General features: G+C 29.6%; 20 protein-coding genes across 25 annotated transcripts; 11 read left to right on the forward strand and 9 right to left on the reverse strand.

The window, feature by feature from the left end:
* Positions 1-1,539: 1,539 nt before the first annotated feature.
* On the forward strand, positions 1,540-2,998 carry LOC124929507. The gene is made up of 4 exons (XM_047469887.1): positions 1,540-1,823; positions 2,012-2,114; positions 2,229-2,390; positions 2,614-2,998. The coding sequence occupies exons 1-4, from the start codon at positions 1,579-1,581 to the stop codon at positions 2,752-2,754; spliced, it is 651 nt and encodes a 216-aa protein (XP_047325843.1). The 5' UTR covers positions 1,540-1,578; the 3' UTR covers positions 2,755-2,998.
* A 1,659-nt stretch (positions 2,999-4,657) lies between these two features.
* Positions 4,658-6,466, forward strand: LOC124929506 (ribonuclease P protein subunit p25-like protein). The gene is made up of 8 exons (XM_047469886.1): positions 4,658-4,805; positions 4,960-5,040; positions 5,126-5,214; positions 5,296-5,370; positions 5,532-5,593; positions 5,691-5,771; positions 5,918-6,088; positions 6,164-6,466. Exons 1-8 carry the CDS (start codon positions 4,680-4,682, stop codon positions 6,214-6,216), a joined length of 738 nt encoding a protein of 245 aa, XP_047325842.1. The 5' UTR covers positions 4,658-4,679; the 3' UTR covers positions 6,217-6,466.
* Positions 6,467-10,023: 3,557 nt separating this feature from the next.
* Positions 10,024-10,957, forward strand: LOC124929505 (expansin-A11-like). Its single transcript, XM_047469885.1, has 3 exons — positions 10,024-10,171; positions 10,247-10,568; positions 10,648-10,957. The coding sequence occupies exons 1-3, from the start codon at positions 10,024-10,026 to the stop codon at positions 10,955-10,957; spliced, it is 780 nt and encodes a 259-aa protein (XP_047325841.1).
* Positions 10,958-25,949: 14,992 nt separating this feature from the next.
* LOC124930905 lies at positions 25,950-28,544 on the reverse strand. The gene is made up of 3 exons (XM_047471274.1): positions 28,298-28,544; positions 27,569-28,027; positions 25,950-26,779 (listed from the first exon to the last, which is right to left on the reverse strand). Exons 1-3 carry the CDS (start codon positions 28,397-28,399, stop codon positions 26,090-26,092), a joined length of 1,251 nt encoding a protein of 416 aa, XP_047327230.1. The 5' UTR covers positions 28,400-28,544; the 3' UTR covers positions 25,950-26,089.
* Positions 28,545-28,893: 349 nt separating this feature from the next.
* Positions 28,894-30,910, reverse strand: LOC124931734 (GDSL esterase/lipase EXL1-like). The gene is made up of 5 exons (XM_047472281.1): positions 30,524-30,910; positions 30,000-30,130; positions 29,655-29,888; positions 29,307-29,565; positions 28,894-29,236 (listed from the first exon to the last, which is right to left on the reverse strand). Exons 1-5 carry the CDS (start codon positions 30,804-30,806, stop codon positions 29,046-29,048), a joined length of 1,098 nt encoding a protein of 365 aa, XP_047328237.1. The 5' UTR covers positions 30,807-30,910; the 3' UTR covers positions 28,894-29,045.
* Positions 30,911-31,979: 1,069 nt separating this feature from the next.
* LOC124929564 (prostaglandin E synthase 2-like) lies at positions 31,980-34,688 on the reverse strand. Its single transcript, XM_047469958.1, has 6 exons — positions 34,288-34,688; positions 33,244-33,378; positions 33,070-33,151; positions 32,772-32,866; positions 32,492-32,659; positions 31,980-32,416 (listed from the first exon to the last, which is right to left on the reverse strand). Exons 1-6 carry the CDS (start codon positions 34,637-34,639, stop codon positions 32,256-32,258), a joined length of 993 nt encoding a protein of 330 aa, XP_047325914.1. The 5' UTR covers positions 34,640-34,688; the 3' UTR covers positions 31,980-32,255.
* Positions 34,689-35,269: 581 nt separating this feature from the next.
* LOC124933070 lies at positions 35,270-37,242 on the forward strand. Its single transcript, XM_047473797.1, has 3 exons — positions 35,270-35,537; positions 36,198-36,555; positions 36,645-37,242. The coding sequence occupies exons 1-3, from the start codon at positions 35,457-35,459 to the stop codon at positions 37,079-37,081; spliced, it is 876 nt and encodes a 291-aa protein (XP_047329753.1). The 5' UTR covers positions 35,270-35,456; the 3' UTR covers positions 37,082-37,242.
* A 6,311-nt stretch (positions 37,243-43,553) lies between these two features.
* Positions 43,554-45,034, reverse strand: LOC124929206 (rac-like GTP-binding protein 5). The gene is made up of 7 exons (XM_047469507.1): positions 44,873-45,034; positions 44,686-44,773; positions 44,501-44,610; positions 44,361-44,424; positions 44,217-44,281; positions 44,042-44,107; positions 43,554-43,954 (listed from the first exon to the last, which is right to left on the reverse strand). The coding sequence occupies exons 1-7, from the start codon at positions 44,969-44,971 to the stop codon at positions 43,844-43,846; spliced, it is 603 nt and encodes a 200-aa protein (XP_047325463.1). The 5' UTR covers positions 44,972-45,034; the 3' UTR covers positions 43,554-43,843.
* Positions 45,035-56,923: 11,889 nt separating this feature from the next.
* On the forward strand, positions 56,924-60,130 carry LOC124929287 (synaptotagmin-2-like). Its single transcript, XM_047469611.1, has 12 exons — positions 56,924-57,400; positions 57,689-57,787; positions 57,871-57,921; positions 58,017-58,140; positions 58,275-58,393; positions 58,494-58,595; positions 58,671-58,745; positions 58,830-58,906; positions 58,992-59,238; positions 59,334-59,684; positions 59,774-59,905; positions 59,982-60,130. The coding sequence occupies exons 1-12, from the start codon at positions 57,290-57,292 to the stop codon at positions 60,111-60,113; spliced, it is 1,620 nt and encodes a 539-aa protein (XP_047325567.1). The 5' UTR covers positions 56,924-57,289; the 3' UTR covers positions 60,114-60,130.
* A 740-nt stretch (positions 60,131-60,870) lies between these two features.
* On the reverse strand, positions 60,871-62,265 carry LOC124932083 (E3 ubiquitin-protein ligase CIP8-like). The gene has a single exon (XM_047472689.1). It carries the CDS (start codon positions 62,207-62,209, stop codon positions 61,112-61,114), a length of 1,098 nt encoding a protein of 365 aa, XP_047328645.1. The 5' UTR covers positions 62,210-62,265; the 3' UTR covers positions 60,871-61,111.
* A 1,285-nt stretch (positions 62,266-63,550) lies between these two features.
* On the reverse strand, positions 63,551-65,918 carry LOC124928941 (catalase isozyme 2-like). Its single transcript, XM_047469194.1, has 8 exons — positions 65,904-65,918; positions 65,594-65,690; positions 65,217-65,494; positions 64,257-65,084; positions 64,125-64,214; positions 63,945-64,012; positions 63,749-63,842; positions 63,551-63,613 (listed from the first exon to the last, which is right to left on the reverse strand). The coding sequence occupies exons 1-8, from the start codon at positions 65,916-65,918 to the stop codon at positions 63,551-63,553; spliced, it is 1,533 nt and encodes a 510-aa protein (XP_047325150.1).
* A 1,492-nt stretch (positions 65,919-67,410) lies between these two features.
* Positions 67,411-70,528, reverse strand: LOC124931287. Its single transcript, XM_047471720.1, has 4 exons — positions 70,389-70,528; positions 68,559-69,268; positions 68,020-68,103; positions 67,411-67,817 (listed from the first exon to the last, which is right to left on the reverse strand). Exons 2-4 carry the CDS (start codon positions 69,172-69,174, stop codon positions 67,714-67,716), a joined length of 804 nt encoding a protein of 267 aa, XP_047327676.1. The 5' UTR covers positions 69,175-69,268; positions 70,389-70,528; the 3' UTR covers positions 67,411-67,713.
* Positions 70,529-72,018: 1,490 nt separating this feature from the next.
* On the reverse strand, positions 72,019-75,042 carry LOC124928943 (U-box domain-containing protein 15-like). Its single transcript, XM_047469197.1, has 4 exons — positions 74,776-75,042; positions 74,441-74,557; positions 73,906-74,331; positions 72,019-73,068 (listed from the first exon to the last, which is right to left on the reverse strand). Exons 1-4 carry the CDS (start codon positions 75,040-75,042, stop codon positions 72,019-72,021), a joined length of 1,860 nt encoding a protein of 619 aa, XP_047325153.1.
* A 2,258-nt stretch (positions 75,043-77,300) lies between these two features.
* LOC124929095 (BTB/POZ domain-containing protein At2g30600) lies at positions 77,301-82,430 on the forward strand. The gene is made up of 13 exons (XM_047469363.1): positions 77,301-77,414; positions 77,773-78,591; positions 78,681-79,010; positions 79,082-79,312; positions 79,836-79,997; positions 80,588-80,800; positions 80,905-80,952; positions 81,033-81,091; positions 81,423-81,549; positions 81,625-81,699; positions 81,757-81,837; positions 81,925-81,993; positions 82,084-82,430. The coding sequence occupies exons 2-13, from the start codon at positions 77,797-77,799 to the stop codon at positions 82,294-82,296; spliced, it is 2,403 nt and encodes an 800-aa protein (XP_047325319.1). The 5' UTR covers positions 77,301-77,414; positions 77,773-77,796; the 3' UTR covers positions 82,297-82,430.
* Positions 82,431-84,654: 2,224 nt separating this feature from the next.
* Positions 84,655-94,104, forward strand: LOC124929029 (1,4-alpha-glucan-branching enzyme-like). 2 transcript variants are annotated; one of them, XM_047469285.1, is made up of 15 exons: positions 84,655-85,005; positions 85,588-85,692; positions 86,637-86,841; positions 88,338-88,407; positions 88,696-88,965; positions 89,907-90,813; positions 90,998-91,114; positions 91,212-91,274; positions 91,754-91,861; positions 92,189-92,290; positions 92,695-92,762; positions 92,859-92,940; positions 93,499-93,615; positions 93,712-93,786; positions 93,871-94,104. In XM_047469285.1, the coding sequence occupies exons 1-15, from the start codon at positions 84,940-84,942 to the stop codon at positions 93,889-93,891; spliced, it is 2,376 nt and encodes a 791-aa protein (XP_047325241.1). In that variant the 5' UTR covers positions 84,655-84,939; the 3' UTR covers positions 93,892-94,104. The 2 variants fall into 2 exon arrangements, with proteins under 2 accessions (XP_047325241.1, XP_047325240.1); XM_047469284.1 differs by having other exon boundaries at positions 93,875-94,104.
* Positions 94,105-94,640: 536 nt separating this feature from the next.
* LOC124930859 (dolichol-phosphate mannosyltransferase subunit 1) lies at positions 94,641-96,418 on the forward strand. Of its 3 annotated transcripts, none has more exons than XM_047471227.1 (9): positions 94,641-94,659; positions 94,791-95,061; positions 95,151-95,250; positions 95,329-95,362; positions 95,439-95,515; positions 95,593-95,618; positions 95,708-95,872; positions 95,941-96,055; positions 96,140-96,418. In XM_047471227.1, exons 2-9 carry the CDS (start codon positions 94,967-94,969, stop codon positions 96,242-96,244), a joined length of 717 nt encoding a protein of 238 aa, XP_047327183.1. In that variant the 5' UTR covers positions 94,641-94,659; positions 94,791-94,966; the 3' UTR covers positions 96,245-96,418. The 3 variants fall into 3 exon arrangements, with proteins under 3 accessions (XP_047327183.1, XP_047327182.1, XP_047327181.1); XM_047471226.1 differs by having other exon boundaries at positions 94,642-94,659; positions 94,786-95,061; XM_047471225.1 differs by lacking the exon at positions 94,641-94,659 and having other exon boundaries at positions 94,707-95,061.
* A 1,223-nt stretch (positions 96,419-97,641) lies between these two features.
* Positions 97,642-98,612, reverse strand: LOC124932635. Its single transcript, XM_047473294.1, has 2 exons — positions 98,460-98,612; positions 97,642-98,390 (listed from the first exon to the last, which is right to left on the reverse strand). The coding sequence occupies exons 1-2, from the start codon at positions 98,581-98,583 to the stop codon at positions 97,819-97,821; spliced, it is 696 nt and encodes a 231-aa protein (XP_047329250.1). The 5' UTR covers positions 98,584-98,612; the 3' UTR covers positions 97,642-97,818.
* An 11,633-nt stretch (positions 98,613-110,245) lies between these two features.
* Positions 110,246-112,376, forward strand: LOC124931053 (butanoate--CoA ligase AAE1). The gene is made up of 2 exons (XM_047471441.1): positions 110,246-110,498; positions 110,833-112,376. The coding sequence occupies exons 1-2, from the start codon at positions 110,301-110,303 to the stop codon at positions 112,297-112,299; spliced, it is 1,665 nt and encodes a 554-aa protein (XP_047327397.1). The 5' UTR covers positions 110,246-110,300; the 3' UTR covers positions 112,300-112,376.
* Positions 112,377-113,040: 664 nt separating this feature from the next.
* LOC124931001 (carboxypeptidase A6-like) lies at positions 113,041-115,688 on the forward strand. The gene is made up of 11 exons (XM_047471381.1): positions 113,041-113,382; positions 113,465-113,522; positions 113,600-113,710; positions 113,885-114,022; positions 114,103-114,172; positions 114,279-114,334; positions 114,409-114,534; positions 114,702-114,841; positions 115,050-115,122; positions 115,212-115,286; positions 115,359-115,688. Exons 1-11 carry the CDS (start codon positions 113,246-113,248, stop codon positions 115,659-115,661), a joined length of 1,287 nt encoding a protein of 428 aa, XP_047327337.1. The 5' UTR covers positions 113,041-113,245; the 3' UTR covers positions 115,662-115,688.
* Positions 115,689-123,749: 8,061 nt separating this feature from the next.
* LOC124928659 (pentatricopeptide repeat-containing protein At1g76280) lies at positions 123,750-133,271 on the forward strand. 3 transcript variants are annotated; one of them, XM_047468901.1, is made up of 15 exons: positions 123,750-123,879; positions 123,962-124,022; positions 124,108-124,165; positions 124,251-124,432; positions 125,089-125,196; positions 125,690-125,872; positions 127,774-128,271; positions 128,426-128,521; positions 128,682-128,855; positions 129,333-129,560; positions 130,236-130,379; positions 130,480-130,668; positions 132,033-132,152; positions 132,577-132,980; positions 133,118-133,271. In XM_047468901.1, exons 1-14 carry the CDS (start codon positions 123,872-123,874, stop codon positions 132,967-132,969), a joined length of 2,442 nt encoding a protein of 813 aa, XP_047324857.1. In that variant the 5' UTR covers positions 123,750-123,871; the 3' UTR covers positions 132,970-132,980; positions 133,118-133,271. The 3 variants fall into 3 exon arrangements, with proteins under 3 accessions (XP_047324857.1, XP_047324856.1, XP_047324858.1); XM_047468900.1 differs by lacking the exon at positions 133,118-133,271 and having other exon boundaries at positions 132,577-133,108; XM_047468902.1 differs by lacking the exons at positions 123,750-123,879; positions 123,962-124,022; positions 124,108-124,165; positions 133,118-133,271 and having other exon boundaries at positions 124,292-124,448; positions 132,577-133,107.
* The last annotated feature ends 865 nt before the right edge of the window (positions 133,272-134,136 follow it).

Here is a 134,136-nt window from a genome sequence, read left to right on the forward strand (position 1 = left end):
TATAATTTTTTTTAACATTATTATAATTTTTGTTTTTTAACATTATTATAAATTTTTTTTGAACGTTATTATAAATTTATGTTATATAAAAAATATTATATAAAAAAATTAAATTATATAAATAAATTAAAATAATAAATTATATAAATATGTTTAATGTATAAAATATACTTAAACTAAGTTTAGGGGTTAAATTTTAATTTTTTTTATAAGATTCATGAACATGCATGAGAGAAAAATGGGGAAAACACATTTTAAGTTTGGATATTGGTATTGATAGGAGAAAAAATGAATTTTCAGTTTGGGTATTAGTGGGAGATACTCTAATAAAATTATAAAATTATGTTAGTTAATATTAGATTTAGACATTATGTTTGAATGAGTTTGAAAAGAAATTTAAAATAGATATTTAAAAATAAGAGAAATTTATAAATAAAATTAGTGGATAATGTAAATTTTGTCATTAAAAAAAACAGAAATAAATTAAAAGAAATTAAAAAAATAAATTAATAGGTTATATCCCCATTTCTTTTTTTGATATACTAAAACAATGACTAAAGATAGATCTGATCTGGTTAACTTGGTTTATTTGTTGAAAATGATGAAAATATAATTAACATTGATTAACATCTAACATTTTCAAGCTTAAAAGTTATGTTTAGAAAAATATGTATATTAAAATTACATAAATTAAGTCTATATAAGTCTTTTATATATACTTTATATTGAGTTTATAAAGAAACTAATATAATAATATAAAATAATAATGATAATATCACAATTTATGATATTAAAATAATATCTTACATATATAATATAATATTAATATTATCACAATTTATCGTATTGTAATAATATCTTACAAATATCTTATTTTATATTCTAACATCACTCCTCAAATTTAAGAACTTGAGATTTAAGATGATCGAGACGTTGAAATGTTGATAGTGTATTTTTAAATTTTCTATTAACACTCCTGTTACCTATATGATAAACCGTCTTTTTAACTGGGTGGGGATAATTAAGGGCTTGTTCGGATTGGGGTTTTTTAAAAAACCTAGAGGGAGAAAATAATAATAATTGGTGATAATTTTGAGAAAATGATGATTATTTTTAGTAAAATGACTTAAAAGGTATTGATATATATAAATAAAATAAAAAATAATAATTTAAAATAAAAGGTATTTTAATATTTTAGTTAATGAAATGAGTGATTTGATTGTTGAGAAGTGATTGATTTAAAAATTGATTTTGTTTGAGTTTTTCAAATAACTCAAAGAGAACAAGGTCTAAGCTTTTATTTTTATCATAATATTTTTAAGTTTTTATTTTTGTTATTTCTTATGTCATAAGAGTTTACATAACAATCCAACCAACGCCAAAATTAATAAAACTCAAAAAATAGTTATAAATCAAAATTCATAAATTTGAATTTGACTTTTCTGAAATGGGGTTATCAATTTGATGTCACTCTCATGGATCTTCGTCATCTTTGCACCATTGTCAAGATAACCTTCTTCAAATCAGTAATAATTCTAGAGAGAGAACTTAAGCACAACCACTGATCATACTTATTCCATGTCAATTTCTATCTTAATAATTTTGGCCTATTTCAGCTGGGTCGTCGCCGGCCAAGCCCCAATTCCGGCTAAGTATGACGGTTTCCTATACAAGAATCAGGCAGCCACCACCGATTCGATCATAATCGAGGCATTCTTCGACCCGGTTTGCCCTGATAGCAGAGACGCTTGGCCTCCTCTCAAACAAGCAATTGAATATTATGGTTCTCATGTCTCACTAATCGTTCATCCCTTCCCTTTGCCGTAAGCATTCCTATATTATATATATCCTGAAAGAGTATTTTGAATTGTAATTGATCTGCTTTTTTCTTTTCTTATGATTAGGCTACTAAATCAAAATAAGGATCAAAATTCAAAATCTGAAATCATCAGAGTGCTAAGATCTATGTATGTATGTATGTAATTGACTTAGTCTTTTTGGAGTCTTGCAGTTACCATGACAATGCTTTCGTGACTTCTCGTGCTTTGCATATCGTGAACAAATTGAAGCCCATTTCCACTTACGACCTAATGGAATTGTTCTTTAAGAATCAGGTATATATATATATATTCATTTTTGATATACATGATGATCTTGATCAAATCCATATATTATAATAGATGATCCAATCCCCAAGTGTTGTGTAAATTAATAATAATAATAAACAGGAAGAGCTTTACAATAAACCAACCTTCAATAAGTCGCGATCATCTGTTGTGAAGCACGTAGCAAAGTTTGCTGTTAAAGCAACTGGTAGTTCATACAGCAGTGATATTGAATCCGGATTTACAGACCGGAAAACCGATCTCCTGACAAGGGTTTCATTCAAGGTATGTATGTATTCATTGAAATTTCCTCTGCTGTATTTTAAAAAAGGAGTACTAGCAAAAACACCTACAGTCATGGCCTCACCTACCGTCGTGGCTTGCTTCAACACAAAACACTTTCAGATGGAATAATCTCTTAAACCGATTCTTACCACTGAACCAACTTGGTGGGTTAAATTTACTGTAGGCTGTATTATTAATCAATGAATGAATGTAATTTTTGCAGTATGGTTGTTCTAGAGGAGTGTATGGAACGCCATTCTTCTTTGTGAATGGATTTGCATTGGCAGATGGAGGGTCATCTATAGACTATAAGAAATGGAGAAACATACTCGATCCGATTATCAAAGAGTCGTCTTTTCGTTGAGAAAAAGCTTCAAAGTTGTCTAATTAATAGATAAAAATAATAAAGGCTCAAACTAAAGGTATGTGTGTTGGTCATCTTGTTGTGGCCCATTAAAAATACTATCATTGAAGTCACCCAAACACTTTGGTTGATCTAATATAAATGTAACATTGCATAATTTGAACGAGTTCTCAAAGTTTTATTTTATTTTATCTCCATTTTCCATTGCTACACAGTTTTCAACTTATATTGATTTCTTTGTTTAGACAGTTCTGGGTTATCTTAAACAGTCAATTGTATATTTATTAATGAATTTGGGCCTGCTCTACAGTCTATGCTTGGATTAGTCTTATTTTCTTTAATAAATAACATATTTTTTAAATTGTTTTTAACCCCATCAAATTCTCTATTCAACAATGCTTCATTTAACTTTTATACATGAGAGCAAGTAAAAATAATTTTTACCTAAATACTAAGATGTCATATTAGGTTAAGATCGACTTAATTGAAGTTGGGGATTGTGTTTGTTTTCTAAATTAAAAAAGAAATAATGTATTAAATTAGTTAAATCTCTAAACAAATTTAAGAATACATCAACTGTTTTTTTAAATACTTATGGAGTAACAACATACAAATAAAATGACAACATAAGAATTTTTATTTAATTATAAGAAGTTGTTAAATAAATATTTTAAAAACTTTTTTTAAAGTGTTTTGAACCATTTCACACTACTTAGAAAAATGACTTGTTAAGAAAATTTAGACCATATCCATTCTAATTTAACTTTTAATTTCTTCTAGTCATATTTTGTAACTATCTACTGTCTAATTTTATATAATGATTATACGTAAAAGAAAAAAAAATTAAAACATTATTTATCCATAAGGAATCTTCCTGACTATCTATCTATAGCAATAAAAAAGTATCAATTTTAGCCACTTACACTTAACAATGCTTTTCTTTTTCTTTTCAAACTAACTTTATCAATATTTTGGATAATAATTTGATCAATTTTTTTATTTTTAAAATAAAAAATCTAATATACCTTCAGTCACAATCCCAACTTTAACATAACTTGATACTTTAACTTAAAACTTCAATTAAAGCGTACCCACCTCAATCTCATAATTATTAATGTATTTTTATTTTTAAATGGGACCGGGAATCAATTATAAAGGAATGTTTCATAATTTTAATACACTGAATTTTCTATCTAGATCCATCCTGAAATTCAATCAATGCGTAAATTTGCATGAAGTATCACTTTAGAAAGAAAAATATTATTTACTTTCTGGTTACTAATTCAATCTCAAGGTTATTGTAAAACACGAGATCTCTGCCTCTTCAGTAATTTTAACTTACACATTCACATTATATATATATATATATATATATATATATATATATATATATATATATATATATATATATATATACCATGTTTTGATTATAGGTTAATTGGTCAAATTTTACTTATATATTTTTTTTTAAGTTTTTTTTTTTTTAAATAAATGAGAGCTAGCGTGACAATTAACACCCCATAATCATGACCCTCCGATTAAACTCAAAACGTTTTCAGATGATAAACCAACCCTAAAAGCTTTAACAACACTTATAAAAAAAAAAATGTATGTTTTGTTACAAATATATGATCGAATCAAAAGCAATAAACATTTTAATAGATTATAATATTTATAATCGAGTCAAGAAAGAGCTATAAAAATAGAATTGGGGTTTGCATGTTAGCGTTTTGGAGCCTAAAGAAGAGGGAGGACTTATTCCTTGGTCGTCGTCGTCCTAATAATAACAAACAAAAGGTGTATAGCTCTTACAGATCTTTACTTCTCTTTTCTCATTGCAGCTTTAATCGTTTCTAGTTTATTTTCATTTCATGATTCATATAATTGTCTGTTGTTTAATTATTTAGATAAGAAATTATTAATTAATGGACCGATACCGGAGGGTTGAGAAGCCTAAGGTCGATACACCACCAATTCAGGCAAACGAAATCCGAATTACAAGCCAGGGGAGGATGCGAAACTATATCACTTATGCAATGACCTTGCTCCAAGTACCAACGACTACTCTCTAGCTATCTATATCTTTTATTTCATCATTTAGGATTCAAGTCATCGATCGATATATCTCTGTTTTTCTAGGTAGGTCTCTTTGTCATGATCATATATTAAATATAGACTTAGTATATATGTCTGGTTAATTTGTAGGACAAAGGATCGAATGAAATTGTTTTCAAAGCTATGGGTAGAGCCATCAACAAAACTGTAACTATCGTCGAGTTGATCAAGGTTTTATTCTTCTCTTTTAGTGTACAGTACAATACATGCTTTTTTTTAGACAGGCATTTAAGTTTTCTTAATTGATATATTGCAGCGTAGGATTGTTGGTCTTCACCAAGTTACATCGATTTGTTCCACTGATATAACTGATAACTGGGAGCCAATAGAAGAAGGGCTTGACCCGTAAGAACCTTACTGTTAACTTCTCTTTAGCCTAAGCTATTGCTTCTTAGTTTGTGACATTTATATTCCTTACATTTGCAGTGTGGAAACCACAAGGCATGTTTCAATGATTACCATTATTCTGTCAAAGACAGAACTAGATATGTCTTCCATTGGGTGAGTTTCTGCTGTTTGTGTTTCTTAGTGTGAATTGCAAGGTTTATGATAATGTCTCTTTCTTGTAAGATCAAGATGTTGTTGATGTTTGTGGTAAACTTATTCTTTGAAAGATGTGAAATCTGAAAAAGTTGAAACTTAACTATGTCATGCGCATCCAGGTACCAGGCTCCACTACCTGCAAATGAGGTGAAGACGGGATATGAGTTTGATGACGATGGAGGTATTACTGCATCTCCTTTTTTCATTATTATTCCATAGTAGACGGGAACTATGGATCAAGATTAGTTTTGTTTAATGTATTGTTATGACACTATCAGGTTATGCAGAAGAATCTTCAAGTGGTTGTCGTGGAAGGGGCCGTGGTGGTGGTCGTGGGAGAGGAAGATCCAGATCATATGGTATGTGGTGTGGGATTTCTTAATTAGCCACATTCTCTTCATAAGTTGTAACTAGTATGTATATCCCATTTGGAAACACATTGTTTTTGTTCTTGGATCCGTTTCACATAATTAAGAGACAGATTGGGAAATTGATTTGATTACAGGTAATGGATTTATGTATGGTGAGTATGATGATGGAGGTTGGGATGATGAAAATCAGGGCTATGGCCGAGGAAGGGGGCGTGGAGGAGGCCGTAACTTTCGTGGTCGTGGTAGAGGAGGCTACAATGGCCCTCAATTCGATAACAATGATTCTTCCTTCTATCAGGGCCGTGGTATGGTTAGCTGTATATATACCTGATAATTGATCTTTTTGTTTTTCTTATCATGTTTTGTTTGGCTTGTTATAGGTAGAGGACGAGGAAGGGGAAACCGGGGCTTTAGATCTGTTGGCGATGCTTAATCGAATTCGACGAGGATTGTTTGTTTCAGACTCTCTTTGATTTGCATGCATGCTCCATATATCCTTTTTAGATGTGTTGGGGGGCTTATTTCTTAGGAGTTCATTTAAGTGTTGGAGATAAATGAGCTGCATATTCTTTTATTCAAAATAAAATTATAATTGATTTTGTGATGAGAGTATTGGAATTGATTCATTGAAAGTGGTGGAAGAATGTTCTTATGTATGTTTGCCAAATTTATGATAGATTTTGATTGTATTTGGAAATTGATTTCTTTTTCAATGATTAAACTTAAAAAGAGTTGAAATAGGAAAAGATCACATGAGGAGATCTGGTCAATGATTGAAATGGGAGATCTTGTCAAGTGAAAAAGAGCTGAAATAATTAGTAGTTAATTAATCAAATGATGATTTGGATTGAAGATTCTAAATTATGATGTAAATTAACTATAAACAAAATCAGTTTACGGTAAATATCTTTATGTGGGGGCTTTTGGCAATGAGTGATCATTTGATCAATCATATAAGAAAGTGACACTTTCATTCTTTGGGCTACAATCCTATCCAACCTAAATTTATAAACTCTACTTAACCATTTTATATTATATATTTTAATGATTATTTAACCAATTAATTCAAAATTCAAACTTATAAATTGAAAATGAATTATTAATTGAAATAATTTTGTTTTTGTTTGAATTAAGTTAAAATTGGATTAAAAATACAAATTACCTAAATAAAAAAAATATTATTCAATGGCCCAATTACTATTTAAGGTTCAAACTTTGAATTGTGTCACATAAAACTCCAACTATCACAATTCTAGTCATTTAAGATTTTTTTCTCCGTCTCCTCACTTTATTATAGTATTTTTTTTCTTAATTAATATACCACATTTTTAAAAATAAAATAGCAATTTTTTTGGGTTTTTCTAATTATTTCCACACATTACATAGTTTTTAAGGCATTGAAATCGTATTTGACAATTTTGAACGCGTATATTTCGAAAAAATACTCAATTTATATAATACGTTTAAACAAACACAAAGTTATGTCGTTATTAAATTTTTGAAAAATAAATAAAATATCTATCTTTATTAAAAAAATTAAAACCAACTTCAACGAAATAGAAAGTGTAAACTCCAAAAGAAATACACAATTATTTTAAAATACGGCCAAAACGTCTTTAAATATCACTTCGTTTAAAATCATGACAAATTAATTAGAAAAATTAAAATAATATGAGAAACATTTTATCAATTTAAAAAAATAAATTCAAATGTCTAAAATTTTGATATTTAAAATCTTATATTGCATAATTTAAAGTTTGAGCTTCATTTAATAAAAATAACACAAATTGAACCTTATATAACAATTTGGGTCATTATTCAATTACTTTTTTTAGAGGGTTTGATAACTATAGAATTAGAATTAGAATTAGAATTAAAATTAAAATTAAAATTAGAATTCAATTTCTTAAGTTTTATATTTCTAAGTTTGATACCATTTAAGATTCAGAATTAAAATTAAAATTCTAATGAAATTCAAATTAGTATTTTTTTATAATTCTAAATTCTATTCTTTTTACAATTTTTATTATATATATATATATATATATTTAAATATTATTATTTTATTATTAAAATACGGTTAACTTGTTAAACAGATATTTTTTTTTTAAATTTAAAAATTAAAATATCAATTTTTTTTTTTAATTTTAAATTTAGTAAATTAATATTTTTTTAATTTATGAAGTTATATATATATATATATATATATATATATATATATATATATATATTTTTTTTTTTTTAATTTAAGAAGTTACCAATAATATATTTTGTAATATAGTAAATTAATATGTCGAATCAATTTTTTTTTTTAAATCTAGTAAGCTAATATTTCGAACTAATATTGTTTTTTAAATTTAGGAAGTTATATGTCGAATCGATATTTTGTTTATTTGGATTTAAAAAATTAACATGCCGAACCAATAATCTGATATTTTTTAAAATTTAGTAAGTTAACATTTCGAACTAACTTTTTTAAATTTATAAAGTTAAATTTTGAACCGATTTTGTCTCTTTGAAATTTAAAAATTTAATATTTTATTTTCATGACCTATAAACAATTTTTTTAATACTTGAGTTATTATAAAATGTATTTTTCCAAAAAAGTTATTATAAAATGTTGTCTAAAAAAATATCTTAATAATATAGTTAATATATATATATTCATTTTTATTATATTTTTTTCAATCATAAAATTTGAATTAGAATTCCAATTAAAAATACTTACAACCCAAGCCAAAAAAAATTGTTCTTTTCTTAGTAATAGCAAGGACACAAACAACTTCAAGTAATATTAACTCCATATCCTCTTGCTAATATTAACCAATCAGTTATCAAATTTCTATTTATATATGATAATTAGTAACATTTTTACAGTATTTTAAAATCATTTTCTTTTAAGCTTTAGCCTCTAATTAATAAAAGAGACAATGTTTTAGATTGAATTAAAAATATATTTTAAAATGTGTTGCTTTTAAACAAACTAAATAAAATAAATTTTAGAATTAATATTGGACAAATAAAAAAAATAGACTTCTTAACTGCAAAAGTTTATAATAATTATAGATAAAAAGAAATTATATATAGTAAAAAATTATTGTTGAAAAATTAAGTTCAAACAGTAATTAGCTAAAAAAAAGTAACAAGATAAAAAAAAACAATTTGAATTATTTTAACCATACATAATCCAATCCTTCTTAAAAATTGAACTGCTTAAATTATAGATTGAATTAATTTAGGCTTAAATTGAATTATTTGCTCACTCTATGGATTATGATTGAAAATTGGAAACTATATTTATTTTTATTCATTTGGTTAATGTTCTATTATCTATATTGATTTTCTTAATTAATTTAAGCATTCTGATTTTCTGAAAGAAACTTATTCTCAAAGTATTTAAAATAAAATATTTTTCTGCAAAAATAATAATTTTTTTCTTTTGACAAATAAAAAAAGGAACATAGTTAAGTAATTTTATTCTAAACAAAACGATGAAAAAATGAGTTATTTTATTAAAATATAATGAAAAATAATTAAAATAAAAAATAATTTAATTGATGATGTATAAGTGAAAAAATAATTTAAACGGAAACAAGCAATTTAGTATAAAATTTCCTAAACATATATAATTTAAAGTGAAAAAAATTAAAAATAAAATAAATTTCATGTCGGTGATGAGTACACACAAAAAATAATAAACAATGAATTTACTTGTGAAGGGGTTAATAATAAATAAATTAATGTTGGGTGAACACTTTGATTGTAAGATCTGTACGGTGGTACGTGGTTATGAAGTACCTTATAAGCATTTGAGAGAATCAAATAAGATGCTAATTATATATTAAATTAGTTAATTAAGTAATATTAATGAAAACAGTTGGTTTTAAAAAATGGTTTAGTGAATAATAATTAATAAGATCAGCACATGAGGTCAAAGGCTAGCCATGTGATGCACTGACTACCGTACCCTTTTCAAGCTTAAGGGGTTGTTTGTTTTGAAATAAAAATGATCAATTGGATATCATCTCATGAGTGTTGATTCTTGTGCTGGGTAAACCCATGTGGGAGAGTTATTGATGATGATGATTCAGAATTGACCAGAACTAAACAACTCATTGGTGAAGAAAGAGATCACATGTCTTATGTATTTTTGCATTAATTCCGTTCCTTTTATAAATAGCTCTGCATAACCCACCATTCCATATATCAACAAAATTCAATATTATTCACCATAGAAATAATGGAGAAACTTCACTATTTTTCCTTTCTTGTCTTCATCACCGGATTCCATGACTTCTTCCCTAATGCGATTGCATTCACTGCTTCTTCTAGCTGGATTCAAGCTCATGCAACATTCTATGGTGGCAGTGATGCTTCTGGAACAATGGGTACTTATATATTTTTCCTTTCTTGTCTTAATTAATTATACATTCTTTTTTATATATAATCTAAATTATTATCAGGTGGAGCTTGTGGATACGGAAACTTATATTCGGCTGGTTACGGCACAAGAAGCGCCGCCTTGAGCACCGCCATGTTCAATAGCGGCGCCTCTTGTGGGCAGTGTTTCAAGATTATGTGCGATGTTCAAACCGATAACAAGTGGTGCGTAAAGGGTAAATCTGTTACCTTAACCGCCACCAATTTCTGCCCGCCGAATTTTGACCTTCCTAACAATGCCGGCGGTTGGTGCAATCCGCCGCTACATCACTTCGACATGGCTCAACCTGCCTGGGAAAAAATTGGTATTTATAGAGGAGGCATCATCCCTGTCATCTACAAAAGGTAAACTTTTATATTATATTCTTCTAATTAACTAATTTTTCAAAATTGAAAATTTGATATTAATTAAATATTAATCCAGGGTGGCATGTAAGAAGCATGGCGGAGTGAGATTCACGGTTAATGGAAGAGATTATTTCGAGTTAGTACTGATAACAAATGTAGGAGGAGAAGGATCAATTCAATCTGTGTTTATAAAGGGATCAAGAACTTCAGATTGGTCGGCAATGTCGAGAAACTGGGGGGCGAATTGGCAATCGAGTTCATTTCTGAATGGACAATCTATTTCGTTTAAGGTGACCACGACCGATGGTGTGACCAAATTGTTCGAGAATGTTGTCCCATCAAACTGGCGGTTTGGTCAGACCTTCTCCGGTCCTGTTCAATTCTAAACCTCATACATGCATGCATACATGTCATCTTTGTTTCTCCGATTTGCTTCTTTATAAGGGCAGCGGCATGCTTGTTAAGTTTTATTGAAGCAACCCGCCCTCTTTTATAAGTTGTGAAAATTTTGAATTTGTATTTAAGTATATTTAAATAAATAATGGTACTAAGTTAAATAAATAAGTACAATAGGTATGGCAGGTCATGATTAGAGTTGGGCATCGTGCATAAACATTCGTATTCGACTCGGACAAGTCGTGTTAGACTCTCAATCGTGTCGTGTTGTGTCGTGTCTTAATCTTATACGTGTCGACGTATCGTGTATTGACCCACTCAAAATATTATGATTCACGGACTCTTTCGATTCGTGTCTACGAGTTTATTCTAAATATATTATTATATTATTATAATTAAAATTATTATCATATATTTATTATTTAATATATTAATAATAATTTAAATTATAAATAATTTAAAATTTTAAAAATTAATAAGTAATTAATAAAAATAATATCGAAAAGAATTATTAATAGACTTACATTTCTATTCATGTAATTTTTTATTATTATTTTAATTTATATTATTTAAGTTAATATTATATTTTAGTATATTTAATTTTTATTATAAATATTACATTTATGAAATTAAATAATTTATTAATTGAATAAAAATGTAATAGGTTTAGAAGATGTTAATGTGAGTAACTTAGGTAATGTGACTAATTGTGTTTACGTTGTTTCGTTTGTATACCCGTGATCGTGTCGTGTCTATACTCGTGTTGTGTCCGTGTCGACTCGTAACCGTGTTACGATCGTATACGCTCATAATCGTGTCATCTCGTACTTTTATCGTGTCAACTTAAGACTCTAGTAAAATTGTTGGTTCGTATTTATCCAACCCATTACCCAACTCTAATAATGACTCATAACGAATCTAATTAAATTATTCAACTATTTAAGTGGCTACCATCCCGCTAGAGGTACGTAGTTAAGAATTTTATTTTCTTCCAATTAAATCTAAAAATTGTTGAGAATAAAAAGTGAAATATAAAAATTATTAATTAATTCATGCACCAACCGTATGCGAGAAATACCTTAGTTAAAGGGGAACTTGTCAAATTTGTTTCTTCACCATTTTTTATTCTGAATAATTATTACAGCATCAGGAAAATACGTTAAAGGGGGAACAGTATGCGAGAAATAATTAAATATTTTTTATATTATACTTTTTCTTTAATATATATATATTTATTTAATTAAAAATATTATGTATTTTTTTTTAAATTATAAAACTGTTATATATATATATATATTTATATTTATATAACAAGCTTAATATCTATAATAATAAGTTTATATCTATAACTAATATATATAATTTAAAATATCTTTGAAAATAAATTTTATTTAATTAAATATATATATATATATTTTTTAAAAATATATATAAATTAAGATAAATAAGAGAATAAAATAAAATCTTTATTTATTTATAAATAAGTTATTATATTCATGCATATTAAAATATTTGAAATAAAATAAAATCTATATTAAAAATAAATAAAATAAAATCTAAATATCTTTATTCATTTCATCTTTAAAATCTAAAACAAAATAATAATTTAATTATTAATGTTTGACTGTTTATTTTTTATTTTTTAAAATGATAAAAATTAAAATTAATGAGAATATTTCTCGTATATTTTTTCTCTTTATTTTTAATAATTTGATAAACTTTATATAAACTTCTATAAATTGTAAGCAATATTATTCTCTTAAATATCATTCTCATATCCAATATCTCGATCAGTTTCTAATTGTATCAAATAATGTTGACATCATCAATTGAATCGTCATCATCAGATAAAGAAACCATTCAATCTTCGACATTAACGAAAGAAACCAATCAACCACTTTTTATCCCTCAGGTTAAACTCTTATGCAATTGTCTTGTATTTTGTATTATTATTATTATTATTATTGTGTTTATTTTGTAAGTTAATATTATTATCTGTTGTATTTTTTATTTTGGTTCTTACATGAATATTAATCAGATTAATCAGAATCCGATAAGGTTTGTTCCCCCAAATAATCAGAATCCGAGAAGGCAGAACTGGAGGAGTATGACAAGTAATCAGATTCCTCGTCGACCTCCACAAACTCGGCGACCACCAGCACCACCACCACCACCAATTTATAATTGGGTTCCACCTTATGCTACGAATTATTATGGTGGGCAAATACGATTAGATAATAATAATTATAATATGAATTGGTGTTATCCACCAAACTCAATGAATAATTATTCTTATTATTCACCAAATCAGTCAAATCCTCCTATTAGTGGTGGATTTTTTCAATCCACACCACAACCACCAACTAGTAAGTTTTTATTATTAATTTATCGTCATAATTTCAAATTTGTTATGTCTAATCATATTTTTCTTTCCAGATGGAATGATGTCTACATATATTCCTCAGAGGCCTTTTATAAACCCTACACCACACATATCATTTGATTCTATAGTAAAACAAATAGATTATTACTTCAGGTATTATAAATATATATTTCTTAATCTTATATCTTCGTTATAACTAAACGATATTGTTGATTTTTTGTTATTATAGTAAGGATAATCTAGCCAAGGAGATCTATATGATAACCAAAATGGATAATCAAGGATGGGTGCCTATTAGTGTAATTGCTGAGTTTCCTAAAGTAAGTTATATATATTTTATTTAAAAATATGTATTAGTTTGACATTTTGATAGTAAGGTATTAATATTATTACTGTGACTTGTAGATTAAGCAAATGAATGTTCAAAATTCCGAAATATTGTCTGCCTTAAGAAATTCAAGTGTTGTGGAAGTGAAGGTAATAAATATTTTAGTTTAGATATTAGATTGGATTATTATAACTGAATATTTTGTACTAATTATTAAATCAATATATTGTAGGATGAGAAGATACGAAGAAGAGAAGGATGGGAGAAATACATAAGAGAGATACCATTTATTGTTAGATAAATGATTTATCTCAAATAATTAAAATAAAAATAAAAATTGGAGGTTAAGGAAGAAGAGAATTTGTAGATTTTTAATTATATATCTTAAAAAGAAAGAATAGAAAAAAAAAAAAAACTTTTATCAAGAATTGTCTTTTTACTTTTACTTACAAAACAATTGATGAAGAAAAGTTTGTATAAGTTTGGATTTTAGAGTATAAGTTGGAGCTTATGGATATAATATAAGTTTACGGCACTATAAGCGTCGCCTTGAGCGCCGCCTTTCTTGTTCAACATCGATTTACAAAGGAAGGAGGCATATTTTAGAAAAGGTAAACTTTTTTTTTTTTAATTCTTTAAAATTAAAAAATTGATATTAACTATTAATCGATCGCACGAACAGAATGGCATGGAAGAGTGAGATTCACCATTCATTTATGGTAGAGATAACAAATGTTCAAGAACTGCAGATTGGTGATCAGCAATCAAGAAACTAGCTAACCAGATTGGCTTTCTCTAGTGAGCATGTAAAAACTTCACCTAAATTAACAGTGGATTTTTTTATTTAACAGTGGATTTTTTTATTTTGACTAGATTGTTTTAAAATTATTTGAATATGCAATTTTTTTTTTTACTTGTTGAACATTCTTTTTAATCTAAACTAACCAAAATAATGAGTAAATATTTCATTCGAAATATTAAATTAAAAAAAAACTAAGAAATTAAAGGGTAATTTTGACCTTATTTTATTAAAAAATAAAATTGAGATGGATTTGAACAATTAAACACACCCCTTAACAAATTTACAAGATTGCCCCTTATGAAGGGAATAGGTGAGCACAATCAATTTGGGGGTAGGAGTGGATCCTGACTCTGTCCTATGTAAAAACTCTCTCTCTCCCTTTTTTAATAATAAATAGTTTTCTCTCTCTTATTTGTCTAGTATATAATAATATATATATATTATAAAACAAAATTTTTGGTTGACCTACCTGCCTTGACTAAGATTAAATTCTTATTTATCTAACTTTCAACATTTCAGGATAAATATTTACATAATATATATTTTTTTAATTTAGTTAGGGTGCCCCTCCATCTCAAATGCTAAATAATAAAATATTTTATATTTTATTTAATTATATATTAATTTATTTTAAATCTTTTTATAAAAAAAATATCTCAATATGTCAAAATAATCATTTGATAATTACTTTTTAAAGGTTTTCTTAATTAATTAATGGACTTCTCGGTTTTTTAACTAGTATTCGGTTCCTTCCCGATAGTATATATTCCAATTCGAAATTCATAATCCGAACCAAGCTCGGTTCCTTCGGGTACCCAAACTTCCGGGCGGTTCATACTCCCATTTGCTTCTTTATAAGGACAGCGGCATTCTTGTTAAGTTTTATATATATATGGAAACAAGTCAAACAATCCACCCTTTTTTAAGTTGTGAAAATTTTGAATTGTTCTTCATTTGGGAAGTATAGTCAAATAAGGGAAGAATATTTTAAATATGTATTTGAGGAACCGTTCATCTTTAGAACCGTTTGACAAACTCAAATTACTTTAATATTAATTAAAGTATATATTTATTTAATTATAAGAAAATGTGAACTAGTAACAATCTTTAATAATTCTTTAGTAAATGTGAAGAAGACGAATCAAGAAACAAGGGGATGAACACTTGAGGAAGACAAGAAAGACAAAAAGCCTCGTCTTTGATTTATTTTGTTTTTTTTTGTTCATAGCCATGGATGGAATCAGTACAGGGGCGAAGTCAGGATTTGAAACTTACCCGGGCTAATTTTTTATTAAAAAAATCTATCCGGACTAGTTTTATAGTTTGCTGTCACCAATGCCTTTTAGCGACGGAAAATAACCAATAACGACAGTAATTTACCGTCGTTATTGATAAAATACATAAGGCTCCCCGGGCTACAGCCCGGACCAGCTTGCACTTGGCTCCGCCCCTGAATCAGTAGCCATTTAAAAGAGTAGAAACAAAGTAACTATCTTTTCTTATTACAGTTTTATCAGTAAAAAGTATGGGGATAAACGAGTCGAGCCTTACTTGAATTAGTCATGGCCCGAGTTCGACTTCGACTCGTTTTTTATTGGCTCGGCGGCTCGAGCTTTTAATATTAAGCTCGAACTTGGCTCGATTTTATAACCATAGGCTCGAGATCGGCTGAAAATGCTCGAATTTAAATATATTTATATATTAAATTGAAAAAAACATAATGGAAGTCGAGAGTCTATTCATCGGACCGTACAACTCTCCACGTATTTTTTAAAATTTTTTTTGTTTTACGTCTCGTAACTCTTCTTCAGTTAGTACTTGGTTCACGTAGGAATAGACGCATTGGTTCACGTAATAATACACGTAGAATACCTTAGTACTTGGTTCACGTAAGAATAAACGCATTGATTCACGTAATAATACACGAATACCTAAATGAGTTATTTATGTTCAAACAACTTTAAGAAAAATACTTTTATATTGTATTTGAATAAACTTGAAAACATATTAGACTCTATTAAATTTATTTTGAAAAATAAAACACTTTATAATGAAATAAAAATAATTTTATATCTTATAAAATATAATACATTCCATATATTAAATAATATTTCAGTATAATTATATTTTGATTTGTTTTTAAAAATTTATGTTTATGTAATTAAATTAATATTAAATCTATTTATTTTCTTATAGCTTATAGTTATTATATAATATATATTATTTAATTTATAAATATAATTTTATTTTATCTTGATAAATACTCTACAATGAAATAAAAATAGTTTTATATTTTATAAAATACATTAAGATTACATATATTAAATAATATTATAGTACCATTATATTTTAATTGAATTTTCCAAAATTATGTTAATGTTACTAAATTAACATTAAATTTATTTATTTTCTTATAAATATTATATAACATATAATTTTTAATTTATAAATATATTTTGGGATGCTTATATGCAATAAGACCATAGATAATAGATAGTCTTATGGGAATGTTTCAAATTTTGATTAAAAAGTAAAATATAATAAAAAAAAAATTACATGATTAGGCTCGAAAAAGCTCAACGAGCCATTAAGAGAGTCTTACCTAACCTCGAATTCGGCTCGAATCTTATACGAGCTGACTCGAGCTCGGCTCAAATTCGATTTTAATCGAACTCGAATCGAACTTTGATCAAGCCACTCACGAGTCGCTGACGAGCGGCTCGGCTCATTTACACCCCTAGTCAAAAGTAAAAAAAAATAATTCAACAATGAAAACGCGAACGAATGTTTGAGTAAGAAGAACTTCTTCGTACTAAAAATTCCGAATAAACACCATTGCTTTGTATAAAGCCGGGTCCAAATTTACCTTGAGTGGTCTCTTTTAGGACTGTATTAGACCCTGCCAGGCTCAAAGAACTCAATTGATCACTCTCCACGTCATGTGTATCAATATTTCTCTCTTTATCACCATCACCAATTTCTTCCTATTCCACGTAATCACTTGAATATTCCATAACATGTTATTGAGATAAGTACATTTATTTAATTAATTATTAGTTTATACTAATAATCTTTATTTTCTTATAATTACATATTTAACACTTACAATTTCAAACAAGACTTTATAAAGTTTATTTACCTTTTTTATGTTGTAATATTAGTTTAAGGACCTATTTGTATTTTTACAATATGAGGGATCAGGATATGTCCCGATCCCCAATTCTAACATTTGCAATGTAACCAACACATTTGGGTTTTTGATCTATCAATATACACCATCGTTCTTCGTCTTTCTTTCTTCTTGTTTCGATTTCTTGATTAGAGTTCAACATGGTATCAGAGTAGGAGCCGATCTTGCACCTTCAAGAAACTCCAGTTAACGATGATCCATTTGATTTCGACAACGACGATCTTCTTGATGAGCCAGTACATTCTCTGAACCCTAATTTCAAAGCTCGTCAAGAACGCACAATTGATCCAGTTCAAGTTCCTATCCAAGTTTTTCCACCAATGGCACTATTGAAGCGAGATTGCACAGATCCTCTTTATGTTCATCCAGGCGACATTCCAGGAGCAATATTGACTCATACAGTTCTGACCCGCCAGAACTACTTCGAATGGTCTACCAGCATACAATTGGCACTTACTGCGAAGATGAAGATGTGTTACATTGATGGATCATTCAAAGCTCCGACTGCACCTCAAGATTCTATTCGCTGGAAAATGATTGATGCAATGGTCCGATCTTGGATAATGAACACAATCGACAAAAAGAAGAGAATTCACTTTCAGAGCACAACTACCTCTTTAGAGCTATGGAATGAAGTGAAAGCAAGGTATGAAGGTAACAATGGTCCAACCTTGTATCGAGTCAAAAAGGATATATGTACAACAAAACAGGATAATCTTGATTTAGAAGAATATTATTCTAAGGTACGTCTAAACTGGGATGAATTGTTACATCTTGAACCGCATCAGGTATGCTCTTGTGATAAATCCCAAATTGAAAATTGTGTGGGATGCAAACTGGAAAAACAAGTTTTGACTAGGTATGAAAAACATAATTTGCTGCTGTTTTTGATGGGTCTGGATGATTCCTATGAAAATCTAAAGGATAGCATTCTAGTTATGGATCCTTTACCGAGTGTATATAAGGCTTTCACGATGTTCTTGAATGTTGAATCAAAGAATCAGATCAATCGACAAAATCAACAATCCAACTTACAATCTGCCATGACAGTAAGAGATTTCAAAGAAGGTAGTTCAAAGAGATTCAAAGGAAATGATGGTAGGGCTTACAACAATGACAAAAGAATAAATCTCTCATGTACTCACTGCAATATGAAGGGTCATTCTAAAGAGGGTTGTTATAGACTAATTGGTTTTCCAGATTGGTGGGATAACAACAAAAGGAAGAATATTGTGAATTCAGTATCATTTGACAACAATGACAAAACAGTCTCTTTACAAGATCAAATGAAGATGATGCAGGACATGATAAAAAGCTTAATTGAAGGGAATACTAGATCTGAAGCTAATATGTATGCTAAAAACAAAGAAATCAACTTCGAAGCAGGTAAGTTTTCTAGACTTAATCTTTATTTTATAACTGATATTGAATTTACAATGAGCATGAATAGTTTAAACAGTTCAAAACAATTATGGTTAATAGATTCAGGGGCTAGTACACATATTTGCAATAATAGAAAATTGCTTTTTGATATTAAGAAAACAGAACATGAGATTACTTTATTTTTAGCTGATGGATTTAAGAAGACAATAAATGAATCTGGTAGTCTCAAATTAAATGATAGATTGATTCTTAAGGATGTGTTATTTGCTCCAGATTTCAAGTATAATCTAATATCAGTTACAAGATTAATTACAGATGAAAAGGTTAAATGCATATTTTCTGAAAATGGATGTTTGATGCAGGGCCCTGAATTAGATGATATCCTTGAGCTTGGCAAACGTGTAGGAAACTTGTATTTATATTCCATAGTTACTGATTTTTTTAAAGACTCTAATAGTGATGCTGAAACTTCATTTTCTACCTTAGATTATAAAATTGTGCATTATAGATGTGGACACCCTTCTAATGAAGTTCTTAGAATATTGTTTCCTTTATTATCAATAATATGGATCATTGTGAAACTTGTCAGATTTGTAAATCACATCGTTTACCTTTTCATAATAGCACTTCATCTTCTAAAGATAAATTTGATCTTGTTCATATTGATATTTGGGGACCTTGTAAAGAAGAATCATACACTAAAACGCCGTTTATGCTTACAATTGTAGATGACTACTCTAGATGCACTTGGACTTATCTAATTTCTAATAAAACTGTTGTTTTTGACAAAATTCGAAATTTTTATTTAATGGTCAAAACTCAATATTCAAAGAACATTAAAACCATTAGAAGTGATAATGGAACTGAATTTGTGAATTCAAAATGCAATATGTTCTTTGAAGAAATTGGCATAATACATCAAAAGACTTGTGTATATTCTTCACAACAAAATGGAGTTGTAGAAAGAAAGCATAGACATCTAATTGAAGTAGCAAGATCTCTTTTAAAACATTCCAACCTACCAATTAAATTTTGGCCTTTTTCTATTCTTACTGCAACATATCTAATAAATAGAATGCCAACAAAAGTTTTGAATTGGAAGTCACCATTCTTCATGCTTAATAAACATGAAGCTAAATATGATGATTTGAAAGTTTTTGGTTGCTTATGTTACATGACAAATACTTTTCCACAAAAATCAAAATTTGAAGATAGAGGCATAAAATGTGTCTTTATTGGATATTCTTCAAATCAGAAAGGATATATTCTTTATCAGATTGAATCAAATGAAATTGTAGTTTCAAGAGATGTTGTCTTCTTTGAGAATATTCTACCTTTCAAAGAAGATATCAATGATCAACCAAAACTCAATAATATTATAGAAATTACAAGAACAAATACTAACCTTGACAAAAATGATCAAAATAATGATTCATCTGAAACAAATCAAAGGAAAAGTACAAGAACTAAATATGCTCCAAATTGGATGCAAGACTTTATTGCAACTCATGTTAAATCAAAAGACAAATCTGATCTAGATTACACTCCACAGACTTATCCTTTTCATTCTTTATACAAAGATCAAGAGTATATAAACTCTTTGTCTAACTTTGATCTAACCACAACTCCACTTGATTTTAAACAGGCATCTCAAGATCCAAAATGGATAAAAGCAATGAATGATGAACTAAATGCACTTGAATTAAATCAAACATGGGAAATAACTAAACTACCAAAAGGCATGGAAGCTATTGGTTGCAAATGGGTCTATAAAAGCAAACTTAATTCTGATGGTACTTTAAATAAATGCAAAGCGCGTTTAGTTGCAAAAGGTTTTAATCAAAAGGATGGTATCGATTTTCATCATTATTTTGCACCAGTGGCTAAGAGTGTAACTGTAAGATTGTTAATTGCCTTAGCAGCCTCAAATAGATGGATCTTGAATCACATTGACATAAATAATGCATTTCTTCATGGAAACTTAGAAGAAGAGATTTTTATGAAACTTCCACAAGGTCTAAACAATGTTGATAACACAAACATGGTCTGCAAATTAAGAAAAAGTCTTTATGGTTTGAAACAAGCATCAAGACAATGGTATAATGAAATATCAAATTTTTTGATTGATATTGGTTTCACAAAATCACAACATGATCATTGTTTATATTTTAAACAAAATGGTGTGAATATGATTGGTCTAGTAATATATGTTGATGACTTGTTAATAACAGGGAATGACTATGAAGAGATCAAAAAGATCAAACATATGATTGATACTAATTTTCCTATCAAAGATCTTGGAAATGCGAAGTTTTTTTTTGGGTCTTGAAATTGTACAAAATGATCTTGGTATTTATGTAAACCAAAGGAAATATATTCTAGATTTATTACATGATACGGGTCTAATGGGTTGTAAACCCACAAACACGCCAATGATTAAAGGCATAAAGTTTGAAGATGAAAATCAAGATATATTATGTGATCCTTCTAAGTATAGAAGGGTAATTGGGAGACTTCTATATTTAAACTATACTAGACCAGATATTGCATATGCTGTTCAACAATTATCTCAATTCATGCAAAAACCTCTCTTATGTCATTGGAATGCAACTTTGTACTTAGTTAAATATCTAAAAGGTACAACATCATTGGGTCTTTTTTATCCATATGAAAATGATTCTTCCATAATTGCATATTCTGATTCTGATTGGGGTTCTTGTGTTGAAACAAGAAAATCTATAACAGGTTATTGTATATGTTTTGGTAAATCAGTCATATCTTGGAAAGCCAAGAAACAAGCAACTATTTCTAGATCTTCTGCAGAATCTGAATATCATAGCCTTGCTGCTACAGTTTGTGAACTTCAATGGATTTCCTATATTCTTAATGACTTGAATTTTAAATTACAGTTACCAATATCTTTATATTGTGATAATAAAGCTGCCATACACATATCTGAGAATCCAGTTTTTCACGAAAGAACGAAACATATTGACATAGATTGTCATGTAGTTAGAAATCAGTATTTGGCTGGTTTTATTTAACTTTTTCATGTGCAAACAAAGAAACAAGTTGCAGATATTTTCACGAAAGCATTGGATTTTGCTCAATTTCAAGAACTTCGATCACATTTATTTCTTCAAGATATTCATCTTGAGGGAGAAGTATTGAGATAAGTACATTTATTTAATTAATTAATAGTTTATACTAATGATCTTTATTTTCTTATAATTACAGATTTAACACTTACAATTTTAAACAAGACTTTATAAAGTTTATTTACCTTTTTTATGTTGTAATATTAGTTCAAGGACCTATTTGTATTTTTACAATATGAGGGATCAGGATATGTCCCGATCTCCAATTCTAACATTTGCAATGTAACCAACACATTTGGGTTTTTGATCTATCAATATACACCATCGTTCTTCGTCTTTCTTTTTTCTTGTTTCGATTTCTTGATTAGAGTTCAACACATGTCGTCGAATTAGTAACTCTAATATCCAATAAGATAAGGTTGAAGATCGGTATCAAAGCGAGAGAAATTAAAATGGGACGTAAAATCCGTCCAAGATACATCAGATGGTAGTGGTCGAAGTTGATTTTTTAAAGCGAATGGTTGCTAGACTGAAAGTGTTGTCGTAGAGAAGGGACACAATTCGATTTGAAGATGAATGGACTTTATGGGTAAATGTTATGCTATTGATGGACTCTTTCAACTCAATGTAACGACAGTTAAGTCAAATATTAATGAAAAGAATAACTCTTATATTTATTTGTTGAAGTCTTTCATTTTATGACATGGTAGGTTATCTCATATTAAGAGTATACCTACATTAGAAATAAATAAGAAATAAAGTGTAAAGTTTGTGTTGAAACCCAAATAATTGAGAATTAATTTTTATTATTCTCTCTATACTCTATAAATATATGTCATAAACTAGGGTTAATATATAAAAAGAGATAATACTTAGCACACAGGCTCTTCATCTTTTCTTTAATTACTATTCTTCTTTAATTCATTATTAAACTAATTACTAACTAATTGAGATTAAAATTATATTAATCTCGTGACTATTTTAACTTCTCTAACAGAGACGGATGCATGATTTAAAGTTTGGTGGACTTTATTTTATGTTTTTAGAAATTTATGAATGAAATTTATAAATTAGTTTAAGATTTTACCTATTTTTGAGAATTCGAAAAATAAACATTAAATTAAAAAAATGAGGTAAATATTTTATTTATTTTTTAAAATTTATTAGTGAATTAAGCACAAATAACTTAAAGTTCAAAAATCACTAAAATTTAAACAAGAAATTTGAAAAAAAAAACAATTAAGAGTAAAACTATCAATTTTATTTTTATAACTTTAAACTCAAATAGACCGAAAAAACTACATTATTATAAATTAAGTTAGTAAAGTCTCTCTCTATGAAATTTTAAAAAATAATAAATATTTTTTTAATTATATAATTTGACATATATTAATATATTTTCACAAATATTAGTTTTTTAAAATTATAAATTAATAAATAATTTTAAAAATTATATAATTTATATATTAATAATATATATAATTTTAATTTTAAATTATTTATATAACTAAAAACCTAAATAATAAGAAAATAAAAAAAAAATTAATAAAAAATATTATTAATAAGAATAAATAATAAAATAAATTTAAATATAAATTTAATGATTTTTGTGTTTTTTTAATTGTGCTAGATAAAATAATATTTTAAATTTTTAAATTTAAATATAAAATTAATTTTTGTAGTAAGTGTAATTGTATAATATATATTTTAAACTTTAAATAATTTTTACTTTATGTAAAATAGGATAATATTTATATATATAATAATAAATAATTATTATTTTAAATATTATGAAAGCAGGGTTAGATTTTAGCGGTTAAACAATAAATAAAGTATATTTTTGGATAATAAAAAATAAATTAATAATATATATTATATTTATTAATATATATAATTTAAAAAACATTTATTAATTTATAATTTAAAAAGTTTAATTGAAATAAAAATGTAAAAATTATTGTTTATCATAATATATATAAATTATTTATTAATTAAAAATATATTTTATTAATATATATAATTAAAAAACAAATGAAAACATATATCTATTAATTTTTAACATATATGTTTTAATTATTTAGGTAGATAGTTATATGAATAATTTAAAATTATAATTAAAATAATTATATATTATTATTAATATATATGTAAATTATAAATTAAAATAAAATTTTTATAATAAAATTTTTTAATTATATTAATATATTTAAAATTATATAATTAAAAAAATATATATTTATATAATTTTTTAATTTCAATTATATATATATTTTAAATAATATATTAATGTTACAAAATTTATAATATTTAAATATAAAATTTAAGATAAAATGTGTATAAATTATATAATTAAAAGTATTTATTATATTATAATTATATTATATTATATTATATTATAATATATACATATATATATATAATTTTTAAATACTAATAATTTAAAATTATAAATTAATAAAATATTTATAATTATATATAATATATGATCAACATTTCAAATTTAAAGAGTTTATATATATATATATATATATATATATATATATATATATATATATATATATATATATATATATATTCAAATCATTTATATAATGTAAATCTAATAAATAATTAATTATTAGTAAAATAATTAAAATTTAATAAAATTAATTTAAAATTAATAATTAATAATTAATAAAACTTTATTTATAAAAATGATTAAATAATAATAATATTTAAATAATTTATTTTTCTTTTTTATAAGTTTAAACGTAAAATTTATCTCACTTTCCCTATCAAAATTTTAAAAATACTATTTCAATTAATATTTTAATAAATTATTAAAAATTATATTTTTTAATTAATCACAATTCAAATAAAATTAAATAAAAAAATTATTATTAAATTTATTTATCATCAATTTTTATTACTAAACATTTTAATTATTTTTTATATATTAACTTTTTATTTATTTTCTTATTATTTATGATTTTAGTTATATAAATAATTTAAAATTATAATTATAAATATATATGTAAATTATATAATTTTAAAAATTATTTATTAATTTATAATTTAAAAAAATTAAAATATTTTAAAAATTATATTTATGTATTTAATTGAAAATAATGTTTTTTTAAATTTATAATTAATTTTTTTTTTTTAATTTATAATTTAGACATTATATAATAATATATATATTTTTTTTAATATTAATAATTCTAAATTTTTTAATTAATAAATAATATATATATATATATATTATGATAAACAATAATTTTTACATTTTTATTTTAATTAAACTTTTTAAATTATAAATTAATAAATGTGTTTTAAATTATATATATTAATAAATATAATATATATATATATGTTTTGTTGTCTATCAATTTTACTTTTTAAATCTAATAAATAATAAACTAAATGAAAAAATTAATAAAATATATGTTTTCACTTGTGAACACAATAAATGTTATATATATTTATTAATATAAAAATACTTATTAATAATGTATTAAAATATTAAATAAACTGATATTTAAAAAAAAATGTAATTGTATAATATACGTTTATATTTTAAATAAATTTAACTTTTTTAATATGTTGAATGTAAAACATTTGTTTATATATAAAATATAGTAAAGTCAAAATAAAATTATTTTTTATACATACTATAATTCAAAGTTAATTTTTTAAATTCAAAATTAATAATAAATAAAGACCATTTCACATGAGAAAAGAAAATAAAGATTCAACAAAATGTAGTATAAAAGAAACATGTTTGAATTTCTGGTGCTAATAGAATCAACAATACAAGATATCAAATATATTGATCTTTATCAGGATCTTCTTACAACTACCTTCCAAAACTCCAAGACTGACATATTCCATATTCAAATAACTCTACAAAACATTTTTTCAATGAAACAAATCGGCTAAAAATCAATTGTTTGATTCATTCAAAGAGACCAATTACAGCGAATCATCATGCCAGGAAACTGGCTAGTTCCATCCATTAGGTATACCAAAGCCGGCTGCAAGTTGAACTTCTTACAATAATTTATATTCAGTAACGTCTCAACCTGAAAATGGTTCCAACATTTTGGACCTTGGGTCGACCCGCCCAAACTCAAACCCCATCCAATTTCGCCTTCAGGCATATCCGATACGCTAATGTTCCATTGCAGATTCTTTGAGTTCAAATTTTGCATTTCAACCCAAGCCCCAATTCTAGTACTCTCATCAAGTTCAGATTCCATCATTAAAGCAACAGATCCAGCAGCATCAGAATGCTGCATTCCAACCGGAAGTTCAGATGTTTCTATTAAGGTTTCAGCCGTTCTGAAATTATTCCCAAGGCCAAACGGCATTATCAAAGCTCCAGGAATGGCCTGTTTTCTAGCAGATCCATGGATTTGGTGTTTACCCAGAATCGAAACCCTTGTACTTGTTGAAAGTTGACAGGCGAGTTGCCCAAAAGTAGTGAAATATCGAACAAATCCATAACCGGGTTGCTCGATTAGTCTAGACGTAAATTGAGCCAAAGAAGCAACAACTTTTGCTTTCCTTACCAATAGGGCAAGGGCGCTACCATGATGTTCGTTCAGAAGAGGTGGTCCAAATAATGAACAATAGTTGAATACCCTTTTCTGCAACAACACAAACAAAGACATTAGATTTATCTTCATTATCAAATCTGTAGTAACTAGTTTCTATTTGCAGTGGAACTTTTAATAGCAGTGAAAACAAAGAACCATCACAAAATGGGAGTGATTTAACTACAAAGGAAAAATCAATTGATCTAGATCTAAAGGCTTTGGGCAATAGAATTAATAATAATAATAACTGGGTCTGGTTTGCTATGGGTTATTTGAGATTGTTTTAAATAACCGATTATCCAATCAACAATCTACTCATCAATTGGAGGCAATTGGTAGCATTATTGGAATTGGGGGTCTTTGTTTGTTAGATCATTTAAAATAAAGAACAGGAATTGTAATTCCAATGGAATTCAAATCAATGTTATTTTTCTAATTCTCAATCAATTCCACTACTCCTAGCTCAGAAATGCAATTCTAATATTTATTCCTTCTATTTATTTTTCAAAAAACAAATCTTACTAATCCCAGGAATTATAATTCTATAATTTTACCGAATTGTAATTTGAATTCTAATCCCAATTCCCCTAGTTCAAAAACAACACTCTTAATGTTTTTTATCCAATTTTTACTAACCCACATAAAACAAGGTTATTGAGAAATAACACCACCTGGTCATTCAAATCATCCTAGATAAAAAACAAGGCCTTGATAAAACAGAAGAAAATTGCATGACAGCATAATAATGGAACAAAAATGTGAAATATCAAGTAAGAAGTTGGCCAAAGGGATTTAGAAATATAAAGTAAAAATAGTATTAGAAGTGTTGGAAGAATGTACCTTGTGACGAGAACTGGTTGCAACAGCAACATCTTTGCAATGTGCTCCAACAGGAATAGCCACCATAGAACACCAGTCCCTAATACTTGACTCATAAAACAGTTTCGATAGTGAAAGCGAAGTACCAAGAACGTCGTCCTGATTTCTATCTCTGGCTACAAATTCTACTGCTAAAGTATCATGTTCCCTAACAGTTGTTTCAAAAGTAATCCTAGAATACACGCCCGTGCTAATACGAGCTCTCTTCAACAAATCACAACTATTTTCATCAACATCATTCATCATCAGTAATGCCCCCATCATATCAACATCTCCTCTTACACGGGTGCTGGTTTCTTGGAATGGACTTCCTTTCGAAAACTTGTAGACTGAAAGGATTCTTTCCACTTTGTCCTGTCTATCTCTTAGCTTCAACAGATCCGAGAATGCCTCTTTCTGTAACCGCTTCAAGATTTCTATCTGTAAATTATGTCATTGAAAGTGATATACAACCCTATAATACTGCATTTTGTTTTTTTAAATCTAAAAGTATCTCCACCTAGTTCTTTCCTCATGTTCTAAGAGCTAAACGGAAAACTTGGGATTAAATCATTCTAGACCTGTAAACTATCGTTCGGCTCATGACATTAAGATCTTGATCATACGACTCAAACAAATGAAAGTATTCAAGACAAAATACCTAGGAGTGAAGAAATTGAAGTCTATTAATAAGGAAATGGAGAGTAGTACCGGTCTTCGGCGTTTAGATTGCTCGTTCCAGGAGGAAACGCCGGCAGCGAAATCTTGAGTTGATTTTGCAAAACCTTTCAGCAAATCTACTACTACCTCCATGCTCGCGGACGTCTAGCTTGATCCAACCAGCAGCAGCAGCAAGAACAGAAATCGGATTTCAGAACAAAAGAGAGATAAATCAGGGAAGGCGGAAATCGAAATGCCGAGATCTTCGTTGTTACGATTAGGGAAAAGAAGCGAGAAATTCAATAATCAATTCTTGTCTTAACAAATATTAAATAAATAATCAATTTATTATTTTAAGCGCCTGCCTGTTCATTTCATTCGGCCGCCGGAATTACGGTAGATCCCCGACGGGTCGGGTACCCGTAGGAATACCAATTGGTTCGGAGCACCCGATTATATCAAAACTCAAGATTCCCATGATTATTCCCACCCAGACTAAAATGCACGTCTTAGTTTTACTTTAATTTCTAATAATTAATTTGATTATATATTTAACCATTGATTATTTTTTAGTTATCAAAATATTTTTTTATTTTTTTTAAATATTCCTATTGTAGTGGGATGAGTTTGAAACTTCACAAAAAAAATATATTTCTGGTACACAAATCACATTTAAACTTCACAAAAAATTATAATATTACAACATGATGAACATACTCTTTCAATAATTAATAGTTACACAAATTAAGAATGGATTACATAGACAACATATATATTAATTAAGCTTTAGAACAATATATCAATAAAACTTAGAAATATAAGTTTGGAGTACTCGCTTGACCAAGATTCTGTATCCTGTTTCAGTCGGATGATAAGCATCCCAAAATAGAAACTTTGTGTTATCTGGACATGTCTTTGTAATGGGATTACACGTGAAAGTCACTTCAATTAAACCAGTCCCACAACAACCTCTATCAACCACATCAAACCCTGTTTCAAATTGAAACAACATATTAATAATTGAGCACAAATAAATAAATAGATGATAATTTATTGATACCATTTTCACTAGGATTCTTGATGATTTCAAGCAAGGGATTGTATATGTCGATATAAACAACCCTAGCTTTCGAGTCAAGGGTGCGGCTGAGAGAAGCCAGTGCAGTTGAAAGTGTATTTCCATAGATTTGAGCAGCCAAATTGTATTCCTCTACGCACCCTCTTAACAATCCTCCCGCAACTGTTCTTTGTGATGGCAAACACCCTAGCGGGGGGACACCAAAAACTCCGATTCTTCGTGCACCAAGATTGTATAATTCCTTTTATTTTTTATGGGTACAAATTTAAATGAAGTTATAAGTAGTTTTGAATTGATTTGGTTAGAGTAATTAATTAAAAAGGTTTGTACCTGTACAAAGTTGGATGCAATTTTGGTTAGAAACTGAGAATAAGAAGTGATGTCATATTGGGCTCGCCTTAGACCAACAGTGAAATAAGTGTTGGTTATATCGTTGCTGCCAGTGATTATTGCGAATAAGCTGTTGGCTAAGATGAAGTTTGTCTTTTCTTCTCCGACCAAATCTTTCAGCTTTCCTATGTATTTTTTGAACCAATCTATTTGATCCTCCATTGTGTAAACTAACTGATTTCCATTGAAGAAACATGATATAATTACATCATTAATTAATTGGTGAAAATTTAAATAGATTAAGGGAAGGGCAGTTAATTAGTAATCAACAAAGAATGAACATACAGCAAAGAGGGGTGTTTGAGGATCCCAACCGGTAGCCCCGGAAGCAAATGTTACTCCGGTTAGGAGGTCTATCGGCTGTAGATATGGATCCAGATACGCTGGCACCGTATCTTTTATTCCCAATTCTTCCGCTATGCAATCAATAAAGTTTAGTCATAAGTTCGAGACGATTTGCACACAAAAAAGAAAGTAAAAAATATTAAGAAATATCTGTTTATTGATATGTATGAGTATAACATTGAATAAAATGACACAACTGCACACATTTATTATTATTTGTCATGAATAGTTATATTTGTTTTTTTAACGATAAAAACAAAACAAATGTCATAAATGAGAAATCTCTTGAGCAGCTGGTCGGTCTATTACTCCATTGGGAATATGGATTATCTTTCATATAAAAAGAATGTTTTCATAATTTGGAGCAAGAAACTTTTGCTATATATTTTATTGCAAAATTAATTTTCAAAACTTAAGATAAAAATATATTTGAGTATATATTTGGCATGATCCAATTGTGTTACCTATAATATCCGGCGGAGTCTTTCCATTGGAAAACCTTCCGGTAGGAATTCTGCCGATAAAATCAATTCCGTAAGGTGGATAATTGCACTTGGCTTGCGTCACAAGTGCGTTGTTGTTGCCATTGTCCACGATCGAATCTCCGAACACCAACACCGCCGGAAACGTTATGTTTTGCGGCAACTGAACTGCCGCTGCCGACACTAATTCCCCAGCTATAAGCACGCAACACAACAGAACAACTGATGAAGAAGAAGAATAAGGGAGAGATAATGTAGTCTTCATAATAATATGAGAATTTGCACTTCCTTAAGCTCATGCAGTTTATGTGATAGGATCAGATAACGTTTTTCTTCTCTTCTTACTTTCTGTTTATAGCACCTCAAATTATTTTTCCTTTAATAGCATTTAATGCTAACAGTTAGTTATTCATGGCTTCTAATAGAAATGGAAATGGACAGATATTGCTCTATTTTGAAAAATATTAATTAGTCAGGCCAATAGTATGTCTCAAAAGTCAAAAAAAGTATGGTGGGCGTTGGGACAGCGGACTTATCACGTGTCCGTATAGAATTCTAGTGTAAATTTTTGAAAAAAATGTAATTTTTTATGTGGGAGTAAAATTATGTTTCATTTGGTGAATATTATTTAAAAGGTCTCAATCTAAGAGACAGTAGTAATTAGCAAGGTAATCAACATATTTGTTATTTTTTACAATTTGTTTTTTAAAAAAACATATTAGTTTAGAATTATAACTCTAAACAAAATAATATGTAGTCCGTGTTTATATTTTTGTTTTTATGACTTTACTTATCAAGTCAAACAACGCTTTCCTCAGAAGATTCATTATACATGTACATCAATTTAAACAAAACTTACTTCTATTTCTCAATCCTCTTTTTCAACAAAAACAACCCAAGAAACAATGATTTACATGAAGAAGAAACAAAATAAAGACAAATTTTGATAAGGTTTAGATTGCCCAACTAATTTAGGGATTTGATTTGAAGAATTTGTGATTATCTCATGATATTGATTTCAAATGAGGAAGTAAACAATTAAAATCCCTATATTACAAATCAAACTAGAAGATGTGAGTTTCTTTAACCAAAGGATACAGATAATATATAAATATTTTTTTTTATATCTTTTCTTCTATATTACCTTGTCATCTCAAGTCTCAACCTCTAATACCAAACCAAATGATGACTTACTTGAATAGGTTTTCTCTCCTCCAATGAATGGATGGGGGTAACTTGCAAATCATCATTCAAACTTTGGTAAACAATTTACCTTCTTTACTCAATCTATTTCTTCTTCTCCTTATTCATCTGTCTCCCTAAATCGTTTTCTCCATTCTTGTCGGGGACAATACTGAAAACCAGTATTGTTGCCCCCCTCGCCACAATTATTATTACAAGGTGCACAAATATCATTAGTATGCTAGCACAACATCTAACTGTCAACCTAGTAAAATCAAACATTGGACAATTCTTGTCAAGAATAAGATTTTCATCCAACACAAATAAAAAAAAAAAATATCTCTTCAAAACAGAGCAGAGCAAGGAGAGAAATCCAGGCCAAACAAAAAGAAAGACCATTCTCATAAGCTTATACAAAAAAAGCCTTAAGACGACTACCAGTTTTAGGTAGAATTGTGAATTCTCAAGTTTTCACTAATTATTGATGTCCCCTTTGTGTACCACCTTAGAAAACTTCATCTCCCAATACACTTTAAAGGGGGTGGTGGGCGGATTTCTTTACTAACCTTTCCATTCTTGCATACCATTCACCTATCCGTGTGTTCTCCACCATGTCTTTGCCTGATGTGAGATATCGGATGGGTCTCAAAACACCATACACAGAAAGATCAGCCAGGTTAGGTTTTGCTCCGCCTGATTCCAGATAGAGAGAGTTCAGTAAACAAATAAGTAAGATTAGAAGTAAATTAAAAGATATAAGATACAAACCAAGAAATTGGCGATCGTTGAGAGCTTCCACCCACGTTTCGGCTGCATCATAGAGGGCCTTGCGCTCATCAGTTATGTTATGTCTCTTCTTTAGCTTTTTTGACACAAAATACATGGCAGCAGCACCACCATACTTTGCTATAATCCTTTCACTAAAACTAAAGTTGCCTGAAATCGATTCGATACAACAGGGAACTTGATCAGCTATATTGTTCAACACGATTGAAGTTTATCAGTTCATACTATTCAGTCAAAGTGTTTGAGATGAACTAAACATTACCGTGGGTTGTGATATAATCGAAAGACTCTAGAGCCTCTGATGCACTTCTGTATATGTTTGGTGACAACACATGAACCAAGTGATTATCCACCCATCTATGCAAGAGATGAGAGAGAAAGTGTCAACATCCAAAGGATAACATATGTGGTAAGTTAAAATTAATCTGTCTCTGTATCTTGTTCCAGATCCAGAAATAAATTCTGAATGTGTCGTAATTAAGTTTAGTTTCGGATCATTTCTATATCTAAATCCAGATATCAACCATGAATTGCATTCAACAACAGTTGGAGGACTATACCCTCGCCACTTCCTTTCTTCTTCATTCTGAAGGGCACCATCTTCCTCTTGATGGATCTTCTTGAACAAGTTATCGATAATTGCTGCAAACATAGTATCTATCTGTTCAGTAACTGTCAAAAGCTTGTCAAAGAATTGCAGTGAAACAAATAAAGAAGAGGTGTTGCTCAAGGACCTGATGAGTCATTCATTTGTTCACCATCAACCAACAATACAGGAACTTTCTTGTAATCAGACCATTTGATCTCCTTTTTGCTCATGGGGTTAACCTCCACGATCTTATATGCAATGCCGTGGTAATCCAAGAATGCTGAGAAGAATATAAAATATTTCACATTTAACACCTTATGACACAAATTAAAAGGAATGTTCAAGACATATGTAAATACAGAATTCATGTAAAAGACAATAGATAATCAGATACATTATGGTAAAACTGAGAACATGGAGAAGTTAAGATCCAATATATGTCGAACTTATGGAATGAAATTGGCCATGACAATTATCATCCACTCTTCGTCAACATCACTTCATGCAGTCGAACTTATGATTCTAATAATCCACTCTTAATGCACACAATAAAGGAGCTGTATGATTTAATAGCCAACAATCAAATAATAAAGCAAAAAGAACTGAACAAGTGCAAAACCAAAGCATATAGTTTCATAATAAAAAATTCCAAAATGTGAAATACAGCATAAAGATTAAAGATACTCCAAAGAAGATTAATATTCAACATATTCAACATAGGGATAAGCTACAAAGTATGCATTTTAAAAACTACATCTCTTTGTCAACATGCTTCTTTTGAAGGAAAGGCTGAGGATTGTACTAAGAATGCCCAAAGCTACTAAAAGAAAACCAAAGGAGTCCAATTACAAAGTAAAACCACATCTTCAATCTAATCTCTGTTATAGACCGCCTTTTCTCAACTCAAACCCAGCTTAGCACAAATGGATTCCCCAATAATAGCTTTTTTACTGTGATTCCACTTTTATATATTTCTCATTTGATTGAAAATATACTGACGAGAAACAAAGGTGGAGTAACAGGAAATGAAGGACAACATGATCCCATATTACACTAGCTAAAAAAGATCAAATTATTATATCAATTCGAAGTACGTTTCAACATCAATCAAATACAAATATCAGCCATGGAAAAGATAATTAACGAACCTAATAGACTATAAAGAATAAAACAACAGCATCCGAATTACCTTTAACCTTATTGCAGAAGGGGCATGCTTCGTATTGATAAAGCACAACATCCTTCGGTGCGAAGTTTTCAGACGGCGAAGATCGTTGAGTATTGACTTCTTCCGCGAGAGATGAGGCTGAGAAGAACGCAGCTCCAGAGGTTCCGTTAGGGAAAGATCCTGAAAATTGACAAAGACCATGATCTACAAGGCTTGGACGGAAAAGCCAGTGGGATTTCTTCAACGAATGATCCTGAGTAGAGTATAAAGCCGGTTGAAGGAAACGATGGCCTGTGGCGTTGGATGCGAAGGCACCACCCTCTACGATTCTACTAATGGAGGCGAGGATACTAATCCTCTTCATCGCAGCCATAATCTCACACACTATCAAACCCTATCTCACACTCAAGAAAATGGCGAAAGGGAAGAAGGACCAGTTATTTCCTTTTTCTTGTAATTTTTTTATTATATAATAATATTAATTTTAATATTCATATCTTGAGATCGAGTCGTTTATTTGCAGGCTATATTATATGTCTAATTATTTTGTCATATTTTTTTAAAAAAAATAATATTAATATTTATGAACTATTTAAAATATGTAAAAATATAATAAATTATTTTTAAAATTTATTTTATGTTATATTAAGTTTTTTTAATCGTAATTTAATTATTAATTTTTATAAAAAGTCAATATCTATTATAATGATACTTTAAACTAATTAATAATAAATATTTATACGATAAAAATAAAATATATAGATTTAATTTGTATATATATTTTTTTCTATAGATATTTTAATAAGTTTACTGGGTCAATTTGGGAAACGGGAATAGTCAGCCCGTATGGGCCCAACTTGTCATGTAAAGCGCGTGCGAAAGTATCGTGTGATCACAGGAATTAGGGTTAACGAAAAAGATAGAGGGAAACGTAAGGACAGAAATGAAATAATGAAATATTGGGCGCCTAAAGTCGGTCGACCCTATCTATATAATCCCCTCTTGTCCTAATCTTTTTGGCGCTCAAGAATTTCATTCCGTCCTTATAAGCGACGACGGGCAAACCCTAAACCTAGATCTCGTTCCCAGATCTGCCGCCGTCTCTATTGTTCTCTCTCATTTCTTCAGATCTGCCCCCTCTGATAACTTTATCTTGAGTTTATACTTGCGTGGAAGGTATTTGACTCAGGATGTCTCGGTGCTTACCTTTCCCTCCGATTGGCTATTCTGCGAAGATCGCCGCTAGCGATACCTTGATCGATTCGATTAAGGTTTGTTGAGCACTTGAAAATAAATCACTTGATTTGATTTGAGTTCTCAATATGTATAAGTGATAGATCTATATTGTAGTTATAATATCTTAAATGTAATAGCTGGAGGATTCGTCATCCTGATTGTATATACTGTAGAAATGTATTTAGTATCTTTATATATGTGTATTATTTAGTTTGTCTTGACTTGTTTTCTATAGTTATGTTGATAGATTAATCATCACTAGTTCGAATACCCAGCGTTAGGGCCAGGGTCATAATCTTACTTGTCTGTTAAGAGTATTGTGGAGTTTAGTATCATTTTAATGGCTTAATTTCACAAACTTATTGTACATCAGAGAATTAACTAGTTACTATATTGAATCTCATTATCTTAGAAGTCAAATTTCTCTAAATCCTTTTTGCCCCAAATTTTCAAGTTGTTTATCAATGTAGGAATTCCATATATTCTAAGTTAATAAATATTTTATACACAAATGAGATTGGATTGAAGTATTACCGATTCTATCTGGGGTTTTTTCCATTCTTGTTGTACTACTACCTGCAATTCCTGCTATACCATTTGTCTGAGTGGCATATAACTGCTACCGAGTTCCACTGGGTTTGTGCATTGCATATCCTTGCCACTTTTTCTAAAACTGTCTTCTGGTGCTATAAAAGCTCCGGGAAACCAAGGATGCCACTGCTGAAAGTAAGAAAGAAAGGAAAAGGGAGAAAAAAGAGAAAAAGGAGAGGAAGTTGAGGTTGAAGCAGGAAACCAATGTGTTTGATCAAAGTAGAAAACGAAAGCATGGTGAAGATAAGACTCTCAACTTGGGGTCTGACTCTAAGTTATGCAATGGAAACAGTGGTTCAAAGAATGATGACTTTGAACTTCTTGAAAGAAGTAACATCACTGAAGAACATGGGCAGCCTTTTTGCCCTCAGATTCCATGTACTTCGGACACCTCAGAAGACAGTAACAGGAGGAAGCGACATTGCCCGAATCCTCCTCTTGAAACTGGCATTCGTGCTCAAGGTTTGTCTGACTATTGCTCAATTGTATTTATCCTTCTGATATGATCTATTGCAGTGTCTAATCTTGTAATTTCATTGTTTTATTAACAGGAAACATCTTAAGAATTCGTCTGGCTCCTAAAAAACCAGAGAACCCAATTGCTGTTGCTCCTTTAAAAATCAAGGAAGAATTGCAGCATCCAATATCAACAATTGTAAGAAATCAAGTTGAATTAAGCCAGCCTAAAGAACCATCAAGTTCTGGTAGAACTGAGTTAACCAAACTGAATAAGAAACTCAAACGGGTTGACTTAGTTTACACAAATTTATTTGAGAATTGGGTCCCTTCATCATTGTCATCAGTTGAAGATGATGAATTGGGTTGGCTTAATGGGAAAAGAGGATCTCAAAATGAAGAACAACATAAACAACCTAAAAGTGATGTCCAAATTGGTAGTAGCTTTAATACTACAAACTTGTGGCAGCCTAGAGCTATATTCTTGCCTGAGGTTGAAGTATATGCTCTTCCTTTCACTGTTCCTTTTTGATTTTATTAACTGCACAACTTGGTTCAGTACCTATGCTGAACCAGTTTTTTTTGTTACCTTAGTGTAGTTTTAGAGGCAATTTATCTTTGTTGTTAGTGACTAACATTGTATAATGAAAGAGGTTACATTGATTTAATTCTTTATGACAATTTTTTTTGTTTTCTTTCTACATAGCTGAAGTTGTATTGTTCAAAGATGCAACTTCATGTATAGTTTGAAACAGTTTGTATCTAAGCAAATGATTTCGGATTTGACTATTCCAATTCTTACCATTAAAACACTTATTTAGGATAAAAAAATGGATATTGATTTTGAGATTTGCTCAAATTTTGAATCATATTTAATTTTATAAATGTTAATTTTTTTGGTAATTTTATTATAATTAACTTATTATTGATTGACATTAAAATAAATTTATAACATTTATAATTATTAAAAATATCTATTATTATTAATTTTATATAGCATCCATTTTATTATTAAACAGTTAGTATGGACTTTATTTTATGTGGCTTAATTTAAAATTATAATTTTATTAGCTCACATTTTTAAATATTATAACTTCAAAACCGAAAATATCTGACTTCAATAAAAAATTTCTTTAATAAAAACTTGTAACAATAATATGAAAATTAATTAAAAAATAATACAATAATAATCAAATATAATTCCAACAGTCTTTTTAATATGTATTATTATTTCATATGTCAACTCTATTATTCATAACATTAGGTAAATCAATATAATATTATTTTAAGTCCTTATGAACAAACTTTAAGATGTTAATAAAACATAACATAAAAATTAACATATTCCCCCCTCCCCAAAAAAAAAGTAATCCAAACTCTTTTTTGCATATATTTATAAACTTATATATTTTCAAAATTTTAATTTAGAGTTAAACTTAGATTTGGGATATTAATCACTAGGCCACCAATCAAAATAAATATCTTTAAGTAAATTTATGTTAGATTCATATTTATGAATTAAGAGGAGATTTTGGGTTGATTTTAACTTTTTAAGTTTTATGATGTTAAAAATAGGGGTATTTAACCGGCCGGTTAAACGATTCCGGTTAAGACTGATTTTGCCTTATGTTTTATAAATCGGTTAATCAGTCGTTAATAGTATCGATTTTATCGCTTTTGGTTCTACCGGTTTTGGTTAGTTCCGATCGATTAACTGAGCTTAACTAGAAACCGATAATTCAATTTTTTAAATTAAGTAATAAATTTATGAAATATAATATACTATTTATGAATATGTTATAACACATAATTTTATTGTAACAATATACGTTATATATTTTATAGCTATTTTGCTAAATTTTTATATATTTTTTGAAAAAATTCAAATTTGTTATGTCGATTAGTCTTTGACACCAAATATAGGCGAATATGATTGAATTTCCTTCTCAAATGGAAAGTGAATCGGTAAGTTATAATAGAATAATGGTTATCTGAATAAATTATTTTTGTAAAATTTTATATATATAAATTATAATATTTTTTAAAACTAATTCTATAAAAATTATAATTTAAAAATAAAAAAGATTTATAAATTATTAAATATTATTTATAATATATCTATTATTTATAAAATAACTAATAACTAATATAAAATATAAAATATAAAAATATATAATTAAATTATTACCGACTTACCGGTTAAACCGTTAGAAAAATAGGTAAACCGAAAATTGAACCGTTTAATCGGTAAAAACCGATTGACCGGAACCGCTGGAACCAGTTAACTAATAAACTGTTAAAATACACTCTAGTTCTAAATAAGTAAATTAGGATAACATTTATTTATAAGTAGCAATTTTAAAATTTTAAAGTATATTATTAATTTAAAAAAATTTAAAAAATTAAAATTTATTTAAGAGTTTAAATTTTTTTATAATATTTTATATGAATCTTGATACTGTGCATACAAATGTAATGCAAAAATATTTATTAAAAATAGTAAAATATTTAGTTAAATTTAATATAATTTTAACTATAAAATTGTGTAGTTTATTACTTCAACATATAAACATAGAAATTTTATTTAGTTATATGTTCAAATCTCACAAAAACTAATTTTTTAACAATTTTTTTAACTAGACTTAAAAAAAAAATAATATCGACATTTTTTTTACCGGGTTGGGACAGTCCAACGGGAGTCGGCTTTGCGTGCCTATCACTTCTTCTTCATGAACTTAATAAGATAATGTCATATTGTGCTTGTGTTAAAACGTATCATTTATTCTTATTCTGTTTCGATGTGTCAAAATGATAAATTTTATATAAAATCTATAAAAAAATTTAAACTAAAATTTATTATTATTAATTAAAATTGTTAAAAGTATAAATTATGTTTTGTATAATAATATAAAAATAATAAATTAGTACTAATAATTAAACAAACCAGATAAGTATTTATTCTACATTTTTCAGAAATATATATCAAATTAAACAAAATTTTACCGTTTATAAATAAAATAAATTTATTTAATTTTTTTATATATAATTTTTATAATTATATAATATTTATTTGTTTGTTTCTTTTTTAATTTTATTTTTTAAAATCAATAAAATAACAAGTTTAAAATCTTAAAGTAATTCCAATCACTTAAAATAGAAATTGAATATCTGCGCCTATAATTATAAAGCTATATATGCCTCTTTGAATAAATAAGTGTTTTTATTCAGTGTCCGGTTTGATATCCATAACATATGCTATGTCTGATATAAATTTTACTAAATAAATTTTGTGCCTGATACTGATACCTTAAAAGTTAAAACTACACTGGTATAATAATATAAATTATAAAATAAATTAATAAACTGTTAATAAAAATTTTCTAACAGCTAAATAACAACTCATTTATTTATTTTATATCGAATATTTTTTTTTTTTAAATTTTTTAATTATTCTTATTTTATTTTTTTGTAAAATAAATTAAATTTTATATTTTTTTCTATTATATGTTATCTTTTTCATATGTTAATTATAATTTTATTGTTATCTAATATGTCTCTAAATCATTTTTACTAACTGTAAAATTTTAATTAATGTATTTTAACCATATTAATTTAAATATTTCAGGAGTTACACTTATGGACTAATAAGCATGATCTATCACCATAAAGTGTACCCTGAAATAAATTATAACATATAACAAATTGATTAAAATTTTAAAGTATATATATATATATATGTAACATTATTTATAATTATTTTGTAAACTTTTTTATTTTTCAAATATAATAAATTTAAAACAGCCCCAAAGGTATTGCCACTCAAATTCGGCACAACATTGTATGTTATTTATGAGGGACCCTCTTGGGTCACAAACACTACACAACATTAGCTCCATATATAAATTGTTTTAATTTATTTTTATTAAATGTTGTATTATTTAATTATTTAATTTTTATTTAGTTGTTTGATTCTCTTATATTATTTTTTAATTTGATTTTTAATTTATAAATTAATGAAAATTAATTTATTATTCAAGAAAAAAAAATAACTTTTTATATATTTATAAACTATTATTTAATATATATATATAAGTATTTTATATTTAAGTAGAGTATATAGGTAAAATAGGCTCATGACCGGTTATAATTTCATTAGATTTATGTGTTAGACTTGACTATTTATTGTTTAGAGCAGTTATAGTTTCAATATATTCATGTCTTAGGAATTTAACTATTAAAGTTAGCTCTTATATAAACTCAATTAAATCATATCATTTAACTAAATAATTAGGGAGGGAATTATGAGATAATTTTTTTTGAAAGGAAATTAGAATGCGCAATCTAATTCGTTTAAAAAAATAATAAATTATATCTTTTTTCTCTCTTCTTACCCTCTATTTTTTTTTTTTAATAATTGATACAGTCATTTTCTATTACAAATTTCCTCCTCTTATCACTCCTCATATTTTTATTAAAAAAATAATAAATAAATAAATAAATGTAAAAAAAAACTGTCTTTAATAACAGACAAACTTGATAAAACCAACTTATTTGAAAAAGTTATTATTTTATCAATAAATTTGTAACATACATGTATAGTCATTCAACTAGGAAAATTAGATAACAAGTTGACAACTCTTTTAATGGGTGTCTTTGGCATTATTTTAATTTATTATTTTAAAATTTTCTATCTTACTTGATAATATTTTAAAGATTTACAAAAGTCACAAGTCATACATTTACTATTTTTTTAATTTTTTTTTTTTTGTAATTCTACTAGTTTTGGTAATTCTATTATTGCGTGACTTATTATAATTAATATTATTTTTTATTAGTAAAAAGAATTACTTTTTTATTTTGATAAAAATATTTATTTCCTTATGCATTTAGAAAACAAGATAGGTATTAGTGCATCTAGAAAACAAGATAGGTATTTAAATTATGAATTATACTTTATAATATTCATATTTTGCAGTCCCAAAATATGAAATTTAAAGAATTAATTTAGAATTTTGATAATGAGACATATTTAAAATTCTAGATTTTTATTATAAAGGCAAAATATTATTTAAAATTTTTATTAATTATAATAATTTATAGAATAAGTGATGATGATCAAATAATATGAATCAAAAGTTTTTATCTATTTATAGTCTTAACTAGATAATTTATGTCACCAAAAAATAAAAATAAAAAAGATAAAATCACATTAGGCCAAACCAAATCAAGGGAAATGAAATAATTTTTTTTAAGAGGTATTGAGCCAATTTGGTAGTTTTGTTTTATTACTAAAAAAATCTATTATTTCTTCTTTCATATCTTGTAATTAGATTAAATAAATAAAAAGTTTTAAACTCTCAGAGGTATATTCAGGTGAGAGTAAAGTTAATTGTACTTATAAGATTTGTGTGAAGCTTATACTTTGATCCAAACGGTCTTAGTCAACATTTTTTTCCATCAACCTTTGTTTTTCTAAATAGAAATTAAAAAAACATACTTTTAAATTTGGATTGGGGTAGTCCAAAGATTTGTTCGAATATATTTGAATTTAATTTCCCTCACGGTTAACTAAAGCCGATTTGAGCCATTACAAAATAGATCTTAAAAATTTAATATTTTAACGAAAATAAAATCCTACTCAAGTACTTTTATTAACAATTTAGTATTCATTATCTTCAACTTTTTTTTGTTAATTGAGCTAACATTATATGACATTTTGACCCCTTTCACAATTGCTATGACATACAAATCATAATCACTTATTATTTTATTCAATTTAATTATTTTGGTTAGTCTTTTTAATTTATTTCTAAGTTTTTGATAGAAGATGTTTTTTTCCTTGTATGAAAAAAATACATTTTATTAGATGAATAAGCAGTGATATAGTGTTAAAAAATACATTTTATTAGATGAAATGGGCTACAATTTAGAGGAAATTATTTTAAGAGAATAAATATCATAATTGTCCTTCAACTTACACAATAAAATATATTTAATTTTAACTAGGAAGCATAAATTATTTGAATAACCTGAAAAAAAAAAAAAAAAAGAGAAATGATCATTAATTGTTGATGATTTTGAGTAGGTGGATTGATATTTAAATAAATATAAAATTACAATTTTAAATATAAGATATTTTAGTATTTTGTATAAGTTGAGTGATTTGAAAGATGAGACTGTGAGTGAAATATTGTTTGATTTTTTTTTGACTTATTTAAAATGAGAAAATCTTATTAAAATGAAGATTATATGATTTAAAAGATAAATAAATAAAAATCAAAACCATCTTGTAAGTTAATTAAAATATATTTGACAAGAGAAAAGTTTCTTAAATGCCTCTATTACAAAAAAAATAAAATAAAAAAAATAATAATAAAAAATATAAAAAAAAATTATTTACCTATATAATTATTGTTTGAGTTACTAACAAATTTAAAAAAATTACGGGTTAAAAGGTTCAAGGTTTAAGTCTTAGAGTTTAATTTTATTTCTATAGAGAATGAATATATAAAAAGATTCTTCATTATTTGTTGAGTTATTGCAAAAATTTATGGGAAGCGAAATTGTTGATTTGTTTTTGTTTTCCATTAACAATATTGATATTTTTTTATTTTTTTTTGGCAGAATTCCTAATTAAGAATAGACCTGACCTGATTTTTTGGGTTGACAAAAGCATTTTTAATGCCCAAAACATGGCAAATGATTAATTGAATAATTGAGTGTAGTATTATTTAAGAGAATAAAAATACATATCTGTCCTTGAAGTTTTAAAAATAAAATTACCCTTAATAACTAATATTAGCAAATAAATTCCAAAATCAATAGATTCAACTATCAGAGGAAATGGGCAAGACTTGGTTCACACTGATAGAGTTACAATAACACAATAAACTATTAAGGTATGAAAATCTTCAAACTTATTCCATTCTATAAAATCTTACAAAATCTTGAGAATTCAAGGAGATGACAACCTCAAACAAGGGATAATAAAGAAATTTCTAGACGAATAAACAACAAAATATTCACAATATATTGTCAAGATGAAAACAATATTCAGGAATGAACAAGCCAAACTTAAATTCATGGGAATCAATCTATATAGTACATAGATAGTAGCAATGCCTAAAGAAAACAAGCAAAAAAAATGAATCTCATAGAGAAGAATGACTATAAGTAAGTCAGCAACAACAAATCATAAAATGCAAAACAAACAAGTTTCTCTGTTAAGACGATATTAGCGACTATACACAATTAGCTTTTGCAAGTTTTGTCGTCTTTAGTTGTTGTTCTTGAATTACAAGAACGAACATCCCCTCTGCGACTTCTTATTCTTGTCCTTGTTCTTCTTGTTCTTGGGCGGTTGGAGCACTATCTTGATTGCAGCATCAAAAACTGATTTCACATTCTGCACTCACACTCCAATTGTTCAAAACAAGATCTAAAGTAGAGATTGATTATATATGCATTGATTGATAATTTGAAATGACATTACTTGCTGAGTCTTGGAACTACATTCGACGTAAGCAGGCGCCCCAATCAGTTTCCTCAACTCTTCTCCCTTTAACAGAAGAAAACGTACACGACAAAAAGCTGTTAGTCAGTCATTTATACAGATTAAAGAAATATTGATGGTTTCACATTTGAAGTGTTTCCAAAGATTATTGAACCTGAGCTGTGCTGATGGGAACAGCACCTGGGTGGTCTATGAAGAATTGCTTATCATCCCTAAGATCTGCAAAAGTCAATGGGGGACAAGATTGAAGCATTTGAAGATCCTAAGTAGTAAGAAGGATGAGTATAGTGTATCTCACCAATCTTTGTCCCGACAAGAACTATTGGAATACCGGGTGCATAATGTCTAAGTTCAGGAATCCACTGTCAACAAATCCATCGGATAATTTTGAGAAATTGAAAACTGGGTTAATCTTGGAAAATGGAATTGAAACCAAACCTTCTTGGCAACATTTTCATAACTGGCCTTGCTAATTAAAGAAAATGCAAGAATGAAAACGTCTGCTCCACGATAACTCAATGGTCTTAGTCTATTGTAATCCTCTTGACCTAATAATGAAATTTGGAGAATATTGAATCTGTACTAATGAAACGAAATGAAATGAAAATGAAGCTATTGATTACCTGCAGTGTCCCATAAGCCTAGGTTCACTGTGCTCCCGTCGACAACTACGTTTGCACTGAAGTTATCGAAGACGGTGGGGACATAATCCTGTTTTAATCATCGCACGAACAAACAATCATAAGAAGAACAAGAACAAGATTTACATAAATTCAGCAGAGGAGGAGGCGGGTGAAGAAGAAGACTCACAGTTGGAAATGTGTTGCTAGTATAAGAAATGAGCATACAAGTTTTCCCGACGGCTCCATCGCCGACCGTGACGCACTTGATGAACCGCGAAACGCTCATTTTATTCAACAACTGGTCCTCCTTTTGGTGCTCTTGATATTCTAATTCAAATCTGTCATCGGGGTTGTACAATACAAGGGATCAATCAATCAATTATCAAAATATATGAAATCATGAATGATGATGATGATAAAAAAGAAGGCGCGAACCACAAGACAAGACAACGGCGACAAACAGATAGAGAGAAAAAGAAAAAAAAAAGGAGAAAAGCCCACTCACCTAAACCACCCCCGCAAATCATTATCAAATGCACTTTAACACCCCCTTCTTGCCAGCTATCATCAAACTAATTATTACTTAAATTATTAATAATACAGATTTATGTTTGCCTAAAACACATACAAATATAATTACTAAATGAACGTGCTATTAATTAATTAATTAACAAATAAGATATTGCATTACTAGCTAAGGAGAATAGTTCAATTATGCTTATTATTAAGATGTGACCTCCTCGTTCTTCAATTTATATTCCAAATCAATAATGGTATCTCCCAATATACCAAAACTCAAGTGATCTCTTACCATAACTTGCTTATGATTTATTTATTTTATTAGAAGATAGAAGTCTTTCTTATTTATTTATTTATTTATTTATTTATGTAGGAGTTTGTTCTATATGGATTATTTATTTAGAAGTGTTTCTTAAACTCAAAGCACTCTCACATTAAATTAAGTACGTGACATTTTGGTCTTTTATACCGATTTTTACTATTGTGTTACTTTTGTGGGATTACGTATCTTTTTTTTATACATAAACATTATATTTATTAAATTATTCTTTATTTAAATATTTTTATAATTTTATTATTAAACAAGATAAGAGTTATAAGCTTGTTTTTTAAAAAAAAGGACAGGAGTTATAAGTAATATAGATACTTAAAAATTAATTAATCTTTTTAAATAATATTAAACTATTTTTTTTTTATAAAATCTAATTTTTATCCAAAAAAACAACATCAAATGAGCTCTAGCTAGAAGATGATAACTTATAGAATAACATAGTAAAATTTCAAACTCAAGTCATTATAAAGTTTCTATTATAATAATAATGTCATTGTAAAATGATTTATGTTAAAAATATATATAATTATATGATTTAATAAGAGTTTCTCAAACGATGTAATTTAACACAATAGAACCACTATTACGAAATAATTACATATTTTAATGTTTCCTCTAACGGGATGGTAATATTATATATATATATATATATATATATATATATATATACTAAGATAGAACAAGAGAACAAACAATCATTCTGTAACAGGAATCTCACCTTGAGGATCAAAATTTATGAGTAATTTCATTTTTTGTTTAGTAATTTATGATCAAACATTTTTACTAATATCTATCTATAATGATTCATAATAAGGTTTTGATCTTAAAAGTTCAAGAGTCAAGAGGAAGGTTTTGTTTTTTTGAAGTGTATTGTCATCATTAATTGTCTATGTTTTTGTATAACTTTGTAAGTTTTTTTTTTTAACTCAGAAAGTTAATATGATCTTATAATTTTTGTGTATTGTTACTTAAATGGAGTATTTTATTCCATTACATAAATAATAATAATAAATTGGTTCAATTATTTCAACCTAAAGACGTGGTAGGGTCTATGTATACACCTTGTCCTTGACTTCTTGTGGCAATGAACTTTCAACATCGGATTTGTACTTTAGAATTTAGATTATCATATATATTCAACTTTATTTTGGAACGTAATATTCATCCTTTTCTTATATTATAGAAAGAAAAAAAACACATTAATTTATAACTTAAAATTTTGATTACTACAAGAAAAAAAATGTTTTTATTAAATAGGATTTAGTCAAATTACATTTTTTATGGGTTACACAAAAACCAGAAAATTCCAAAGAGAGAAAACAGCTTAATTACCTGAATTAAAGATGGAAGTGCTCTTGAATAAATATAACAGAAAAAAGAATTACAAACTCCTCTTCTTCTTTTATCTATTATTATTATTATATTATGTTTTTTAAAATTTTGTAAATTAGTATAACTCTCATTAATGCTCATATTTTAACTTAGAACAAATCCATCTAAAATCTTTGATTTATTAAATAAGATTATAGTCTGATAACGAAGTACAAATTCCTTTCTAAATTTTAAATATATATTAACGAATAATTGACAGTGAAAAAATTATTAGAATTGCAAAAACTATGTTACATAGATTCTCTCAAAACTAATTAAGCTAATTGCTTAACTTCTTTAAATAAAAAGTACATGAATCCTTTTGCTAAAAAGAGGGAAAAAAATGCATTTTAATAGAATTTGGGGAGGTCTCATTACTCAAAAAATAAAATGAAAAAGTTGAAACTGATAAATATTGTTAATAGGATCCAAAAGACAGAGGGGTTATTTGTAATTTTTATTAGTTTTTAAAAATATTTTTGTTTGAATAAAATAATTATTTAGATTTTAATTGGTTGAATTATTATAATATTTTAATTTTTAAGTGTCACTTTTTTTTAAAATATTTTTAGAATATTTATTTAATCTTCACTTCTCTTTTCACAATCTTGTTTGATAGTTTCCACAAATGATATTTATTATTATTATTTTGTGTTTAAAAAAAGTATGTATTATATGTTTAGTAATGCAAATATATATATCAATCAATTTGGAATTTTGTTTTCTATGAAAGAAAAAACAAATTGAAGTGTACCTCAATCTCAATGAGATATCATTAAATATATAGTTTGCTGATTTTTTTATTGCTAAAAAAATAGTTAGAGTACAATCACATGTTGAAGTTGTGGCTCAATCAAAATCCCATTTTTAGAAATATATATATATATATATATATATATATATATATATATATATATATATTTTTGCTTCATACAAAAATAGATACATATCAAACTGGATCACAAACTTTTTTTTAAAACAACATTATTTAAATTGAATGTAAACACCCACCACCAATGCAACTTAGAGTTAGTTTAAGAGACCAAAATATTACGAATTTGATTTTATCTGAAAACGCTTTGAGTTTAAGCGGGAATCTATTTTATTTATTTATATATATATAAATTTTTTAAATTTTTTTTAATTTTTTTTTTTTTAAATTGAAGAACTTTTTATTTTATTTCCAAAACAAAATTCAAGATGAAACACTTTGAAGTTTGAACAATAATAATGATTCTTCTATTTGTCCAGCCCTACTCTCTCCCACACACTTGTTTTTGGATTTGGGAACACGAATTGACCAATCCAATCCAAGCCCATTAAGCTTTCTTTGATTTGTCTCCACGCAAAGGTGTATTACAACTATTTATTTTGTCCATATTATTTTTTTTAGTATTTGTCATTTGTTCAGTGGGAATATAATTAAAAAGTAAAAGTATTTTAATCTATCATAAAAGTATGTTTGGTACCACACATCTTTTGTTATTTTGGAACTTGTGGTGTACTGTTCATTTTTTTATTATTTATTACATTTTTTAAGAGAAATATGAGGTACATAATAATTTTAACTTTAAAATGAATAAAAATAATTTAACATAATAATTTATTAAGTATCATATGGTTAAATTTAAACATGGAGATGGAGAGATAATACACTTTCAATAATAATTTTGGAGATTGGGGTACCTTGTCTAAGAAAATATTTTTGGTGTATTAGTTCTCAAAATTATCATGAAGACAAATAATTTCGTATTTGGGCTCAAATATTTGGTCTTAAGAAACAAAAATATTTCAAATTACATGTGTCATGTCTAGTTTGTATTCTAACTTAAAATTCAATCTTATCTTGAAAAAATGTTTTGAAAATATTTATCTCAAAATATTAAATGTGAAATATGTAAATTGCTCACATTAAATTATCTATTTATTATTCTCAGTTTCTGGAATGCCTCAACTTTTGTTAGCAATGAATGTAATAGGTGTATTTGGTTAAATATATTTCAACTTTGTAAACAATATAATAGCTGGTCTAAATTAATTGGTTATCTTCATTAAATTTCATTTTCTTTACTTTATTTATGTCAAAGAATTTTATATGTGCTTATAATCATTATATCGAATCCAAAAGGGAAGCCAAAGCCTTGATTGCATAATATTTTCTCTAAAAAACCTCAATCACATTCAACAACATTTTACATACTGTACATTATATTAAATTTATATTTTTTATCCTTGAACCAACCAATTTATTTTAAAAATATTTTTATCCAAATTTATTGAATAATGAGATTAATATATATAATAATTAATGTGTAAACAAAAAATGATATTATTTAAAAACTCGATTGTTATTTGAAACTTGAATTTTAGTCGTTTTCACAAATGAGACTCGGACTTTAGATTGTGTCTTATGAGTTTGAATTATCATAAGTTTAATAATTTGAGATTTTGTCACAAAAGAATGAACTTCTTACTTAAATGTAACATACTTTTAATTAATTTATCACAATTGTAAAATTAATACAAATTCTCTCAATTTTCCCACACATTACACATTTTATAAGATCGCATTAGACAATTTAAAATGCATAGATCTTAAAAAAATACTCGATTTAAAATAAGTACTTCAAAAACATTTTAAAATATCAATCATTAATAGACTTGACAAATTAATTTTAAAAATTAATAAGTCAAAATAAGAAAAACAATTTATTTTTTTAATTTGGAATAAAGTCTCACGTTACGGGAAATTGTGATAATTTTAGTCTCACTTGATACCATTCAAAATTCGAAACAGTAACAATTGCGCAATTATTTAAGCGCTCAAAATAAATTAAATGTATTTATGGAGACCATTAGAAAAGAAAGCTTTAATTGAACAACAAGTCAGGTATACGTACCGAAGATGAAAACGTAGAGCGTGAAACGTTGGGAGTTGGGAGTGGAAGTCATCGTACAAGAATAAAACAAAAGTATTCTCAATCTCATCTTACTATTTCATGTTTCTACATAGTTTATATTTAATTAATGGGGTGAGTAATTAAGAATATTGTAAGAAGAAATAATATTATTCAGATATAAAAGTAGTAAATTTTATATTTTACTCACGGTACAAATCTTCTTAAAAGTACTTTTTATTAGAAATGGTTTGGGGAGGGAATTTAAGAGAGGGAATAGGGAATAGGGAATGAATGATGTGACTTAATTTGATTAGCAAAAAAAAATAACAAAATTTTTCACTTTTCTCTCTCCTCACCTTTTATTATTTTTCCAACCAGTGATGTAATGACACATTATTCCCTCTCCTATCACTCCTCTTTTTATTATTATTATTATTATAAAAAATGATATAGAGCGAATGCTCTTAGCAAGACATTCTCTCTCCTCTTATAAATTAATTTATCTCTCTGCTTATTAATTAATTTTTTCTATTATATAATTCGAGCTAATAGCCTAGCTATCGTCTACATGGTGGTAGACAGGGTGAAATTAAAAAAAAATTAATAATAATAATTAAGACACGTTCATGTGAGAGTTTAGGGTTTATGATTTAGATTTAGAGTTTATGGTTTAAGATTCAGGGTTTAGAGTTTATTTAAACATATTATTAAAATATTTAAGGTAGGAGTTTGTTGTAAATTTTTGAGTTATTTTATCGGAGATAATAAATATCTAAGAAATTAGTAAAATAATAATCGTGAGAATATAAATAAATGGGATAAATTAATTTGTAGAGATAGAGAGAGAAATTATTTAATAAGAGGAGAGAGAAATTAATTAATAAGAGGAGAGAGACCTGTTATGAAGCGTGTCTTAAATTATTATTATATTTTTATTATATTTATTCCACCTGTCCACCACGTAGCTCCCGTCGTTGTCTCCCAGTAGAGATATGTATTATTTCTCTATTATTATTATCTTTTTACATTCAATTGAAGCCTACCTAAATTTTTATCTTTACATTATATTAAGTACTCCTAATTTTAGTTTAGGATCTTAATGTATAAACATCTTTATTAAGTCATAATAAACTGTTTTCATTTTTATAATTATCATCTATATAATTTGGTAAGGGAATTTGGTGAGGGAATGACGTGGCATAATCTTATTCGCTGAACAAATTAAATAATTTTTCTCTTTTTTTTCTCTTTCCTCCCACCTTTACATTTTCCAACCAATGAAGGTGATGCCACGTCATTCCCTCACTAAATTCCCTCACTCTATCACTCCTCGTATAATATTATATCTTACAAAACACATCAATTTATTTTTAAGAAAACTTTAAAACAAAGTTGCATAGGGTACACAACTCCAGAATAGAGGTTAATTAGATATATAATAATGGCTTAAACTAATAATGATCTATCAATAGAACAATGGAATAAAATTAATTTTGTTATAATTTACAAAATATTTATGAAATAAAATATAAAATTGAAATATGAGAATTAGGCCTTGTTTGGATAAGTTTTTAAAAAAAAATTAAACTTGGGTTATTTAAGAAATTAATGATTGACAATTATTTTGAGGGGTAGAGATATTTTTGGGTAAAAAAATTTAAAGGCATTAATATAGAATGATAAAATAAATTTTTTAATATTTTGATTAATAAATTAAGTGTTGTGATGGAAGGAATGGAGAGTGAAAATATATTTTTGAATTTGGGTTATTCAAATAATCAAATATATATAGGGCTGTATAGGGATGAAACAACCTAATTCTCGGAGCCAGCACTATATATATATTCAAACAAACGAGGCCTGAACACAAGAATAGAGATGGGAGAAAAAGTAGTAATGACAAATGATGAATGGGGGCATATATAATGGTTATGCTTCCCCCCACCTGTTTATGCCTTTATGTTTTTGTTTGCATCCTCAGCCTCAACCTCCAAAAAAACAGGATGTCAAAATATATAACAGATAGATTTATAAGAATGACTTTTAGCTTTAAGATAAGATGTTTTTAGTAAAATCAAATTTGAAACTTTTGATTTCTAAATAAGACTGATTTCAGTTAAGCTTCCCGAATGGGTTATAAAGAGATTCTCAAACTAGAATATAAATGGTGTTATATTGAGATTCTCCGGAATCAATACTTACAAAAATGATTACTTTTGAGAAGATAAGTCTTCTCCATCTCCAGATCCATTATGTGATTCCTATATGAATTGTCCTTTCTTCTTCTTCTTCTTCTTATTTTTTTTTTTGTTGAGAAGAGCTTACCTTCTGGTCAAAGAGTAATGTTTGAAAAAAAATAAATTAAATGTTTCCTTAGATAAAAGTCATGTTCGTCCCTCTTATTATTTATTTATGATGAAAATTTCCATACTGATCATGCATTGTCGGCAAATAGTAACAAGTTTTGTAATTAGCGGCTGTTATCTATTTGCATTGTCACCCCCTTCCCTTAGAAAAAGTTCAAATTAGAGGTGCAACTTGCAAGTTTGTCAAATGAGCTGCTGTTTTTTTAATTAAGTTTTAATGTTACAGTCTTATATATCTATAATTTGATTTTAAAAAACTTTAAAATAAAATTGTGTAGAATACTCACCTCTGCAAGCCGGTAATGATAACAATTGGTGGGATTAAGGGTGCTGATTTTTTGTTTTTATTTTTTTATAATTTTGTATAGTTTCATTAATTTTGAAATGTCATAGGTTTTTGCATAATATTATGTTTTGAAAAAGTTATTGATTCACATTTAAAATTAAAGTTAAATTCATTATTTGTGAAATCAAAAGATAATTGTACATGTAATGTAAACGTAAAAAAAAAAACATAAACAACAACAAAAAAACATTAAAAAATCTCAAAGCTTTGTATCATGATTCTAAAAAACAAACATAAAAAAAATTAAGATAGACTTAGAACTAAATTTTTTATATTAATTTTATTTCAATTTAAAAACTTAACATAATTCTCTAAATCATAATTCTCACTTAAAACATTTTAAGTATAAATATTAGTAACATTTTTAATCTTTTAGACACCACTTTTATTACTTAAACTACTGAGTGATTATAAGATTAATTTATTTTATTAATATATTTTGTAAAAGGTATATGAAATATTAAAAAATGATGGTCGAATAAGTACAACGAAACAAAATATGAGATCAGAAAAATTAAAATTTATAGACAATAGTTTATGGACAAAAAAAAATTAACGTGCATGAATGTCTTCAAAAAGGACGATTGAACTCTTCAACCGACTTCACATACTCTTCGAAACAAATATCAAATAGTGTCATAATAATAATAATGTTATGGATTATATATACACATTGACCGAATACAATAACTGAAAATATGACGATTTATTTTCAACTCAGATAGTCTATCAAAAGATAACAGGGATAATAACTCAACGATTCAGTTCAATCATATTTGTTGTCTCGATCCAAATTAACAGAGACTCAGACATCACCCACTAAATTTCAGACATACTCCAAGAAAGACATAAAATATCTGTCATCCCGCGACAATGCAGAAGAAGGTGATGCGTTGATTCAACCTCTCAACCTCTATAATGCACATCCGACTAATCATTTTATCCTGTTTGATTTAGCAATTTTGACTTATTACTTTTTATAATCTTTGTAATTTTAAGCATATCATTATTGTTTAATTAATTAATAGTCAATATTAGCATCTCATAATAAGGAGTAAGAAGAAAGAAGATGACCTTTATGGAACATGCCAAGAGTGATGAGAAAGAAAGCCTGGGCATGATTGTTTTGTTCATTTGGGTGGTGTTGACAACAATGAGATGAAAGCTACCTCTCAAAGAAAGGGCCAATTAAGGTGACAACAAATCTCTTAACAAATATTATTAGCATTCTTAATAATTGAGGGACCCTTCTCTTTATTATTCTCACATCACATGGATAGTTGTTTTCATATTTCTCTCATTTGCCCTCCATCTATATGCACATCTTTCAATTTTTCCTTCACATATGTATTAATCTTGGATAGTTGAGATGAAAACAAAACTTTGTAAAAAAAAAAAATAAAAAAAAAAATTTGTCTACCCTTGAGATTGTAAGATAAATTATTACCTAAAACACATGAATTTATATGTCAACTTTTAAGATAATTAGTCGAGGTAGACCAAAGATGAATTTTACATTTTAACAAATCGGTAAACCTAACTCATATTCAAACCAAATTAAATTAAATTTGGTCAACTCATTATCAAACCTATATTAATGAATAATATGGGTTGGATTAGGTAACTCAAACTAAATTTTAGTTTCTAACACATTTATTACTCGTTCAATATTTATCATGTTTTTGTTCGGTTAACACATTTTTGATTCGTTTAACAAATAATTTGATTTGTTTTACCTAATTTAATACGTTTTTGACTTATTCAACGCGTTTTTAACTCGTTTAACTAATATTTGATTCGTTTGACCTATTTTGACTCGCTTAATACGTTTTTAGTTTTAACAAGTATGTAACTCGTTTTAATCCAATTCACACGATTTTGATACGTTTAACACGTTTTTGCACGTTTAACACATGTTGGCACGCTTAACACATTTTTGACATATTTAACATGTTTTTTCACGCTTAACACATGTTGACACGTTTAACACATTTTTGACATGTTTAACATATTTTTAACACGTTTTTGACATTTTAACACGTTTAACCCATTTTTTTACACATATAACATGTTTAACACCTTTAGCACGTTTTTAGCACGTTTAATACATTTTTTTCATATTGAACACATTTGGGTACATTTAATATATTTTTGATATATTTAACACGTTTTGACACATTTAACACGTTTAACATGTGTTTGACAAATTTAACACGTTTTTGGAACGTTTAACACATTTTTGACATATATAATATGTTTTGACACGTTTTGGATGTTTGACACATTTTGGCACGTTTAACACGTTTTTGACATGTTTAACACGTTTTTGGCATGTTTAACACACTGGTGACATATTTAACATTTTGATCCGTTTAATTTGTTTTTTGTTCTGTCTAATATGTCTCTGACATTATTATACATTTTTTTGATCCGTTTAACATAATTTTAATTTGTTTAAAAATATTTTGATATTTTAATTACTAAATTAACTGAAGAAATAATATGTGAGATTAATATGAATTATTTAAATAATTCATACTAAATAAAGTTTGAATATGGTAAACTCTGTTAATTTTTATAAATAAATTAATTCATTAAAAAGTTTTAGAATAATAGTGTGATATGTTAGTTCTTTATGACTAAACTATAATTAATATATATATTATTAATGTGTTTTAAATTTTTTAATTATTTTTTATTTGATTGTAATGGAGATTAATGTTGTAAAAATCAAGAGAATATATTGAAATTGGAAGATGATTAGTTTATATTGAATTGATAAGAGAGATTTAAATTAAATTTATTTAATTTGGATAACCTTAATTCAACCCAAATTAAACAACTCACTCATACTCAGCCCAACTCAAATTAACTTACTCAAAATAATATTTTAGGTTAGGGTTTGGATCAACTCGAGATATGCTCACCCCTATGTCTATTTACAAGTCAATTATGTTGTAAAAACTTTACTTTTTTAAGCAGCGATTCATAAATAAATCACAAGTGATACACAATTTAAAAAAAAAAAAAAAGTTTACATGATTCATTATGATAAACTAAAATTTAGATTTCATTCATTGAAATAAGTAATTGTGGATCTATGTTATATAACTAAAATGAATTTGTCCAAACTTGTCAAGAATATTTAATTACGATAGTGGGGAATATATATATATAATTTGTGTTAGAAGTGAATTGTAGAATGCTTTTAGATTTTTGAAGTCCAATTCTCATTTTAGTGTTCCCTTTGTCATATATTTTGGAACTATATATGAAGACTTTGATTAAAAAACTTGGATTGAAATTATTTAGATAAAAGAATAAATAAGTAAAGATTATATAGATGTGGCTTGATATTGGGATGATTTGAGATAAAAATAAATTAAAAGCTATAAATAGATGGGAATCATGGGATCATTTGAAAATGAAAATGTTTAAGGATAGTTTTGCTTTGAGCTGTGACACTAATTGAGCAACTTAATTAAAGTGGAAGAATTCATATATAATTCAAATAAAAAGCAGGATTCTCAATAAAAAAAACATACTAATTCAAAAAAGTAAAAATCTGTGATAATGAGATATTGTGTTGATTTAGTATAAAATCCAAATAAATATATATAAAGTTGAAAATTAAATAAATACAAATTGTAGATTGACTTTTGAAATTCTAAACCTTGTTTGATCTTGGGTTATTTAATAACTTTTAGAGGATAATTGGAAAAATATATTTATTTGAATAAAATAATTAATTTATTATTATTTAATATTTAAAACATTGTAACAAATAAAATAGAAATAATTTAAATATTTTAGTTAATAATTTAAATAATATTTAATAATATAATAAATTAATGAATAATTTTATTAAAACTATTTACCGTAATTTGAATAAATTAATTTTTTTTATAAAAATATTAATATATAATAATAAAATAAAATAAAATTATTTTATAATTTAATTAATGAATTGAATGAGATAACCATTGAAAAAATATTGGTTGAATTTGAATTATTTAAATAAATAATTTATTTACAAAAATAATTCAAATAACCCTGATCAAACAAGTCCTACTAAAAATGAGATGGAGATTTGAATGTTTGGAGACCTCATTAAATTTGATATTTACTCATAAAAACAAAATGGGTTCATGACGGGTAGGACCCACCCGATGCCCAATACTAGTCGATAATTGGATATTTATTATTATAATGAATTATTTTTTAAAAAATAAAAAATCTTTATTGGACGGATTTCTCCATTCGCCTTATGCGTTACCGACACTTGCCGTCTTTCTCTCTCTCATTGATGATACGCTTCATTCACGCGCTGTGTCGGAGAGAAGAAGGAAAAAAAAAAAGAAAAAAAAGAAAAGGAAAGTCCATATTTTGATAGCCCTTATGAATTCCGTTTGTGTGGATCGAGAGAGGGTCGTTGCAACACAAGATTGGGCAGCAGAGAAACAAATGCTCTCGCGTTCTTCTTCTTAATGAATCTCACTCTTCCTCTTCCTCCCCTCCCATCTTTCTCCATTTCTGAAACGGACCACGCCTTTTGGGGCTTCTTTTCTTTTATCTAACGCCTTTCTCGAGGTTACCTTTCAGGAGATTGGATATGGAAATGTGATCCAGATTCTAATTTTCATTCTTCTCCCGCTTCTGTTGCCTGCGAGACTTTCTTTTTTTGTTTTCTCCCTGTTTCTGTTGTGGGTCAGCTCTTTTCTTAGGTGAATTCAAGACCGGCGATCTGAATATACAAACTTCAGAGAAAAAAATGGGTATAATCAGTACTATAATGGGTTTCTTTGGATTTGGCGTGGGGATCACAATTGGCCTTGTTGTCGGATATTATCTTTTCATCTATTTCCAGCCAACTGATGTCAAGGTCTCTCTCTCTCTATTTCTCTCTCGCTTTCTCTGTATATATGTTTATGTATGTTTATTGCTGCCTTCATGATTCTCTATGCATTATGAAACGTCATTGGTTTTAAGTAATTGTCTAGTGGCTGAATCGTTTCCGTGTGACTCCTAGTGTTGTTTGTGTATTCAGAATATATTTTGTTTGAAATTTGAATCAAAAGAGACAACTTTAAGAATATATCATGTTTTGATTTTGATTCAGAAGAAAGAAATGTTTGTTTTTGCTTAGTTTTCATCTTCGGCTTTTTGTCAGGACCCTGACATCCGCCCACTAGTTGAGCAAGACAATGAAACATTGCAACGGTTGCTTCCGGAGATACCACTTTGGGTTAAAAACCCAGATTATGATCGTGTAAGTTTTCACATCGCTCTCCCGAAAATTGTAATTAAAAACTTCAGTTAATAAAAAGATGAGATGTTGTTGTTCTCTCACAGGTTGATTGGCTTAACAAATTCATTGAAACAATGTGGCCTTATTTGGACAAGGTATTTTCTCTTCTTCAATTAAGGTTTGGATTTATCCCTTATTATAGCAGAACCAATTACTAGTTGGGCATTATGTTGTGTGTTCAATGCTTCAGGCAATCTGCAAGACTGTAAAGACTATAGCAGAACCAATTATCAAGGAGCAGATCCCTAAATACAAGATTGAATCTGTGGAATTTGAATCACTTACATTGGGCTCCTTGCCTCCTACATTTCAAGGTGAATTTTTCTTTGTCCATTCGCCACCCACCAAAAACAACAAAATATTGTGAGACGTGAGAAAAGGGTATGTGTGAAGATAATTAGACAGATGATATGATCAAATCTGAAGCTTCCTACTATTTTTGTGGCAGGAATAAAAGTTTATCTTACAGAGGAAAAGGAATTGATAATGGAATTATCATTGAAGTGGGCTGGAAATCCTAATGTTATTGTTGCAGCTAAGGCATTTGGACTGAAAGCTACTGTTCAGGTAATACAAGCTTATGTCTGTTTTTTTTTGTCTATTTATTGGTGAATCATATGGAATTTAACTGATATGTGATGTTTTTGTTTGTTTCCATGGCATTTAGGTTGTTGATTTGCAAGTGTTTGCATGTCCTCGTATCACCCTGAAACCACTGGTTCCAACCTTCCCATGTTTCGCAAACATATTTGTGTCTCTCATGGAGAAGGTAGGTTTTATTTTACCCATCTGTAAATGTGCTCCTTTTACTTAAAAATTAACTGAAAACTGAGTTTTGTTGCAGCCTCATGTTGACTTTGGACTGAAAGCACTAGGAGCTGATGCAATGTCAATTCCTGGCCTCTATAGATTTGTTCAGGTTCATAACTTGAGGTTCATAGATTCTTTTTGTAAACTTAGTTTTGATGATGATATGCTTAAATTTTGAATCTTTGAACTTCAGGAGCTTATTAAAGACCAGGTTGCTAATATGTATCTATGGCCCAAAACTCTTATAGTACCAGTTATGGATCCAGCCAAGTAGGTTTACTTTCGGTTTTCACTGCTTTCCACTTGAAAATTTTGCATCTTTAATAGATTGATATTCGACCACTATTTAATGCAGAGCAATGAAGAGACCTGTTGGTATTTTAAATGTGAAAGTTGTTAGAGCACTGAAGCTTAAGAAAAAAGATCTTTTGGGAGCATCAGATCCTTATGTGAAGCTGAAACTAACTGACGACAAGCTTCCATCGAAGAAAACAACTGTCAAGCACAAGAACTTGAACCCTGAATGGAACGAAGACTTTAATATCGTCGTTAAAGATCCTGAAAACCAAGTGTTGGAGATAGATGTCTATGATTGGGAACAAGTATGTCATGTCATAATAATATTAAGTATTAGATCCTCTGATAATAATAACCTTCTCTAAAATGTTTCTCTTCTTTTTTTAAATTATGTAAAAAGGTTGGGAAGCATGACAAGATGGGTATGAATTTAATTCCATTGAAAGAGCTTGAACCGGAACAAACTAAAGAGATGACTCTAGAGCTTCTGAAAAATGCGGATCCTAATGATGTTCAAAATGAGAAATCTCGTGGACAGATTGTTGTTGAGGTTATGTACAAGCCTTTCAAGGAAGACGAAATACCAAAAGATGACGACAATTTGGACGATGTTCAGAAAGCTCCAGAAGGAACTCCAGACAGTGGAGGTTTGCTTGTAGTAATCGTTCATGAAGGTCAGGATTTAGAAGGAAAGCACCACACGAATCCTCAAGTTCGTTTGCTATTCAAGGGAGATGAAAAGAGAACCAAGGTATGTTATTATTATTCCTACACTTTCTTGTCTAATTGGTTATTTTTTTGTAAAATAGTATTAAAATATATGGATTTCTGTGAGAACAGACTGTGAAGAAGAACAGAGATCCGAGGTGGGATGAAGAGTTTCAGTTCATGTTGGAGGAACCGCCAACTAACGACAGGATACATGTTGAAGTTGTTAGTACTTCTTCCAGAATGGGCCTATTGCATCCAAAGGTATATATTTATTTAATTACAATCAAATCTCTTGGTTGGGAATATAATAGGAAGCTCTCTTTCTTTATTGTTTTAGGAAACTCTTGGCTATGTGGATATAAACCTGTCTGATGTGGTGAGCAACAAGAGGATTAACGAGAGATACAATCTTATTGATTCGAAGAATGGAAGGGTTCAGATAGAGATGCAATGGCGAACATCGTCGTGATTATGTCCATGTGAAAGCAGGGTTTTGGTTTGGTTTGAATTGGATTGCTTTTGATTTGATTTGATTTGATTTGGTTGGTTTGATTTGATTAGTTGGTTATGGAAGCAGGACCGGTAGACAAAATTCCAAAGTCCACTGCTTTAATGCTTCTTCTGTCTAGTTGTGTACGCTGTTGAATAAACTTGTTTAGCCTCATTTGTCATACTCACCTTCATTTTTAATAACTGGGGTTCTTCTCTTCTTCCCTTTCCAATTTTCAATTAGAAAGAAATATCAATTCAGGCATTTGAGCATTTTTAACTCTACTTTTAGTGAAAAGAATATATTTTTTTATTAAAATATTAGTCAATTGTGACCTAATTAATCATACAAAAAAATGAAGTACAAGTTATGTATATAATTATATTTCAATTGGAAGAGGAAATGCAGATGTTTTAAACTATGTTTAACTGATCAGATTGGTCGGTTCTTTTTTAGTAAATGTTTATACACTATCAAAACCTTGTTATATAATCTTATGCATAATAATAATAATGACTAAAACTTTTAGATATCTTTTTTCAGCTCCCCTTCAACCACAACATGATTTCATTCCCTTCCTATTATGTATTGCAGTTTTCAATAACGCCCAAAATTCACAGTTCTATTCTCATCAAAACCCTAAAATCACTTATTTGAAAGCATCATCAATTTCAAATAAGGACTGGACTGGTTTAAAGAACAAAACAAACATCTGCAGATTGTGATGGACCAAAACTGAATGCAAAAGACTAAACTTTAAATTATCATAATCTTCTTAGTTGGGTGGTTCATGAAAACAAATAGCCTTTCACATGATTGATGATGAATGGAATCTTACACTGACAAAACAAGAACAAGCAAGGATGGAGGAGGAGCAAGGTTGAGAAACAAGGATGGTTTCTTTCCAGCAAATGACTATTTACAATCAGACATATGATTTTATGATGTAAATTACAGTAGTAGTAGTAGTAGTTGTTTCAGGCGCTTCCGGAGGAGGAGGAGGAGCTGGACGGGTCGAGTTCTAAGCCAGCAGCAGCAGCAGCAGCATTTTTATTAATGGGTTCTTGAGTCTTCTTCTTCTTCATCCTCTCTTCTTCATACTCCTGATCATCTGTCTCCAACTCATACCTACATACAGGGCAAGAATTCCTTGAACTTAACCATGGAATAATGCAATCTTCATGGTACAAATGTGAACAAGGTAATTCCTTGCCGATCTCTCCCACAGCTACCGATTCCTTGCATACAGCGCATACCACGGACTCTTCCTGTGATTTAATCTCAATCCTTTGAAGAGCAACAATGGCTGATTTTGAAGCAGGCGGGGCCCCTTTTCTTCCTCCGCCGTCTGCTTCGGCCAGATTCTGCAATAGAGCCTCGTATCCAGCCGCATCCACGTAGTCCTCCGGGTTTCCTACGTAATCATCCGCCTCGGGAACCTGCAATCGCAGCTGAATGGAGTTATCCTCGATCCCCATAACAATCTCCGCCCAATCGAGTATCCTGTTTCGCCGGCTTTCGGAGCGTGTGGCGAAATCGCGGAGACGGAGACGAAGCACGTCTCTCTGTTGTCTCCTGCGATTCTCCTCCTCATCCTCTCGACCTCCTCCACGATTAACGTTATCGTCGTCCTCAGATCCGTCTTCTTCTTCTTCTTCTTCATCATCATCTTCGTAACGCACCTCAACCTCGTCGTCGTCGTCACCGTCGTTGTCCCATCCTTCCATCTCGATTCGAAGATAATCGTCATCGGAAGGATCTGCCGGATCGGAGTGCGGCGGCGGGTTGTCCTCGCGAGTAGCTTGAGCCATGAGACGGAGAACCTGAAAAAAGGGATTAGTCAAGGAAGTAGGGTCCATCTGATCGGGAATAGAAAATTGTTCTTCGGAGTAGGCGATTAATTCAACGAAACCGCCCTTGCATTCGTGACAGATGACATCGGAAATATCGGTTAGGGTTTCGATGGAGACGCGCTTGTCGCAGTGATGGCACCAGTACTGCAAGGAATCCGATTCGGCCGACGATGTTGGGAGTTGCTGCTGCTGCTGCTGCTGTTGTGGAGCATCATCGGCCATGACTATTTGGTAGAAGAAGAAGAAGAGAGAGATTGAAGAAAAAAGGAATGAAAGAGGTCTCAAGACAAGGGCTGAAAGTAAGATTATGGCCGGAGGAGGAGGAGGAGATAATATCCATCCAACGGCTCACACACAATTAACGTCTATCTATAACACACAGGTTTTCTTTAACAATAAAACTTTACAAAATATTATTATTATTATTATTATTATTATTATTTAAAGGATGTAAGTTTATTTGACTTTCAAAACAGTAGAAAAGTAAGAATTTAACTCTTTTTAATAACTAATTTAAATTGTTTCTTTTTACATTCAAACTCTTTCGTCTTACAATCAGTATAATTTTTATTTTTTTTAACTGCACTTGAATTTAGAAAATAAAAAATTAATATATGACCAGGAATTTGTGTCTATTTTCAACACAAATTAACAATTTTATAAACAATTTAAAATAAAAACATAAATAAGGAGTTATTTCAAACTTAATTAAATATATTCAAAATATCATACAAATTAACTCTATACAAAAATCATAATTTTTCTTTTCATTTATTAAATAATTAATTTTAAAATTATCTATAACAAATTTTACCTCTTAAAAAACTTAATTTTTGATTAAATAGTTTATTTTAAAATAATAATATAACATTTATGAAGTCTCTTTGAAGTTGGTTGTATGGGCAAGTTTTTTTTATATTTTGTAATGATCCCAAAAGTTGACTATGTTTATGGTTGTTATTTGACTTCGCTTTTGAATAACTTATAATTAATTATAATTTAAATTTAGTTATTAACTGATAAATTTTTACATTTAATTGATTTAATTGCTATTAAGTACAATGTATTTTATTATGTAAAAAAATATAATATTTATAAAATTAATCAAAAAATTGAGTTAAATGTAACTAGTTTTTTTTTTATACAATTACAATAAGCAAAATGATTATTTATTTACAGGAACTAAATGTCATTTTAAATATTTATATTTAAAGAAATTTCAATTACACAAATTATCAAAGAAAATTTATATAGAAGAAACCTAAAATCATTTAATTATTGTTTAAATAACATATTCTATTTATTATAAGATATTTTATAATTAAAATATATAATTTCTTCAACTGTAGATATTTTATTAGAAGTATTATTTATAAAATTTCTGTTTATACAAACATTTTACAAATCATGCTAATTAAGTTGTGGTGATTATCATAACATACAATGAAATGATTGTTTATTTAATTTAGGGTTTATCTATACAAACTATTTGGTAATAACTATAGTAATTTAATACACAAACTATTTTTTATCACACACGAGTAAGGTTTGTTCTCGTCATGATCAAATGTTGGTTGGTTTCACATTAAAGTGAGAAGCCAACTTCTGACCCAGAGACTTGTCAGCCTGCACACACCACAAACATTACAGTTTAAAATGGTGCCACCCATGAGCCCATGACCCTATTAATTGTGTAATCAAAACTAAGACATTTTTTCTCGACTTTTACTATTTGAACTAATAACGAAAAAGATAATATACCCGAGACCAGTACGTGATCCAGATGTGGCGGATCTCATGGGTACAACGTGGGTCGCTCAAAGCCTCGATCCATCTGCGGATGAATCGCTCTTGTCTGGAATGATAAACATAAGAGAGGGGTACTTCAGAATTAAGATGATCATTTTCATCTATTAACAAATGACACAAGATATATATAGTTGTCAAAATTATTAACCTGTCTGGTAACCAACTGCGGTATCTTTCTCCAGGTTGCTTGAAATTATTCTCTTTCTCAATTATAGCCTGCACAAACAAAAATTAAACTTATGAAGCTTGTTTGATCTAGATTTTTTTTCCTATATAACCCCAAATCAAATTACAAGCTTGAAGACGGATCTATAGAGAGCTGGCTGACCTTTTCGCGCTTTCCATTCAAAACAACAGATGGAATTGGGTACCTCTCAGCATTTCTAACAGGATCATATCTTGAAGGGAAATAATTTACCTGGAAGAAACAACATTAATAAGACAGAATCAATTAAATTACATGCAAAAGAGAACATTGTTGATAGATAGATAGATAAGACAAGACACCTACCTCTTCATCCCTATGCATGAAGTTCATGAAACCATCATGGTGATTGTTATGATGAATGGATTTAGGAGCATTAACAGGAAGCTGAAGATAGTTAGGTCCAAGACGGTGCCTCTGAGTGTCAGCATACGCAAATATCCGAGTCTGAAGGATCTTGTCGTCTGTATAGTAAATACCAGGTACAACTAATGCAGGGCAGAACGCGAGCTGTTCATTCTCAGCAAAGAAGTTATCCACGTTCCTATTCAGAACCAACCGCCCAACCGGAATCAGAGGCAAGATATCCTCCGGCCAGGTCTTGGTAGCATCAAGTGGATCGAAATCAAATTTGTCTTCATCAGAAGGAACAATTACCTGAATAAAAAGTTTCCACTCTGGATAATTACCAGCTTTTATTGAGTCATACAAATCCTGTGTGGCATGGCTGTGGTTAGCTCCTCCAACCTTAATAGCTTCATCTTCCAATAAATTCTTGACTCCACAAGTGGGTTTCCAGTGAAACTTAACATAGTGAGTCTTCCCTTCTTTGTTTATTAAGGTGAAGGTGTTAACACCTGAGCCTTCCATATGTCTGTAGTCTTGGGGAATACCCACATCGTCGAAGAGGAAAGTGAGCATGTGCAAACTTTCTGGATGGTGGGACAAGAAATCCAAAATTCTCCAATTCTCCTGAATATTGGACTTTGGATTTGGCTTCAGAGCATGGACCAAGTCCGGGAACTTCATACCGTCACGGATTAAGAACACTGGGAAATTGATTCCAACTAGATCAAAGTTTCCCTGTCACAAATAGGATAATAGGCCAAACTTTTTGAATACAATTATATATGTTTGGCAATACATATGAAACTTAGGGTTTGAATGTCCAGAAACATCCATCTAGTCAGTATAAAGCTTAATTAATTAATTTACCTCCCTTGTGTAAAACTTGACTGCAAAGCCCCGAGTGTCCCTGAGGGTTTCAGGGCTTCCACGTTCATGAACAGCAGTGGAGAAACGGACTATAACAGGAGTTTGGACACCCGGGGAACGAAGGAAATCAGCAAATGTAAGGTGGGAGATGTCATGTGTAACCTCAAAAAAACCCTTGGCACTTACTCCCCTGGCATGGACTACACGTTCTGGAATACGTTCCCTGTCAAAATTGGCAAGTTTTTCCAACAAATGATAATCTTCAAGAAGGATAGGATCTGTCAAGCATGAAAAACAGCACATAATTTAATCATGTAAAATCAAATGGAAACAACAAAATCTTCATTCATTTCAACAAAGATGTCTATTAAGAATACCTCTAGTTCCAACAGTCAATGAAGAATCGTTGTTGTAAACCGGTGCACCAGAATTTGTCGTCCAGAAAGGAGAATCGAAAGAGGATGATGGAATGTACTGCATCACACACAACAGAAAGAAAGAGGAGTCTGGATTGGATTGCAATCACAAGTATATCATGGCAAGGCAATCTTGCTTGTTTCTCAATAATATAAATATATACACAAAATGAACACATGCAATGTACGCAGCTTAATTAAATACAGAAACCATAATAAGAAAGCCATATCAGAACTGCAAATGCATAAAAGTTCAAACAAGAGATCTTACCTTGTAAGGATCCATGGGAGAAGAAGAAGCAGATGGAATAATATCAGACTTTCTGATCGGTATGAGTGAAAAAACAATCAAAATTAAGCACTTTTATACTAGTAGTTTATTGTGATTTTTTAAAACGGCACTCAACAATTACAGAATTTAAGATATAACGTAATGGGTTTGATTATTATTTATCTTATGTAACTTAAACTTATTATTATTACATGATTCAAACTAAAAAATCACTTCATTTAGGGATGGTTGCTCAAACTTTTACCATTTATGCCATGTTTATCTATTTATAAATAAATAACGTAACCGGAACAATCTTAATTAGTAAGTTAGAAAATTTCTATTTGGTTTCTTTTAGTTTGTGACAATTTATTTATCATTGTGTTGGATTTCTCTTTCTGATTAGATTATTTTCATGTTTTTTTTTCTTTGAATTAGTATATCAAAGAACAGCCCTTGTATCTTTCTAAATTTGTAGTGTTTTGTAATTTGTCGTTAATCCAAAATAATAGGTCACATTACTTATTTTCTTTTATTAGAAAATCAGAGTTGTAACAATCTCTCATCTCTCTATGAAGATCAAACATACAAGCAAACACTATATAATATTTCAATCTTTTCTTATTTCTCATCTCTATTTTATTGATTCATGAAATTTTCAATGCACTTGTCAGGTTATCTCACCTTCTATGTATTAAGGTTTTTTCAAGAAAGTGGGTCTTTTAATTATCTGTGTTCTTGGTGGATGTTTTTTTTTCTCCCTCTCTTGATTATTTAATTAATCAATCATATTGAGTTTAACAATTAAATAATTGATGTTACATAGAATAATGTATTAGTACCACAAAAGTTTGTGTACCCCAATAAAATGTATAAAATTGTATTTTTTTTTTTTTCTCTTTATAAATTTCTATTGTTTATCCCAAACAATGATGATTCAAGCCAATCAATTTTCTCTACTTAATTTAAACACTCACTCAAAATTGTCTTTAAAATTAATAAAAGATTTACTCAAACGTATAGTTATTTTAAGCTAAAAATTATCTTTAAAAAAATACAACAAGAGAGTTTTACAATTATCCTCAAACTTAAACTCTAAAATTGTTTTAAAAAATATAAGAGAGTCACACGTATCTCACATTTAATATACATATATAACTAAATAAGTTCAAAAATCTATTTATTTTGTATTGATTCAAATACATACTTGTATTTTGAAATGAGAAATCATAAAATAAAATAATAATAAATTTAAAAAATCTCAACTTACAAAACACCAATCAAACATCTCATCAACTTTAAAGTCTTAGTGCTTGTTTGATTCCAACTTATTTTCTTGCAATTACAAATAAGTTGAGAATAAAATTGAATCATGCTTATTAATTTTTTCTATATATATTAGGGAATAAATTGAATAAAACTAACTCTTTCTTACCTTTTATGTATTTACCCATACAATCCATTCTTATGATCATATTTATGGTGATTAATTAAACTAAATAACTAAAAGAAAACAATAAATCTATTGAGATTACTTACTACTCAACAATATAGCCATAAATGGTTTACAGCATTTTTTTCATGCATATATAAGCAGAGGAACCAGTTGCCAAACATCCAAGAACAACATAATGCTAAAACAACAAAATACCATGATGTTAGACCAAAACAAATCGTGATCATCTCCAACAGACCAACCAACCCCCATTTCTCATCATCGGACTCATCATGAACCTACTACAAAGCCTATATCAACTCTCTTCAAGCTGTCTTTTTTAGAAAAAAGAAGCTTGTTAAAGCTTGGCATGGTTCATCTCGGATCGTTCGTAGCAGTGACACAAGTTTTATTTGAATTATTCGTGGGACCAGCTTTCCCAAGTATGTTTAGCACCTTCACCCGCTGCATCTCTTTCCCTGCCAACCAATCAAAAACAAATGAATCTACAAAAAGGAAATTAAGGGAATTGATTTTTTGATTGTAATGTTTCTAAGGAGATAGGAGAACCAGGTCAAAGAAGGAGAAATTGAAAATGGAAAGAGAGCAGCAAGGAATCTCCTATTGGAAGGAAGGAAAACAAAAGAAATATTGAATTGAATATAGGAAATGATTTGTTACCTTCTTCTATGGTCAGCTGGATTGCTCTTGTCTCCAATCCAACAGCATGTTTACTAAGATCAGATGGTGACAGAAGCAGCATTTCTGATTTGAGTCAAAAAGGGAAATTTAATAAAACAGCCTTCTTTCCTTCCATTAGAGAAATCATTGGATCACTTAATTTAAATAAATTCAATCAGTTTCTCTAATTATATGACATAGTTGGATACATCATTTAATTAATTAAGCATGATTAAAAAAAATGCAGAGTTTTAAGCATGTCTAGATTTTGTCTTTTGTAATATTTCATATATAAATATAGATTTTGAGTTTCATCTAATTGAGGCTGTCATCGTCTTTTTTGTCAAAATAAGACAAAACTAACCTTGTTACAAATCAAACGACTGTCTTTTGTAATATTTTATATATAAATATAGATTTTCAGTTTCATCTAATTGAGGCTGTCATCGACCATTTGTCAAAATAAGACAAAAATAACCTTGTTACAAATCAAACAAATGTGAGTCTAGTTTGAATAAAGATAGAGAGGGCAGGCTTACTTTGAGCGTAATCCCTTTGACTAGCTGACTCATCACACTGTTTTAAGAAGTTTTGTAAAGCAACAAACCGCTCGCGCCATTTGTTATTAGCTGCCTCAGTGAGTACTGGAAAGACTTCTGTTTTAACCTTAATTCCATTGGATTCAACTGTGTTATTCTTCCAAAGTGGTACAACTTTAGGAAAGATAATTCCTGAAGCTGGTGGTGAAACTGCATTATCTTTAATTTGGGTCTGTTGGGGCAAATCCTGCTTCATATTATTGTTAGCATTTGGTCTTGACGGTAAAACCTTAGTTTTCTTGTCCCAGTTATCATGTCGTGATTTTCCTAGTTCTGCTTCAAATCTTTTACGAACATCAGCCAGATGATCATTTACGCCTTTACTTATCAACGACTGTCGAGTATTTACAGAACCGCCAGGAGTTTGTCTCTTGGATCCAGAAACCTTAGCTACATCTGCACTAGTTCCTTGATAGTTGCGCACAAAGCCTTTGTTGTTATTCTGCACATCCTTCAGAGCTATTTTTTTATTAACCGCAGTTGATTGATTATGGCACAAAGGAATGCCAGTCTCAACATTACCCAGAACGTTGCTTTTCAAATCAGGATTGATCATTATGAAAAAGAATTACTATTCGACTGGAGCTGAGATAAGAGTCCAAGCTGAAGAATGGGAACAAATAGGATCTGACCCCAGTTCAATCAATTTCCTACCCCAAAAAAAAGTTATACATAAATAACATATATTTGGATAAAGCATGCATATAATGTAACATTGTCTGTATAATGATAACTGGAGCATATTATGCAACAAGTTTCTCTTGAAACATAAAAAAAATATAGTACAAGCAAAATCCATATTAACACTAAAAAACACCAGATGAACAATAATAATAATAATAAGAAGAAGAACCTGTTATACCAGAACTTTGACCTCCTATCTTCCTCTTACAAACTTGTTTGGTCTTATAGTTAGGGATAAAGTGGTCAATATCTAATATAGATTTCATGATCGAGAAGACAATGACAAGTAATTTATACTCTAGTGTGCTGAATTGCTTTTTTGGAGCTAATATCTATGAGGTATGGAGGTGAAGAAATGCCCGACCCTACTCCTAGAATTGCACTCATTCACAATTGGGGTCCTAGATTTGCACTCATTCACAATTGGAGAAGGGTGCACAACACCTTAAACTAGGGCTTAGTTTGCTTGAAACAATAACCAAACCGAAAAACATAAAACATTACAATTGAAACTCTATTTTTAATAACCAATTAGCAAATAAGTAGGACCATTGAATAAGCTGGAATCAAAAAATACCCTAGATAATGACAATTACAGCTCTTAAACAGCAAAATCTGCCTTTTTTTTTCATAGTATTCATACACCACAATAGACACAAATCAAAGCTTTCAGCGGCTGAGAAATAGCCAGCCCTAAAAATCTAAATTGACAGCAGTATGATCCCAGAAAATACAATAGGGAGAGTCTACCGTATTTAAAGTAATAAAAACAAATTAGTCAACGAAATTGAATGAAAGAACTAGGGTATCATAAAAAATTCCTTGAATCGAGCTAATCCGAAAGCAAGAGAAGTAAAATTAGCTACAAATGCCAAAACAGGAAAATAACAAAAAAATGACAACTTCGCAATTAAGATTATTCCAAATCGAGACCCTTTAACAGCAGTTTAACGTATTGAAAAGGGACTAGAGGAAGCTAGCTAGAGAGATTCTTAAAGATGCAAATGGTATTATTAGGCTAGTAGACAGTGGAGAAACAGATCTAGAATCAGAGAGATGAATAAGAAATCAAAGTGAGAGAATTACCGGTAGAGATTTTTGTGGAGAGGGTTTCACAGGAGAAACGAAGACATGATTTAGAAGGAGAGAATAGGGGGGACGGCGCGAGGAAGAAATGGAGGTTTTTGAAAAGACGGAGCTTTGGCTCCAAAGAGAAAGAGTTTATATCAACATTTAACAACTGTTAGGCTATATTTAGTGAATCTACTTTTATTAGTACTAAAGTTTGTTTGATTGATATTAACTTAATTTACATAGTTTAACTGCAATTAATAGTAAGTATTTGATATTAAATATTTAATTATATGTGATTAATGTTTTTTTATTCCCATTAATGGAAAATTTGACTTCTCTTTAATATGATTAATGTAGCTAAGCTGTTAATTTATTAAAATTAAAATTGAAGTGTTTGCAAATTTGTGTAAAACAAACAAATGAGTCAAGATTCAATTTTTACTTTAAAAATACCTTCTTAGTTTAAAAAAAAAAATTGTTAGGTGTGATAATTAAAGTCAAGTTTCTATTGCTAAGTTAACTTTGAATTTTACTTATGTTTATGTTTAGTAATTTGAGTCAAAAGCTTGAGTATAAACTTAATTTTTGACCGAAATCTGATTCGATTAACTCAATGTAATTAATATCAATTCTCTTTATTTTATATTAAAATGACATTCACGCAATAAAACAATTAAGTTAAATTATAAATTTATTTAAAAAAACATTAAAAAAATGAGTGAGTGAGGAAAAAGTACACAATAACCTCTAAAAGAAAATTGTAAATGAATTGGCGGATCCAATTTGATTTATTTCAATTCGACTCAATTTTGACTTGGGTAAAATGATGTATTAATCAAGTTAAACATGTCAATCTAATTTTAACCTAAAACCAAAAAATACATGACTCTAACATAATTTTTTCGTGTTCAGTTTGTGTCGAGTTAGAAATTTTCGTGTCGAGTAAAAAATGTTTACAAATTTATAAAGAAAAGAAAAGCAAAATAATAATTTTTGATCAAATAAAGAATCAACTCTTTGAAACAAAAATTTTCCAAGTTTTGTTTGATGTTTGGGTTATTTGAAAGAAAAAAATTAAAAATATAAATTAATTAGATTTTTAATTAGTTGAATTATTAAAAGTATTTAAAATTTAAATTATAAAAATAAAGTGGATATATTGAATGATTAAAAAAAATATCATAAGAATTTACTTATGTAAAGATAAAAACATTTAAATACTGTAACATTTTTTTTAATATTCAGAAAAAGGTGTTGATTGAATTTGTTTTTTATATATTTTATTTTAGAAAGCAGTTTTTTACAATAATCTCCCCCATGTTTGATGAACTTTATTTGAAATTGATCCACGGTTTCTAGAATATTACACACAAACATATGTGTTTTTCCAAATAGGCAACTAGAGAATAAAGATAAGCCAAATTTTATATTGACCTCTAAACTAAAATAAATATTTAAATCCAACCTTTCATTTTCATTTTGATGTCTTTTGAATATTGTCATTAATAAATAACTATGAATTTAATAAAAATGTTCCCATACTAAAAAGACATAAAATCATAACCTTTGGGAAATGAATTCACCCGTTATAACACTATAGTTAGAAACAGAGCTAAGTTAATAAAGGTTGTTTGTTGAGTCCTTAAGGAATTAGTTTATAACTTTTCATGAGATCCATAAGTGAATTGGCTTTCCTTTGTCCTCTACTACTTCCATTACACGAAAGGTCAACCAGATGTTCATAAACGCCATTCCGAACCGCGATCATTAGGTGATTGGGGTCCTTATTACCCAACTCCAAAAGAAGAGCAGCAGCACATTCCTTGTTCTTTCTAGTTCCTTCCTCAATCAGATTAACAAGCATTCTAATAACATAACACTTTCCCATCTCTTGTCTCCCATCCACGTTCGATGCCAGAATAAGCAACAACGAAAGAGTCTCATTAACCATATCTATATTCTTTTCCTCCAGAAATTTCAATAAAGTGGAAATTATCCCAACCTCAATTGCCCTCCCCCTATTTGCTCGATTAAGAGACAAGTTAAATAGAGCCGTGGCAGCATCTTTCTTTCCCCGAATTGTTCCATTCTGCAATAAATCAACCAATGGAGGAATCCCGTTTAAAGATCCAATCTTTGCTTTATTCTCGTCCAGCATTGACAAACTGAATATAGCTGCAGCAGAATTCTCCTTTGCACAAATGGATCCGTTCTGCAGGATCTCTATAATGCCTGCAAAAGGTTCTTCTTCTGATATAAGCTTCTTGTTGGATTCTTCTATGGAGAGATTCAAAAGTGTAGTCACGGCGTTCTCTTGGATTGTTGAATCTGGATAATACAAAAGCTGAACTAATGGCGGGATTCCTCCACTATGTGCGATGGAAATTCTTTTTTCGGGACTTTCTTTTGAAATCATTCTGATTTCGGTCACGGCCTTCCTCTGTACTTCCAATTGGGTAGAGGATAACTTTCGGACAAGAGATACGATTTCAGCGCTTTGTTCTATCAGAGAGCCGGAGCTAGTGGTCACCTTTTCGGGGAAATTATAATTTTTCTTCTTACACCACTGTGAAATTATGTTCTTCAGGGCAAAGTTTGGGACCAGAAATTGGTGCGCCAGAACTAGCCCTGTTTTGGGACATGTTTTATGATCGGTGTCTAACCATTTCTGTATACTTTCTCGTTCATATGTCTGCATTCATAGAATACACAAGATAGAAGACAGCCAAGTTAGTTCATTCCATTCTATTTTATGAAATTGGAAAGGAAATGAATACAAGAATATTTGGGAGCAAGAATAGAAAAAAAATGAAGAAATATGGATAGGAATGTGCTTGTTCAAAGTGAAACTTTGAGCAAATAAATGTTATTGTTCAAAACATGAGTTATCATGCAAAGAATGTGGTATTCATCCTTAAAAATGATGAACTAGTTGATTTGAAGAATGAAGAATTAGAATGCTAATATTAATAGCTGTAGTTGGGTTTGAATCTGGATTTGAAAGAGAGAACATTAACAAATTTATTAATATATACATAATTAAGTTATGTTCCAGAATATTATCTCATCTAAATCAACATCAGGATAATATAATTTGACAAAAAAATGTGCTTTCAATCAAATTTATACGTTTACTCTTCCAAACTCAACTCTAAAAAGTGTTTCCAAATGGGCATGGTTGATGTAACTAGAAGTAATAGTTTCATGTTCATATGTTTCAAAACCGTTTGTTACTGCTAATTTTAATCAAATGAATTGCCTTTTCTAAAAAAAGTCAGTTCATTCACTAAACAAGTCAACTGTTGAGAAATCACGATAACACTGATCTAAAATGATAGATAAAATGGTAAATTAATGAACACGAGGTTCGGCCAGCACGGGTAGTTGTCCATTATATAAATAATGGTCAAGTATATTCATGGGAGTGCATCATGTCACAGAAACAAAATATCCCTACCCTCAACCCACTAATAACAAACCCTGATTTCCTTGTGTATATGAGTTATATCTAACAAGAACATTTACTCACCTGTCCAGTTGCCACAATAACAGGATCCATCATGATCTCTAACGAGATGGGGCAGAGAAATTCGTTAGGGATTTGCAAGGATGCAGACTTGGAAAGTGTTTCACAGGAGGAAGGAATATCAACCATGGTTGTTTCTTCCTCCATTCCTGCAACCTGTTTTAAATTTCTAAGAATTTTTAAGATTTGCTGGTTTCCTTCTGTGTTTTGGCCTCTTTCTTCTATAAGATTTTTAACAGCTAATGTTTCTATTCTAAGATCCTCAGTTCCATGTAATACAAGCTTGTTTGCCAGCCTCTCTATGCTGGCTCTGTCTACATTCCTGTTATCTATTGTTGATAGAACCACCATTATGTCCATTGTTAGTTCCATGTCTTGAGTAGTATCTGTTCGTTTTGCCTTTCTAAGATGTATATGCATCAATTTAATCTGAGACATGGTTTAAAGAAGAAAAAAGAAAAGAAAAGAAGAGCATAAGCAATGACTTCTCCTTACAATCAGTTTTTAAAAAATACAATGACTTGGAGGAGAAAATGACCTGTTCTTTGACTTCTTCAGAAATACCAATTGCACTGTATGGCATGTCATCTAGAGCCTGAATTAATTGCTCATAAACATGGTGGAATTTGAGCAAGACATTCTCGCTTTCCAATGCCTGGATTTTGATTATGAAAAATTGTCATGAGCATAAACATCAACAATATAAGTGACAAAGATGTCAATGCATTTTGCATAACTTCGAAACTGACAATGGTGTTATATATATAACTGTATTCTAATAACTGCTCTCTCTTCTTCATCGTGCCAGGCTGCCAGCAAGGGTTTGTAAACTCTAAATTGAATACAAAGAAGAACTTGAGAAGGAAACCTAACCAGATAAATTTTGCTTCCTTCGTGACAAGTCTTCAACAATGCCTTGGCAGCGAGAATCGCCTTGTTCAAATTAGATAAAGAAGAAATGGCTGATTCCGCAAACTCAGACTCTAAATCCTTCATCTCCTCGAGGAGTGGCACCAGGAGCTTTAATCGCATGATGAGATTGCATGCTTCTTTCTTTTGCGTCATACGATAATCTCCAATCGAATTGATTGACTCAATGAGAGCCGTCAGGTCATGAATCTCCTTCCGCAACGCCTCCATTTCTCGTCTTCTCTGCATAGCGAAGTGGAACCGGTGACCTGCTGAAGAAACCGGCAGGTCAAGAAGAAGACCATGCACATCAACGAGCAAGGAGAATCGAAAACGATTCGAGATCATCAAATCATGATTTTCATGGATTTTTCAATAACATGTGAAAAATATTATCATTATCATTATTATTATTATTATTATTATTATTTATATGTAACATAATCTCAATATTGATTATCATCATTAATATTGATTTCGAGCAACATTTTAGAGGGCGGGGAACAAGAATGAAGAAAACCAACCGTTTAATTTTATATATTAATTATGAAATTCAAGCAAAAAAAACAAAAAAGAAAAACTCAGGCCCAATACGGCCCATTTGTTTTTTCTGAAAACATTCTTATTTTTATTTTTATTTTTGTTTAGAAAGTTCATTTGTAACCAAAGTTGTCAACTACTTATTACTTTACATTAAATTGGAAATTAATATTTTTTTAAAGTATTTATATTTTATTAACTCATTAGTATATTAAGAGAAAAAAAATTGTTTAGCTTAAATTCAATTATAAAACAATGACTCTGAGTGATCTCTACCTTTTCAACTAAAAAAAATACTTTATATTGTATTATTTTATTCTTTTAGAAATTTGTATTTTTTTTTGTGTGTAATATTGTCTCTTTTAGTTATTAATAAAAGTTTTATCAATGAAAAAACAATAATTGATATTATTCTCTCATATTCTAATGGTTTTTTTTTTTTTATATTTAAGTTATCCCAAACTCCAATAAATTTAAGGAGTTCGTAATAAGGGTAAAAGAAAACATAAACCCACTCATTTTAAAATCTAGTACATATATAATATAATTAGTATTTTCAACTTTAATGTCTTAAATGATACACCTGAAAGTCAGTTTTACAAAGTCTCATTATAAAAAGTTGTAAGAACGAGTGATCTATAAACTTTAATTATTATACACTTACTTTCACAAATGAAAAAAAATCACAAAACAAGTAGTGCATCCTAATTAATGCGAGGATGAATATTGTTATATTATTTCGTTTTTTTTGGTTATTTGAATTACTTATTTTAAGTTTATCAAAATTTTATATTTTAAATTAATTCGGAAACCGAAACAAATTCAAATAAAATAAATTTCGATTTGAATTCGAATAAAATATAATTCAAACTAAATTTGATTTTTTTTAATCCCAAATTAATTTTTAATTACCAAATATTAGAGATTTATCTATTAAACCATAAAAAAAAACAGTAAAAATCATTAACATTGTGTGTAGATTCGGATTAAGAATATATTAAGGTTAGATGACTACTACAGAAAGAGGGAAGAATAAAAATTAATTTAGATTATGAAATTTTGAAATTATTTATCTCACAAAAACTTGACAAAACATTAAAACCGATGAGTCTTGAATTATATTTATTTGATTATATATATATATATATATTAGAATTATATACCTGTTATAATTAGATATTTTATAAAGTTAAAAGTATTTGTTTTTGAGAGTTACGCTTGCATTTAAATTATGTATCTATTAAATTTCAAAGATATGTTATATAAACGTGTCATAATTTTATATTTTTATGTTGTTATTTCTTATATGATCTCCTCAATAATATTGAATTTCAAAGATATAATTTTTTCATTTTAGGTGTTAGTGTTATTTTAAGTAATGATATTTTTTGTTTTGTGTTATGAGAAATGATTGGGGAGGGAATTTGAGGTAAGAAATGAGGGAGAAAATGATGTGGCAATTTGATTAGCCAATAAAATAACAAAATTTTTCTCTTCTCACTTTTTAGCATTTTTCCAACCAGTGATGTAGTGACACTCATTCCCTCCTCAAATTTCCTCCCTTATCACTCCTCTTGTTTTATGTATGTATTTTGTAAGTTATAAAATATTCAATTAAAATTTAAAAGCATTATTTTTAAATAACAATTTAGAGAATAATCAATTTTGAGTCAACCTCCTTAAACTTTGATAATTGGAATAATATCGAAACAAAAGAAATAATAATAATAATAGTGATGAATAATTACAAATTCATATCAAATATAGTTTAAAACTAAAATTAGTGTTTTCTTAATTTAATTTTTTTTAAATAAAATAAAAATAGCCCCACCACCTCAAATCTACTATTTGCTGGGTCCAAAATATACGATCTCCAATCGTAAGGGTGACTAAGCACTCTCATCTAGTTTGCTTTTTCCCATTTCATCAATCATTATCACCATCTTTTCTCTCTCCTCTACGAATTCTTGCACCGCAGAAATTGGTTCGATCCTATGCCCACCGTAGATTGTTCACAAAGAAGAAGAAGAAGAAACGTGAATTTAATTTCTGTCTTCAGTTAGGTAGGTCCCCACGTGTTATTTGTATTCTATGCGATTTCTCTTTTTAGAGTCGGATAAGATTAAATTTTGTGAAGAGGGGAGATGACCCAACTTGGCGGAGCTTGGGACTTTGCACAATCGGTGAAGATTTGTAGCGATTTCTAGGTTTTCCCGGATGAAGACATCTGGGATATAAATATATATATAGAACTTCTAATTAAAGACCCTTAATTTTGTTTCAGATGCACAATTTGAAGCGGCTAAATAAACAGCCTAAATTATCCGGACTGTATATCGTTTTCTTGATTATGATATTTGATTAAGTTTGTCTTCACCTGTAGATTTGCTTTCCTTTGCTATAAATGGTTGGGTTTTGCAGGCAAGGTCTGTCAACTAACAAGCTATGGCATCAGAGAATCAAATCAACAAGTTCCTTACTGTTGCTCCTTTTGAATGCGCCTGGCCAAATGATTTGAGGTTTAAGGAACCTGGAAGAGGATGTGTGGCTTTTGAAGCTTTTGCCCATAATGATGTAACACTAGTTTTCAGAGAACACGTAGGCAGTCAATATTACCATTACAAGACGGATAACAGTCCTCACTACACTGTCATAATCGGTAGTCATAGAAATCGTCGACTTAAGATCGAAGTAGATGGAAAGACTGTTGTTGATGTTGCAGGTGCCAATCTATGTTGCTCTCCCTCATTTCAGAGTTATTGGATAAGTATCTATGATGGCTTAATTAGCATTGGGAAAGGAAGGTACCCTTTTCAGAATCTTTTCCTTCAGTGGCTTGATTCTAAACCAAACTGTAGTGTTCAGTATGTTGGTCTTAGCAGCTGGGACAAACATGTAGGTTATAGGAACGTAAATATACTGTCCATATCACAAAATCCAATTTCTTTGTTTGGCGGCGAGTATGGAAATGTTGTGGAGGATGACGGGGGAGATGTGGATGAAGATGATGGGCATTTTGGGAACTGGGGACTTAAGAATTTCCTTGAAAATTGGGAACTCTCGGATGTAATCTTCCTTGTAGGTAGCGATGAGAGGACTGTACCGGCTCATAAGGCAATATTGGCGTGTGCTGGAAATTTTGGCTCTTGCTTCTCAGGTCAAACTGTAATCCAGCTCCCAGATGTTAGCTATTCGGTTCTTCATGCATTCTTACAGTATATCTACATTGGTCATGCCAAAGTAATTCTTTCCTTCCCTGATTTCGTACATGTTTCAATATTAGTTCTAATGGGTAGTGAAGATTATGTTTTTTTTTGTATGGCGTGTAGGTTCCAGAGTCAGAAGTCATCGACTTAAGAGCTATGAGCTTAAAATATGAAGTGTTGTCATTGGTGAAACAATGCGAAGAGATTATGGAGCGGTTTATACTGAATAAGAGTCTATTCGAATCTGGTAAAAATGTGGAGATATCACATCCAAGTTCAAGGCCTCGTTGTGGCTCGTTCTTTCCTGCTGGACTTCCCTTAAATATGCATATGCTTCAACAATTCTTTATAACTGGAGAATACAGTGATGTGGACATCTACGTAGATGGTCATGGGCTCATTGGTCGTTTACACAAAATTATCCTCGCCTTAGGGAGTATTCCTTTTTCTAAAGTAAGCCAAATATAAAATCAAAGCTTTGCCAATTTGTATATATATTTTTAACAATTTGATGTTCTTGCCAGATGTTGACAAATGGAATGAGTGAGAGCATTTCTTCAAAGGTTGTTTTAAGGGATGTGCCAATTGAATCGTTTAAGATTATGCTTGAATTCATGTATTGTGGGGAAATCAACCAGGAAGAGTCCATAAATGTAGGCACCTTGGTTCTAGAGCTTCTTTTGTTAGCAGATCAGTTTGGAGTTACCTCCCTTCATCAGGATTGCTGCAAAACACTTTTAGAAGGTCTCTCTGAGGTAATATGACACAATTATTCCTCCCAAAAATACTAAAAATTCGTGGTCATGTCAATTCTTCATTTTGCTTAAAGATATTCATATGACTGGAGATAAAACAATGGAGAAGTATGCAGTTTCAGGCTTTAAGAAACAAAAATGAGAAGAAGGCAGCTTTATGATGATAAAAAATATATATTTTAAAAAAAAGTAAACTTTTATCAAAAAAAGCGCAAAATACACAATAAATAAGAAAAGAACGTAAGAATTTTAAATGCCAATAAGATCGAAAAATTCTCATCCTGTACAAGCCCCCTTTTTCGAAGCGAACGCGTGTGACATGAATCCTTTGAGACAATCGTACCCATAACTTTTCCCTTCGAAAACTCTTCTATTTCTTAAAATATTGATACTTCTCATCTATATATTTATATGCAGGGATGGAGTCTTTTGGGAGAAGGTCATACCACAAGTTTTTTCTATTTTGACAATTAATGGAAAGAGGAAGCAGACATCTATAGCTAATTGATGAACTTTATTGCAGGACACAACATGCTCAATTCTTCGAGTCATTTCATCTGTTCCATCGTGTAAACTTATTGAAGAAAAATGCGAGCAGACTTTCGCAATGCACTTCGATTATTGCACGACAACAAGCATTGATTTCGTGTTGTTAGACGAAGTGACTTTTAGCAATGTTCTTAAGGTGCGGAATCAATTTCTATGTTGTTTATAGATGTCAATAAGGGCCTTTTAAAAAAAAGTTGGAACCATCAATATCTTTGCATTTCAATATAGATGTTCAAGAATCTCTATTTTGGAGTTCCCTCATGAATGGACATGTATGATTTGTGTAGAAGGGAAATTCAAGAGGTAACTGAATCAGATGAGTACACATTAAACCATTGAATATATTTTATTTGTATGCATTCATGTCATTTTGTTTGCATCATTGACACCAGAATTTTGGATAGTCTAAATTGAGAGTTAGTATCCGACAGTTTGACATTAATCTAGGCTTTGCTTGATCTTGGGTTATTTGAATAATCAGTGGTTATTTTCAAATAACATTGTTTGATGTAGATTATAGAAAATCAGGTTATTTGGGTAAAATAAGATATTTTGGTTGATGATTTGAATGATGTGATTGATTAATTGCCCCGAGAGTTGATCAACGATGTTAAGGAATAGTGGGTTATTTGGAAATTAATCTCACATAACTCACATCAATCAAGGCCTAGTAGACTTCTTCCCAGTAATGTTGTGGATGTCTTATGACGGAAGTGGCTTTTGCAGCATCCAGATCTGACAGTGACTTCTGAGGAAAGGATTCTTAACGCCATCCTACTTTGGTGCTCACAAGCTACAGAAGAATACAACTGGGAGGTGGTTGATGAGAAGATCTTTGATTTGACCCTTTACGAACTTTTTGGAGAAAGATCTTGTTTTATTGACAACTTTCTACCACTAGTACGTTTCCCCTTGCTTGCCGATACTTTACTCAAGAAGGTATTGTAATAAGTTTCAACTTTAAGATTGTGAAGTTGAATGGTTCTCAAATTGGAACTTATTTTATTATGTTTTATTACTTGTATTCCCTTTTGGTATTGCAGTTAGAAAGGAGTAATCTTAGTAGAAAGATTTCAACCTTGCATTCTCTGGTGAGCCACCAGACCCATATCTCATTTTTATGAGGACAAAGATCGTGCACATGTATGACCCTTAATCTTCAATTTGGTAGGTGGAAGAGGCGATCAAATTCTCGGAATCTGGATTAGTTAGCCAAATGGATGATCAAAAGTAAGCATTAGGATTTAGACCAGATGTGATATTCAAAAGTATTATTCCTTCTAATGTGGCAATATTTCATATCTAGTATCATGTTCTACAATGACATTTTGAACTACATTGAAGCCTTGCTTGATGTGCTTTATTTGAAATTATTTCTAAATAACCCAATGTCATATCATCAATTAAAATACCAAAATACCCTCAATTTTTTAAATTTATTTTAATTATATTTTTATACCATTAATGTCTTTTTACTCAAATAGCTCCAAATATCCTGGTTTCTTATAACATACATCAATCAGGGCTGTAGTATGTTAACGGGTTTTTGATTGTTGCGAAGGTACCAACACAGACGATCTAGCTTCAAGGATCGCCAGTTCATATGTGATGGAGACAGCAATGGAGTTCTTTATTTTGCTGGAACATCTTACGGTGAACACCAGTGGATGAATCCCGTGTTGTCCAAGGTTAATCCCACTTTACAGTTTTTCAATATCAGTTTTGTAGACTTGACCCTCAAATGATTTTTGGCCCACTTTCAGAGGATTAATATTTCTGCAAGTAGCCCGGTCTCAAGATTCACAGACCCTAAGGTTTTAGCCGCAAGAACTTACCAGGTATAAATCTTACCAATCTTCTCTTTGAGAGCCCTTGAGAATTTTAATGTTCATCAGGGAACATCCTTTGCTGGTCCGAGGATTGAGGATGGGAAAAACAGCACATGGTGGATGGTCGACGTTGGACAAGATCATCAGGTGTGTGAACACTTGAGCTTGCTTTGTGGTTTGGTTTGGTTTGATTTGATTTGATTTGATTTTGTACATATATGATGGCTGCTGCAGCTTATGTGCAACTATTACACATTAAGGCAGGATGGATCAAGAGCTTACATAAGATCTTGGAAGTTTCAGGTAGATAGATACACTATTACTTTGACTTGTATAGTAGCCAATGCCATCCACGAGGTAATAATAACTGTTGATGATATGTAACAAAACTAGGGTTCCATGGATGGAAAGACATGGACAAACGTGAGAGTACATGAGAATGACCAGACAATGTGTAAGCCTGGTCAGTATGCGTCATGGGCTATAACTGGACCGAGTGCTCTCCTTCCCTTCAGATTCTTCAAAGTCATCTTGACAGCTCCATCAACAGACGAGACTTGGAACTTCTGCATTTGCTTTTTGGAGCTCTATGGCTACTTTCACTAAGTCCATACCCAAAATATGACTATTTGGTTTAACCAAAAAGGGTCTACAATGTACAATTGCAATTTCTTGTGTCAATGTGTTTGTAATAATCCAGTTTATTTGAAAACGGTTTTACACGAACATTTCAACTTAAATCGCAGTTGCTTGTTCATTCTAAAACAGATATGATGTCGATTGATTATGGACAGGTCGACTATAATAAGAAGCTTACAATTTATCCAGGAGCTATATGATTTACAAAATCAACAGCCTGGTTAGAGCGCCCAAGAGAACGGAGGGAGATGGACACGTAAGACGCCTTTTCGATCACAAACCCCTTTTCCTTCTCCAGCCTAAACCACCTTCCCTATTTGAAAACACTCTTCTCTCCTATCATAATTTTGCGTCGAATGTGAGAAAGTGGTGGGTGGATCACTTACTGGTTGTAGAAAGACCATCGTTTATCATTTCTTTTAAACTTAAAAATCTCAATTTTTTTTATTAAAAGATGAAGGCAAGTTCAGTTGCAAGAATATTCGATGAAAATGAGAAATAAGTTGGCTCTTTGGAAGAACAAACTTCTTTCTAAAGACGATATGTTAGTCCTCATTAAGAACTTTCTTGCTACAATACCAACATTCATTATGTCACTCTTCCCTGTTCTTGCATTGGTGACCAACAAAATGGACACAATCATTAGGAATTTTCTTTAAGGCAGTTCCAACTCATTTAAAACCACTTACTATTTGAGATGAAACACAAACGAAGTTTGACGTTGTTAACGACGGACGTGAAATCAATGACTTTTCTCTTTTCAACACTTCGCTCCTCTGTAAATGGTGGTGGAGATTTCTCAATGAAAATACAAATCTCTAGAAGAAAATAATCATCGCCAAGTACTGACTTTGAGATAACAAATGAATGTCTCTCTCTGGGAGAAAGTTTAAGGGTGAAGCTTATGAGGCCGTATCTCTAAAATATGAGAGAAGCTCCAACCCTTTCTCATTTTTACGGTTGGTAATGATAATAAAATTGATTTATGGAATGATTCGTGGCACCCCAACGGAAAATTGTCATTCTTATCAGGATCTTTTTGAGATTTCTAGTAAAAACGAGGCTAAAGTGACAAACTGTTTTTGTCTGACATCTAATTAAATTGTTTGGAGAATTCTTTAAAATAAACGACTTTCCATCGAAGAGGAGGGAAGACGAGATCTCCTCATAGATGATCTTACCAATGTTTCGATTGACATAGAGACTAACGACAAATTTTCTTTGTCCGACTTTTTCGATTTTAAAACTAGCTATATTTATCATGCGTCTCTCCAAAAAAACTCTATTCCGGTTTCCTTGAAAAAATGTGTGGAAATCAAAATTTCCATTTAAAATCTCGTTTTTTAGTTAGGAAACTATTAATAGAGGAGTCTTAACATTTAACAAACTGATAAAGAAATGATTTCATCTCACTAGCATATGCAATATTTGTTTGAAAAGTGAGGAATTTATTGATAATATTCTTCTTCATTGTGACCTTACCAAAAACATGTGGACTCTTCTGCAATACTTTCTTCAATTTCAATGGGATACACCAACAAAAATTGTCGACTTCTAAGTCAAATGAATTGAATGAAGTTCTATCAACAAAATCGCAGACGACTATAAACCAATTCCCCTCATCACGTGATGGACAATCTGAAAAAAAATAAATATATAAGAGTTTTCGAAGGAAAAAATTTATGAATACGAGCATCTCATATTTATGTTACACGCATTCGCCTCAATTTGAAAAAAAAAAAGTTTATACGATATTTTTTCGATCTTATTTCCTTTTAAAAATTTTACGTTGTTTTCTTATTTATTATTATTTTTATTTTAATCTTTTATAACGTTTGAACGCATATTGTGTTTTTAAAAAAAATATTAAATTCTTTACTTGTAAATTGTAACCGTTTTGATTTTTTTTTAATAATGTATATATTTTTAGCAAAAGAAAAATCATTACACAAAGAATTTCGTGATAGCTAATAAAATAAAAATCAACCAAGATTTTGTTTTTTAGAAAAGAAAAAGAAAGAAAGAAAAGAACTTGTCTGTGGGTTCGAGTGAGTTAATTTGATTGAGAATAGTATCATTCTATTCGGATCAACTTTCATGAAAGAATACGAGAAAAGAAAAAATTAAATATTAAAATAAAATGTCATATATATAAGTTTTAGAATTTAAGATTTAAGGTTATATATATAATTTTTTATTTGTCTCTTTTATCAAAAACAACCTAGTTTTAATCCTTGCTCCATCGAATATTTATGCGGAACCAATTTAAAATAAAAATAATAATTATAAGGTTTCTTCACGTGACTTACGTTACATGCCCTTGAGAGTTGGGAAGTGGGAATCAATGAATGCATCGACGAGAAGAAAAGTGCGAAAATGCTTTTCTCTATTGTCGGATGGAATCAGAAGGTTCAGATTATTCTAATCTGTATTTCTGGTTGTAGCCCCACCCACCCTCTCCAACTATACGTGTCAGCTTCTCTCTTAAAATGCAAGTAACTGTAACCTCCTGATGGATGCAATCAAGAGATGATTTCACAATCCTAAGCTAGAAACCACCTCACTTCTCTGAAAGAGACGGAGAGAGAGAGGAAAACTTTCAGAGAAAAGATGTATGGATATTGTGGCTGTCTTTCAACGCCATTTCTTGCTCCGACCTTAACCTTTCGCTCGAAGGTATTTTGCTTTGTTCGATTCGTACTTGATTATTACTAGAATCAAGAGTGGTTTACCATTTCACTTTCTTTTTTTCTGCTCGGAAGTCGTCACGACACTTCAGTTCAGTTGAATGATATTTAACCAATGTTTACTTGCTGTCTATTCGCTTCTGAAAGTTATCCGTATCAAGCTGCTCTATGTCTTTTGAGTTCTTTTGTCCGATTCAATGTTAATTTGATAGAATGAAAGTAGTAGAGAAGTTTGTCCAAATGAACTAATTTCTCATAAAGAGGATTCTGCAAGGTTTGATTGATAAATCTGTTCTGACTCTACTGTGGATTTAACTTATTGATTGTTCAGATCAACACATTAGATTTTCTGAGACAAAACCAAATTTCTTAGTTGTACTAAGAATACGAAATAAAGATCTTTATTTGATCCTGCCTCAAAAGTCATCTTTTAGATTTTCGGTTGTTATTATTGTAGGGAAACAAGCTGGCCTTCTTGTAGAATGTATTTTGTATTCTCTTGAGCTTATAGAATCTTGTTGAATAAGTTTTTGACTGTGATCCATATACAGTTGCTACTTACATTGTGCAGGTTTTCAGACACAATAACTTCTTTGCCTTAGAAAATCTTGGTAGGTCTCAAGAAGCGCAGAAGCTGCAGAAGTTCTTTCAATCATCAAGAACTTTAAAAAACAAGGTCTGCACTCTTCATTTTCTGAACAGTTCTTTAAATTAAAGTATTGTAGAATCGTTATAGGTCCTGAAAATGACATTTTTATCCAGCTAACTGTATTTCTGAATTGTGAAGCATTTTTTCCATTAACATACGTTACCTAATCTGGAATGGAGGAAATTTATTCCTGCATTATTTTGTATCTTGTCAAAGTTATAGAGCTTATTAATTTGTAACTTTGGCCATAGTTTATATTATTTTTTAATCATATATGATTATAATATTTCAACATCCTGTCAATTCTAAGCTAGGGCATTTTATGATTGGTTAGATTTGAATAGTAACATAAATAGTTTGACTTTGATCTCCTTGTGGATATGTCAAAGAGTTCTCAATTATAGAGTATAACACCGATATATGTTCAACAAAAGAGGATAAACTGTAATAGCAAACCCATTCAGCAAGTATGGCAACAATTGTTGAAGACAGCAAAAAATCATAAATCATATTATAAATCTGTAACACTACATAGAAACCCAAAGAAATCTTATATTATTGAGAATATTATCTTAAAGAATTAAAACTTTTCATCTATTTATAGGATAATGCATGGTAATATTATCCTAACCAATATATAATCACAAATTTCCAATCATATAATAATATTATAACACTAATCTAACCTCATAACTCTAGGAATATATTGTATGTTATATTCCAACAATTATCAAGTTGATGAATTGAATCAAGATAACTGTAGATGAAGAATATCAATTTATTCCATATTCCTGTTCTTTAGCATCAATGAGATTTAAGACATTTCTCAAGTTGGTTTATTACCTTTTTAAAAAGTGGTTCCTTGATGTCTATTTCTTTTAGCAGTCCACTGGACATGTTTGGTGATTGACAATTAACTGGAAAGTTTTACGTGATTGATCATGCATAGTGGGATTACTTGTCCTCTCTAGGTGGACCTATACTCAATAAGGGCTGTTCTAACTGATGACAACTTGACTATGGCTGCTGAAGATGCCACTGCAAGAATTGGCCTGCTATCAGTGGACCCTGGGTTAGAATCATTCAAGGAACATTTTCAGTATAGAGCGAAGACGTATACTGAGAAGAAAAATCTCATTGAGAAGTATGAAGGAAGCCTTGAGAATTTTGCACAAGGTAATTTTTTATTTATTGCAAATATTGAAATGAGAAACTTTTTTTTGGCTAATGCATGCCGTATGGTGGCTGCCACATCCACTTTTCCAAAAGGATATTAGTAAGTTCTGTTCATTCTTATGGAGGATTTGAGTAAGTTTTGACTCTTTATATAGATTGATGGACCTCATTTTGAATCATTCATTGGCTAATGTGGTTGGGAAAATGTATTCCTTAGAATTTTCAACTGGGATAACCAATAACTGAAAACATCAATATAAGCATTATTGGCTGTTAAAAGATTTTCTACATAATGTGAATATTTTGTTGTGTTTCATTTTGTGCCCCCTCCCCCATGGTTTGGCACATATTCTGATGCCTGAATGAAGTTAAGTTAGTTAATCAATGTTCTAAATGGCGGTGAGGCGGTAAGTGACTGCCTACTGCCTTGGGTGCCTAGGCGGTTGAAATATTTTCACTATATAAGTTTAAATATAAATATAATAAAGATATTCCATAATTACCATTTTACCAAAAGTCCAAATTAATATTTATAATCTATCTAACCTAGTAACATTTAACAAAAATAAGACTATAAGCAACTAGAAGGAGAAACAACTAGATAACCAAGCGAAGTGAATGAGAAGCAACTAAAAGGAGAATCAATTAGATAAGAAACGAGAAATGAAGAAGACACATGAAGAAGAGAAATGAAGTGAAAGGTAAAGAGTCATTTTAAATAAATAGTGAATAAGTGAAAGGTAAAGAGTATTTTTATTAAATATATATATATATATATTAATATTATAAATTAATTAATTATAAATAATTAACTGACCGCCTCATGTATAGGCGGGGAGGTGTAGGACCGCCAACCGCCTAGCCGGCCGCCTCAACCGCCATTTAGAACACTTAATGTTCTCATGAAGACCTACTACCCTTTCTAGAAGCCAACAATAACGATCAGAATCTTTATTGACCTTTGGAATTTTCATCATTCTATAGAGTTAAAACTGTAGTCTTTAAACAATACAAGGGAGGTAGAAGCCAAGAGAAATCAAGAGAGGAAATAAAATGTTTTTCATAATTATGTTGCACAGTTAAAACAATATCATGAACCCCCAATATATAATAATTTAATCCCATTCTACTTGAAATCAAATCCTAATCCTACTATAATTCTAATACTAATACATAGATAAACTAGAATTCCAACATAATTACCATGCTAACTAAATTAAATAATAAAAAATTTCTATTAAAATATTTATCTAACTAACAACTATCCTGCTATAATTAAGCTAATATTTCGGCTAATCCCTTCAAAACCCATATGTCTCATATCATATTCTTAGTCATATTTCTAGGAATGAGCTAAAATTATTTCCACTAATCATTAAGGAATTCTTTTGTATCTATTTCCAAAGAGTTTTTATGGTGATGGGAATTGTGTTTGAAAGCTCTTTGAAGATCTGACCTTGATTTCTCCCTTAATGTGGACACTTTTCATGTTTCAGGTTACTTGAAATTTGGATTCAACAGAGAAGAAGGTGGTATTGTCTACCGTGAGTGGGCTCCAGCAGCTGAGTATGTTGATCTAAATTTTCCTTGTCTTTTTCTTGGTTCTTGGTTCTTGGTTGGAGTGGTTGTTTGGTGAAGGTGAAATTGAATCTATGAAATATTGTTTAAGTCTCTACATTGATTTATTATAAAATCAATGGTCTAAAATCACATACTATGCAAACACTTTATGTTTTATTTTTGATATTTTTTAAATATTAAAAAACAAATCACTTCAAAATCCACAATCACCCTCTTAACCAAGCAACTGTCTCGTTGATTTACTAGTGTCTGATTTGATCTTTCCCATGGTAGAGAAGCAGAAGTTATTGGTGACTTCAACGGATGGGATGGACAAAACCACAAGATGGAAAAGAATCAGTTTGGAGTTTGGGAAATCAAAATTCCAGACTATAATGGAAAACCTGCCATTCCACACAATTCTAGAATCAAGTTCAGATTCAAGCACAATAATGGTGTTTGGGTTGATCGTATCCCTGCTTGGATTAGGTATGCAGCTGCAGATCCAACAAAATTTGCAGCACCATATGATGGTATTTACTGGGATCCACCACCCTCAGAGAGGTAGACACTGTTCTCTTTTTTCTTGTTGTTGTGGGTACATATTCAGTAATGAGAACCAAATGAGTAGAGGATGCATATGAGCACTCTGTGTGTGAGAGAGAAAAGAGAGTTTTGTAGGGACAATGTTGGATTTGAATGACTTGAAAGGTGGGTTTTGTGACTATTGGATGTGTTATGATGAGTGATAGAGATGGACTTTGAGGTTTACACCTTAAGCCATTTTATATAACCTTGAGAAGCACCTTATGTTTAGCAGTTGAGCACATCCCAATGGACAATGACCCCTCAAATTTTCATAGAAGTTATTCACTATATTGAGAATCTGATTGAGGTTTTATACTGTTGCTACTTGCAGCTGTCCCATTTCTTAAAGGCTGTTCCAAGACCTCCAATGTTAGGAATTCAATCAAGTACATGCTTATTGATCAGGATGTTTTCTTGCTGGTCAAGCCTTCAGCATGAATCTCTCTTTTTTCACCCCCATTTTCTTGGAGCAGGAACTTTCTAGGTTCTACCTCCTTCCAAGGAAAATTTTCCTAACCTGCAAAAGAGAGAAACATTAGTACACAAGACGTTCCCACCTTCTGGGCTTCATGGTTTTCAATTACCCCTGACTTTAGAAAAGTTTAAATTCTTAATGCATATGGTTTTGGGACAGCCTGCTGAGCCCCAGTCTGTGGTTCACAGGGAGATTATGTTGTCTGTGTATGTTTAATGAAATGATAAGACCACCAGAAGGGCCAATACTTGGAAACTCTATTAAGATTAGGTTTTTACATTTTGTCAGTGTTATTGGTTGTTTGCTTCCACATAGATATCCGTTTCTTCTACTATTAATGCGACATTCTCCGTATGACCGTAGTTAATAAAAATGGGGTGCATTTGGTGGGGCTTTTATTGCTTTAATCTTCTTAACACCAATCGTTTTGGTCTATTTGCAGATACCAGTTTAAGTTTCCTCGTCCTCCAAATCCTGAGGCTCCAAGGATATATGAAGCTCATGTTGGGATGAGCAGTGCAGAACCCCGTATTAATTCATATAGAGAATTTGCAGATGATGTTTTGCCACGTATTCGGGCCAATAATTATAATGTTGTGCAGTTAATGGCTGTTATGGAACATTCCTACTATGGATCATTTGGCTATCATGTCACTAACTTTTTTGCTGTGAGCAGTAGATCTGGGACACCTGAGGACCTCAAATATTTAATTGATAAAGCACACAGCTTAGGATTACGAGTCCTGATGGATGTTGTTCACAGTCATGCAAGTAATAATATCACAGATGGCCTCAATGGTTATGATGTTGGGCAAAGTTCTCAAGATTCTTACTTCCACACAGGAGACCGAGGATACCATACGCTTTGGGATAGTCGATTGTTTAATTATGCTAATTGGGAAGTTATTCGCTTCCTTTTGTCCAACTTGAGGTGGTGGCTAGAAGAATTCAAATTTGATGGTTTCCGGTTTGATGGAGTAACTTCAATGTTGTATCATCACCACGGCATCAACATGGCATTTACAGGAAGCTATAGTGAATACTTCAGTGAGGCAACTGATGTTGATGCTGTGGTTTATATGATGATGGCCAATTGTTTAATACATAACCTTTTACCAGATGCAACTGTAGTTGCTGAAGATGTTTCTGGTATGCCTGGACTTGGTAGACCAGTCTCGGAGGGTGGAATTGGTTTTGACTATCGCCTGGCAATGGCAATTCCTGACAAATGGATTGACTACATAAAGAATAAGAAAGATGAAGAATGGTCTATGCAGGAAATATCAGGGAGTTTGACTAATAGGAGACACAGTGAGAAATGCATAGCTTATGCAGAAAGTCATGACCAGGTCCGTAACACTCCCTTTCTGGAAGTAAACAGATCTTCTATCATTGTCTGAACCATTTGAAGTTGTTACTTCTGCTACAAAGAAAAGGACAAGGGGATTGATTGGATGACTTCCTTCTTTATTGATGTTATCAAAATTGTCTTGTTCTAATAGGTGCAATTTTTGTGTGTATTGCATTATGCAGGCTATAGTTGGTGATAAGACGATCGCCTTTCTTCTGATGGATAAAGAAATGTATTCTGGCATGTCTTGCTTGGTTGATCCTTCTCCAATTGTTGATCGAGGGATTGCTCTTCACAAGGTCTCTTGAATCTATCTGATATTGATTTTAGATTATAAGTTTTTTGGTAGTTTGTATCTTTCTCATTGTACCTTGTGTCTCCAATATTTATTTACAGATGATTCACTTCATAACAATGGCTTTAGGAGGAGAAGGCTACCTTAATTTCATGGGGAATGAGGTAATGTGCTTCCTGTTTTAGCTTGCAGCTACACATCATTCAGGGCCTGAGACTCTGTAAAATAACATTGTATACTTAACCAGACGAATATAATAAATTCCCTTTCAATAAATTGAAGATTGTTGCAGATTAGTCCATTCTTATTGAATTGAGGTTGTGGACTTTGGAAGGACTTATTACAACTTTTACATTTGTGAATGTAAGCAGTAGATGTGATTTTTTTTTTTTTTAAAAAGGTGACATTTTTTAAAATATAAGTAGGTGAAATATTTTTGCTGTAAATTCACTTTGATAGAATGCTGAATTGGACCAAACAGTGCTGAAACTATGGGTGAGGAAATATTTGCTTAATTTGGTGGTCACAATTATATTTTTACATGGACCTCATCATTGTGTACAGAAGTTTGCTAAGTGTAGAAAAGGATTACTACTCCCATTGTTATCCATAACTCCTATCTTATTGTGGATAATGTATACAGTTTGGTCACCCTGAATGGATTGACTTCCCAAGGGAAGGTAACAGTTGGAGCTATGATAAATGCAGACGTCAGTGGAACTTGTTGTATACAGATCACTTGAGATACAAGGTGCATTGTGCAATTCTTTAGCATATTGAATTTATCGCTTTTGTTTTGGTGTACTTTAACTTAGTTCATACAGGATTGGATGGTCTAGCCTCATTTGGAAACACTTTTGTTTTTACTATTTCAAAAAGTTTTCAAATACAAAAACAAAAGTGTTTCCAAATGGGCTTGAAGTTCTTGGTTATATACTTGGACATTGTTTGGTCCACTTTACAAATAAGAATCTTTAAAAATTAGCTTTATGGTCTCTACTGTTTGCATGCTTCAATTTTCTTTCTCCACTTTTGTTGTTGATTTAAAGTTATCATTTGTTCTTCATGGGATTTGCAGTTTATGAATGCTTTTGACAGAGAAATGAACTCTCTTGATGATAAATTTTCATTTCTTGCATCAACAAAGACTATTGTGAGCAGTACAAATGAAGAAGATAAGGTACACATATTTGTAAGCACATACGTTGTTATATCTTGAGGAAATGTATCAACATAATGCTTTTTTTTTGTCAAAAATAAAATAAAATAGTGAAACAATGACTTTAACTAGTCAAAGGTAAATTGGTTCTTGGCAGTTAGCTGATTGCAATGTTTTTTTAGGTGGTATGCATGTTTTGCTGCATTTGCATTATGCCTTTTATCATGAAAATGTAATTCATTGGAAGCAATTTCTGTAGTTTTAGCAGTAGTTCAGTTGACATCTCTTTGGTTTACTAGTTGCCCTTGTGGACTATTTAGGTGGTCTTAATGTTCTGTTCCTTTTAGGTTTCAATTATACGAAGATAGATTATCTATATGGTAATCAACAATATTACTGACGCTGACAACTCTTTCACCTTGTAGGTTATTGTTTTTGAACGCGGAGATCTGGTTTTTGTGTTTAACTTCCATGCAGAGAACACTTATGAAGGGTATATACATAATTGGAATGCACTTGCTTGTGAATGCAGTTGTGGTTTCTTACAATGAAAAATTCTTGTATTAACTTCTGATTTTTCTCTACACAGATATAAAGTTGGCTGTGACTTACCTGGGAAATATAAAGTTGCACTGGCCAGTGATGCCTTCCAGTTTGGTGGACATGGAAGAGTGAGGATGCAATTTTATCACTCAATCTAAATTATTAAATGCTTATTTGAATTAAATTTATTTATAACCGTTATTTAAAATCACTTAATTTTTTAGATTCAGCATAATCAAGCTAAAAAATTTGGCTTAATTCGGTAAGCTGTGTCCAAGAGCATCCAAAAGACAATTTTAACCCCTTGACATTAATATAATCATGTCCTTATAAGGTTAAAATAGTGTTTTAAGTACTTTTCTGACTTCCGACATTAGTTTACATTTGATCAAATCAACTTAAACATCTTGATGTATTCAACATTCTTTACGAGTCATTTAAGTCAATTTTTGGTTTGATCAAACATACCCGAAGAGTCTCCAGCTGTCCCCACCCCCTATTCCTCCTCCCCTCTTAGCTCTATGTAGATCCCCAATATGCTAATTTATGTGTTTGGATGATTTCATCCACTGCATAAGCCTTGAGGGCTAGTTTTCTAACAGAATGGAGTTTGGAATGCCTGAAATTTGATTTTCCAATGGCTAATGTTTTGAAACTAATGAAGTATTTATTTTTTTACTTGGTAGGTGGACAATGATGTTGAACATTTCACATCTCCCGAAGGAATACCTGGAGTGCCCGAGACAAATTTCAACAATCGCCCCAACTCTTTTAAAGTACTATCACCCTCACGCACATGTGTGGTATGCCCCAAATATCATCATTTGCTTTGTAGTAGTAGTAGTAGTAGTAATAGTTTGTGACACTTGGCTGTCCCCCTTTTCTTCCCTGTTTTAAAGGCTTATTACAAAGTTGAAGAGGATATAGAAGACGAAAGAAAGGAAGATGATGATGATGAAGAAGAAGAAGAGAGCGTAAGTAACAATTGACACTGTTTGTCTGAATATTATTATCTGTTAATGGTGCATGTAATTTGTATTGATGGAAGTTTTAAACAGACAGATCTTAGCTCAGGATGAAGATGTTGATGGTGGTTTTGCTGCTATTGGAGCTCTTCATGTAATGGAAGATATGATAGATTTCGACTCCCCAGATGATGACTAAGTGAATAATAATAATAATAATAATAATTGTGTATATCTGCTCTCTACATTGGACTTAATTAAGCTATTACGTGAGCTGACTAGCCATTGATGAGAAGTAATTGCAAGTTTTGTTGTGCTTGTTTCATATTTTTTTACCTTTAAGCTTAAAGATTTGTTAGCATCATTCAAATATATACTATTTACAGTTATATATAGTTTTATTAATTATTAAATTTAGTATAAAATATGAGAAACACTGTTAAGTTTTCTTATAATTTAATATTATAAAAGAGAGATATAAGTAGAAAAAGTGGGAGAAGAAACAAAACAACAAAATTTATTGGAAAATAATGGATGGATCATGAACCATTTAGCTTTATCCTAACATCATATAAATCAACTCAAAAATTATTTTGTTATTGCTGCTCAAATAATATATAAATTGAATTGTTTTTATTTTAAAGGACAATATATTAATTCTAAAACTATTTATATACATATACTGTATATTGAAAATTATTTTAAAACATAAAAATTCTATAATATATAAAATATAAACATAAAAAATAAAATAGTTAGTTTTCTCTCTCCCTTAATTTTCCTTTCAAAATAAATAAATATACATATATTGTTCATTTTTTTTTTTTTCAATTCCTTAGTTTGTCTGCTTCGTCTTTGATGGCTCTCCGATAACTTGCGCAGGTTTGTTTTTCCCTTTTCTTTGCATCGCGAATCCAGTCGCCCTTCTCTGTCGCTAGAGCTTCAGCTCGATTTCGATTTCGATTTCGATTGAATCAATCGGATTTAATTATTATTTTCATTTATTAGTTTAGTCTCTTGGAGCTAAGTCCCAGATCAGGCCAACGATTGTTGAAGGATCTCAGAGAGTGAAAGAGACAGAGAGGTGTGATCGCAGCTAGATAACAAATCACTCTCACTGATCCGTCAATCTCTCTTCATTTACATCTCAATCAATTTGGATTTCAGAAGGTATTTTCTAGAAACTGTAATGGAAGGAAGGAAAAAGTACAGCATCATTGTTCCAACTTACAACGAGCGCCTCAACATTGCTATCCTTGTCTATCTCATCTTCAAACACCTCCCGTAAGGATCCCCCATCTATGCTCTAACTTGTGGCTAATCCATGGCTGATCATTTGGTTTATTGTTTTGTTATCTTTATTCCTTGTACAGAGATGTGGATTTTGAAATAATAGTAGTAGATGATGGAAGTCCAGATGGAACTCAAGATGTTGTCAAAAAGTTGCAGGAAATTTATGGAGAAGAACTCATTGTAAGAACCTTAAACAAGTTTTGGTTAATTTTATGTTTGACGATCATCCTTACTGTTTTTACCTTCCCATCATTGCAGTTGTTGAGACCTAGACCGAAGAAGCTTGGGCTAGGTATTATGCGTTTCAAACTTGAATTTTGTATGTTCAAACAAATGGATGCATGGTTGATAGAGACTTAAATTTGCAGGAACTGCTTATATTCATGGTCTAAAGTATGCATCAGGAGAGTTTATTGTCATTATGGATGCAGACTTGTCACATCATGTATGTTTTTTGTATTAAGTGTCTTTCGTTTGTTAATATTAAAACTCACTGGTTTCTTGGTTTTTCTTGTTAAACAGCCAAAATACCTACCAAAATTCATCAAGTAAGAAATCATTCCATTCTGTTTCTGATTTTTTAGTGAATTTTTAGGGTTTTGCTTCAATCTATGTCCTCTCCTCCTCCTCTTCACAGGAAACAGATTGAGACTGGTGCAAGTATCGTTACTGGAACCCGTTATGTAACAGGTGGTGGGGTACACGGTTGGAATCTTATGCGTAAATTGACAAGTAGGGGAGCCAATGTTCTTGCACATACACTTCTTTGGCCTGGTGTATCTGACTTAACAGGATCTTTCAGGTAATAATCAATTGATGTTTTTCATCAACAAAAGTTGTAAAGTTAATGTTGTGAAATCATCTGGGTAGGCTTTATCGGAAATCAGCGCTTGAAGACATAATAAGCCGTTGTGTGAGTAAGGGATATGTTTTCCAGATGGAGATGATAGTTAGGGCAAGAAGAAGAGAATACCACATAGAAGAGGTATAAAAAAATTATTAGACGACGATTACAGGTTTTTTACTTATGATTTAACTTGGGTTCTTTTTTGTATATGTATATGGACAGGTTCCAATTAGTTTTGTTGATAGAGTATATGGAAGTTCAAAGCTTGGAGGTTCAGAAATAGTGGAGTATCTCAAAGGTCTTGTGTATCTGCTGTTTACAACTTGATGAAATGTGAGAAGAGTATGATTCTTCCCATCTTCACCACCTTATAACTTGTCACATTCTGGTTTGTTTTTTTTTTATAAAGATAGAAATGATATATAGACTACTTACTGCAAATTGATTCCGTTTTTTTTGGGAAGTTTTGGTTGAATTGAAAGATGATTATTGTCTTATTTTCATGATGGTTTTAAAGAAAGTATTAGCAGTAACACAGACAAATATGTTTTTTTAGGTAAATTTATTTTATCAAACAGTGGCATAGACAGGACAACTGATATTTCTATAGAGAGTGAAGAAACATTTACATGTACAATGATTTAAAACTGTTATTTTGTCATCAATCATGGTGCCATCTACATGTCCAGTGCTTTTCTTTTGTTTGGTATTAGATTTCTGAAATCAGTGAAATGCCATTCAATCATTTCTTCTTCTTTTTTAATGAAATGATAGATCTTTTTCAGAATAAAAAGGAAATATTGTGTTACAATGTTGTAATGTTGTGTTAAAGCGGAGCATAGTTGTGGACATGGGTGTTATGTTAGTTCTCCTTCGTTAAAAAAAAACAAAAAATTATTTGGTTTAATTTTTTTTGTTTTTGTTTTTTTAAACTTTATTGTTTATTAAAACAACGTTAGCTACACTATCACAAATGTCTTGAGCAAAAGTTTTGACATTGATTCTCAATAAGAACGGTTTATTATGTTGGGGGTATTATTGTGGAATAAAAAAGTATAAAACTTTATTTTGTATTTATATTTTTTTCTGGATTAGGATCAAAATAACTTTCTATTTTTTATTTATATATTTTTGACAATATAACCAAATATATTTTTCAGATGATAAATCAGATAGATAATGCCTACTGTACCAAAAAAAAATATTATTGTTGATTTGTTTCTCATCTAACAAACTTGGTAATATTTTAAAATTTTGATAATCCCTTCTTTTTTCTCTTCACTAATGTATCATTTGACATCATTTATAACATCTAGATTAGGGAAAGTCAATATTTATAAAATCTCAATTATAAAATCTCAATTATAAAATATTTTAATATAATTATAATTCATAAAACAATCTTATACACTAACAAATATCACTTTTAATTTAATTTAGTTACTTTTCAATAGAATAAGTGTTATGAATATGCTCTTATTAAGGAATAAATGAAACCACTTTTATTTCAATTTATTAGCAACTTTATTTCGTTAGTCACATATAAAAATTTATAGCATTAACTTTAGAATTTTGTTTCCTTAATCACCTATGAATCTCTTCATTCCCTTAGCATAAATATTTTATTTCATTTTTACTTTAGATAATGACATTTATAATACTTTACCAAACATTATAGAATTATTGATTGCTGCGACATTGTCAATATATTATTTATTATTATTATTATTATTATTAGATAAAGTAGTTGAATCTGTTACACAATTGATTTAAATAACATTGGAAATAAATAAGAGAAAATTTCCAAAACAAAATTCATTCCAATCCATGGCTAAATTCATTCAATCTTGAGTTGTTGACTAAAATTTAAAAAACACAATAAAATTTTTCTCCGTTAATTTTCAGAATTTGCGAGACCCACGCGCCGCCGTCGCCGTCGTCCTTTTCCTTTCAACTCCGACCGAAGTCGTGGATAAACTGAGAGGCAGAGGCAGAGATAGCCTCTTGTTCTCCTTTGGAATGCTTCTCAATGAGTAAACAACACTCTTAGGCTTCACATTCTCTAGTCTCATCTCCTCCTTCATCGGCGGCGTCGGAATCGTGGTCTTCTTCTTCAACACCTCCAATTTCTTCGAATCTCTCCTCTTCGGTAGTTCCGTCCTCACTCCGAGATCGTAACGAGTCTTCTTCTCATCCATCGCCGTCATTCCTTTCTTACTCTTCAGCCTCTCGTTTCTCCTCGCCGAATACTCCTCGTAAAACCTCCCCCTCACGAACAGAGGACTCCTCGAAGCAGCAGCAGCAGCAGCAGCTAATGGAACGCCATTTTCAAAATCAATCGAGTCAGATAATCCGAATCCTTCATACATCATCTTCTCCAAAGCCTGAAGCTCACATGAGATGCTACCGTGATCCGAATCGTCATCGTAATTGTGTTGTTGATGCATCGACAATCGTGTCTTCCTCAAACAGGCTATGAAAAATAACTCAATCAATCAATCAATGAACGCAGAAAAACCCTAGCCGTAACGTACGTACGTACCTGGTGGAGTTTGCGGTGGATTGAGACCGGTACCGGAGCGAAGAAGCCGCCGTCGGGGATGGATAGCAGCCGGAGCATCGGACATAGAAAGCCGGCGATCTATTCTCATCTTCGACGACAACATGGATTCTGAAGAATCAAACAGAGAAGAAAGAGAAATGAAAACGTAGAAATAATAAATGAGAGACGTTTATCCTTATATATATATATTTGAACAATCTTTGTTTTATTTAAATATTCCTTATTATTGTTTTGGAAAATCTTATTTATGAATATATGTATTTATTTTAGGTAGGATAGTTAAAATATAATTAATAATATTTTAGTATATTATATTTGGAAAAATAATAATTGTTAATAACGAGTCTATATAACTGAGATCAATAATAATAATAATAATAATAATAATAATTTAAAATTAATTAATATTTAAGGAGTAATATATATACTATTCTGAATTCTTCAGACAAGGATGGGGAGCGTCTCAAGCGTGCGTGCTTCTACTTTTTTTTTTAAAAAAATAAATTAAAAAGTCATCCCATTTTATTTAGCTTTACAAAAACATTTTTAATAAAAGAATATTGAAAGTAACGTTTTATTCAAATTCAAATATAAAGATTTGTATTTATTAAATGAAAAATCATTTGTATTGTAACTTAAATTAAATAAATGAGATTATTAATGTTATATTTAGATGAAACCTATTTTCAAATGAGATATTGTGTAATAAATATATTGATTTGATAAAAAATAAAATAAAAAACGTTAGGATTCTTTTGGGTAAATTTCGGAATTCACTGAACTTAGCATGAGAAATATCATTGAATAAGTAAGTCTATGATATATATATTTTTATATATATTAAAAAAAAGACAAAGAGGCCGATATATAGCGTGTGTTGTTTAGGTCTAATTTCATTTCATTAAGACTTTTACAAATTTAATAAACAATATTTGTTTCTTAAGAATATTTTAATCAAAATTATTTATATTAATAAAAAAAAGTCTTCTTATTTTGTTCGATTCATCTTCTAACAAGCCTGCTTTTTATTTCATCTTGATTGTGTTCTATAACAATCCTTATACTTGTAGTTAAAATCATATATCATGATATAAAAATATTTTTTATGAATTGAAGTAAAAAATTCATGATTCATATATTAATGATGATAGTTACCTTTAAAGTTCTTATACAAAAAGTACTTTCAATTTTAAAATGAGTCCAGGTTTGCTTAGAGCCCAAATTAAATTCAATAATCGGCCTCTTAATGGATTCTTATCATTTTATGGTCACATACTCACATGGATGTTTTTAGTATAGGGTTAGTGGGCCATAAAAGCAAGTAAAATAAATGTATATTTATTTAATGTGAATCCATCGTATGCTATTAAATTTATAAAAAATAATGGGATCAAATAAGAAACTGACTGGGGCTCTTAATGGAGACCAAATTAGAATTTAGAAAACTTCCTCTTTTTTATTTTACTATTTTTACTCCAAATTAGAATTTAGAAAACTTCCTCTTTTTTATTTTACTATTTTTACTCCTTATTAGGGTTCAATTGTAATTTAATACCTTTTTGAACAGTTCCTTATTAAAAGTCAATTGCGATTTGAATTATTTTTTTATTTTTTTTTTATAAAATAGGGTTTTGCCCTAACAGATATTTTTTTTTTTTTACAAAATAGGGTTTTGTCCTAACGGATATGGATGTCCGTCAATTTTTTTATTACGTGGCTTGTAGTTAAAAAATTAATAGTGACATGTAATTTTAAATGCCCTAAACTCAACTCAACTCAACTTCATTTCATCGCGAGGTGAAGAGAGGAGAGTTAAGTTATGACGAAGGTAGTCTTGAGCGTCGCGAGGTGAATGATAGTGGAGTCAAACTAGGGTGAAATAATGAAGTCCGTGATGAAGTCTAATTTGGGATGAGATGAATGTAGTGTTTCATTTTTTTTGTTTTTAATGAACTTAAATAAGGTAGTATTTAGAAGTATGTGTCCCTATTAATGGTTTAATTTTAAAGGTCATGTAATATATTTTTTTGAACAGACATGGACCGAGCAAAAAATCTCATTTTGTACCAAGTTAATAATATAAACCTCAAATGGTGAGATTCGAAAGAAGAGATCCCTAATTGTAATTGGCCCCAACAATGAGCCCAAGTTATGAAGTTCAAAAGAAGAAGTCCCAAATTACAATTGTCCCTCAATAAGAGCCCTAATTTGTTATTTCGACAAAAAATAATTAACTAATTAAACTAAATTATTAATATTAATTTTAATATAATATATCACTATATTATTTTCAAGATTTTTGAAATAATTAAGAGGTAAATAAAATGACCCTTAACTATATCCAACATTCAGGAACTTCATTCTTAATTAGAGCTTATGTGATCTAGGGTTCTTGGTAAGGAAAAATCAATAATGAAGAAGAAATGACATTTAAATTTGAAGGAAAGGGGAAAGTGAATTCATTCATCCATTTCAAGTAATTAAGGATTAGGTAATAAAAACAAATATGACTATTAATCTAAGTTGTGTATCACTTCCTAATTTGGGAACGGCTTATACCAAATATGCATTGAAAATATGCATTGAAAAATGTTTTTAAATATATGGTATTGGTGTAGTTGAAATTGCTACTCCAAACTCAAATACATGATAAAGTAGGAATCAATTGAGACCATTTGTCTATTAGACTCTCTCAAATCAAAATGTATTTGATCTCTACTATCAACTTTCTTTCATAAACTTATTTTTTTCATTAACTAAATTAAATAATTTTATTTAAATTAATTTAAAATTTGACTACCATAGTTTTTAAGAAAATAAAATTTAGCTATTTTGTTGTTTTACAACTCTTTGTGAAAAGTCTTAAATTAAATATTTTTGTGTAATTTAATAAAAAAAATATATTTTTTTTTTCTATTGACTTCACTTTTAATTGCATTGATTTTAACTTCATTGTTACTTTTTCTTCTTGGAACTTCAATATTTAGCTATTTTGTTGTTTTACAACTCTTTGTGAAAAGTCTTAAATTAAATATTTTTGTGTAATTTAATAAAAAAAAATTTTTTTTTCTATTGACTTCACTTTTAATTGATTTTAACTTCATTGTTACTTTTTCTTCTTGGAACTTCAATATTTTGAATATTGTCATTTTTTTTAAAAAAATCATTACATTTGTCAGGGATTAAATGTTAGAACTAATTTTTGTCTAACTAGACTATCTAAATTTAGCTATTTTGTTGTTTTACAACTCTTTGTGAAAAGTCTTAAATTAAATATTTTTGTGTAATTTAATAAAAAAAATATTTTTTTTTCTATTGACTTCACTTTTAATTGCATTGATTTTAACTTCATTGTTACTTTTTCTTCTTGGAACTTCAATATTTTAAATATTGTCATTTTTTTAAAAAAAAATCATTACATTTGTCAGGGATTAAATGTTAGAACTAATTTTTGTCTAACTAGACTATCTAAATTTTATTATGTTTACATTTTTTTAGAAAATGTATCTATATAATTTTATTGATAATATATATATATATATATATATATATATATATATATATATATATATATATATATATATATATATATATATATATATGAGAAATGATTAAGTGAGGGAATTTGGTGAGGGAATTTGGTGAGGGAATGATGTGGCATAATCTTATTCGCTGAAAAAATCAAATAATTTCTCTCTTTTCTCTTTTTCCTCTCACTTCTACATTTTTCAACCAATGAAGGTCATGCCACGTCATTCCCTCACCAAATTCCCTCACTAAATTCCCTCACTCTATCACTCCTCTATATATATATATATATATAATAATGCTTAATTTTTAAAGTGTCCGGATTGTCGGGTCGAGAGCTGTGGTTAATTTGAATATATATGAGAAAATGGATACTTGAGTCGGATTGTGGGTTGACCCGCCCATAAACTTAAAACGGTTAAAAATAAAATTAAAAATGCTATAGGTATGGTTCGAACTTGCAACCTAACAAAATAAATACAACCTTTTAACCAACTAAGCTAATAACACTTTATATTTTAAATTCAACCCAAAATTTGATAAACGCCTGACATTTTAACAATATAAGTTCAACTTTTTAACTAACTAATCTATATATATATAATGATGCTTAATTTTTAAAGTGTTCGGATTGCCGGGTCGAGAGTTGTGGTTAATTTAGATATATGTGAGAGTAAATTGATACTTGGGTCGGATTGTGGGTTGACCCGTCCATAAAAATTTTACCGTAATATTTTTTTCACGGTTTTTTATATTATTACTCGTGCATCGTGCAAATGCACGAGATACATGCTAGTTATTATAATAACAATAATTTATAAAATAACATAGAAGTCAATACTACAAACATTTACCTAATGTTTGTGATTAAATATTTAATAGTGTTGAAGTTGCATTATGTTAAAAATAAGTGTTTTACCAATATTATTCATATGCTACAAGTCTACTAAATTACTAAATTTTATTTTAGAAAGAATAATTAAAAAACTATGCAAAAGTAATATATATATATTTAAAAAATATTGTTAAATGTACTAGTATTTTTTTTCACTACACTATTCTATCAAATATAGTAAAACAGAATTGACAAGGAGAATGAATTTGAAAAAGAAAATAACCTTACAATTTGATTGACTGAAAAAGAAATAAATCAATCAATTATCATACTTATTTTTTTTTAACCATTAATGTGATATTAAATCATTCTCTCATTTTTTTTTCTTTGTAGTTGTTGTTACTCTTCTAAAATTTAGAAGTGTTTCCAATTTCATTCTATGAATAGGGACCAATTAATTTCAATAATTCTAGCAAAATAAAACTCTTCTTGTGAGTCATATTTTGGTTTGTCTCTTTATACTATTTTGAGTTTTTTTTATTTGTTTACAAAATTACTTAATAAAAAAATTATTTAAATAATATAACTAAAAAATTATTTATTATATTTTAAAAATAGGGATACAACACCTTTATATATTCTTTATTTCTCTTTTTCAATAAATAAATATATATTTTATATATTAATTTATTTTAGTTTTTAATACTTTTATTTATTTTAAAATATTTTTTAAAAAAATACTATTTTAAATAATACATTTTTATTTCTCATTGATATATATATATATATATATATATATATATATATATATATATATATATATATATATATATATATATATATATATATATATATATAATATAGGAACTATATATATAATATAGGAACTAGTCTTTATATGGACACACCTTTAAGGATTTGCCGTTTGCCGACTTAGGAATATATATTATATTTAGTTATGAATAATTAATTCTAACATCATAATAATAAAATATCTTTCTTTTCAGTTTTTTTTTTATTTTTTTTTTTTTTAGAAAAACAGTTAAGTGTTATTTCATTAAAAAAAAAACTCAAAAGAAGAAAAAAATATAAAAGTTTAAGATCAAATCTAGACAATTTCTAGATTTTACAATGAAACAATAATTGAATTACAGCCAACAACAACAATCAATTAGCGCCTTCAGCGTTTTTACTTTTATTCTACTTGTGACATTCTCAAACGAAATATTCCATATCTGACAAAACTTTTTATTCTCTTCATTCTTTTCAATTCCTCTCCAGGATTGAATGAGTGCATTTTCATCTGAAATTATATCTCTCCAAATATCTTCAGCGGTTCTATTTCTTCCACTGTGAGTTCTTGAATTTCTTTTTTTCTAGATATTGTAGATTACTGTTCCAAAGTAGCATTTCAACATACTTATATAGAAGGATCTTCTTTTTGCTTTATTCTTCATCCACTCTTAGATTTCTTCCCATGTTCCTAGAAAGTTGATGATGTTCATGTTTGCAACATACATCCTCCAGATTTGTATTACAAAAAAGCATTCCCCAAATAAATGGTTTATGCTTTTCTCAACTCCCGAACATAGGACACAGTTGATATTAGGAATGTTTATGTATTTTCAAATTCTGTCTTTTATTGTCAACATTTTCCTGTATACCAGCCAGAGAATAAATTGGTGACGAGAAATAATTTTTAGAGACCATACCACATTATGTCAATCTACCTCATGTCCTCCTTGTTCTAACCATTTCTCATGCATTTCCTGTAATAAACTTCTCATTACTTTCTGTTTTCCAGCATATTTCATCATTACTTTCATTGAGTTGCTTCTGCCTCATTAGGTTTAGGATTTTATCACCTTCTGGAATACGCCTCAAAAGTGAATCGCATTTACCTTCATAGAAGTCTCTAAATGAGTACTTGATATATTCTCTTTTAACTCTATTTCTTTGCATTTTTTCTTTGAATATAATGAGAATATTATCTAGCCAAAGATCATGCCAGAATAGTACCCCTCTTCCATTTTCAATTGTGATTTTCAACATTTGAAAGGCATCTTTTATTATTTTTAGGATTTTCTTCAATGACCATGCCATTCTTTCATTGATGCTTCGTGTTCAGATACTCTTCTCTTATTTCATAAATCTTTTATGCACCTATTTGACCCATAGGAAGTCCGCTTTTTGCTCCAACTCCCATAAGCTTCTGATGGTGAGGGTTTTGTTCCATTCAACACAACTTTTTGTTCATAGTCCGCCTTCTTCTATGGTAGTGCAAACATCCTCCCATTTGACTTTTTTTCCTCCTCTGCCTTGTGTTTCCCAGATGTAATCTCTCATTATTCTATCGAGTTCAGTCATTACTTTCTTTGAGATGACTATCTGTTGTGCCTAGTAGCCAATAATTCCAAATATGACTCTTTTAACGAGCTCGATTCTACCTGCATAAGACAGTTTTTTCGCAGTCCGACCTAGGACAAAATTTCTAACCTTTTCTACCAGTTGTCTGAAGTGATTATATCGGAGTTGTTTTGATGATAGGGGTACTTCAAAATATTTTACTAGTAGTTCACCTTCCTTGATTCCCATAATATTGAATATGTTTTCTTTCCTTTCTTCATTAACCCCTCCATAGAAAGCTTCACTTTTGTTTTCATTGATATATAAACCTGTAATACTCGAAAAGATTGTTAGAGCTTCTTTGATTATACTAACAGATTCAACATCCGCATAAGCCACAAAAAATAGATCATCTGCAAAACATATATGGGTTATTGTTTCTTCTTTGCAGTACATGTGAAATTTGAAATGATGACTTCTCAGAAGCATTTTTAAAATAATGTTAAGAATTTTCATTATTAAGACGAATATGTCAAGAGATATAGGGTCTTCTTGTCTTACTCTCCTTTCACCCTTAAAAAGCCTCCATGAATACCATTCACGCTCACAACAAAGTGAGGAGTGGAAACACATTGCATAATTCAATCAATGAAAATAATTGGAAAACCTGCAGCAATGCGGAATTCTTGGATTGATCCCCATCTGATCGAGTCAAAAACTTTTCTAATGTCAATTTTGAAAGCTACACGTAGCGATATGTTTTTCTTGCCATATTCATTCAATAAGCTCTGCATGAGTAGGATGTTATGGGAAATATAGCGTTTATGAATAAATGTTGATTGCCTTAATCCTACAAGCTTATCAATAACTGTTTTCAAACGTTGCGAAATAATTTTTGAAATAATTTTGTAAATAACATTGCAGCATGAAATAGGACAAAAGTCCTGATTTTTTTCCGGAATTGAATTCTTAGGAATCAAATTCAACACTGTGACGTTCCATTGCTTCAACATTTTCCTGTTTTGGAAGAATTCCAAAACCCCTTCACTTACATCTTTACCCAATATTTCCTAGTTTTCTTTGAAGAAGTTCGCGTTGAAACCATCTGACCCTGAGCTTTTATCCCCTTTCATCGAAAACACAGTTTTTCTAACTTCATCCATACTGACTCTTGTAATCAATTGGTTACCACTTTCTTCACTGATTTTCTTTTGCACAATCTGTTGAAGCAATACTTCTTTCTTAGAATACGATGAATTCAAAAAAATGTTCAAAGAAAAATAACTCATTCAACTTTAACGACTTACTCGATGAGTCAAAAGAAGTTCGTAAACTTAACTTCAACAACAAAGGTAAATCATCAAATAATTCGATTCAAGAACATCCAAGAACGATGATCAAGAAGTACGTAACGCCAAAAATCGACTATTCATGAAAAATATGTTCGTTACTCGATAATTGTGCCCACAACTCACATTTCTCTCGAGTGAGACGATAAACTAAAATAGTAGGCGTGACTAAAGTCATTTAAAAACGTCGATCTAGATTAGTTTTAACCATTTTTAGAGTCACTACCTAATTATTTCTCGATAAATTAGGGGGAAAATAGTTTGTGTGTTCAAACGTGTTTTAGAGATTATGTTTTTGGTTTGGTGTTTGATTATACGTGAGAAAAAATATGACGCTATGTCTCACGTGTTCATCAACTAATGGTCTCTCCTATAAATTTTTTACCATTTAAAATATTATATTTTATCCCTTATTTATTTATCCAATCATATACACTTAAATTTATTGTTGTCCAAACTTAAACATTTAGCTAGGTTTGTATTTCATTCCTAAATATGTGTCTAACATCATTAATTAATTAATTATATATATATATATATATATATATATATATATATATATATATATATATATATATATATAAACATATATATATATATATATATAAACATACGGTGGTGACATAATTTTTATTTATTTTTAAGAAAATAACATGCAAAGCATGTAGTTAGGTAGGAGATTGCCGTGTTTGATTTCTATATTCTTTTACTCTCATTTTCTTCTTTACTTCGTTTGTAAAATAAACAATGAAATATCAATTAATAGATATATATATATATTTTTTTTAAACCATTTAATATATACAAATTAAAATTTTATGATGTAAAATTGAATGTCTACATAATGCTTTTTTATTTTGTCCAAATTTGAAAATTAATTGTAAACATTTTGATTTATAACTTTATTTAGAATATTTTTAAGTTTGACTGAGTGTCATAACTGTGATAGGGCGAATTCAGGATTTTTTTTTCAATGGGCTGAAAATATTATTAATATATATATATATATATATATATAAAATGATGCTAAATTTTTAAAGTGTCCGGATTGCCGGGTCGATAGTTATGGTTAATTTGAATATTTGGGTCGGATTGTAGGTTGACTCGCCCATAAACTTAAAACGGTTAAAAATAAAATAAAAAATGTTAGAGGTATGTTTCGAATTTGCAATCTAACAAAAACAAGTACAACATTTTAACCAACTAGGTTATTAAGACTTTATATTTTAAATTCAATGTACGTTTTAACATTAATATAAGTTCAACTTTTTAACTAATTTATATATATATATATATATATAATTAATATGATGCTGAGTAATTGAATACTTTGGTCGGATTGTGGGTTGATCCACCCATAAACTTAAAATAGTTAAAAATAAAATTAAAAATTAAAACTAACTATATAGAAAATATGAAAGTATAACAAGTGAAACTAATTAGATGAGAATATAAGAAAAGTAAATAAAATATAAAAATAATAATAAAATTACGAAAAAAAATTATAGATTATTAATGCATATAAATCATTTTAGTTGAAAACTAAATAATATATTAATACAAAACTGAGGGAGAGGCTAGGATTTGATCACCTGACCTCCACATTATAATTTGAATTCAATGCCAACTAGACTACACATAATATTTATTATATATACATATACATCTATTTTGTTTTAAAATTCTACCCTGGGCTAGAGCCCACCACGTCGCTCCGCCGTTGCCATCCCCGAACCTGATTTTTATTTTACCACCCAACCCCGTACTCGATTGGATACATTCTCCCATCCCCATGCATGACCCCTACCCTGAACCCGACTATCAGGTACCCATGGGTATCGTGCATACGAGTATCCATTGTCATCCATAACTATGAAAGTCATACTAACATTTATATTAAAAAACACACTTAACCATTTAACAAGGCGCAAAATTTGCTGTCTAACGGGCTCGTATCCAGGACCTTTTAAGAAGGTTGGAAATATTCACTTCTTTTTGTCACTAGATTAAAAGAGAGAATTATAAATATAAAAACTCACTAAGATAAGAGTGGTTCCTAAGAGACCTAATGTCACGAATTCGATTCTCAATTAGAACGCATTAAATTGAAGTGAATGTCATGGCTGTAGAGGGATATGTTAGCATCCTTATTTTAAAAAATATATAATTCTAAAATTAAAAGTTTGTAATGTTTTAATCAAATGACTTTCCCAAATATGAATGGATGATTTTTTTTAGATAATAGACATTTTGATGAAATTATTATTGTCTTAATTATCTATGTTTATGATATTGAGCATATTTTAATACTTAAAAGATTCAATAATTATAAATCTAAATCAAAGATTTTGAAATTGTAATTTTTTTTTCTTGGTTATGAAATTATACATGATTTCTAAGTATTCATGCAAATATTTATTATTATTGTTATGGATATTTAAGAGATTGATTAATCCACCCTTAAAATTGTAAAATTCTTTTATTATACCAATTATATTTATTGAATAAAAAATATGAAGGGTGATTGGAGTTTTTTTAATTGTTAAAAAAGTTGATGTTAATATGAGAAATTTATCTATTTTAATTATCATCTAAATTATTTTTTGATGTACTATCTAGTTGGAGAAAAATTATCGAATTTTTAATGATCATAGTTTTCCTATGTATAATATTCATATATTATATTTCAAGAAATATTGAAATAAGTATTTATTTTTATTTTTTATATTAATTTATTTTCAATTAATAAAGTTTTGTTTTCTTAATAATAAATCCTCTCTCTATTTGGATTTATTCGACTCCTATCACTTTGTTTATCTATTTAATCCTGGTTCTATCCCATCGAAAAAGTAGATTTTATTATCCACTAATTTCTATCACTAATCCTCTCTATTTGGATATATAAATAAATTATTTAATAATTATATATATAAATATAAAAAATAATGATTAAAGATAATATATAAAAAAATATATATATATTAAGTTTAACTAGATAAGTTTACAAAAAAAAAAATTTAAAAAAAAATTAATTAATTAAAAAAATAATAATAATAGAAGTCTCATTGATGCTTCCAAAAAGTTGAAAGAACGATTTATTTCAAAATTAATTTAAGGACTAAAGTAAGTGATCTGACTAATTAGAGAGGACTATAATTTACCTTATTATTATGAATATAGATATTTACCTGATTCATTAATTCTAAATCTAATCAAATTGCAAAATTCTTTCATTATCACAAAATTGAACATGATAACAATGATATTTACCTGATTCATTAATTCTAAATCTAATCAAATTGCAAAATTCTTTCATTATCACAAAATTGAACATGATAACAATGATATTTATTGAATAAAATAATAAAGAATATAAAATAATTTTGGATTGATGTAGCGAAAAGAGTTATATATTTGAATTATTATCTCAATTTTTTTTAGTGTACTATATGATTGGAATATGGTTGGAGAAAATTTTGCAAAATCTCAATGATTGTAATAACATTCACAATTTTATTATTACTACATTTTGTCGATATCTTAAGAAAAAAATATTGAGATAAATATTTATTTTTACTTTTTATATTAATCTATTTTCAATTAATAAAGTTTTGTTATCTTAATAATAAATCCTCTCTCTACTTGGATTTATTCGACTCCCATCATTTTGTTCATCTATTTAATCCTGGTTCTGTCCAATCGGAAAACTAGACGCAAATCACTCCGGCGATCTATTATAACCACCATTATCTACCGATCGCCATGGATGGTACAGTCCGCTGCTCCGCCAATTACGTGCCGCTATCGCCGATAAGCTTTTTACGGCGATCGGCCGCCGTCTACAGTGATTGCCCCTCTATCGTCTACGGCGACGTCAGATTCACCTGGAGAGAGACGCTGGACAGGTGTACAAGGCTTGCTTCCTCTCTCACACTCCTCGGAATTTCTCGCGGCGATGTTGTATGATCTCAATTCCTTCTTCATTTTAACCGATTTCTATCTATTGCATGTCCCTTATTTGTCACCATCTTTAATCACTCTTTCTCTGCTGCGAGTTAAATGCATAATTTCTGAGCATCAGATCAGTATTATTTGACCTAACCGATGAATTGATGCAAACTGAGATTTGGTTTACTCTTAACTCTCAACCTGTTATACTCGAATTTGGCTGAAACTTAGGACGAAGTTGAATATCTGCGCCTTGTTTGTTTTAGGGTTTAGAGAATCATTATATCTCAAACTAGATTTTATAATCCACTAATTTCTCCCATTTTCTGTCTTTCGTTGCGATGAGGTTGCTGCCCTGGCTCCCAATATTCCGGCCATGTATGAGCTGCACTTTGGAGTTCCCATGGCTGGCGCAGTTCTTTGTACCCTCAACACCCGCCATGACTCCAATATGCTGTCTGTCTTGTTAAAGCATTCAGAAGCCAAGATCATCTTTGTAGATTACCAACTTCTCAAAACAGCCCAAGGAGCAATTGAAATTCTATCCAAGACTCATGCCAAATTGCCTCAAGTTATTGTAATTCGCGATTCCGATGAACCGTTACCATATTCCATAAGTTTGGAATACGAAAGCTGCTTAATCGAGAAAGGGAATCCAAAATTTGAGACCAAATGGCCGATTGATGAATGCGATCCCATTTCTCTGAATTACACCTCAGGCACGACGTCTAGTCCAAAGGGTGTCGTCTTTAGCCATCGAGGAGCCTATCTCAACTCCCTAGCTTCCGTTCTACTAAGCGAAATGACCTCATTGCCCATCTATCTTTGGACCGTTCCCATGTTTCACTGCAACGGGTGGTGCTTCACGTGGGGAGTAGCTGCCCAAGGCGGAACAAATGTTTGCCTAAGGAACGTTACATCAAAGGCCATTTTCGACAACATTTGTATTCATAAAGTTACTCACATGAGTGGTGCCCCGACGATCCTCAACATGGTGATAAATGCACCCGAAAATGAGCAAAAACCTCTCCCGGGGAAGGTTAGGATTGTGACTGGAGGTGCCCCTCCTCCAGCCCATGTACTATACAAGATGGAGGAGCTGGGGTTTGACGTGACTCACTCTTATGGATTGACTGAGACCTACGGGCCCGCGACGGTTTGCACATGGAAACCCGAATGGGATTCGCTAGCCCCTCAGGCTAAGGCTCGGATGAAATCCCTACAAGGTTTGCAGCATCTCGGGTTGGAAGAGGTTGATGTTAAGAATCCGGAAACAATGGAGAGCGTTCCGCATGATGCTAAAACGATGGGAGAGGTTATGTTAAGAGGAAACACGGTTATGAACGGATACTTGAGAAACTCGAAAGCTACGGAAGATGCTTTTAGAGGCGGTTGGTTTAGGAGTGGTGACTTGGGTGTAATACACGGAGATGGGTACATTGAATTAAAGGATCGTTCGAAAGATATAATAATTTCCGGTGGAGAAAACATAAGCACGATAGAAGTGGAAGCAGTTCTTTTTAGTCATTCAAGTGTTCTTGAAGCGGCTATTGTTGGAAGGCCCGATGAGTATTGGGGGGAAACGCCTTGTGCGTTTGTGAAACTTAAGGATGGTTATGTTGTTTCGTCGGAGGAGCTTATCGGACATTGTAGGGATCACCTTCCACGTTACATGGCTCCTAGGACGGTAGTTTTTGTTTCAGAGGATTTGCCGAAAACATCGACAGGAAAAGTGCAAAAGTTTGTTCTTAGAGAAAAGGCCAAGGCCATGGGCAGCCTTACTACTGATAAAGGGAAAATCAGCAAATTGTGATGTAGATGCATACACATATCTTTGCTAAGAAATAACACCTTTGTAAGATAGTTGTTATATGAATAAATCACCTACATGTAACATATCTTCATGATTGTACCGTTTATATTTATTTCTAATATCATGGAATTACTTAGTTTGATTTTTTTTCAAACAAACTATAGGCAAGTTTTTTTCTTCTAATTATCTTATTAAGATATTTATTTATATTTAATAATGTAAATAAATTCATGAATATAATTAATGATGTTTAATTATGGTTTGATTAAAAAAACATATATTTTTTTTTTATATTTTTAAAATCCAATCATAATAAAAAAATTACTTCATTAATCACCTTACTTAATTTATTAATCAAAATATTAAAACAACATTTATTTAAAAAAAAAAATTATAATCATATATTAATATTTTTAAATTTAAAAAATATAACTGAATTATTACCATGTATGAGCCGACGGCAAGTGGCCTGCACTTCCAGGCTGCCCGACCAAACAATCCTCGTTGTCACGAATCTTTCCAATTATTTTCATTGTTAAAAAAGAAACAAGTGAGTTTTTATTAAAAAAAAATAAAAACGTAAGTTTATATATATATATATATATATATATATATAACTACTACATTGACCAATTGATATAGGTTTTCTATTTAAAACATTATCCCTCTTACTTACTTATTTATTTATTTATTTGGTCCTGTCACTATAAAGAGTAGTATAGAGAACATATATTTTTCTCCTCCATTGCCAGTTGGTCACTTGTCGGTCTTTCCTTCCTTCCAATCTCAACTGCCCGGGAGGAATTTCGCCTCTTTTCTCCGTCAACAATAACTGTTCCGATCGTCAACAGATTTTGATGTTAATCACGTTTCGCCGGCTAAAACATGAGACGAAAATGAGGTTGTTGAACTGTGAACCAATCCACTTCTGCAGGATCGAATTCGAATGGGACGTCGTCGTATATTTCAGAGCTTCTTCTTCTTATTATTCTTCACTTGTTCCATTCTCGTCGACGCTGATACTGATTTCATAGAACAACGACCTCCATTGACCCCGATCAATCGCGATCTATACCATTCTAGGTAAACAAATCATTCTTAATTGTTCATTTCTTTACTAGGTTTAGTTAGGCCATGTATCGAGATTTTGTCGTTTCATTTGCAGCGATGCCTTGATGGGGCAAATAAAAGCTTTGGTCAGACGTCATCCAGACAAGCTCCATGTAAGCAATTTATTTATTTATTTTTATTTTTGCTCTGTATGGATAATGGATCATCACTTATTGTTAAATACGAATAGTTGGAGTCATTTGGAAGCACAAGCAGAGGATACCATGCTGAGATGAATGTTGTTACTTATTGCCGGAATAGAACAGAGATCGATGATAAGTCCAAGTTCAGGATTCTTCTTGTAAGTTTTCTCTATTGTGTGAATGAAAGGAATAGGTTATAGGATTATGTTATGATTTGATTTGATTTGAACCATATTGTGGTTGTATAGGAGGGAGGAGGAGTAAGAAAAGCTCTGAAATATCTCAGTTTGGTAATTGCTGTTGTTGTTGACAGATGATTACTTGTCTTCCAGACTTTTGGCCAGCATGGGAGGGAGCTTATCACCTCAGAGCTTGCATTTCGACTCTTATCCATCTTAAGCGAAGAACAATTTCTACCCAATACTGATCATGTCTCTTTGAACACAACCCTAGAGAGGCTTGTTGTAAAGGTACCTACTTCTTCTATATTCTGTTACGTGCTTCGTTTCCTTGTTTGAATTTGCTATGATACATTGAATTAATGTTTCAGGTGGTGCCAATGGAGAATTTTAATGGCCGCAAAATTGTTGAAGCTGGGGATCTTTGTGAAAGAAGAAATGGTTTGAACTTTTAGTATCATGATGTTCTTTTCTTTTTGATTTCTAAGCAACTGATGAAACAGGGCTTAAATGCTATTTCTTTTTGATGTGTGTGCGTGTGTGTTAGGAAGAGGAGTTGATCTCAATAGGAACTGGGCTGTGGACTGGGGCAGAAAAGAGAAGGTAATATGGTAACATGTCTGCTTGTTTTGAATCTTTAGATTTCGTCCTTTATTCCTTCATTCTTCTTTTGACAGGATTATGATCCATATGAAGAGAATCCCGGCACTGCTCCCTTTAGTGAGCCTGAGACACAAATAATGCAGAAACTATGCACATCATTTGAACCGCATATATGGGTCAATGTTCATTCAGGGATGGAGGTATTTTTTCTTGGTTTACTTTCTTCATTAATTACAAGAACTTATGTAAAGGGAACATGAAAATAGATGCAAATAAGTATTTCAGTGTTTGAGTGCAATTTCCTATAATCTTGAAATGTATTCAATGATTTGTATTTAATTTGATGTGCTGGATGTTTGTGTTCTAGGCACTATTTATGCCGTATGATCACAAGAATACAACTCCTGATGGATTGCCTTCTCATAAAATGAGATTGTTGCTCGAGTATTTGAACCGCCTTCACTGTGAACGCCGCTGCATGGTTGGATCAGGGGGTGGTTCAGTTGGGTTAGTATAGTTCTCTATTGTTTAAACTAATTATAATTAATTGGAGGTGTACACATTTGGGAATTTATTAACAAATAAAAAAAGGTTTTCCAAATTAATTTATTGATCTAATCTCCAGGTACATCTCCAAAAAGTGTTTTCAAATGGGTACAATTAGTAATTGTTTCATGATTAACTTGGTCTTTTCTGCACAAATCCATATTAATAGGTATCTGGCTCATGGCACTGCTACAGATTACATGTACGATATCGCAAGAGTTCCAATGGCTTTCACCTTCGAGGTCTGTCCTATAGTAGTACAAACATTATTCATTTTCCTGTGAAATGAAAGCAACAATTTTGTTACTGTTTGATTGTCTGTCACTGTCAGATCTATGGGGATGAAACAGCATCGTCGAAAGATTGTTTCAAAATGTTCAATCCGGTTGATCTTCCCACATTCAATGTATGCATGTTGAATAATGTATTAATAGTTTGAGCAGCATGTATAATAATAACAATAATAATAATTGTGCAGAGAGTTCTTAACGAGTGGTCTGCTGCATTCATGACAATGTTCAATGTGAGCGTGAGTGAGCACTTGAATAGATCATCCCTTCCGGATTCGGATAAGTTGATTTCGATAGACGATTATCTGAATGGTTATTTGGTGGAGAGGAGTAGTAGATATGGGAAGAAAACAGAGGTGCTGGAGTTAGGAATGCAGGAGATAAGAACTTATTTCAGGCTATTCTTGCTCTCATGTGTGCTCTTGATGTTCATGTTTTGTTCTAGGATATCAAAGAATAATAGACAAGTTGTTCCCACTATCCCTATTTAGAGACAGTTCATTCTTATTTTCATAAATTTTTATTTGTAATTTATATGTTATAGTGTACAAGGATTTCACAATTTTCTTTAGGTGGTTTAAAAAATATAATTAAGCTCAAAACTCATAATTTAGTCTTAATGAATATGAAAAAAAATCATATATGGAAGCTAAAATAGATATTGATATATATTTTTTAGGAAAAAAGCTCACTTAGACGTATGTACTTGTACAACTAGTTCATTTAGACGTATGTAATAATAAAAACTCATCTAAACGTACGTACTATCAAAAATTGGCTCATTTAGTCTCTTTTAGTAAACCATGATTAATTTTTATTTTTTAATTTATATATTTAATAATTAAATATTAATATATTTTCTCTCTCATTCATTTTCATTTATTACTAATAAATGAACCCTCTATATTTTATATTTTTTATAATTTTTTATTATTTTTATATGAGTATTTATTATTGATTATTTTAATTTTATTTAATTTATATGAGCATTCATCATTAATTATTTTAATTTTATATTTTTTTTATATTTTTTTCTTATATTCACATTAATTATTAATTATTTTAAAATTATTTGGTCTCAATGATTGATTATTGAATATAACAATTAAAATCCTTTCAACAATAAAAATTCTTCCACACAAAAATAAATTAATTAAGAGTTAAAAATTGAATAATAATAAAAACTCATTCATCAAACACCAAAAGAGTAATAATCAAATATTAGACAAAACAATGCACCTTACTATTATAAGTCGTTAATAAAAATTAAATAAAAAATTATTAATTTCATTTTTGTTTATATTAAATTAAATATTACAGTAAAACATAAAATTCATAAATAAGTTGTTAATTTTTTTAAAAAAATAAGAATTTAAGAAATATGAGAAATAAAAACTAATAAAAAAGAAAAGAAAGATACATATAAAAGAAATTAATAACAAAATAATAAATAAAATAAATTACCTGCTTTAATTAATAAATAAGCTGTTAAATTTTAAAAAAAAAAATAAGAATTTAAAAAATATGAGAAATAAAAACTAATATAAAAAGGAAGATTACATATAAAAGCAAAATTAATATTAAAATTTAAAAAAATAAAAAAATAAATTATCTGATTTAATTAATGAAAAAGTAGGAGAGAGAAAATATATTAATATTTAATTAATAAATATATAAATTTAAAAATAAAAGTTAACCATGGTTACTAAAAAAGGCTAAATGAGCCAATTTTTGATAGTACAAATGTTTAAATGATCTTTTATTAGTATATACGTCTAAATGAGCTAGTTGTACAAGTACATATGTCTAAATGAGCTTTTTTCCTATTTTTTAATATGATCACTATTTTATTATTATGATGTTTGAAATAATAATAAAAATATTAAATATGACCAAAATTTTATTATTATGTTGTTTTTGAGATTCATTTCATGAAACTAGTAGAGTTTGTCTCGTTGGAGAGTTATATAATCTTATCTATTATATTTTACTAAAACGGTAATAAAATACCGTAATAAATTGCAGCATTGGATTTTTTAGTGGGAGTTTTATTTTTATTTTGTTTTGTAAATGGGAGTTTGATTTTGTAAATTGATTATTCAATTTAATATAAAGACCAACAGTTATTTATTTTGATTTTGTGGAAGTCATTTATTATAAAAGAATTTTATAACAATATATTTGAGATTTTATTCCTATTTAAAATTTCATTATAATAAATGATCATTATGTTATTCTCATCATTAAATAGGAATAAAATCTCATATATGTTGTTATTTAAAATTTCATTTTAATAAATGATCATTATGTTGTTCTCATCATTAAATAGGAATAAAATCTCATATATATTGTTATTTAAAATTTCATTATAATAAATGATCATTATGTTGTTAATTTTAAATAGGAATAAAATTCCATATATGTTGTTATTTAAAATTTCATTATAAAAAAGAATAATTATATTGTTAATTTTAAATATGAATAAAATCTCATATATATATATATATATATATATATATATATATATATATATATATATATATATATATATATATATATTATAAAATTTTGAAGAATGAATCATTATATTGTTCTCATCATTAAATAAGAATAAAATCTCATATATGTTGTTATTTAAAATTCCATTACAACATAATATAAGGACCAACAATTTTAACTTTAATGGTCATTTAATTTTGTATTAAATCAGCTAGATTTTGGGAATCTTATATTTATAATATGAATTCACCATCCATATATATATATATGAAATTAAATTATGTGAATCAAATTATACTAATATAAAAATTAAATTAGATTTTATTCCTATTTAACGATGAGAACAAGTTGACACTATATATAAAATGTTGTTTAAATTAATAAAAATTCATTACAATAATTGACACGATTTAAAAAAAATCAATTCGACATTTTAACTTTTTATATTATAAAAAAAAAGTTAAAACATATTTATAAATAATAAAATAACAAGGTATTTTTGTTTATAAAATATAAAAAAAAAAATATTTGAAATTACAACTCAAACCCTAAAAAAATAGAATTTAAAATTATAAAAACTTGTTATTTTGAATTCAATTGTTAATTTTAAATAATCTATCAAACTTACAAAATATGAATTACACCTTGACTAATTCGAATTCGAATTGGATGATTATCAAACACACCTAATTGTTATGTCATATAATAGTTGGTTAAAAATGAGAGAAATGTACAATCCTTCATGTAATAAGTTAATAAGTTAAATGTCCTTAGTATCTACTTAATTAAATAAATATTAAGAGTTTGAATTATATTTAAAAATACGTCTAAATTAAGATGGTATCATGATCACTTCCTAAATAGAAAATTATATTATATATTTTATGTTTTAATTTAAACAACATTTTATTATTCCCATTATATTATATATTTTAAATTTAAATTGTAGTTGCCTATTAAAACAAATATCACGATTTTGAATTATATTTAAAAATAAGTTTTAAATTGAGGTGTTATCATGATCACCTTCTAAATATCAAATTATATTATATATTTTATGTTTTAGTTTGAACAAAAATTTTATATTTCCATTAAAATATTTAATAATATATTTAATTTTAATTGTTAAATATTATTTCATTATAGTTTTTTAAAAATAAATTATTATAATTTTTAATATAAAAAGTTAGAATGAAAGAGACTGGATTAAAATTATATTATTAACAATTTATTATTTTTGTTAAATATAAGCTAATGACAATTCAAATAAAATCAAGAAAATTAATATATTTATTATTAAATTTATTATATTATTTTATCTTTGTAATTATTATTTTTAATTATTATTTTTAAATGGTTTATATATATTAAAAAGATAAAAATGTTTTAAACTAAATAAAAAAATATTATATATGAAAAAAAACTCACTTTTATACACTTAGATGTAGACGTATTTACTAATAAAATGTCATTTAAATCTACGTAATATTGGCTTACTTAACATTTTTAGTAAATCATAGTTAAATTTTATTTTTTAATTTATATATTTATTAATTAAATACTAATACAAATTCTCTCTCTTTATTTTTTATTAATAAATTATTTATTTTTATTTTTTCATAAATTTTTTATTATTTCTGAGTATTTATTATTGATTATTTCAATTTAATTATATATATATACATGAGCATTCTTCATTAATTATTTTAACTTTAAATTTGTTCTTCTTTTTTATGTTTTTTTTTATATTAACTTTAATTATTAATTATTTTTAAATTGTTTGGTCCCAATGCTAGATATAATAATAACTTATCATTTAAAAAATAAAAAATTTTCAGCACAAAAATAAATTAATTAATAATTAAAAATTTAATAATAATAACAACTCATTTATCCAACAACAAAAGAGTAATAATCAAATATTAGACAAAACAATGTTATTTACTACTACTATAAGTCATGAATTAAAAATTAAATAAAAATTAATTAATTTCATTTTGTTTATATTAAATTAAATAAGAAAGAAACCCTTCAAAAAAAATATTACAGTAAAACATAAAATTCATCAAATAAGTGTTAAATTTTTGAGAATTTAGAAATTGTGAAAAATAAAAACTGATAAAAAAAATGAGGATGAAATAAAAAAAAAAAAACTAATATATAAATAATTAAAAAATTGGAATTAAATAAATTAATATAATTAATGAAGAAAAAGGAGAGTGAAAATATATTAATATTTAATTAAAAAATAAAAATTAATCATTGTTTAATAAAAGAGGCTAAATAAGTCAATTTTTAATAATATTTAAGTTTAAATGTAAGTCTAACTAGTTGTATAAGTACATACGTCTATATGGTCTTTTTTTCAAAAGAAAATATAATACAACCGTTGTCGACATATTAAGTTATGCTCATCGACACGAAAATGATTAACTCCCCAATAATCTTTATCAACTTTTCAAAACGTCGTAATGGTAATATTATAAGAGATACTAATTTGAGGACTTCTATTATTGAAAGGTTTACAAATTTATCTCCAATTAGATGTTAAAATAAATAAAATAATAAAACCTAACCAATTTGATCATGAACGCCTTGACCACACCTAATCAATCTCAATAATTAATTTTCAACTATTTTGTTATTATTAAGTTTTTTTAGTGATATAAATAATTTAAAATTATATATTTAATTATTATTAATATATTTATATATACATATAATATATAATTTTAAAATATATTTATTAATTTATAATTTAAAAAATTTAATAATTAGAAAAAAATGTATTACATGGATGAGTGATATGGAGAGGAATTTTAGAGAGGAAATATAGAAAGAAATGACGTGTCACCACATCACTTATTGAAAAAAATGATAAAGAGTGAGAAGATAAAAGAATTTTTAATTTTTTTAATTTTTATTCCTTCACCAAATTTTCTCTCAAATAATTTCTCATAATAATATATGTGATATTATAAAAATGATAAATTATTAGTTGAAATACTTTTAAGAAATGTTGTTTTTAGGACGTATGATTCACACATGTTGGTACCTGGGAAATTTGATTAAATAACCTCAAAGATGAGGTTATTTAATCTGGTGGTGAGTTGATAATTTAATTGCGCTCGTGGTCTTTTTATTTTTTTTGGACGAAATTGTCCTTGTCGCGAAACGCTAAGTCACTTAGCGTTTCGCGAAGTGGATTAGGTTTAATATAAATACTGTAATTTTTTCATTTCTATCATTTCTTTTCTCTCTTTTCTCTCTCTACTCTTGTTCTCTCTGCTACGGCGCGGCGACGACTGCTACGGCGACGAGTTCTACGGCGCCGACAACGGCGGGAAACACAAAATACAGATAAGAAAACTCTAACCCTAAATCTATTTATCTTCATTTGAAAACCCTAACCCTAAATCGATTTATCTTCATTTGAAAACCCTAACCCTAAATCGATTTATCTTCATTTGAAAACCCTAAATCAATTTATGTTTATCTTCAAAATCGATTTAAGTTGTTCTTATTGTTCATATTGGTTAATATTGGGTTTTTCTATCGTTGTTCATATTGTCAATGATGAAATTTACAGATAATCTCGTCGATATGGGTTCCGTTTCAAGGAAGATTCACTTATCATTTCACGTTTCACAAAATATTTCGCGTTTCGTTAAGTGCTTCACGTTTCGCTAAGTACTTCGCGTTACGCGAGTCGGCACGATTGGCACGGACGGCATGCGAAACGACACGGACGGCACGCAAAGCGGGCACGGTCGGCTCGCGAAGTACTTCGCGTTTCGCTAAGTGTTTTGCGTTACGCGAAACGGCACGGTCGGCACGCGAAACAGCACAATCGGCACCCATAACTTCTTTTTTGTAACTTGTAATAATAATTTATGACATTCTGTTTTGTTTAACTCGTAACAAATTTGTATTTATTTGGTTAAATTTTCAAAGAAATTCAATTTTGATGCTGACTATTATTGTAATATTGAATTTTCAGTTTTTCAGTTTGTGTTATCAAATTAAAAGAACCAATTGAGTAGTTCAAAAAATATTAGTTATTACAACAATAGAGCAAGAATGATTAAAAATAGTCCAAAATATCAATTGGAGAATACAACATTATTTGAAAAAAATTGAATCTGAAGCATTTTGCTCTGCATATATCTCAATCAAAATCAATAATGAATACAAATAACCAGCTATTATACCAAAGAAAGAGCTGATTTTTTGTTCTAACATCGGGTCTCAATGAATTACTTAACCAAGCGGTACCTACAGCGTCGCGTTTTACATATACTTCATCGTAGAATCCCATGACTTGATCAGCCACCCCCACATAATAGCTTGACCGGGTGGAATCCTCATAAACCGAGACAATAATCAACAAAATTCAATATTACAACAAAAAATTCAATAGTCAGCAACAAAATTGAATTTCTTTGAAAATTTAACCAAATAAACACAAATTTGTAATGAGTTAAACAGAACAGAATGTCAGAAATTATTATTACAAGTTACAAAAAAGAAGTTATGGGTGTCTGTGCCGTTTCGCATGCCCACCGTGCCGACCGTGCCGTTTCGCGTAACGCAAAGCACTTAGCGAAACGCGAAGTACTTCGCGAGCCGACCGTGCCGTTTCGTGTGCCGTCCGTTCCGTTTCGCGTGCCGTCCGTGCCGTTTTGCGTGCCGTCCGTGCCAACCGTGCCGACTCGCGTAACGCGAAGCACTTAGCGAAACGTGAAGCACTTAACGAAACGCGAAATACTTCGCGAAACACGAAACGATAAGTGAATCTTCCTTGAAACGGAACTCATATCGACGAGATTATCTATAAATTTCATCATTGAAAATATGAACAACGATAGTAAAACCAATATTAACCAATATGAACAATAAGAACAGTTTAAATCGATTTTGAAGATAAACATAAATTGATTTAGAGTTTTCAAATGAAGATAAATCGATTTAGGGTTAGGGTTTTCAAATGAAGGTAAATAGATATAGGGTTAGAATTTTCTTATCTGTATTATGTGTTTCCCTCCGTCGTCGTCGCTGTAGCAGTCGTCGCCGTAGCAGTCGTCGCCGCCGTAGCAGAGAGAACAAGAGTAGAGAGAGAAAAGAGAGAAAAGAAATGAAGAAAATGAAAAAAATTACAGTATTTATACTAAACCTAATCCACTTCGCCAAACACTAAGTCACTTAGCGTTTCGCGACAAGGACAATTTCGTCCAAAAAAAATAAAAAGACCACGAGCGCAATTAAATTATCAACTCACCACTAGATCAAATAACCTCATCTTTGAGGTTATTTAATCAAATTTCTCTGGTACCTAATTATTGCAATTGCTAAAGATACTTTTTGAATTGTTATATATATATATATATATATATATATATATATATATATATATAATTTTTTAATTTTTAGTTGGATATAATTAAATTAATTTTCAAAATATTAAATAAAATAATTTAAAATTTAATTTTGTTTAAATTTAAATAAAAAATACTTTATTTTATTTCAAAATAAAAAGTATTATAAACTCATTCTAATAAAAAATAAATAAAAATATAACAAATATGTGACCAGTGAAAAAATATTTTAGAGATAAATATTAATATATACATTTTTAATAATTGCAAATTAATTAATCATTGCAGGGTCTTATAGGTTCCATACTAATTTTTCTATAATTTCAAAAATAAAATAAAATTATAATTATATTGATAAAATTTGATTTGATTATATTTATACTAAAATTTTGAATTTATTTTATTAAAATATAATTATTATTTTGTAAATTTGATTAACTATTTTCAATACTCTTAATTATCCATCTTCTTTAAATTTCATAATTATTATTTCATCAAAATTAAAATTTATATATCATTCATAAAATTAAAAATAGTAGTTTGTAAGAAATAAAAAAATTTCACGTTTACACGTATTAAATACATTAACAAAATCAAAACCAATTTTATCTTTTAAAATATATTTATTGTTTAAAAAAATTAAAATATTTTTTTAACGAGTTTTCTCAAATAGCCCTAGGTTGCGTATAAAAAGATAAAAAAGCAGATCAATGACCTAGGCTGCGTCGCCGCCTTGTAGAGTAATTGCGCCACTCTGTTGCCACCGTCAACTCAGGCCAGAATTGGTTGTGAAGAAGAAGAACAAATTTACAGAGTGATCCCAAAGAATGACCAGGTAACTGTCAATCTGGTATAATTGTAAAGCTCATTCTATGTTTTTTATTTCATCTTTAATGAGCAATTTCATCGTTATACAGATTGGTAGTTCCTCTTCGTTCGATTGCGCGTTCCTTTCGGAAACCTAAGTCTGCTCAAAATGTGATTCATTATCATCTTCTTCAGTTATTTCTGAGCGCGCATGTTTTCTAAGTAGAATCTCATCTGTGCTGTTTATCTAATGTAGGAACCTGCTGGAGTATTTGAAGTTTCTCGGACTATCATGATCTCATCACGCTTTAACGGTACGCAAGTGTTTCGAGTTTGCTGTTGAGTCCATTAGTTTTAGTCGTGACCTATGATATAGAGAATGGAAGACATTAAATGCAGATGGGGATATCTTAGGATATGGGAGGGAAATGATGGCCAAGTCTGTACAGATGCAAATAGTAAACGCCCTTCGTCAAGGTGAGAGAAGCAGAGCTTCCGGTATGCTTGCAGATATTGACAGTAATACAGCCGGTGATTTCATTCATCTTTTAAAGTACTGTGCACGATCACCTGATCCATTGGTAGGCCCAAAAAATGGTATCTTTTCTAGTAACACAATCTCTAGTATCATAACGCTCTAAAGATGTCACATTTTATATCATGGTGTCTTCTTGTTAGTAAGATGACTTCATCCTCAATGTTTTCTGATCAAAAATTCTGAAGAAGAACAATGATAGAATGCAAATTTCCAAGTTATTCAATTCAACTCTAAAAATAAAATTAACAATTTATGTGGTTCCAACTATCTAACTTCTTAGGTATTGAGAGCACTTTATTGGGAGAGGGACAAAAACCTAGAAGAGAATTTCTGTGGTTTTATACTGTTGTTTAACTATCCACATTGCTGTATCTCTCCTATGTTTTTTTTCCTCTCAATCTTGATATGTTTTATAACAGTGTCACTCATAGCCACCAAATTTTATTATACTAACTAATATTAGAAGCTGATGAGCAGAAAATGTAGTTATATAAGATGTTAAAAACACAATATGGATATCTGAAATGTGGAATGTTTGGAAATGCACTTCCTTTTATCTAATTTGTATATTATCTAATGGTTAACTCTCCTTTAGAGAGCATCTACCAATGACAGCTTCATTTGGGACATAATTCCCAAATTGGGAAAGAAATACCTGTTTGTCATAAAACTTGATTTGCTATTTGCATGTGTCTGCAGTTTGTCTTGGAAACTTGGAGAACCATGACTGAGAAAGAAGTTCATGTGGATCATAAGAGCTACATTCTTATTTTCCGAGCTCTGTGCAAAGGGGGATATTTAGATCAGGTATTAAATACTTGTGCTTGCGCAAGGATCTTATTTGACAATGTGTATGTATCTTTTTGTATGTCTATAGCAATAATGGAACTTGTCTTTCTTTTTTATTGTGGTATCCTTTTCTTTGTCAGTATTTCATTTGTTGCCACTAGATGTCACATGAGGGATCATTTGAATATATATAGCAGTGGAAATTTCTATGCCTATATTTACATTGCTTTTGTGGTCTTGGCTCTTTTCTGTGGGATATTTCCTACTGGATGCACGCCATCGAGACTGCTTATTTGGGATTTCGGCTTTGTATGAATGTAATCTCATTTTCCTTGTATACTCTTAAGTCTTAACTGTTTTCTACTTGCTATTGAATCCATGAGTTTATATATCATGGTTGCTCCTTTCTTCCTTCATCTCCTACTTAATACGAATGAGGAGAAAACAAATGAGACTTCCTTATAAGTTAATCATGGTTACCCATTTTGCTACTAACTTTCTGATTTTTCAGGCGTTTAATATGATGAAAACCCTTGAAAACAACGATGATTTTGCTCCTACCCTACCTTTGTATAACAATATCTTGGGAGGATGTGCTCTTGTCAAAAGTGTAGATCATGCGAAGAAATGTTTGGATCTAATGCATTGCCACTTGGTTGGGAAGGATGAGATCACATATACATTGCTTCTAAAGGTGAGTGAAAAATATGCAATTTAATTCGTACAAAACCATAGATATTTGAAATAATGCCAAATCAATTGTCTCATCTTTTCCCACATTCAACATCCATTGCATAATTTTTTGGCTACTGTTATCTTCATAAGTATATATATGAGCCTTGGTGAACTGGATATAGTTGCTTTATTATCGTCTGAAGCCATGGGTTCTAATCATAGGAAAATTCCCTTTCTATGGACTAAGGAAGTTGTAAAAGGGAAGAAGCTCAAATAGTCCAGAAATTGAAGATCACCTAGTGAACCTTAAATCATCTCAACTTGCTATTGAATTTGTGAAAATATCAAATTACCACTAAACTTAAATTATATGAAAAATTTCCCAAAATATGATGCTTGATCCAAGTTAACTTAATGTCCTCAAAATTCAATTCAATTTTCAACGAATTACCTCAAATCTTGAATAAACTCTCCTCCCTAACCAACAAAATATCACCAATTTTTCCCATAGAGTTTCTTCAATTGCAAAAAGATTTATTTAGCTTGAAAAAGTATTATGAATTACAATTACACGACTAGATCGGATGATAGCCCGTGCCTGTTCCCACTTATCCAAAGAGCCTACCATCTCAGTTTCATTTTCCGTGGAGGAATTTATAACTTATATAATCCCAAAATCATATATGTAATATATATATATATATATATATATATATATATATATATATATATTAAAGCATAACTCATCACTCATAATACAGTGGTGTAATTTATTTTTTGTTGCATTATAATAATTATAAAATATATTTCAATGCAAACTTTAAAATTCCATCATAGGCTTATATTAATCCTCAAATATTTATTGTTTATACCATTCTGTTAATATACCAAAAAGAGAATATAAGCTTAATAAATTCAAAGAATAATTGTTAGTGTTTATGACGAGAATAATAAATTTGAAAGTAAAATTGACAGTACTATTAATGTATTTAAGAACTACATGATCCGCCAAGAAATTAAATTTAAAAGACAAGTTTGTTTATATATATATATATATGTTAAATTCTTGTACACATAGAAGTATAGTGATATTATTATAAATTAAGAGTGAGAGCATGAGACATATGAAAACCATCCATGTAGCATCCCTGATCAACTGGGGGGTTTTCTGGAACTGCTTCCAAAATCCATCAAAGAGGTAAACCCCCGCCTCAAATGGCTAGGATCAAATAAGTCTTTAATGTGGTAGATTGAAAATGGCCATCCCTTAGAGAACATGTTTTCTGAAATTTTGACAAAAATCACATAAGGACTAATGGACTATTGATGTAAAGTTAATTTAGATGAAATGGCTTGGTTGAATCAATTGAAAATGTTCAATTGGTGGGATAAGAATCTAATATAGGTGGGTTATTTGAACTTCTCTTAAAAGTTTAATGGGCTTTAATTTTTTCAATGCCAAACTGATTCTTCTTTTTTCATTTTTTTTTATTGTCAGTGAATGATCTTTCTGCTCTGACTGAAGGTTCTGTAAAATGAAACACCTTGATAAATACTGTGGGGTTTTGATTTTTACAATGAGAAACATCATCTCATATATCATCATTAAATCATGGAGGGTACCTTGATGAACACTTTTTGGGTGGCTTTCTGCAAATTTGTTGTCATTTTTTATATATATTATCATTGTCTTGGGGAAGGGGGAGAATTATGTTCATCAAAATGTTCACAATCACAGATGTATATATGTCTTTTTTGCATCATCGGTTGTATAATGTTGCGTTAAACTACTTATCTGATTATTCATTCAATTGATGGAGTAATTCATATTCAAATTTGTCCATTCATCATGGAAGGTGGATATACCTAAATTTGATATCAATCTTGCTGGAATTTACCATTCTAATGTTGTATTTTCAGCTTGCAGTATTGCAGCAAAATCTATCAGCAGTTCACAGTATATGGGATGAATATGTTAGATACTACAGTCCCAGCATCATCTCCCTACGGAAGTTTGTATGGTCCTTCACAAAGTTGAAAGACTTGAGATCTGCATACAATTCACTACAAGCCATGGTGAATTTGGCTCTGATGGAAGGAAGATTAGCCACTTCAAGATTAGACATCCCCATACCTTCCAACTGTGACTCAAGCATGGAGGAATATAATCACAAAGACAGCAAGCATGAAGTTTCTGTCTTTTCGAACCCTGTGAAGATAGGTGTCCCTATGGATGATAATGCAGATACTGTTATTTCTTGCCAAGAAAATATCCAGATGAAAGGCGCCAATCTTGGTTCCTCAAGAAAACATAAATTATCATATACCATGAAACTGTTGAGATGGTCTTTTAATGATTTACTACATTCTTGTGCCCAAACATCAAATTCTGTCTTAGCAGAGCAGTTACTTTTTCAGGTACCACTTCTACTACATACTTGCTTTAATCTTGTTGTTGTTAATAGTTTCAAATTAGTTATTCTTTTCTTAATATTTCAAAAGTCACTACCTTCAGAATCATTTGCCATTTCATTATTATAGTATTGACTAGAAGTTGATTCATTTTACTCAGATGCAAAATATTGGTTTAGAACCTTCATCTAGCTCATACGACGGCTTCATTCGAGCAGTTGTTTCCAATGCGGGCACCCACAGTGGACATGAAGCAGTAAGATGCCATTTGATCTAATCAATTTCTGAAGCAGTTGCCTTCTGTTCAGTTTAAGAACAGGATTCTTTCTTTGAACAAGTAGTTGCATTCTGTTCAGTTGCATTCCTTTCCTGAACATTATTGCAGTTGACTTAAGTTTGCTCAATTTTCTACGCAGCTAAATATATTGCAACAGAAAAATTTGAAGCCACACGATTCAACTATTGCAGCCATTGTTGTACAATGCTGCAAAGAGATGAATCTGGATTTAGCTGAATACCTGCTTAACCAGATCTCTACAAAGTCTCATGTATACCCTTACAATGCTTTCCTTGAAGCATGTGATGCCTTGGTGAGTTATCTTCTATATGCAGTCTTGCACTACTCAGCAAAGGCTCATTACATTTTATTGGAAAATCAGAGCAACTGCCTCCATTATTGATATGAATTGTGCTCTTTTGATTTAAGATGAGTAGAGTTGAGGGATGGCATCCCTAAAGACTACCTTGTAATGTTTATGGAAATGTTTTGCTTTTCCTGGCTTGATTCTTCCCTTTCTATTTGTGGTGAAACATTTGCACTGCTATTGAAAGAATGTTTGCTACCTCTCTAGTTCAATAAAATTCTTGCCCTTTCAAAATACTTCCATCTTTTCTAGGGTGAAATGGTGGACCAATATCACCTAGCGAACTTAACTTGTTATTGTATATCTTCTGACTTCTACTGTAAAATAAATTTATTGGTTGGAACCCATCATTTCTTCCAGTTTCTTGGATGAGAATGGATGTCAGTTTCCTTTCTATAATGCTGTGCCATTCTCTTTTTGCAGGATCGCCCTGAATGTGCTATTAGGATGTTGGCAAAAATGAAACAAATAAAAATCCAGCCGGATATCAAGACATATGAGCTACTTTTTTCCTTGTTTGGCAATGTGAATGCCCCTTATGAAGAGGGTAATATTTTGTCTCAAGTTGATGTTGCCAAAAGGATTAATCTTATTGAAGTGGACATGTCAAAGAATGGCATTCCTCATACACTTTCTTCAGTGAAGAACTTAGTAAGTGCTCATCCACCATTGATATAACAGTTTCTCACTATCACAAAAACAAGATTGTCAGACTGTCTAGTTCTCAGATTATCTGCCATTATCTACTATTGTTCCGTGACTATATCTACTTGTACACATTCTCTTGTTTATCAAATGGAGGAAAGCACTCAACTTGAAAAACTAGTCCACACATTCAATTTTAAGAAGCCTTTGCGCACTTCCTGTAGCAGCATGTATCCTCCTATTCTTCACTTCTTTAGCAAATGACACCCATTATTCTGTTTTCTTTTGGATTAATGCACAATAAGCCGCTATTCAATCAATTTACAGCATATATCGGGCCTGTGAACCAAGGTTCCGCCCCATTTATTGTAATGGTCTTATCTGCCTCCAAGCTGTCCATGTTGACTTTTGTTTGATTGACCAGACACAATTAAGGTGGTATGCATATTGTTCATTCCCACTTGAAAGCCATTTAACCAACATCCTAGGCTATTTCACCATTCTAGGGTGTAGTGAATTCTAGAATGTCATTTAATTAAGATTTCCTGGCATTTACGATTTAATGTGGCTCCAAGTTCAGGAAATTACCATTTTTGTGAGACAGATCTGAAAAGCCTATTTGAAGTTACTTTTATGACATCTTAATCATTCTCATGACACAGATTTCTTTTGGTTCTTCAGTTGAAAGCATTGGGAGCAGAGGGGATGACAAGTGATCTTATTCACTATCTACGACTGGCTGAACATCAGTTTTACAGTGGGGACTATTATTTAAGAACGACAGTATACAATGTTGTGTTGCATTCACTTGTTGAGGCTAAGGAAGTATGTCTTACTTTAACCAAAGAATTCATGAACATACTTCACTTTATGTTCTCTGTAATGGCTATACACATTAATTTCCTTTTTTTAATGATGAAATCAGAGTGACATGGCAATTGAAATGTTCACATCTATGAGGTCAGATGGCTTTCTCCTGGATGCTGCAACTTACAACATAATGATTGATTGCTGCAGCACAATAAGATGTTTCAGATCTGCATGTTCCCTGCTTTCTCTAATGATGCGTGATGGTTTCGCTCCTGTAAATGTAACTTATACAGCTCTTATAAAGGTATTATGACCTGAGTCTTATCTTGGTAGACAAGTTAAATTTTTTTTGTCTTTGAAGGTGCTGCAGATTAACAAAAGAATATTGAAGATCATGCGCTCAAACTCCACACGCTAACTTTAAATTGTGATTAAAACCTATTTCTTCAATGTTAGTCTAGTATAACTAGCACATTGAACTGATTAGTAGAATGAAGGGGAATTGGTCGTTGTTAAATGCTTGCAATGTATGAAGCATTGTAAGGTTGAAGTGGGACGGACCAATTGCCTGACATTTTTGGGCCTGAAGGAACTACTTATAGCGTAAAGATGTTATAAAGCACTAACTTAGTATCACTGTGAATAGAATGATTAATACAGTCTTCATATTTAGGCCCATGGACTCATACAATAATGTTTGAACCAAAACCCAATACTATGTGCTGGTGAGCTATGAAAGGTTTCTCAAAAATAGGCTCTCTAATGGACTTACAATGCTGTAATCTACGAATTTGAAATAACCCTACCCAAAGTTAGTATATAATAAACTGACTCACATATTTAAAATGATTTTTTTTTTTAAAAAAAAGCAATCAATCTCTTTATATTGGTGTTTGGATTTGATTTTCCCTGCTTTTTCATATTTTCCACATGGTCGTGGTCTAGCATGCCATAAACTTCAATTGCTAACAGATTGTAATAAGTATATTATAGAATTTAGAAGTGAGTGAGATGCTGAGAACAAAGGAGGGACTTAGATTGATAGGGATGATGATACAGACTTCATACCATTCATTTCAGAAGTGGTGAATTGGGAGTTACCTTCCTATAATAGGACCTTCCATAACAAACTACTGCTAGGTCATTAACAATTAACAACTACTGATACAACATCTAACATGTGATCTACTTCTCAGCTTGCCTTGAGCTAGGTCTTCTTGTACATCTCTCGATGTACTCATGACACAGATCCACTTGATTTCCTCCAAATGTCATGTGTAACAACCCCAAACCTTCCATCATGGGAGTTCAAGTCTTCAGTTTTGAACTTATGAGTTTTGAATAAAGTTTGATTCCCACTTAAAGCACCTTCATTGAAGTGTAGGTCATGGCGGTGGGATGCTTTGCTAGCCTCCTGGAGAAAAAAAAACAAACCAACCCTGAATCTGTATATATGTTTTTTGGCACATCATATTCATTATGGGAACTGTCTCCTTTGGACTATATTTGGATTTTATGTGTTCCATACTTATTATTGTGATGTTCCCGTAAACTGTAATTTTATATTCATGTCTGAATACATGGGCAGTTTCTTTAGTTAAAAATTCTTAAAATCATATTTTATTTCACAAATGTCTGACTGAACTACAATGGTGGGTTATTTGTCAGATTCTGCTGAGAAATAAAGATTTTGATGAGGCGTTAAAACTGCTGGATCAAGCAAATCTTGACGAGATCCAGTATGATGTATTATTATTCAATACCATTCTTGATGAGGCATGTGACAAGGTACTATGTTCCTTAACAAAGCTCTCAACCTCTTTTTCAATACCTTGTTTATTATAACTCTTAAGTAATATGTTATTTGATGCTAAGTAGATTGATCTGATTCAAAGAAATAACCAATAATTCTTTTTTGTCTATGACTAAGTTTAAATTCCAAACATAATCGCAACCAAATATGAGTTTGGATTAGAATTTTTCTATCCATGTGTTTCCAACTATGTGAAAGTACCTCAAATATTATTTATTACTGCGTTTTGGATTCTTCCATTGAATTTGACATTATAAAAAGCTGGCAAATTCAAATATATGAATCTCAACACATTTAAATTTCCTTTTTGGATCCATATGGGAATCAATCAATAATTTTCTTAGACAGTTTGTCATTTTTCTGGTTGGCTTATATATATCTATCTTTCTATTATCCCAGGAAAGACTTGATATAATTGAGGTCATAATAGAGAGAATGCACAGAGCGAAGGTTCAGCCCGATGCATCAACATGCAACTCAGTATTCTCGGCATACATAAATTATGGTTTCATAAGCACAGCAATGGAAGCATTGCAAGTCCTTAGCATGCGCATGATTTCTTACGACGAATCCGTTATCGAAAGTAAAAAGATAGAGTTTGAAGAAAATTTCATATTTTTGGACGATGAAGATGCGGAATCTAGAATCATCGATCTTTTCAAAAGTTCAACGGATAATATAGCTGTGGCCCTTCTAAACTTAAGATGGTGTGCCATCCTTGGATACCATATCTCTTGGGTTCCTAGTCAAAGTCCATGGACCAGGAGACTCTCTACTAATTATAACTGCTAATAGGAAAAAAGGTATAGTCAAAATTCTAAGGATTTCTGAAAAATAACAATGCCACACATATCTCATGTTCTTTTATTTATTTTTTGAAAGTCAGAATTTTTTTTTCCTGGAGGGAAGGTAGCATGACCCTCCATTCTTATGGTCTCAGGTTAGTTACTGTGATTTTAGTGGAAACCGAATCTGAGATATTTGATCGGATTTGCGGTTGATGATAATGGGTGGTGGTTATCAGATATGTTCTATACTGTAATTTGTGTAATAATGAAAATTGATTTCTTGGCTTAGCAAAACATTTGTGAGTAGAGCATAGGGATGCAATGAGTTCCCGTATACTCATACCAGTTGGTACTCGATGGTTGGCTACGGATATTTTAAATCGGGGTTGGGTATGGGAAGGAAAAATGTACCGGATTTATATTAATAATAAAAATAAAATATTTTTATTAAGAATTAATGACTTTTTTAATATTTCATCATGATAAATATTATCTTAACATTATTATTTCTTTTTGTTCTTTATCATATTTTATTTGAATTTTATTTTTAATATTTATAAAAGAAAAGTTATTATTCTCTTAGTTACTCTTTAATTCTTCTCCTTCAAGTTTTTTTAAATAACAAAATTTTATTATCTTTTTCCTCTTCATATTTTAACTTTTTTTTTTAATTTGATTAAAATATAAGTAAAATAAATAATGTTTTCATCTATTTTTTAACATTTTAATTTATTAATTTTAAAATTATTTATTATTTGATAAAGTTATATTTTTTGTTTTTTAATTTATATAATCTTATAAAAAATTAATCAGGGAATGAGGTATTGGCTACCCACCCGATTTATAAAAAAATATACTCGTTGGAGTTGGATAGTAAATTAATAATCGGGTTTGGGATTGATACTTAACTTGTGATCCTTATTTTTCAATTTACTTGCAATGCACTTTGCAGGCTTACCAGAAGGGAATGTAGTATATATCATTTCAAACATCTTTTTTGAAAGATTGGTTAGACTTTAAAAAAATATGTTCTAATTGGTTTGATTTGGTTAATATACTAATACAATTGTAAATTTATTTAACAATTCTTAAACCAAACACACGAATTTTTTTACTCATTTAATTTATTAGGGTAGCATAATAATTCATAGTTAAGTCTTGTAATTAATGA

The sequence above is a fragment of the Impatiens glandulifera genome, chromosome 3 (genome assembly GCF_907164915.1).
Source record: "Impatiens glandulifera chromosome 3, dImpGla2.1, whole genome shotgun sequence".
Classification (NCBI taxonomy): Eukaryota; Viridiplantae; Streptophyta; class Magnoliopsida; order Ericales; family Balsaminaceae; genus Impatiens; species Impatiens glandulifera.

Excerpts from the sequence above, each read along its gene's own strand:
- LOC124931287 (XM_047471720.1), bottom strand. The coding sequence starts at position 69,174 with ATGATCAATCCTGATTTGAAAAGCAACGTTCTGGGTAATGTTGAGACT. Across the intron at positions 68,104-68,558 it reads TCAAAGGGATTACGCTCAAA|AAATGCTGCTTCTGTCACCA; the intron begins GTAAGCCTGCCC and ends GACTCAAATCAG. Across the intron at positions 67,818-68,019 it reads CCAGCTGACCATAGAAGAAG|GGAAAGAGATGCAGCGGGTG; the intron begins GTAACAAATCAT and ends ATTGGTTGGCAG.
- LOC124930859 (XM_047471227.1), top strand. The coding sequence starts at position 94,967 with ATGGAAGGAAGGAAAAAGTACAGCATCATTGTTCCAACTTACAACGAG. Across the intron at positions 95,251-95,328 it reads TTTATGGAGAAGAACTCATT|TTGTTGAGACCTAGACCGAA; the intron begins GTAAGAACCTTA and ends CCATCATTGCAG. Across the intron at positions 95,873-95,940 it reads GACTTAACAGGATCTTTCAG|GCTTTATCGGAAATCAGCGC; the intron begins GTAATAATCAAT and ends TCATCTGGGTAG.
- LOC124929564 (XM_047469958.1), bottom strand. The coding sequence starts at position 34,639 with ATGGCTGCGATGAAGAGGATTAGTATCCTCGCCTCCATTAGTAGAATC. Across the intron at positions 32,867-33,069 it reads GAAGAAAGGAAGTGGCGAGG|ATGGGTGGATAATCACTTGG; the intron begins GTATAGTCCTCC and ends TCTCTTGCATAG. Across the intron at positions 32,660-32,771 it reads CGATTATATCACAACCCACG|GCAACTTTAGTTTTAGTGAA; the intron begins GTAATGTTTAGT and ends AATCGATTTCAG.
- LOC124931001 (XM_047471381.1), top strand. The coding sequence starts at position 113,246 with ATGGGACGTCGTCGTATATTTCAGAGCTTCTTCTTCTTATTATTCTTC. Across the intron at positions 114,023-114,102 it reads TAGAGAGGCTTGTTGTAAAG|GTGGTGCCAATGGAGAATTT; the intron begins GTACCTACTTCT and ends TTAATGTTTCAG. Across the intron at positions 114,335-114,408 it reads ACTGGGGCAGAAAAGAGAAG|GATTATGATCCATATGAAGA; the intron begins GTAATATGGTAA and ends TTCTTTTGACAG.
- LOC124930905 (XM_047471274.1), bottom strand. The coding sequence starts at position 28,399 with ATGGAGGTAGTAGTAGATTTGCTGAAAGGTTTTGCAAAATCAACTCAA. Across the intron at positions 28,028-28,297 it reads AATCTAAACGCCGAAGACCG|ATAGAAATCTTGAAGCGGTT; the intron begins GTACTACTCTCC and ends CATAATTTACAG. Across the intron at positions 26,780-27,568 it reads CAACCAGTTCTCGTCACAAG|AAAAGGGTATTCAACTATTG; the intron begins GTACATTCTTCC and ends GTGTTGTTGCAG.
- LOC124929095 (XM_047469363.1), top strand. The coding sequence starts at position 77,797 with ATGGCATCAGAGAATCAAATCAACAAGTTCCTTACTGTTGCTCCTTTT. Across the intron at positions 78,592-78,680 it reads TCTACATTGGTCATGCCAAA|GTTCCAGAGTCAGAAGTCAT; the intron begins GTAATTCTTTCC and ends TATGGCGTGTAG. Across the intron at positions 81,092-81,422 it reads AGCCAAATGGATGATCAAAA|GTACCAACACAGACGATCTA; the intron begins GTAAGCATTAGG and ends ATTGTTGCGAAG.
- LOC124928943 (XM_047469197.1), bottom strand. The coding sequence starts at position 75,042 with ATGGAGGCGTTGCGGAAGGAGATTCATGACCTGACGGCTCTCATTGAG. Across the intron at positions 74,558-74,775 it reads AAGGAAGCAAAATTTATCTG|GCATTGGAAAGCGAGAATGT; the intron begins GTTAGGTTTCCT and ends ATCAAAATCCAG. Across the intron at positions 74,332-74,440 it reads CTGAAGAAGTCAAAGAACAG|ATTAAATTGATGCATATACA; the intron begins GTCATTTTCTCC and ends ACCATGTCTCAG.
- LOC124928659 (XM_047468901.1), top strand. Across the intron at positions 130,669-132,032 it reads CTTATACAGCTCTTATAAAG|ATTCTGCTGAGAAATAAAGA; the intron begins GTATTATGACCT and ends GTTATTTGTCAG. Across the intron at positions 132,153-132,576 it reads TTGATGAGGCATGTGACAAG|GAAAGACTTGATATAATTGA; the intron begins GTACTATGTTCC and ends CTATTATCCCAG.
- LOC124929507 (XM_047469887.1), top strand. The coding sequence starts at position 1,579 with ATGTCAATTTCTATCTTAATAATTTTGGCCTATTTCAGCTGGGTCGTC. Across the intron at positions 1,824-2,011 it reads GTTCATCCCTTCCCTTTGCC|TTACCATGACAATGCTTTCG; the intron begins GTAAGCATTCCT and ends GGAGTCTTGCAG. Across the intron at positions 2,115-2,228 it reads AATTGTTCTTTAAGAATCAG|GAAGAGCTTTACAATAAACC; the intron begins GTATATATATAT and ends AATAATAAACAG.
- LOC124932635 (XM_047473294.1), bottom strand. The coding sequence starts at position 98,583 with ATGTTGTCGTCGAAGATGAGAATAGATCGCCGGCTTTCTATGTCCGAT. Across the intron at positions 98,391-98,459 it reads TCCACCGCAAACTCCACCAG|CCTGTTTGAGGAAGACACGA; the intron begins GTACGTACGTAC and ends TATTTTTCATAG.
- LOC124929506 (XM_047469886.1), top strand. The coding sequence starts at position 4,680 with ATGGACCGATACCGGAGGGTTGAGAAGCCTAAGGTCGATACACCACCA. Across the intron at positions 4,806-4,959 it reads ATGCAATGACCTTGCTCCAA|GACAAAGGATCGAATGAAAT; the intron begins GTACCAACGACT and ends GTTAATTTGTAG. Across the intron at positions 5,594-5,690 it reads TGAGTTTGATGACGATGGAG|GTTATGCAGAAGAATCTTCA; the intron begins GTATTACTGCAT and ends TGACACTATCAG.
- LOC124933070 (XM_047473797.1), top strand. The coding sequence starts at position 35,457 with ATGTCTCGGTGCTTACCTTTCCCTCCGATTGGCTATTCTGCGAAGATC. Across the intron at positions 35,538-36,197 it reads CCTTGATCGATTCGATTAAG|CTCCGGGAAACCAAGGATGC; the intron begins GTTTGTTGAGCA and ends GTGCTATAAAAG. Across the intron at positions 36,556-36,644 it reads AACTGGCATTCGTGCTCAAG|GAAACATCTTAAGAATTCGT; the intron begins GTTTGTCTGACT and ends TTTTATTAACAG.
- LOC124931734 (XM_047472281.1), bottom strand. The coding sequence starts at position 30,806 with ATGAAGACTACATTATCTCTCCCTTATTCTTCTTCTTCATCAGTTGTT. Across the intron at positions 29,889-29,999 it reads CTCAAACACCCCTCTTTGCT|TTAGTTTACACAATGGAGGA; the intron begins GTATGTTCATTC and ends AATGGAAATCAG. Across the intron at positions 29,566-29,654 it reads TTGCATCCAACTTTGTACAG|GAATTATACAATCTTGGTGC; the intron begins GTACAAACCTTT and ends AAAAAATAAAAG.
- LOC124928941 (XM_047469194.1), bottom strand. Across the intron at positions 64,215-64,256 it reads AACAATGTTCTCTTTTGCAT|GTAAATTATTTCCCTTCAAG; the intron begins GTAATTTAATTG and ends TGTTTCTTCCAG. Across the intron at positions 63,843-63,944 it reads CGCAGTTGGTTACCAGACAG|ACAAGAGCGATTCATCCGCA; the intron begins GTTAATAATTTT and ends TTATCATTCCAG.
- LOC124929287 (XM_047469611.1), top strand. The coding sequence starts at position 57,290 with ATGGGTATAATCAGTACTATAATGGGTTTCTTTGGATTTGGCGTGGGG. Across the intron at positions 58,907-58,991 it reads CCAGTTATGGATCCAGCCAA|AGCAATGAAGAGACCTGTTG; the intron begins GTAGGTTTACTT and ends TATTTAATGCAG. Across the intron at positions 59,239-59,333 it reads ATGTCTATGATTGGGAACAA|GTTGGGAAGCATGACAAGAT; the intron begins GTATGTCATGTC and ends TTATGTAAAAAG.
- LOC124932083 (XM_047472689.1), bottom strand. The coding sequence starts at position 62,209 with ATGGCCGATGATGCTCCACAACAGCAGCAGCAGCAGCAGCAACTCCCA.
- LOC124929029 (XM_047469284.1), top strand. The coding sequence starts at position 84,940 with ATGTATGGATATTGTGGCTGTCTTTCAACGCCATTTCTTGCTCCGACC. Across the intron at positions 85,693-86,636 it reads CAAGAACTTTAAAAAACAAG|GTGGACCTATACTCAATAAG; the intron begins GTCTGCACTCTT and ends TGTCCTCTCTAG. Across the intron at positions 91,275-91,753 it reads TTAATTTCATGGGGAATGAG|TTTGGTCACCCTGAATGGAT; the intron begins GTAATGTGCTTC and ends TAATGTATACAG.
- LOC124931053 (XM_047471441.1), top strand. The coding sequence starts at position 110,301 with ATGGATGGTACAGTCCGCTGCTCCGCCAATTACGTGCCGCTATCGCCG. Across the intron at positions 110,499-110,832 it reads GAATTTCTCGCGGCGATGTT|GTTGCTGCCCTGGCTCCCAA; the intron begins GTATGATCTCAA and ends CGTTGCGATGAG.
- LOC124929505 (XM_047469885.1), top strand. The coding sequence starts at position 10,024 with ATGGAGAAACTTCACTATTTTTCCTTTCTTGTCTTCATCACCGGATTC. Across the intron at positions 10,172-10,246 it reads TGATGCTTCTGGAACAATGG|GTGGAGCTTGTGGATACGGA; the intron begins GTACTTATATAT and ends AATTATTATCAG. Across the intron at positions 10,569-10,647 it reads ATCCCTGTCATCTACAAAAG|GGTGGCATGTAAGAAGCATG; the intron begins GTAAACTTTTAT and ends ATATTAATCCAG.
- LOC124929206 (XM_047469507.1), bottom strand. The coding sequence starts at position 44,971 with ATGAGCGTTTCGCGGTTCATCAAGTGCGTCACGGTCGGCGATGGAGCC. Across the intron at positions 44,282-44,360 it reads TCTTGTCGGGACAAAGATTG|ATCTTAGGGATGATAAGCAA; the intron begins GTGAGATACACT and ends TGACTTTTGCAG. Across the intron at positions 43,955-44,041 it reads GTAGTTCCAAGACTCAGCAA|AATGTGAAATCAGTTTTTGA; the intron begins GTAATGTCATTT and ends GTGTGAGTGCAG.